This window comes from Crocodylus siamensis, chromosome 6 (assembly GCF_052110815.1).
Source record: "Crocodylus siamensis isolate JL-2025a chromosome 6, ASM5211081v1, whole genome shotgun sequence".
Taxonomy (NCBI): Eukaryota; Metazoa; Chordata; order Crocodylia; family Crocodylidae; genus Crocodylus; species Crocodylus siamensis.
In genome coordinates, this window is record NC_143400.1 from 51256367 (window position 1) to 51400545 (window position 144179).

Below are 144179 nucleotides of genomic sequence, written 5' to 3' on the forward strand. Positions count from 1 at the left end.
ATTCAAAGTGGAACCTTCAGAGAAGATTTGGAGAGCTCTGATGATCCAGGCAGTCCCCAGTGGCTGCAGCAGGGAGTTGTAGCCACTCTAGGCTGGTAAGTACTAGGGGCAGGGGAGAGGTGGGGGGACCATGGGGGGACCCTGCCAGCTACAACCCCTCCACTCCTCCATCCCCCCTGGCCCTCACCCACTCATCCATCCACCCATGGCTGCCCCCCACCCCCTGGGGAAGTGAGGGACGGGGGGCTCATGCAAAGCCCCCCATGCAGCATGGGACAGTGGGGGGCAGCAGGGATTGCCCCATGCCTGGCAGCACCCACTGAACCACGGCTTTGTTTGGTTGGTTTTGAAGCAAAGAGGAAAAGGGTAAAACAAATTGTTTAAAAACTTTTAAACACTTGAAGCCCACCCTTGCCTTGAAGTAACACTGTAGTCATTCAGTCTGGGTGCATTTTTATAAATAAATATTCTCAAATGTCCATCTACATGGTCTATGTTGCTACCATTGAGACCAAAGGAAAAATCCCATTGACTTCAATGGTAAGTATTGAATTTTCAGAGAGGAAACTCCAGGAAGTCATGGACTACTGGCAAACTCTAGATGAATTTTGGGGGCAAAATATATTTATCCAAGACAAAACTTTATATCCTGGATGCTAGAAAATTCTTAACTTCTATGTATATAGAGACAGTGAGTTAAATGGCATTGACTGGTACTATGGGCATAGAGTTTTATCTTCAAATACATACCATGGCCGGCATATAGAACTGGCATATTGTTCTGAGTTGCCACTAAAAGTTGAGAACCACCATAGGGCACAATATCACTGTGAAAGAGTAAACAGCGATGTGGTGAAAAAAGTTGGAGAACAGCACTTCAGGAGCTATTAGCATATTAGGATAGAAGCTCTGGGAAAAGAAAAGAAAGAGGAGATGGGAGTCTCAGAGAAAAATGAAAAAGAAAGAGCGGCTGAAGGAGAAAGTGATGGAGAAAGAAGATCTCCAGGAGACAAGGGACTTACCTCAGGATTTTTCTCAATGCTGGTCAGAGCGGAGCTCAGAGAAAGAGAAGTGGATCCCCGAAGAGGCACAGGAGACGCGGCTGGCAGCTGCGCTGAAAAGTAAACAAAAAAAAAGAGAGAAGAGTGAATTGACTCACTTCCACAAGCTTAGAGAAAAAACATCTGAGTGCTGACCACAAGGATTCAAGGCTTCAGGCACGCACAAGATAAAAGGTACACACTCATGGTAACAAAAGTAAAGAGAGAGAATACAACAGGTTTGAAGAGAAAATTCTGTCCCAGAAAAAAAGAAATAAATGGATGAACCAGAGTTCAAGGGACTTCGTTTACTAACAGGACGTTCAGCCCAACCAAACTGATAATAGTTAAATAAGAGCAGTACGTGGATAGAATTACAAAGTTGATATAACTGTTATAAAACAAATAAATAAATAATGGACCACTTCTGTTTAAAGATAAAGGAAGTTTGTATAGTCTTATAAAGAATAAAGATAAAGACAAGTGTTAATCTGCATCTGATTGTGAATATATATATCGCCGAGTGTGTGTGAATAGTTGAGTGAAGTTTTTCTCTATAAGACCAGGACTCCTAATAGAGACACCTAAAGAGTAAAATAAAACAATAAATATGTATAACAACCCTCCCAACAAGTGACATCATAAAGCAGAACAAATTATAATAACATCTAAGACATGGCAGGAGAGAAAGTCAGGGTACTTACAGCTCTTTGGGAGATTATAAGAGGATACAGAGAGGCATTGTAAGGTCCACCATCACAATCACACCCACATGTCACTGGGGTGAGGGGTGTGTGATATTGTGGCCTATGATGGTTCTAATCTCCCCATACTAGAAAGTTTTGCTTTTTCTGACCAAGGAATGAATGAGAAACAAGGGTTTTTGGTCATATCTTTTTATTGGACAAATTGCATAGTTGGGAAAAATGTTAGATGAGCTTTTGAGCACAACAACAAGGAAATCAAGGAAATCAAGCCAGTTGTGAACTTTAGGGGAAGAGATCATAGAATCACAGAAACATAGAAAATAAGGTTTGGAAGGGACCTCAGGAGGACACATCTAGTCCAACCCCCTGCTCAGAGCGGGACTATCCGCAACTACATTATCCCTGCCAAGGCTTTGTCTAGTCAGAGCTTAAAAACCTCCAAGGATGGAGATTCCAGCACTTCTATGGGTAACCTGTTCCACTGTTTTACTACCTTCCTGCTGAAAGACTTTTTTCTAATAGTTAACGTCAACTTCCCTTGCTGCAACTTGAACCCATTGCTCCTTGTTCTGTCATCTGCCACCACTGAGAGAGGTCCAGCTCCGCCCTCTTTGGAAACACCCAGCAGGGAGCTGAAGGCTTCTATTGAATACCCCCCTCAGTCTTCTCTTTTCCAGACTAAAGCACTTGATATTCATCAAGGTGGCATAGGACCTAGAGAACTCACCTGTGAGGTATGAACAGTCCCCCAATCATGAAATTATGAGAGACTGAGAAGAAATTAGAAGTACTTAATATGAACCATGTAAGCAGAAAAGCTGGGTGATGCGCCCCCCCGCCCCCATATTCCTTGACAGAAGGCAGAAAGGGAAAGAAAATGTTTATTTATATATTGGGCTTTATAAGTGGTGATCATATGCAGTAGAGAAGGGTTAATGGAGAATCATAATATTAGTTCTGGTCTTGTTTCCAATTATGAAGCTTACTGGAGCCCAGCAAACTCTTCTTATGCTTGTTTTGAGCCTTTTTGGGAAACAGAGTTGAAAATCTATATCCCTTTACTTTCATTCCTAAAATAATATAGTTTAAAACAAATGTATTGATTTTAAAACATTTGCTTCTAGGGCTATTGCAAACTTCACCTTTGTATCTCCATTGCCAGTTTTACTTATTGCAAAAGTAGTACTGTTCTGTCACAGACCCCTGTTCCTAGCAGATCAAAAACAAAAATCTCTTCCCCAGTAGTAAATACACATGCCTACAGTTAGCAGTTGTTGCTGCTCTTTCCTTTCACAAATGTCTTCCCTTGAAAATGGCTATCAAGTCTTTCATGGAAAGGAGACAATGAAGGGATTAATTTTAATTCATAAAGAAATTAATGGAAATATGGAAAATACTAATGCTTTACAAATCATTCTCAGGCATTTAAAAGGTAAATCTTGCTATTCAGTTCCCAAATTACCCCTTCTAAATAAAGCTTCCTAGACCAGAAAACTGGTCTGATTAATGAAAGCTTAAGGTTGCAAAGGTTCTGTTAATAATTAAACGTGTTTGAGATTATGGAAAGAAATTTAAGTATGCAACTTCGTGCTGAATGTTACAAGCCCTTGTTGCAGGTAGGAGCTTTCTGACCTGATGGCATTTTAGAGTATCTGCAATTCCAAAATGCATGACTGAGGGCATGATTTTGTTGGCTTGCAAACACATAAGACATGTAGTCCAAGACCCTGCTGATCTGCATTCCAGCCTTCCCAGTTCATCATAATTGTCCTACAACTACTCATTAATATCATCCTCCAAGTAAATCACAGTGATGTTTCTCTGACTAGTTCCTCTTGCTCTGACTTTAACTTTTGATACTGATGGTTGATTTCCAAGGGTGCATACACACACATAATCTTTCTGACAGTTAAACTAACGTAGCTTTTTAAAGTTGACTTAACTGTCAAGTTTGTACACGTTTGTGGAGCAGAGTCAACTTGAATGCAGCACAAGATAATAGACTTCTGAGGTGTATTAGACTTAGCTCACGAGATGGCTGCCACCATATCAAGTAGCTGTACATGTGTATGATCTGATGTAGCTTAAATTGACTTAGTTAAGTCAACTTAGTTAAGTCACTTTAAGTCAACTTAGTATGTGTGTATGCACCCAAAAGTATAGCCTGACGCCTACTGCTCTCTTGTATCCCCAGTTTTTACCTGCATCTGCAAAATCAAGAGTCTGATACTTAATTTTACAACTGTGCCCTCAAAATCAAACACCTTTTTCAAAGAAGCAGGCCCTTAAATCATTCCCTAATGTCATCTCACTGCTATTTCCTGGGACATAGGGCAGTCAGCAAAAATCCCGGAGAAAATGACATTGGTGTAAGTTATAGGTGTTGTGTGTCTGCAGCTTACCCTAAGGAAACTATTTGTTCAAGGCTTCTACTTGCTTCACTGCCACCAAGTGACAAGACACTGTAATAGTGCCTACTGCATGTTAAGTTCCCTGGGAAACCGGTCACCAGTCCACTGTAGTACCTGGTATAATTTATATCAGTGAACAAAGCCAGTGTAAATTAATAGGCTGTGTGACCAAGCCCTGAGTATAAGGGTGATATAGGTCTGAGAAACATGTATAAGCTCTCCCACTTCAAGACAGATGCCTCAGAGTGCCTTTAAGTCACCCTGTTGCCTGAGGCAGGGTAGCTTCTATACCATTCTCAGGCCTATGCCTTATCTTAGAATCTAGCCCAGTATATTAGTCTGAATTACTAGGAAGCTTCTCTATTTAAGAAATGAAGAAAATGGATTTGTCCTGCTTGGTTCAGTACAACACAGATGGTGTTGAGAGGCAAGATGGGATCTCCAGTATAAGGTTCCATTCACAGCCTTGTGTGTCTGATTTGTGTCCACAGCACTGAACTGAGCTGAAAAAACCTTTTTCCCAGTAGTCTACTGGTTACAGAACTTCTTCAGGAACTGGGAGGCCTGGGTTTTAGGTTCTCTTCAGTATAATAGCATGTAGATGCACCTCTCTCACTTGGAATTAGGGCACCTTAACTACAAGCACCTGTGCTAAGCTGGGATGAAGGTATTCTCTATCCTCCTGCTGATGCTGGGCCAGTGGATCTCCAACAGTGGAAAAATCATGGAGCCTAGAATGAGAGGAAACATTATGCTTCTGTATCCTTCTACTTACAGAAGTCTCTGCTTCTTCCAGGACTTATACATTTTACCTGAGAGAGCCACTGGTATAAGAACCAGGAAATACGTTGGAAGCACAAACCAGAACATGGGCTTCCCCCTTCTGGGGCACGTGATCACTAGGCTGTGGAATCACTAGGCTGTGGTTCCCCACTTGCTTGTTCTCTTTCTGGCCTTAAGTGACCCTTGCTCTCTGGGAGGCCTAATGGCCCAGGTTCAGCTGGAGGGAGGCTGCTGGCTATAGCACTTTCCTGGGAATGATGTGGGTTGTGGAAGAAGAAAGAATATGGGCCGCAGGTGTGTTAGTGCTACAAAGTGCCACCCTCATCCCTCAATGTTGAGAGTCTTTTCTCTATTGCAGCTCCTGTGTGAAAGGCCTGGAGTGATGAAAAGGGGTCTTATGAGCTCTATAGCCACCCAGGGGAGGGACCTCTCTTTTGACCCTAGTGGTTGATTTAAAATCTACGGTCTTACAAGTTGTTATAGTTAGAAGAAGAGACAGTTGATAAAGAAGGGTATCTTTGATAGTTTCTTGTAGGATACAAAGTTTCATTTGCATGAATGAAGTAGGCATCTATGGGATATTTTTTCTTTGCTCAGACCCTAAGCCTTGCTCAGACAGCATTAAGCGCAAATGCATTCTCACTGTCTCTCTTTTTCCAGGGCCACATACCATGACTATCTACCCTGTCTCTGGACCATCCTTCACTACTTATGTGATTCTGCTCCTCTCTCTTTCCTTCTCTCCTTTCTTCTTTTCTCACTCACCTTGATTCTAGTGATACCCTGTAAGGTTCAGCACCCACATAAGTTAATTCCAGAGTGAGGAGATGCCAGGGGGCAGGACTGGGGTGGGAAGGGCATGTTGAAGTTGGTGTTGCATCACATGACAGTCCATTCATGGCCATGACAGGGAAACTGTCATAATTTCAGCCAGTGTTGCCAACTGCAAGTAAAAAATGAAGCTAAAATGACTCTCAGTGGGTGCATCTACACATGCAAATAGTGTGAAACAATAAACTCGAGAGTGGTTTGAGCCAGAGAACATTGCTCCCAGGCACAGCATCTACATGTGTACCCAGGCCAGCAGCATTTTGAGCAAGGTTGGAGCAGACCTTAGCTTGCAGCATTCTTGGGGGATCAGCCCCAGCCACCGGGTGGTGGTGAAGCTGGTTGAGGCATGAAACTGCTGAAAGCACAGAGCTGTATAGCTAAGCGATAGGCAGGAGACTGGCACCTTGCTGCCTGGGCTGCCTGGGAACAATTTATGCCCATGGTCACCATCCACATATGTGTTTCATAACAGTTAGTTATTCTGCCATAAGATAGTACTGTGCCTGACAATGTTATCTTGTGGTGTATTTAATTAATTTACTGCACCCAAATTCTGCTGCATATGTAGAAGGTGATGCTTTACTGTGGAGCTAATTAGTATACTCAACAGTAAAGTTCACATGTAGATGCACCAAGCAAGGCACATACAACAACTTTTGCCATGAATAAAAACACTAAGCAGCGGCAGCTTGATTGAAGCTCCAACAGACAGAGTACAGTACGGCCACATGGTGTCCATCTGCGAGTGCAGCATCATGCACAGAGTGCTCTTTCAGCCATATGCTACTGCTGTTGCTGTGTCCCAGGCTGCTTGTAATGCTAGGTTGAAGATAGGCTTCCTTGGGGGTCCATGCTAAGACAGAGGGAGTGGGGATGGCAGGGGTAAGGCTGAGGAGTGGGCTGGGGGAGGTAGCAAGAAGCAGCATGCAACTAGGGGGATAGGGGGTGGGGATGAGTTAGGGTTCCCTGGTTGGGGATAGGGGGACAACACAATGTAAATCCATTGTCACAGTCAAGCAGGGTTGCCAACCCAAGGCATTTCTTTTACTGAAATTTTTTTTACTGACAGCCATTTTTTCTTTACTACCATTGATGTTCAATCCCTAAATTTGAACCCAGCCCTTCTAATTGGGATCTGAAAGCAGGACAGGGACAGGCACAAGAGTTACATTTACATAATGCAGAATATATTTCAGTCAGAAACTTTGGTTGCCAATACAAAGCTTGCAGATTGTCTGTTAGAAAAATTTATTTGGTTGGCAACCTTCAGGACTGCAGCAATGGGGCCTCGGCAACCCCTAGCTTAAAGGTATCCTAACTCATACTCCTCCCAGCCTACGAGCTCTATGTTCCACCTCATACAGCTTAAGAACAATCTCTCTATAAATATTAAACTTCCAGGAAGATGTAATATAACCATTTAGGGTGAAATCCTCTCCTTTATAGAAGACCAGCACAATGCCTATGCTGTATGTAAATGCTGAGGTCTTAGCACTGGCCTGCATTTCATACCCAACGTTCTGCCTTAATATGGTATTCAGGATTATTTTCTGCTTCTGTCTGTGAATAAGAATAGTAAAAGCAGGAAGGGAAAGTGAATGGTTTCAGTCATGTTTCATTAAACTTTAGTTCTGGAACATTTCCATTAGCAGCATTTTGGAAACAGTACAGTTGCCTCCGACAGTTCCAGAGACCGTCACTAAATTCAGTTCAATGGGAAGACCAAGAAACTGATGTGTACGTCTGTATGTACACACACACACGCACACACACGCGCGTGCGTGCGTGTGCGCACACACACACACAATGTCAATATGATTAAATTAAAATATTAGAATACATTTTCAAACAAAGCGAATCGATAAAACTAACAAGGAATCTGGTCTCTAAACAACACTGCTCCCAGAAACACAAATCTGTCACTGAGCCAAATGGCTTGACAAACACGGCCATTAAGATGGGGCGAGGGAAATTTGATCCTTCACAAATAAATATAAATTGCAGCACGCACACAAAAATTACCTCATTTCATTTCCAAATCAAATGTGAAAGATTTAATGAATGCAATGAGAGAGGGCAAATATTTACACTGATGAACTCAAGTGGGCAAATAAACCAGACCTTTAACAAATGAACCAGACATTATGCACAATCTCTAATTCAAATGAAAGGTTTTACACAGGGTCTGGGACTGTGGGAAACCGCCCCCCCACAACTCAGCTCAATCCAAGCCAACTCTTACAAAATATATTCTTTGCCAAAGAGCATCAGATACAAGAGCATTTAATTAAGTCTGCACAAATACCTGTAATATTCTCAATCCCAGATTGCAGTGGAAGAGGAAATGAGTTTTCATTAGACTTGCAGTCACGTTAGATTAATACTTGCCTCTCTTGCAAGTTAAACCCGATTTTTCCATTTGCACGCCTCAGAAATCAGGGATTTTAGCAGGATCTCTTTGGCACATAACTATTAAGCTTACTGATCGGTCCTTCATCACAATAAATACTTTCACAGGTTTCTCAGCCACAACCCCTAAAAGCCTGAAGTCAGAAAGGGCCCAGTTTTTGGGTTGGTCATGTAAGATCGGGTGCTTTGATGGGGAGATACAGGGGGAAAATAGGCTAAAATATCTCATCCAGCTAAAAAGCTTGCACAGGAACAGGTAAATTGCTGCTGAGAGAAAAATATCTTTGTGCTGTCAGCAAAGAGATAAGAGGCCTGCTGTCCAGATGACATCACCAGGAAAAGCTTGTATTATAAAACGAAACAATCAAAGCAGGGCCAGATGTCTGTGAAAATGAAGCCGTGCCAAACATTGTTAGATTTGTCTTCAAGTACACAAACAGGGATACAGTTTCGTTCAAAACCACCACTAGGAAACAAGCCTGAAGGGAAACCCCAGTCCTCTATCGGTTCCCAAGACTGCACATCAACAAGCAGCTGGAAACTCAGCCTATGTCTGCTTTGCCATTGAAGCATATTTTATTTAAACCATGCTGGTTTGAATCTAGTTCTCTTGGGGGGTAATAGCAGTAAAGACATGGCAGGGAAGGCTTCAGTGCAGACTAACAAGCCACGTGCATCCCTCCAGGGGGTTGGGATATGTACTTGAGTTGCTAGCTGGCTCTCAAGCCCATGCTGCGGCAGCTGCATTACCATTGTTACTCCTCCTAGCAGCACTGGTGTTAGTGTGGGGAAGCCTAATCATGTTCCTCTCAAACCTTTACTCACAATGGTCATGTCTACACATTCATGAATGCACCTTAGATACTGTGCATTTAGTTTAGTACTTCCTTAATGAAGTACTAACTGAATGCGCAGTAACTACAGTTATTGTGCAGTAGCACCAACACGTTTTTTTAGTGACACTTACTGCACATTAGCCTAATACCATTGCACAGTAGGCTATTAGCATTTTTTTGCCATGAGATGCTACTGCACAGTGTTATTAGGCTAATGCACAGTAAATGTCTCGTGTAGATGTGCCCAGTGTTGACCTACCCCAAGGGTGTGCTCCTGCAAAAACCGTGAGTGTGGCAGTGTCCATATTAGCCAGTTTTACATTCAGCAGTAAGCAGACTCAAGTCCTACAGTTCACCTCCCTGAAAAGCTGCCCTCAATGGCTCCCAAAAGGCAGCACTTCTCCCCACTCTCCCCTTTCTACACAAGACTAAGTTAGTAGCACATCCCTCTCTCTTTCAGCATGTTCTCTGCATCTTCCAGACAGCAGCAGTTGCCTGTCTCCCACAAACAGTTAGGTCCCCTATTCCTTTTCAAATCCCATAGCATCCCCCCAAAAACCAGTAACTCTTGCAACTACCCACAGAATCCTTCCTAGCAGCCTTGGAATGAAAACTATTGATTAGTGGGCATTACAAGTGCATTTAAACAGATGGGCTTTTAGGAGTGAATTAAAGGAAGTGTGGAACTAGAAAAGCATGAAAAATGTATATGATTCCTTGAGCTAATAACAGACATAATGCATGTTTACTGACAAGGCTTTCTTCATGTAAAGAACAACCCCCATTTATCCAATTTATCCGTTTATCTGGAAAGCAGATATCTCAGTAAACAACGACTTACAGGCGAGTCCACAGCAATAAATCAGCATTTGTCTGAACAGTAAATAGAACGACAGGCCTCGATGTAACAGCTTTGTACCTGAAGTTGAAATTACTCAATGATGAAGTATAAAAGGCCTCTACAAGAACTGATTCCCAGAAGGCACTGAATTACAGTTAGGGTTCTTTCTCCTCAATCCTCAAGGCTATGCCTAGACCTGGATAAAAATATTACCTTTGCTTTGTTTTAATTTAGGAGCTTAATTTAACCCAGCAGGCTATCAATTTTAGGAAATGGCAGCCTCACTTAATCATTTTTCACTGCACCTTTCACTCTTCAAATCTCTTCTTGTTCTCCCTACGCTATATAATCTGAGACATCACAGTGTCTCTAAATATTGTGGCATTATTTAGATTTTTTTTTTCAATCAGGAAAGAAAATATGATGACAAAACAGAAAAAGGCAAGAGGTGGTAGAAACGTTTTGTAAAATGTGGCATTGTGCAAAATATTGATTTAAAAAAAAAGAAATATTGCCAATGTTTTTCAAGCATTTTTCAGACTTAATAAAAGACTGTGAGAAGCAGGGAGATTTTTTGTGATAATGGACTAACCATATAGCTGGGAGAAATGTTAGTCAAGCCTGCGGGCACTAAGTGTCCTTCTTCAGGTTTGGGGGAAAGCCTTGAATAGAAGAAAGCATTTAAGTATGCAAATTAATCTTTTTTCTGTATCAGGGCCCTAATAAAAAGTACAGCCCTTACCTCCAAGAGTTACCTAACTTCCCGTGAATTTATGGGTCTTTGCCTGTCTCTACTGGATGATCTACATAATGAGATTAAAATCTATTATAGCTGACAATTAACAGAATTACTCCTCTGGTTAACAAGATGAGCCTTTAGGAACATAGGTTCCAAGTTCAAACCCTGCTGTTGGTTCACAGATGTATTCTGTATGACATCCAAGTAGGCAGACCTCAGACAAAGACCTCAGAAAAGACAATGGATCAAATTCTATTCCACATATTAGGTATCTATATAAGGACACAGATACATGATATGTTGAACATGCAGTGGGCTAATTCTACTGCGCATTAGCGCGTCATGGCAAAAACCATGCTATTGCAGTAATGCACAGTAGAATTAATTTACTGCACATTAGCATCACTAAAAAGGCATGTGCTGGCACTACTGCACGGTAGCACCGATTGAGGTGGCTTCCCTTCATTCCTTGGAAATAATTTGGTTGTGAAGGTGAGCCACTGAATGCACATGCACTGCACATGTGTAAACATAGCAGAGATGCCAAGTCCCTAAAATTCTGCACAGAAGCATGGTCAGTGCTTGCTCTGACTGCATGCAAGTGGTTTAATAGTGGTGCAAAACATACTGATTCCAATCCTACAACTGCTCTCTATACTGGATAACCCAGTGAGGGACTGCTCATTTTTTTTCAACAAACTAAGAACATTTCTTGGAGCAAAGAAGATTAAAGTTGATGTTGCTATTAATCTGATAGTCCACACCCTAGGTTTGGAGAAATCATTGAGATAATTATGAAAGATAAGTGATATGACAGAGCAGTCAGGCACGTTGGTGTTGTTAAAGAAAGCATATAAGGGAACACTGTGTGCCTACATCTATGAAATTGGAATAAGGTATTTAAGTGAGAACATTAATTAATGTGAAACAGGCCATCCATTCATCACTCCTTACCACATCTGAACACTGGCAAGTCAATCTGGCTAAGGAAAGTTAACTCTTAGTCATATATCTACCCCCCCACAGGAGATGTAGACTCAACTACATTCAAATCCTTCTCATAATGGCAGTGAAACCAAAAAGCCAATGTGCTCCACAATGGACTCCCACAGAAAAAATGAGAAAGGACAGAAATAGAAACAGCTTATCACCAGTGGTAGCATACTCTTGATAAAACAGCCACACCATCTTTGACTTTAGAGTCCTTGAGCCCAAAAGAACCCTATGCAAGACTTTCAGAGGATGGATCTGGGAAGAGAAATGCATAACTTCACTGTTAACAGAACCTGTTTTTATGGCTTATTATATCTTACTTCTCACCTATCCCTTCGGTAACTTTTCTTTGGTCCATACGTGGTGATATCCAAGTTCTTAAAGTGGTCCATTTCACTAAGCAAAAGCATTTGTTCATCAAGTCTGAGAAAGGAACAGTCATGGTCCAAGCTGAGCCATGACTGTCCCTTTCTCAGACCTGATGAAGGGCTCCTGCAGTCTGAAATCTTGGCACTCATCTCTCCCAACTATTCTTGTTGGCCCAATAAGAGATATTATCTCACCTTACTTCTCTAAAATGTATTCATAATTTTGTATTCAGTGTGGTAAACAAGGTCAGGGACCATAGACTGAATGTACAGAATACATTTGTACGTGTGTGGGTATGTAAGCTAATTATACCGGGAAATTAAGGTCAACATCACGAAGTGTCTAGTAGACATGGGCACCCAATTTGACACAACAATGCCTGAGATGGCAGCCTTATTCACTACACAGCCATGACGCATCTCTGGAACAGGTGCACTGAATGAAGCAGAGGCCTGTTGAAAAAAAAAAAGTGATCATATTGTTAAAGTATGTATCATAACATATAGACAGCTGAATTAGCAGCACATAAGCAGCAGCAGCAGCAGCAGCAGCATGCTTCCGGTTTTCTGAGTGCTTTGTTTTTCAACAAGAGGCAAGGGTATCTTAAGGTAATATCTTTTATTGGGCCAACTGTGTAGTTGGGATAAAGTTAGACAAGATTTTGAATGTAAGGTATTTTTCCTTATGGCTTTGATCAGTGTTATAACAGTGTTATACTTTCTGCTCTATCAGAAGTAAGGTCCATGTTAGAACCCAGTGCTTCCTTGCTGCTAGGGCAGCACAATCTCAATGAGCCCTACATCTATTAGCTAGTTCTCTTCCACCTGAGCCCACATATCTCCCAGTTTCTTGCCTGCCCAGGAGATCAACTTAGAAAAAAAGGCTGGATAGATTAAGGCGTAATGGTTATAGCTATGTCCTAGGTAGTCAGAAAGGTGCAGCGTCACAGCACACTCAGTAAGCTTGCAGGCATTTGCACATTTAGACTAATAGAATCATAGAAAATGAGGGTTGAGAGGAACCTCAGGAGGTCACATCTAGTCCAACCCCTGCTCAAAGCAGGACCAGCCCCAACTAGATCATTCCAACGAAGGTTTTATTGAGCCGGGCCTTAACAACCTCCAAGGATAAAGCATCCAAAAGCTCTCTGGGTAGCTTGTTCTCGTGCTTTACTACCATTCTTATGAGACAGTTTTTCCTAATATCCAACCTAAACTTCCCTTGCTTCAACTTGAGCCCATTGCTCCTTGTTCTGTCATCTGGCACCACAGAGAACAGTCCAGCTCCATCCTCTTTGGAACCACCCTTCAGGGAGTTGAAGGCTGCTCTCAATCCTCTCTCAGTCTTCTTTTCTACAGACAAAATAAGTGTAGTTCCCTCATCTTCTCCTCACAAGTCATATCCCCGAGTTCCCTAACTAGTGTCCTTGTCCTCCACGGCATTCTCTCCAATTTATCTGCATCCTTTCTATAGTGGGGGCCCCCAAACTGGACATAGGACTCCAGATGTGGCCTCACCAGTGCAGATTAGAAGGGAATAATTACTTTCCTTGATCTGCTGGCAACACTCCTAGTAATGCAGCTTAGTATGCTATTAGTCTTCTTGGCAACAAGGGCACACTGTTGGCTCATATTCATCTTATTGTCCACTGTAATCCCCAGGTCCTTTTCTGCAGTGCTGCTGCTTAGTTAGTTGGGCCAATCCTCCAATTTGTCTAAGTCACTCTGAATCCTAGTCCTACCCATCAGCAGCATATCTACTACTCCCCTCCCAGCTTGGTGTCATCCACAAATTTGCTGGCTGTACACTCTATGGCATCTTCAAGATTCTTAAGGAAGATACTGAAAAAAATGGCCCTAGTACCAGCCCCTGGGGCACTCCACTCAACACCAGCTGCTAACTAGACTTCTAGCCATTGATCACTACCCATTGAATCTGATGATCCAGCCAGCTTTCTATTCACCTTACAGTCTATTCATCCAACCCATACTTCCTTCACTTGCTTGAAATAATGCTGTGGGAGGCTATATCGAAAGCCTTGCCATATCAAAGTACATGATGTGCGCTGCTTTCCCTGTATGCACAGGGCCAGGATTCATCATATAAGTTAATCAGGTTGCTCAGGCATTTCTTGCCCTTGGTGAATCCATGCTGACTGTTCCTAATCACCTTCTTCTCCTCCAAGTGCTGTGAAATCCATTGCTTAAGGATCTGCATCATGATTTTTCCAGGGACTGTGGTGAGGCTGACTGGTCTGTAGTTCCCTGGATCCTTCTTTTCCCCTTTCTTAATTATATGTACAATATTTGCCATTTTCCAATCATCTGGGACCTCTCCTAGCTGCATTAAGTTTTCAAAGATAATGGCCAGTGACTCTGCAATCACATCATTCAACTCCCTCAGAACCCTTGGATGCGTTACATCTGGCCCCATGGACTTGTACTTGTCCAGCTTTTCTAAATAGTTCCTAACCTAAATAAAAGTATGTAAGTACACACACCTGAAATTACATGGTGACATATGTACCAGTTAGGCATATAAAATTAAATAAGACCTAGCACAGGGTCTCTGCTATGGAAAATTGTCAGTCGGCTGTAACTGAAAAAAACTGGTGCCTGCCCTGCCAATAATAGGGCCAAGTCACCCTTGTAGTGATAGTGATTACTATAAACACAGGCATATATGACTCGTAAGAACTAACCAATGGACTTTATTGTGGAGTAGTAGGCATCCTCTTCAGGTCTTTTGTCTGGCTTAAATGTTGCCATGTAACTGGGGGACCATCGCCCAATTCCTAGCTCCTTCAGTCTCCTGTTAGAAAGCATCTGTAAATCATAACTTCTATCACTATGTCCTCTCTCTTAAGAATAACTACACAAATCGATTAACACAAAATCAATTTGTCTAGGTCCAGCTACAGAGCTGAGGTTACTAGCATGTCACTCTGGAATGAGTCTTTATCATTTACTTGCCTATACCCCCTTTTCTGCAGCTCATTTAATAGGTCTCTATATGAGTCTTTCAAGAGGTTTCACATTCTTCTCTAAGCATCAGATTCAGTTTCTGATTTGTTTTTGGTGGGAAGCTCTTCCTCCAAGTCTCGATAGACTTGAGTCCTTACACTGTGATCCAAATGGCTTGTACTTGCAGCAGTGCTTCTGCACATAGCACAATGTTCATTAGCTACAGACTGCTGAGGTTGATTTCCTCTTTTTGTATGATAGCATTTGCATTTGTGTCTGTAGATTCATTTCTTCCCGTAGGGGCATGGTTGCTGCTTGTATTCTGGAACAATTAGTTTCTTACTTCTCATCAGGGGGCATAAATGTTGTGTCTACTTGCACTACAAGTACACGCTTAACTAGATTCAGTTTCTCCCTAGTTGTGACATGAAAAGGTGCCATCTCCTTAGGTACTACAATGAATGGGTTTGTATGCTCTATTTTTATATTGGTTGCTAGTGATGCATCTCCCTTTCACCTAAATATTTGTTTCTGAATAGCCAGTTATGATGTCTGTTGCACTCACCTTTGGTCTCTATTATTACTTTCTGTTACTGCTCTAGTAAAATATTAGCCTGAGCTCCAGTGTCCAATTTGAATGAAAATATTGCTCCTTCTACATCCACTGGCAAAATCCAGTCCCTCTCACTGATTTTTGCCTGATTCAACCATATCTGTGTACAATCCTTTTGGCATGCTCTCAACTCTCAAAACTGGGGGTTTTGGTGGTTGGGATCTGCAGCGCCTGGAAAAAAAGTTTCCTCTTGTTACAATTAGAACAGAGCTTTCCAAATGCAGCACAGTGTTTGGGGCCATGTTGCCTTCTGTCCTTGCTGTATGTCTACTTGTGAGCTCACCCTCTCTTATCAATGGAAAAGTTCACCCTGCAAGGAAGCTTCTTGCCAGCAGAAAATTCCATCCTATGAAGTGGCTTCTTCTGGCCACATTCTTTCATGTCTACAGCATAGATGACCCCTTTGGGTTCATTCAGTTCTGCAGCATGGGCCTTCACATTTTCTGCTACCCTATATGTTTGGATAGCCTTTTCTAAGGACAAGTCTCCCTCATGCAATAGCCTTTCTTGTAATGCAATGTCTGCGATGCCACAAATAATCCTATCTCTAAGCAGAGGTTCTCTCAAGCTCCCAAAAGCACAGTTCTTACTTGTTCTCTTTAGTTCAGTAACATACTGATCTGGTTTCTCCTGTTATTTGTCTTCATATAAAAAATCTGTAACTTTGAAGGGTCTTGTTCTTCTCTGACACGCATAACTCCTGATATTTGGACAGTATTTTGCTTAATTAAATATTTTTGACCTGTTGCAAAGTTAAAGGTGTTATAAACACCCAGGGCTTCCTTTCCCACAACATGCACGAAAACTGAGGATATGACTTTTCTTTTTTCTCTTGTGCACCTGTAGCTGCTTAGGAGCACACAAACCTTTATCTGAATGCCCTCCAGTTCTCTGATATATTGCCCAACATAGGAAGGGCAGGTGAATATTGTAAAACTTTCTTGACTAACTGTCCTTAGACTTTAATTGTGCAAGACGATCACTTACAATGGGCCTTCTCCTTCCGAACAGCTCCCCTTGCTCTGAGGTCCCAACTAATTTTTTCAGTTTTGAACTCAAATTCTTCAAAGTTCTTTCTCATTTGCCATTCCTAACATCTTAAATAAACATAGGCATGCATGAATGGGGAGAACTAAACAATGATCTTTATTGCAGAGTGATAGGCAACCTCTGCAGACCCTTTGTCTGGATCTTACTAATTAACTAGTACCATCATCATCATGGGCAATGCCTCAATTTAAGGATGATCTGTACCACAGCTCATTGATAGGTCTTGAGTTGACTTTTAGCTAGAATGACCTAAATGAGGAACCATCACCCAATTCCCAATTTCCTCAGTCACCTGTTAGGGAACAAATGTAAATTATAACTTTTATCACTACTGCCCTATTGAGTTCCTTCTCTCGGAAGCAACTGAGCAAGTATAGTGGTGTACCATTACCAAATATGATTCTGTTACAAAAATATTCTTATGCTGACTTACGTATCATCTGGGTTAACCAGGACTGCTCTCAAGTATGGGATAGTAGTGTAGTCTGACAAAGTGTAATCATATAGCAGAAAACCCCTAAGGATGGAGTTGCAGTGCTTCCCCCTGTAGGGCAACCAGGATTTCTAATTCATAGAACTTGTCTAAATTCCCAGATGCAACCCAGATTCTACAAGGGAGGGCTCCAGTTTAGGTGTCTGGAGCAAAATCCCACCAAGGAAACAAATATGAACATCATGTGAGTCTATTTTATTTCTACGGGGATGTAATGAATCCAGACTGGTTACAGGCAAAAGAGGCCTGAGTTGTGGAAGGAATTATGACTAGAAAAACATGTGATGATCCATCTGGCAGACCAAGCCTGAACTGTCTAAAACAAAAGTTGCAAAACCAAAAATGTACTGGGAAATGGCAACCATCACAGATCACATTGTCCTGCACAACCAACCAGACATCCTGGCTGTGAATGAAAATGACAGGACTGCGCTCATTAATGTTGTAAATGCTATCTGTGAATAGAGTTATACCAAAGTGAACTGTGAAGGCCTTAAGAACAATCCTATTCATTCAAAAAGCTGTTCTTTTATGAATACTGAGAATTACCAGAGGTTCTCTCCCTGTTCATAAACAGCCACGGATTGGCACATAACAAAAACAATAGTAAAAATAATAATCGTAATAATAATAATCTCTTGTATGTATGGTACAATAGATGTTACAAAATATACATTCTTATATTTTGTTATTGAGATTAATTCAGATACAAATAACTCAGGATTTGTTGTTATTATCTATTATTTATATTATGATAGCATCCTAAATTTGTTAGTCACTCTACAGACACAGAGGCAGATGCAACCCGTAGCCCAAAGAGACTTCTAAATAAATGAAAATAGGCTTCTCAGTGATTTCTAAGTATTATTGAAGAAACTGTGGAGGAAAAAACCCTGAATTAAACATCAGTTTGTTCACCAACAGAAAAGATGGGCAAGTCTGCATTCTCTCGATAACATTTTAATAATTTACAAAATTTCACACAGGGAATGGCTTTCATGAACAGTAAGAGAAATTCTGTGGCCATAAATACAAAAGTAAGCAAGCAGAAAATAAGCACTAATATTAAGTACTCAGAAAGGAAATGTGGCTGAGATTATTAGGGTTGGTTTGAGTTATGAAGCCAAATTCAAATTCATCCTGGGTGTAAGCAGAGCTATAATGTCCATTACTGATAGACAATAGAGACATATGGCCTGATTTAAATCTGTTGAATTCAATGGAAAGATTCCCATTCCCATTGTGTCAAGCCTTTATTTTTTTCAAATTGAGAATGAAAGACATTGATTTAGAGGTGTAGCAAGCTGGCTCTTGATCTATGAGCTAAATATGTGCTGTGCCATGCAATTGAGTGGACTGGGATTGTAAGAGCACTGTTCAACTGAATTTTCATCCTGTAGGAAACTCCAGGAGTTTGAGGCTTGTTTTTGTTCATATGTGGGTTAAAAACCCCAAAACATTGCAAGATTCCTCCTCCTCTTTCTTCTTCTTCTTTAAACTCCTGAAAAACCTCAACTGTCAAATGTCTAGGCATTTACTTTGGGGTCAATTTGACTGCCTCTTCCTGAATTGCTGTATTGCCCCTGAAGGCGGTAGACCAGGTGTCCCTGTGGCCCACATTGCCAAGCTGTATGACATCTCCCAGGATGCACTGGGGTCATGACACTACCACTCTACATCATGGTCTGTTCAACCAGAGTGGAGGCAGTGGTGCAGCATGGGAGTGGTTGCCTCAGAAAACGTAGCACAGTTCAAATCTTTTCCTCTGAACCTTTCTAAGCCGGGGTGGGACATGAAGTAGGCTGCCTGAAGCCCTGATTCTCACCAGCCCTCGCCTCTCCCAGTCAGATCAATCCCTTATTTCTGGTTCCTGGCATGCACTCTGGGAATCCAAAGGCAAAATGCCACAGCCACATCTGAGCCTCCTTCTTGTCTATGTGAAGAGGGCTCTCTCAAATGGGGCTGTGATCGTCATTCTCTACATTGTGTGAATAATCAGCGAATGAGGATCCTTGGTGGATGGAGGGGCTCTGAACCAAAGAGAACAGACTAGGACTGCAGCATGCAGCCAGCTTGGATTGCTGTAATATGTCATTTTTAAATGTATAAAATGTAGCTGTGAAAACAAGCACTAATAAGCACAGCCCACCCACCATGGCCAATTTTTAATGTTGGTAATAGAAAACAGCTGTATTACATCCCCTCCCCAAAATAGGTTCACTGTTGGTTAACTCTAGTTTATAACTCTTTCCCTGCTATTCTCAGCACTTTGTTAAACACCACCCAATGCAAAACAAGCACATTTTGTTGGCATCAGTGGGTGCGTCTACACGAGACACTTTACTGCACAGTACTATAGTTTGCTATGCAGTAAGCATGTGCACCTACATATCTACATGCTTACTGCACAGTATACCTCGCTAATCGTGAGTAAATTTGCTACCTGCAAATGCAAGTAGCAAATTTACTTGCAATTATTTACTGTGCAGTAGCGCTCATGTAGATGCCTGACCCGGAGCAAATCTACTTCTTGTCAGCCATGGCCAGCCAGCCAGCAGGGGCAGGAGATAGCTTGTTGTCCCTGGGAGCTGCCTGCTGCTGGGGTGGGCTCCACCACTGGAGCCTGGCCAGGGACTGTGTCCCTCTGCCCCAGCAGCAGGAAGCTCCAAGCCCCCCACTCTGAGACTGCAGTTGAAGACTGGAGGCTAGGAGATCCTTCTCCCTCAGCCCCCACTTCTCCATCGTGATCAGGGCCTGGGGGCCTGGGAAATCCTTATCTCCCAGCACCAGCTCTGCAACAGCCTGTTCCCCACCCCAGCCTGATCCTCCCCAGCCTGTTGCACACTCAACTCTGCGGTCACAGAGCTAAGCAGAGAACAGGCCCTCCAGTCCCTGCCCTGCAGTCATGGAGCGGGTGCTGGGGACTGTCCAGGTCAGGGACAGTTTCTCATAACTGAACTTCTCCTGGATCTAATGCACATGTAGTCACACCCAGTATGTACTATGTCAACCTAAAAATAATCTGGGTAGCTGTCTATTGGCTGCAAACATATACAGTGGTCAAAACAAACATATCATTATGTGAATTTTGGAGGGGAATCCTCACTGCCTTTATTGATCAGAATTTACAAAACCTCAGGAAATGTTCAATCTTTACTGTGGCAGTGGGTAATGGGGAAAAAAAATAACAACCAAAAGACCGAGAAGTCCCACATGTACCATGATCTAGCCCAAAAAATGCTAGCGTGGTACACATACCATTGGCGTGTGAGGTTGAAGTCTCATCAGTTCAGTTCACAGCCATTATTAAGAATGGTAACACCAAAGGTTGATGTTTGGGAGCAGCTGTGAATCTAGCAAATGGGCCAGGGGGTGCTTATTGACTAGGATCCTGATTTAACTGGCCATTTTGCCACTGATTTACTGGATTTTCTCATACAAAGGAAAATGCAGGAACATACTAAATTCAAGTGAAGAAAATGCTTTCCTTCTTGTCTCTCTCAACCATACTTTTGCACAAATTAGCTTCATCACCCCTGAATTGTATCCTACCCCCTGTCCCTTTTCTGTCTGTTCAGCTCATTTCCTTCTAACCAAATCATGGCAATATGGTACTAGTTCCTTCCATCGCACCCTTTGTACTGCCTGTGCGTTCCAATCCTTTCCTGTGCCTGTCTTTTCTGTTGAGATTGTAAGCTCGTTGGAACTCAGACTGGACACTACTGTTTTTTTTAAGTGACTACGATAGTTAGGATCTATACTTGGTTAGCCCCTAGGGACTATCCTAATTAATGCGATTAACAAAAATAGGTTCATGTTGAAAGGGCAAGTGACAGCACGTTGCTGGGATCAGAGTAAGGACAAGTAGCTCTGAATACACTAAATACAAGCTGACTGACTAGGTGAAAGAGGGGATCGTAGATCTGATTAAAGTTTTCTCATCACCTACTGAAAAGTCTGCTGTGCTTTCTCATCCTCATTGACTTTCAAATGCCTTTCTCACTACTGATATCATCATCAGCCAGAATCTCCTGTCAGCTCTCAACAACAGATTTTGTAGGAAAAAACTCTACCCTCATAGCCTCTGGTGGAGTGCGGCTGGTCATGAAGACTCAACTAAAAAAATATGATTATTTGATTAAATTTCATGGAGGAGAATTCAGCATTACTGAAAAAGTAATGAAAATTATTGACAAAAACTGGGTTTTTTTCAGGTTTTGGGGTGGCAGGGGGTTCTAACTCACTCTGTAGTAACAAAAATATTGCACTGGGATATTAAACACTACTCTAGTATAAATTGCTTGGTGGCAAGGATAATGTGATACCCACAGTCATGGCTAATGGGAGATGAGGAGTCCCTGTTCTACATATGCATGGCTGCAGTGTGAAAGGGCCCTCTACTCCATCCAAGTGTGCTACACCCTGAAACAAGGCAGAGTAGGACTCTCTTGAGCAAGGCGCATGCCATAAATTCTGTAGCTCCTGGAGTTCTTACTGGGGCAGGATCAGCACCAGAAGAGCTTTCCAGCCAGTTGTTCAGTTCTCTGTCTATCTGTCCAGATCCACACAGGCAGCCTGGGATTTGGAGGCCTTGCCCAGAGTCTGGCTGGACACTTGGCCCAGGTGTCCACTAAGCAGTCAGTTTCCACCAGATAACAGCTAAGGTGGCACAAGGCTTATACAGTACCCAGGTTGGCTGGCAGGTGGCACCTTGCTGCAGCGCCTGAAATACAGGGGACAGGACAAGAGCATTAGGGAAAGAGTTAACTTGAGTCTGCTCATGGCAGCATCAAGAAGAGAGCTCTTTTTTTGTGCTGGCAGGGTAGAGACTTTCTTGTGCAGTGCAGGTAGGCACCAGGCACTAGCTTTTTCAAACCTCCACCCAGGCTCACCATGCCCTGGATCACGGAGGCGCAGGCACCAAGCAAGTCTGGGAATGACTTCAGCAAGGAAGCACGCAGAATGAGTGTGCTGTGCTTCATGGCAGCACTCCCCAGCTCTGTCCTCTGGCTGGGAGAATGTGCCCTTAGTCACAAAAGGAACAGCGATGCTTGCAGAGCATGGCACTGTACAGCACAGGGGCTTTGGCAATCCATCTGACCTGGAGAAGCCAGACAGCTTGGGCACTGATTGGTAAGGACATATCGTCAAAGAGCAAACACTGCCTCCACATCCCCGGAGTACACAGAGCAGGAATCCAAATCCTCTGCAGAGCATACAAAGCACAACCCCTGAGATTCCCCCGCAGCTCTGCATTTTCCCTGTTGGAACGGATGGCGGCTTGTTATTCAGACCGGGCTCTTTATTTCAAAATAGCTTCAATACTGCAATTCTCTAGGATGAACTCACAGTTCAGGCCTCCTTTTGCAGTTACAGAACATTTATTTTCCCTTTATATTAATATGCTAATGTGTCACATTGAGGGCCCTTTGTTTACTCTGCTTGGCAACTCCTTGAGGATGTTCCAGTAATATGGCTGGAATCCATCCAGGAAAGGGAAGCCACAGAGGCATATGCCTAGTTCTCACTCGGCAGAACCAACCAGCCAGATTCATCATTACCCAGCACCTTTATTCCAATTAAGTAGGCACAAAGAAACCACAGGGCAAATGTACGTCTCCCTCCAGACAGTAGCCCTAGGGCAGAGGATTCCCCACTTACACGCAGAATTGACTCTGCACTGGTTCTGTGGCAGCAACAGATGCAAGGGCTCTTCCAGTATATATGGGATGGAGTGAAAGAGGGGACTGGCCAAAAGACAAAAAAATGCTGGTCCCAAGAGTGGCATAGCTTGGCAGTATTTCACCTTTGTAAAGTATTTGGAGAATGGGCACAACTTAAAGCAAATCCCAGCTGGCTTAACACATTTCCCAGGGATCAGTTGAGCCCAGCTCTGACTGGTTCTTTGCTGCTCTGTTCCCTTCCTGTGTGAAGTATCTGTACTACAAACAGGGAGGGAACAGCATCTCCATTGTCCTTCCCTCTCACCTTTGCCCCCACCCTCCTGCATCCAAGCTGCATGTGCTTTGACATTGCTCTGCAATTTATATGGGGAGGGAGATCTTTCAGGCACAGTAGAGTTTTCATGGCCTCCTTCCTTTTTTGTTGCTCTTTTAGGCCTGGAGGAAAAATGTATCATTCAAACAAACCTCGTTGCATTCAATGCTATTTTCATGGAAGATGCCTGCGTGTGATTTCTTTTATCATGGGGAAGCTGCTGCATATCAGTTCTGGACCGAACGGGACCTTAATCCAATGGCAAAGAGGCCAAGACAATTGGAAATCTTGTTCTGCTGCAATCTTCATCCATCTTCCATCTGCTCCACCACTGAGGACTTTCAGACCCATGGCCAGGGGCTGGACAGGCTTATTATAGGGCTGTACTCGCCATGTCACAGCACTATCAGAGGATATATGTCGCTTTGCAATAGAACCTATTGATCCCATATCAGCCATGTCAGCCATCTTTGGACAATCATGAAAGACAATCATCCCTGATTTTGAGAGATTGCCAATGATGATTGCACTTATCTATTAGCCCAGGCTACATGAATGATGATAGTATTTAGTACCTTTTCCCTCTAGACCTAGAGACAGTCTACTGAGGGGAATTACATTCACCTGGCAAATAACAGCCGATGGTGAACCATTGTCCAGACACTGCAAAGACTTTGAGCATTTTCCTCTCCCCATGGGCAGATCTAGTTTTCAGGGAGAAGGCTGCAGATAGATTCATGGGAATGTAGCCTTACTGGGCACTGTCAGTTCTTCTTTGACCGTCTACAGGGAGGAGATGGAGGAGGTGGCCTGTACCCCAGCAATGTCTCTGCATGGTATGGAGCCTCCATTCTGGTGTCTCCTCTGGGCATTATGCTCTGATTGTCCTGGCAGTGTCATTAACCTGAAAGACCTCTGCTTATGCCTCCTGTATTTGGTGCCTGTTTCTGTGCCTAGAGCACAGAGCAATCTAAGTCTAAGTGCTGTTCTCAACCCACAGTCACCGCATACTAGCATCAAACACCTCCCCCCACCCCACACACACACATACACACTCTTTAATTAGTGGACAAATGCAAAATAGACTCAAAAAATAGACCAGAGGACATGCTTTGTGGTCCCAGCCCTCCTTGATGCAGTCCTTTCCCCCTGCTAACCATTCTATCTTCCTCCTACTTAGAAAATAGAACTGCTTTAGTTTCCATCAGTCCCAACCAGAGCTCCATGACCACCAGGAAGGCCATATATGTGACTGTGCTGTGGGGGTGTCCCTCTAGGCCTGCCCCATCATGGCAAATGCACTCAGCTTAATTTATCAGTAGTGGCTCTTTGAGAGTTATACGGGGAATAGCTGATTTTACACCACTGGCCACTAGGGGGCAATGTTGCTCCATTAGAACAAGTTACAATAGCTCTGGCTGTTACTGCCCTGTTCTGTTTATTAGATAGGTGACCCTTAAAGGTTGAATTTGGGAAATGGTGCCCTTTCCCGTGCCTGGCTTCTCTGCCCTTCTGAGCCAGTGCCTCATCCAAACCATGAAAGATACAGAGAGCTAGAGGTAGGGAACTGAAGGACCTGGGTACTCTAGGAAAAGATGTATAGCATTATTTATTTTGCCTCTCAAATAGAAAACTTCCCAGCCACCAATGAGTACTACCTTTTGAACCAATGCAAGAGGACCGTTCACTGACATTCGAAAGCCTGATTCACCAGTGCTCCATAAAGCTGGCCTCCATGGTTCAAAAAGCATGAATCAAGTCCCCCCAAATCAGGAGACTTGCTTAAAAATCACAAGAGGTTATTAAGATGATATTTAGTGGTTCTAATTTATTTGTCTTTTGTTTTTTGAGAATATTGGGGGCATTTTAAAGGGGTTTTCCCTGCGAATATGATGGCTAGAAAGTTTCCTACATCCTTACAAAAGTCTCTAGGAGCTGGGTCTTTAAAAAACATGCCCCCCCACCCCCGGAAGAATCACAATAAAATCATAAGACTTGGCAGTTCTGGTTTTTTACATGAGTTATTAATGCCTTCCAAACCAACAGATCACAGACACTGATACTCTCTTACTGTCTGTGTTTCAAAGCAATTGTAAAGCTTCGCTCTCTCGCTCTCAATCAGGTTTTAAGTTGCTCTGCAATGCTGGATTAGTACAAAGCAGCTGGAGCGTATTGTTGACTCAAGCTTAATAGAGTTGCATCAGATCTACCTGGAGTTACACAGTGGTGACCGGAGCTCATAGACAGAGCACTGTGCTAACAGACTTATACTGCTTCTGGTTCCTAAGCCAATTTGCTCAGATCTACCTCAGGAATCTCTACACAGCGTGGGGCTAGGTTGACATACCCCAAAGCAGAAAGCTTGGGCCTGATCTTCCGAAGAGCTCCCCGCACTGAATTGGGCTGGTTTCAGGAGAAAAAGGAATGAAACAAAAAATGTTCAGTGTGTTCCCAAAACAATATTGATTTCTTCTTTTTTCCTGCCTACTTTAAATTTCAAGTTATAACCAAATCTAAACATGATTTGGATTTTGAAACTCGTTTTTAGTTGGAAAAAAAGAATAGAAAAGATGTCAAGTTTTAGTAAAAACTCAGCTTGGAATATGGACTGACAATCAACACTTTTGACCAAAATATTTTCATAAAAAATATTTAGAGAAAAAACACTTGGGTGCCTGGTAGGGGTTTTGCTCCCATGCTCAGGGTCAAAGCAGTCACTAAATGCAGGGTCAGGAAATAAATTTTCTATCAGGAACCACGGCGCTTTTGTTGCCTTCTCTCTAGGAAGTGGCCTGATTCACTTTCTAGGATCAGCTGCACATATTATAGAAAATCCTAGAGAAGTCAGGCTGCAAGCGACCTCCAGAGGTTATCTACTCCAACTCTCTGCCTGAGGCAGGATCATCTGTATCCAAACCACCCCATACAAACCCAAATTGAAACTCTACATAAGACTATTGTCACAGTTCACCTAACAAATCTGCTGGCATATCAGGGTTGCGGGTACTGGAAATGCTCTAGGGCTGAATCTTATTTCACTTTATGTATCCAAATGGCAGCTACCAGGCCAAGTCACTTTTGAAGCTGACTGTCCGGGCTGACAGAAGAGAGAGATATGTGAGGCCAGGATAAGAAGAGCAAGCTAAAGGATGCATGGCTTAGCAGAATGGTTGCTTCCCTGTAAGGATACTAGATACCATCCCGGATCCTTATTCATTGTAGCTGATGAATATTAGCTGCAAGGAGCCAGCATTAGTGGAAGGGCTGTGTAATACCTAACTTGTGTTATGGTGGTTGGAGTGCAGTGGGTGAAATAGCCCATATCTCTTATTTCCTATGTGCATGCCCAAACCACTATGCAAGGGCAGGAAGCAGAAAGCAGAGCGGCAGATCAAGCAGGGACCACAAGGAAGGGCACAGAAAGAAAAGCAGCAGACTGGGCAGGGAAAGGAGATTGGAGAGGCAATTGGGGTGGGTACATGGCTAATTTGTGGCACACCTGCCAAAAAGGCTGGCCCCCAATGCACTAGAGAGCCTTCTCTTACTACAGCCTGCCTGGGTTCAAGTGTATGGAAACCTACTAGCTAGTGTGCAGCCTATTCCTGTGGAGTAGGATCGTGAACTGTGCATGAGTGCCAGAAGTAGCAGTTATATGGCTAGGTAACCACCATTTTGGCATGAACGGTGAAAAAAGATGCTGCTCTTGGCCTATCCTGCACTCTTCCTCTGGTACAGCATAGAGTTTCTGACAGTTTAGTAGCCCTTTATACCAAAGCTCTTTAGTTTGGTTAGAGAGTATTTTGTGTCCGGTGTGTGGGAGGGTCTGGAATGGATGTTCCCATCCCATGAACATTGTTGGTCTGAATGTCTACTGCCTGGTTGTCTAAGATCACAGGGAACAGAGGCTTGAAGGTGTGGCTGATCTCTTTCAGTCCTGTGTTTTACCAAACCAAATGTTTTCTGGGAAACATCTGTATTAATTGAAAAGCCAGTTTTGATGAAACCAAGTTAAAAGCCCAACCCATCTGCTAAGTTAAAAAAAAGTTTTAAATGATATTTTAATATGTGATATTAATAAAATGAAAGAAATTGGTGCATTCCATTGGCTCCATCATAAACAGGAAAATTTGACATCATTTTTTTTCATAAAATCCCTTTCTACAACGCTGTCCATAAAAGTTAAACAGGACTACCCCAAGGGGATGAGACCCAAAGTCCATCTTATCTAGCTTTCTGTCTCTGGGGCTCCAGAATAATAGTGTAAAAATGCAACAGTACATATAAGTGTGAAAAAATACACCCCCTCCCCATGATCTCCACCATGCATACACCTTCGATCTCAGTCTAGTCTCTAAAAGTGAGCAGTTAGCTTAAAACCTGAAGCATGAGATCAGGCAAACCTTTAAAAAACATGTCAACTATCATAACTGGATATAATGGCTAATGATATAAATGACCAGTCTCTCAAACTTGCTGTGTACTTAGCTATAATGCTTTCCTGTGGCAAGAAATTTTATAGGTGTATATTGCCTTCTATGCAGCTGATCTTTTACTACTTTTGATTTTTTTGGCATTTATAGGGAAGTGAATTACACATATAACCCCCCCTCCAATCCTATAATTTAAAAGACTCCCCTCCCCCTCAAAAAACCCTCCTCCCAGAAAAAGAAATTTTAGAAAACTCAACCATCTAGGTGGGTGGGTGTGTAGGTATGTGGGTAGACTGTTCTCACTGGACTGGTCTCAGTGGTGATAGATAGATAGATAGATAGAACAAGCAAGCGAGTAAGTGAGTTTCTAGCCATTAGCACCTTCTTACAGAAGGAATCAACAATAAAGCCAACAATAACTTTAATGGCTGTTTAGCATATTTGTCATGACTGTTTCATAATTTTCATTATAGAAGATGTGCCCTAAAGCACATCAATAAACTATATAGTGTAAAGGAATACTGATTAAAGCATGCTATGAGGTTCATTAGCAGTAATCAGAAACTGTATATGCTTACTGCTTGATACCATTCAGTATAAAAAATAGTTTCCTAATCTGGGTGGCTTTCAGTGACAGGGACAAAGCTAAAAATAAATATTGAATAGGTATCTCCTTCACTGAGCCCTGTGAATAAAGCAAGGATCCTGTGGGGAAAAAACAGAACATGGTCAAACAAGCAGTGACTTTGGTATTATTTATATTACAGTAGTGATTTAGAGCCCTGTTACAGGAACCATACTCAGTTGTTCAAGGCACAATGTTATACAAAGGAAGGTCCTTCCCCAAAGAGGTCCCAGTTTTGATGTGATGAAGGTACATGCAAGGGCAGACTTAAGGTTGTAAGGGTTTTTGGTTATGTTGAAGTCTGCATTTTGCATGGGTCTATTTGGGGTCTGTGTTCAGAGCAGGACTCAGAAGTTGAAGTTGAACACTTACTTAGCAAATTTGCAGGTGAGACCAAGCTGGACACAGTAGGATCCCACTCAGCACTGTGGAGGACAGGGTTGGACTCAGGATTCAGAATAGCATTAGAAAAATTGTCTGAAATAGCATGAAAACCAACAGGAACAATTACAAGGTACTAAACATAGGAAGAAACAAGCAAATTCACAAAATAAGATGGGGAATGCAGAGTGAGGCTGAAGAGCCTCAGAAAAGGACGATCAAGGGTTGTAATAGATAGCAAGCTGAACATGAGTTCAAATAATTCAGTATTGTTGCAAAGGAAGTAAATAGTAATGGGATGCATTATAAGAGAGGCATATACATATCACGAAAAGTGATTCTTCTATTCTATTCAACACTAGTAGCTTTACCTGGACTACAGTGTGCCATCTAGGATACTTCACTTCAAGAAAACCATGTGTAGCTTGTCCAGAAGAGAACAACAAAAAATTATTAGAGATCTTGAAAACATGACATATAATGAAAGTCTGGCAGAACTGGGACTGTTGTTTTAGAGAAGAGAATACAGGAGTGATTTAATAACAATCTTCAAATATGTAATATAAAGAAAAATATATAAAGAAGATGCTGATCAATTGTTCCATGTATCCATAGGGGGGCAGGACAAGAAGTAATGGGCTAACATTGCAGTGGGGGAACTTTAGGTTGGATATTAGGGTCCAATAATGATGAAGTTTAACCGTTCTTATAAGGAGAACGTTCTTTGTAAGTGCATGTTAGACAAAATTCATCTGGGGTGGTTTAGACAGGGTTGATGGCATTTTGAGCAGGGAGTTGGACTAGGTGATCTCTTAAAGACCCTCCAGCCCCACTTTAATATTTTTCTGTGATTCTACGGCAGTAGTGAAGGAGACCTGAAAAATGGAGAAAGCAATGAAGATGCCTGGGTGCAGAAGATAAGGGATGCTCATTATGCTTGAGTGAGTACTTGGCAAAAAATACTTATACACAAAAGTGTCTCCTGCTAGACATTATGGGAGAGAAAGTCTTTGATTTAGAGATACATCTAGAGACAATATCTTTGGATTTGTGGATATGATGGAAGGCTCAAGGACAACTCCAGATTTTTCAGATACCTACTAAAGAAATGAATCTGGAGGACACACTCTTTAATACAGAGGGTGTCTCATGGATACACATCACTTTGAGGGAAGGCTGAGCAAGGGACTGGCTACTAAAGGAGAAACAGAGTTGAGTTTGCTGCACTGAGGAATGGTGCAGAGCAGAAAGAGAAGAGGAAAACAGCTAGTCCTACAAGAACAGAAATGATGGAGATAGCCATAGACTTGAGCCCAAGGAGGACTGAGGATGATAACCAAGTTTCATATGCCAAAGGCTGAGAGAAAGATCAGAAGACAGAAAGACAAAAAGATAGAAGGGATGGGATCTGGGCTTCCTATTACAGCAGAATAAAGCAGCTCTGTGTTTAGTGAGACTTCCTTAAAAAGAATCTCGTACACTCATAGTGGAGGTGATCTTCACTGAAATCCTTGCAGTCCCAGAGAAGGAAGAAAAAAGCATGAAGAGAAAATGACTATTAGCAGGTGTCTCAAGGACTACTTCTAAGAAGGTTTGGGGATGTTCATTCACTGGGTGGCATACACAGAAAGTGTCCTTTTGGCAGAGATGTTTCACATAAGTACCAACCTTCTGGGGTCAAAGCTGACATGAGAGATAAAAGCTTTACATTAAGAAATGGAGGGAGAAGCTTGGAGGAGACCTGTCTGCCTCTACGCTTGATTTCAATACACAAGAATAGGAAAGTCGAGTAAATGAGAAGATAGCACTTGGGAAAGGAGCACCGGAAGGTAGGAGGAAGAACAGCAAGGAAGAAGGCAATACTAATATCAATGACAGCAGAAATGAGGCTGATGATATAGTTAGTGAATGCACTGTCATTACACCAGTGAGACTGAGGCTGTGGACAGTATATTTCTGCATGTATAGTTGATGGATTTCTTTACTTCCTGAAACTGAGTCAAAAATAGCATCACTTCTTGTTGATTCTTGTTAGTTCAGTGGATGTAATCAGCACATCATAGAGCACTTGCTGTAAAGCAGGGCAGTTAGATGGCAACCTGCAGGCTGTATGCAGCCTGAAAGGGATTAAATCATAGGCTGTGGATGCTGGCCACACTGACACTGGTTTCAGCAGCTGTGGGTGAGTGGGGTAGCTGCCGCAGAGTCGTGGAGGGTCAGATCCAGAGATGGAAGCCCTGTGATCCAGATCTGGCCTGCTAACACATTTGAATTGAATATATTCTGGAAAATTATTTAATCTGTAAACTTGTTTTCATGCCTGCCAACTCTCTCCTCCCAGTTTCTTTGTACAATCAGTATCTATTCTGTCTCCCTCTCCACAGTCAGCCTTTTCTCTTCCCCAGCTTTGTATTTTGGTGCCCGCTGTCTTTGATTCAGATGCCCTCCTCCTCCCTGCTGCCTGGGTGCTAGCAAGGCGGCCAGTGAGAACACAAGGGACAAAGGATCCCTGGGCTCAGATCTTTTGATGACTGTAATCTTGCCTGAAGCAGCTGGGCCTTGCAATTACAGGGGGAGTCCTTCTGAAACCCCATGCACCCCCTGTGGAGTGGGCACAGTCACTCTGGCAAGATGGCACAAACCCAGTCCGGTTGTATGTGAAGCAGCTGTGAAAGGACAGAACATGTATATGCTGAAGAAATAATAAGCATCTAGCCTTCATATTGCACCCTTCTGGAAACACCATGCAAAGCGCTCCATTTCTATGGCAGGCCATTGTGTTTGTCCCAAAAGAAAATGGTTGTCAACCCAGTGCTTTTACCTTGAGTTGGGACCCACAGGGATTCCACCTAGCGCATGGGTCCTGCCAGGTCAGTCAAAGCTGAATTACATGCTTCAGTGACCTGCATTGCCTTCCATGATACTATCCATCAAGGTTGCATGGGCCTGTAAGTACAAAGAGTTACACTAGAATGGCAAGACCAGAGGCAGCTGCATGTCAAGTGATGAAGGCAAGGGATAATATCTTTGGCTCCTACCCATGCATGCCATGTACAAAAGTGATTAAAAAAAAAGGATTTGTTGTGAGGATGCTGTGTTAGTACTCAGAAAATCTGTGTTCAGTTTTATTTTTTGCCACCAGATCCAGGTTCTGCATCACCTGGATGAATATCAAGGGCTTTAGTCTGGGGAAGAGAAGACTGAGGGAGGATTTAATAGCAGCCTTCAACTCCCTGAAGTGTGGTTTGAAAGAGGATGGAGCTGGACTGTTCTCAGTGGTGGCAGATGACAGAAAAAGGAGCAATGGGCTCAAGCTGCAGCAAGAGAAGTTGAGGTTAGATATTAGGAAAAACTTTCTTACTAGGAGGGTATTAAAGCACTGGAACAGGTAACCCAGTGAGGTGGTGGAATCTCAATCCTTGGAGGTTTTCAAGACCTGGCTAGACAAAGCCTTGGCAGGGATGATGTAGTTGGGGATAGATCTGCCTTGAGCAGGGTGTTGATCTCCTGAGATCCCTTCCAGCCCTCATTTTCTATTATTCTAATATCTGTCTGTAAAATGGGGGTACAGATGCTTTGCTTCTCTTCCTCATTCATGTAGGCCACAAATTCTGTGGGGTAACATATATTTCTCATTTTGTGTTTATGAAATGCTGAGCAAAAGGGGGCCTTCACCTCATTTAAAGCCTCTTAGTATAATCATCATGTTAAGACCAAAAATAATTTTGCAGAATCCAGCCAAATTGCAGGGCACATTTTGCAGAATGAACGAATCTCCACTGTGGGTGTGCTTAGCCCAACAAACTTATTTTATATGTGCTCTGCTACTGAATTCCAGCCTTAATGAGTAGGTTCAATCACTTTTCATATTACTGATCATACCCCCTGTTACTGGTGTTAGGAACGTCATTTGTAAAGAAACCCCCAAAACAAACAAACAAAAAAGCCTTCCTTCTTTGCATATAGTACCTTAATGAGAATTTAATATTTCTACATCCATCATCCACTCTCCTCATTTATTTTCAAGGCACATTTTGATTGTTTTGTTTACTGCTTACTGTGTTTATTATTTTAATAGAAAGCAGTACGTGATACATTTTGTATGAAGGTCACTGCTTAGATATTCTCCATAGATGCTCTATTCTAGCAGCACTGGTTTATAATGAATTCATGCCAGCTTCTTGCAGAGGGTACCCTCTGTTTCCAGATGGGGGTCCCATTGTAATCTGACATTAGCAATGTGCTGAATAAATAACATTATCTGCCGTCGTACTTAGCAGTCACTGCAAATAGGATAAAGGCCACTGTGAAGTTGCTGAGGCCTATCATTTCACCCAGAGGTTAATATACTGTCAATAAACAAGGACACAAATGGAGCTGGAGCTGTTTAGTCACAAGAAGCCTGAGCTACGGTAACTGGCAGACTTCATCGTTCCTCCAGCCATGTAAATATTCATGCATACCTTAGGAGGTCTCCTCTCATCAGAGCTGAGTTCCAAACAAGCTTCAAGGCATTGGCCCTTGCTTATTAACACAGGGATAAAGCTGGCATTCTCAAGAGCTCATTTCTCTTGAAACAGTCATTTCCAGTCCTGTGAAACTGACGCCATTTGCTTGTCTTTTGTGCAGAGCCAGGAAAACTTTACGATTAAAAATCTCATTCCCATTAGACCACTCCAGCTGTGGCTGGAGGTGGTCTGAAGTTTTGGGACTGGGGGAAGGCAGAATGTCTTATATTGTGCAGAATTGGTCTTTGACCTTTGCTCCAACTCCGGAAAGTTTAGGTCCACATCACAATCAAGAGGCAAGATTAATTTCAGTTGCCTGGCCTTTTGCTTCAGGCTGGCCCGATGGCTCAGAAGGTTCTCTCTAAAACACTTGAGGCCCCTTGCTTTCATTTGCACAGTGATGAAGACCACCAGGGCTTTAAACAACCCATAGGAAATACTGTTGTGCAAAATTATTCTTTTTCCATATGATGAAAATTAAAAGCCACACTGTCATCTGGAAGAAGTATGGTCAAGTCCAAGGAGCAGGACTTTCCCAGCTGCAAAGGCTGCAGCTAGCCCACCAGACTAACTCCTCTGTGGTTATATAAAGGCCTGATCCAACCAGAAGGAGAAAGAGGACTGCTCCTTCAGACTGAAGATTGTCCATAGCCCCTGGCAGTTTGGCAGTCCTCAGATTTGTGGTCCAACTTGGGTCAAGACAGCGCATAATAAACCACTTTCAGAAGTGAAATGGAAATGGAGGGTTCAAAATTGTGCCGGATCTGATTCGGAGTGCTTTTAAATCAAAGGGAGCTTTTCCCATGCACGTTGCTGGGTTTTGGAGCAGGCCATATGAGGAAATTCTGTACAGCCTTCAGTCCAACCTTTCCATGTCTTTGTTGCTTCTGCCCAAAATATATAGAAAAAAAAAGACTCTTTTTTTTTTTTTAACCAGCAGTGGCAATGACCCTAAAGATGGCAGAATGGCAGGTATGAATATTAGATTCAATTTGAAACAAATTTAAACAAATATAAGGCTGTTACATGACACTTAAGAGATTTTTTTTTTCTTCTCTTTTCTTCTCTTTTCTTTTCTTTTCTTTTCTTTTCTTTTTTCTTTTCTTTCTCCTTTTCTTTTCTTTTCTTTCTATAAAGGAGACCTGGCCACTGAGGGCCTCTGGGCTTGTTTCCATCTCCTGGTTGTGATTAGATACTCTATAGCTTAATACTGAAAATAGAAAAGGTCCTTCCAACTCTCCTCCCAGCTATTATTACTTGCTTGAGAATGGTCTGGGATGTATTAACTTGGATAAAAATCACAGATAATAAAACCGACAATTTTTAATGATTTTTATGCAGTCTGACTCCCATGTTAAAAAACATGAACAAAACTATCCTTCTAAAAAGTGCAGGAAAGCAGACAAATATAAATGCTTCACTTTATTGTGTAGAGGATGTGTTCAATGCAGTGGTGGACACCATGTTTGTATCTTCATACATCATTTCTTATTTTTACCATCTGCCTGTACCTGTACTTATATCTGCATTTACTTATTGGCCCTTTAGTCATTTTTTATCCTTTCCAAGTTTTGCCCCTTAATCTATATTTTACTTTACAATTTGCTCTGTTTCCTAAAATAAAAAGGCCATTCTTATTTAAATAGCCAATGATACTGTCTCTGGAGTTTATGTGATCATATTCTAGCCAAGGCAAAAATGAATCAACAAAATAAATCTCTTCATTCATTAGTCTCAGTCATACAGCAGTATTTACTGAAAAAAAAATCTTTGTGAGGTGATCAGTGTAAATGTCTCAAGAAGGTGCGTGTGAGTGAGAGAAACAGACAGCATCACAGAATAGAGGAGCATAGGGATAAAGGAAAAGAAAAAGCCAGCAGGTATTTGCAACGTATTCTGGATGCCAATACTGGCACATTATAATTTTGTAAGTGAACAGCAGAGGCACTCACTCAGTAAAAATGTATTTACTAGATGACCATGTCTTATCTTGTTTGGTAGGGGAAGGGAAGGAGTGTGGGCTTCCAACGGACACCCTATTCCGTATTCAGAATCCATACATACAATGGGTGTTTCTGCATTTAACTTTCCATTTAATCCTTTCATGTAATCTCACTGAGCCTCAGTTTCTTCTCTGTCAAATGGAGTTAATTCTTTCTTGACTTCTTACCTTTTGTAAGGGTGAAGTTACACGTTATACTTAGACCACACTAAGGGCACCTACAACGTGAACATCCGCACATTAAAGCTCATTAACTTGTGCTAGTGCCCTCTTAGTGTTTCAAAGTTCAGGTGAGGGTTAATTCTGGACCATGCTACCAATCTCGTGTTCGAGTAACATCAGTCTGCTTCACAGAGATAAAACAAGCAATTGCAGTCTTCCAGCATCCCAGGATGCACTGTTCCCAGCCCTCCCTCCCCCAAAACAGAGATACAGCTCAAGTGTCCTGGTTCCTAGCCATACCCCTACTCATCAGCCCTCCACAGTAAATCAGAGCTGTTCAGGCATGGAACAGTAGGTATTAATGCTTAACATGAGAGTGCTCACAGCATATTCTAACTTTAAAACTATGTAACATGCCACAGATTTAGTATGGCCTAAGTGTAACATATATTCACCCCATATCTATTTGCGCTGCAAACTTTTTGTAGGGGGGGGGGGTGCCTCTTGCTATGTATTCATACCACAACGAGCACAATGTGCATGGCTACGAGGTTCCACAAAGTGTCTTGTAGCAATATCTAAGCTTGCTGCAAATGGGCTACCCAAAGAATGGGAAGAAGTATAGACAAGCATTGTATTCTGCCTGAACTTATTAGCATGCACCCAAACACTCTGCCGCTATTTGCCAAGTTCTCTTCTCTGTCCCTTCCTGGATCACAGCCATCAAACACTAACTGAACCTGCTTGAAAAGGCCAATGAATCTGTGGAAGAGTGGAGACTTCAGAACTTTGGGGGTAAAATCAGGATGATTTTCTTTCTTACCTATGGCATCTAGATACTAAATGCTTTGGAAAAGGGACTGCCATTTCCTGCATGTGCCTGACACCATGTGATTGGCCACACTCCTGACACCAGTTATGTTGATCTCTTTTTATTGGATGGAAATATATGTACTGTTTGCTTTGTTTTCCCATGAATCAAGGATATGAGCTCTATATTTCCAAAGGACTCAGAGTTTTCAAGTGGGGAAAAAACAACCCGCAAAAGTGACCTGAGAGGCTTTATTCTAGCAAGCTTGAGCAAGAAGAATCTTTCCAAAGGGGGCTCTAGACAAAGTCAACTCAGCTTTTCTTGTTGCCACTGGTACATGGCAGAAGTGCCATATATCACAAGAAGGTAGGCTTGGTATTTGAAGGAGAGATGGGTAATTACTTACAACTGTCCCTGAAAAGTGCTGAAATTGGACTCAAAGGGATTCATTTTCAAATACAGAAGAGGGAAATTTACTGAACCAGTGCTCTAAAATGAAAAATCCCAGTTACAGAGGAAGAACTGAAGGATCTTGATGCAAGTTATGTAAAAGGCATTGAGTGCTTTATCTTTTGCTGGTGGTGACGTGTCAGTCCAGAGGCACTTCAGAAGTAAATGATCAAAAGATGTTGGCTTTTTTGTCATGCCCTTCCAAAAATGTAATTAGTCAAAAAAGAAAATCATTAACCACTAATAGGAACCAATCATCCAATGTCTCCACTCATTTTTCAGGGGCACTATGAAAGGTAGTTACTGAAGTATGTGATCTTTTCATCTGATGGGCACATATTTAGTTACTGGACAACAAGTGGCATTTTGATGTTGTTCAATGGTGGTATATGCACAGGAACTATCAGTGATGCATTTCAGCTTAGTGTTCAATGCTTTGTATTCAACATCTGGTTTTAATAAGCTGGGTATACTTCAGAGAAGGACTTCAGGCTGGACACTTAAACAGATAACATCTCTTTCCAGATGAATGTGAGTCCCTTGGGCTTGTTATGAGACCATTTCTCTTTTTACAAGTAGACTCTAATAAAGCAGGAGGGTTATGCATTGAGCTTCAGTCCAAAGGGTTTAGATACATCTATCAATTTAAGGGAAAATGTTTCCAAGTCTCTTGACTGCTTTTAATGTCAGTGTGGGTTTGTAAATGACTAATAAAGGAAATAGCTTAAGGATGACTTTAGTATTATTATTGTTGTTATTGAAACCTCACTTCTAAAAGAGCCTGCTCTCTTCCAAAGCCTTTACTCACTTATCTGGTCTCCATTAGTATAGTGCCCTCATATGTCTTTTATGCTCACAAACATTACAAAAGATAGGACAGGACTATTGTCTCTGCTGAACAGATGGGCAAAAAAGGCATAGAGAGGTTAAAGTAACTTGCCCAGGGTTGCATAGGACATTGAACTCAGGCGTCCCAAGTCCAAACCGCATATCCTTACTGCTTGACCATCCCTCCTTTCTTGCAAGGGTCATGCTAGTTAATAGTATATATGCTTTCTTTCAGGTGCAGACATGATTAATGGAAAGAAAACTGCTGAATGTGGCAGACTTGAGCAACAAGGTTGTTCAAACAAATCAGCAGGAGCCACTGCCAGGAGTTTAAAGAGTCCTGAAGATTTATTTTAAACTAGAGAGAGAAGAAAAAAACAATAAAAGCTCTCATTCTGTAACAACAGTCCCTTTCCCCCATCACAAGTACTCTTTGTATCTCATAACAGGTCCGGGTTCTTCCAGTTGCCCCTTCCCTTCCCTTTCTGAAGCCAAAGCTAGAAGGAAACCAGGGGCTGAGACAGGACTTTTCAATCCCTCTGTGCCTAAGTGACTGGCAGTTTGCTTAGCCAGTCTGCTTGCTTCCTCACTCCTTGTTCTATAAGGCTACACTCCATTGTATATGCTCTCCTGGTCACCCACAAGAAAGCTTCCACTTCGTGGACTGCTTTGTCCATTTCCATATCTAAAGAGCCAGCCTGCATTGTAATGGACCTAAATACAACTGGATAATTCTAGCATTCTTATTTGTCATCTAATTTACCCAGATTAAAGGATGGTGATTGGTAACCAAAAATAAATTTTGCCCCTAGCAAGTAATACCTTAGTGCTTCTAATGCCCATTTAATTGCTAAATTGCTATGGCTAAATGCCAAGATGAGACAGATAGTCAATAAGTACCATAAGGGAATATTTAAAAGAACTTTGAAGTGTTTAAGAGGGTGTTGAATCATTAAGAAGTAAATGGATGGGATTTGTACAATGAGTCCAGGGACTTCTACTTGAGATGACTGATCCTTCATGCCCCAACCAGGGCAAGATGACACCATTCCCTATTGGGTGCATTTCCACTGAGGCTGGCAGGGCACTGCAATCAGCTCTGGGTTGGCTGGGTTCAGGTAGCTAGCTCTTTGCTTTGTGGTAGCAAGTGTTAAAGCCCCCTTGGCCAGGGCCAGGCAACCCCACAGCATGGGTGCCAAAGCACAGCATGCAAAAGCCTTTTGCTTGGCACTCATGCTTTGGGGAAGAGGCCAGGGCTGCAGTGCCAAAACAAAGACTGAGCTCCTTGCAGCTCCAGGGCCATCTACCCCTGGCATGCCAACATCTTACAAGTCAAGGTCGTGAGTGTTTTTGTCACTCTTCCCAAAAACATTGCTGACCCTGGCCTAGGCAGTAGCTGTTAGCAACTCCAGGGGTGAGGGAGATTGAGCCATTGCACTTATCCCCAAGGACACTTCTTCTGTGCAGGGGACATGTGAAGGCCCAAAAGAACAGGTTTTCTGCTGAGCCAGTGTTTCTTCAGTGCATGCCAACTGCATTGCTCTCCTGGGTGAAGAGGGCTGTACCTGAAGTTTTGGCGACATCACCCATCCACCTGACCTACCCTGGAATATAGTCTCTTACTCAAAGTCAGAGTAAGCAGCGATTCCAGTGGCAGAATGAAGGCAAAGGCCTATGCATGCCAGGTAAGGCACCATCCTGAGGCCCTGGGTTTGCAGAAGACGCACCAACAGCCCATCTCAACACCCCCATAGGGAAGGTGGAACATAACCATATCTGCTAAGGCCTAAAAGCTGGTGAACCAAGGCTGGGCAGGGAAGAGCCAGTGGAAAGTCTGCTGGAGGTCCGTGGCAATTTGTATGCACAAATTAGTCACTCAGCCTGAGCACAGGAGCACAAGACTTGTTGAGCTATCTAGGAGCTGGTTTCTTCCAATTTCTCTCAAGAGAGTTATTGTTCATTTATATCTGCTGTTTCTTCTGATAAATTATTAGAGGTTTCCAAGCAAAATAATGTCAACCTATTTGCCAGGTTTAGGCTCACTAATGAAGATGTGAGTGCGTAGTGGTCCACTTTAGGTAGACAGAAGCAGCCAGGAGTTTTGTAGAGGGGTCTCCTACCTAGAATCCTCTACAGATGAGTACTCGATTCCGGTTTCTCTGGCTGATTGACAGCTTGTCTAGCCAGTCAGCTTTCCTCCCTTCACTGCTAGCGTGGCAAAATCTTCACTCCATTACACTGAAGTAAATGAAGGCTAGATTCAATAAAGGACATAGGCATCGAAAGCAGGACTGATATGAATTTGAAGCCCTCCATGTCACTAGTTTTGTTCAGTGGCAACCTAGATTTATTAGCCGTTTCCTTGTTCCCTTGGCACATTTAGTTCTGCTTCTCTCCATGCCCCAAACAGATAAAATACACAGAAATCTTGGGGAGTAAAGATCAGATTTCCTTCATTCCTTCTCCTGACCACTAGCCTGTAGTGTCATGAGCACTCTATGCTTTCTCTCTCTCTCTGGGCCCATAAATGTGAATTCTTGGCTACAGCCCAGCTTCCACAGGAGGAATAGAGCATCCTACTTGAATCCTACTTGAGACCTTGGCCTGGCTGTTAATCTATGCTCCTGTGAAGAGGAAGTTGTGTTTGACCCCTGAAACACAACAGGGAATTGAGCCTGGGTAGGTACCTTAACCACTAGCTTATTTTATTAAAAACAAGTACCGAAAGTGTTGGTATCACTATGCTGAGGATGGAGACACTGACCTGAAACCCCACATCAGATGTCCCAGCTTTGGAGGGTGCTGACATTTAAGACACACCCATATTCTCAGCCTTCATTGTGCTGAGTATCAAACTTTTTTTTCTTCATATGAACCTTTTGGTTTTTTCTGGAAGCTGCTGTTTTCCTGGATGCTTCTTTGGAGATATTTTTTGAGCTCTCCTGAATTTTGCTTTATACCAATTCTCCTCTCCTATGATCTTCTTTGGAAAGCTGGAAAGTCCACAGATATGTTAAATGAGAAGCATTCAGCAGCTATTAGAAGGTCTTTTCCTTCATTGGTTTTGAATGATTTTTATGAAGACTGCAACACAACAACTGTGGTTGATTCACCTGAAGAATATATTCGTTGATTCAAACATCCTATTGTGTACATTTGGCTGAAACTGCTTTGGCACCAGAAATAATCTTTTGTCAGCATGTGGCATCTGGATTATAAATGATGCTGGAAAAGAATCAGAAATCTTTTCTTCCAGAAATTAGCTTCACAAAGTCCATGCTACATGGAATCCTTTGTATATTCAATGTCAGTTTCCAAACATCTATTCATTCCTGGCTCAAGGCCTGTCTGTACTACTGTGAGTGTGCAGTGCTCCATACACAATTAAATGAATTCCCTCTTTAAAATCAATTTCAAATTATTCCTTGTAATCTTATCTCTTATTATATAATCAGAGGGATATTTTTATATAAATGCATTTATGGATCTGATTCAATACAGAGCGTTATGATACTCACAAAAGCCTTCTGGATGAGACATTTAAGAGACAGTCCATGACAAACGTATTTGTTTAGAAGCACTACCTGTAGAAAGCAGGTATCTAAACACAGCAAGTCAGGGTCTTCTCTCCTCTCCTCTCCCTAAGAATAAGCTAAAAAGAGAAGAGAATAAAAGGTCTCGCTCCCTTTGAGAACCTACAAATAGCTTCAACTTCTATTTATCACACTTAAGATTTTAAAAACAATTCCATGGTGATGTGTTTTTTTTCTTCTCAGAAAGAATCGCTATAGTAACTTAAACTCATTTTTGCTATACATATAGAAGAGTATATATATTCACACCCATGCACACATAGACACAGGCATGCATGATTACTGTGTTGTAAGACTTGGGAGAGGGAGAAAAAAAACAAACCCCTACCTTAAAAGAAAGTTATTCAGGTTGAAAAGTCAGATGCACCAACTTGAGACAATGCCAGAATTGAGCCAGCCTGTACAACCTTGTTTTTATGCATTATGACACCATCTTTAATTACATGACCCCATTTTGTAATTTTTTTCCTGGCCCCTGCTTCATCCTCTTCATGTAATAGGCACAGGTTCAGTGTACAGCGTATAGTGGGCATAATTAGAGAAAGAAGCAGCTCTTTACTATTTCTTCTTAACATCATTATTCAACATGCAGTACCTACCTTATTGACTGCCCACCCTCCAAACTCTGCCCTGAATACAGAATTATTCATTTCCTCATGGGCTCTTCTGCAGTCCTCCCAATGGACAAAAACTATTGAAGAATCTATCCTCCTATCACCCCTGAGCATAAAGAAAGCACTATTCCCATATTAACTATGGAGAGTTGAGATGTAAAGGCCAACACGTGCAAAACATTTAGCTAATTAGTTGTCTGAGGTCTGACTGCTCTGAGAGACAGATTTGCAACTCCCATTGACTTCAGTGCAGAGATGTGTGTTCAGAATATCAGCAAATACATATATGCCTTACACATTTTCTATTTTTCTAAAAAGAAAAATGGGGAAAAGCTCTACCATATGCAGCTATAATAACCTTCTGTAGTGGTCACCAACTGGATCTAAGCCTCCAACTTGAAAATTCACAGCAAGCCCTGTGCTTCTGCATTAAACAAACAGCCATTGCTTGCATCTTTGCGGGTAACAGTCGAAAGCCGTTAGTTTACATGGAACCACAATTTTTAAAATGTCACCATATAATACTGACATAACAGAGAATACCTTTCAGCATTTTTAGGATGTATCATTCTAGCTATCTTAAGTCCAACAGAGTATGCCTATGCAAAGCAGTTAATATTTGCTTTGGATTTGGATCCAGCTGATTTGGGGGACAGTGATCAAATCACTGTCCCGAATTGATTCGGCTGAATCTCCGAATCAGCCAGGCCCATCTCACCAGCCCAGCAATGGCTGCCCTGCCTGCCTCAGCTCCCGGCGCTTATTAATAAAAAAGCCCTGACTCAGCATGTGCTGCCAGGCAGGGGGGCAATCTCTGCTGCTCCCTGCTGTCCCGCACTGCATCGGGGGCTCTGCATGAGCCCTCTCACCCCCCCGACTCTCCCCATGGCTGCCCCCCTCCCCTCCAAGAAAGGATGTGGACAAATTGGAAAGAGTCCAGCATAGGGCAACAAAAATGGTTCAGGGGCTGAGGCACATGACTTGAGGAGAGGCTGAGGGAGCTGTGCTTATTTATTGTGAAGAGGAGAAGACTGAGGGAGGATGTTGTAGCAGCCTTCAACTCCCTGAAGCGGGGGGTTCAGAAGAGGACGGAGCTGGACTGTTTTCAGTGGTGGCAAATGACAGAACAAAGAGCAATGGGCTCAAGTTGCAGCAAAGGAAGTTGAGGTTAGATATTAAGAAAAAAAATTGCACTAGGAGCATAGTAAAACACTGGAACAGGTTACCCAGAGACGTTGTGGACTCTCCATCCTCGGAAGTTTTTAAGACTCAGCTGGACAAAGCTTTAGCTGGGATGGTCTAGTCTGGGATGGTCCTGCTTTGAGCAGGGGGTTGGACTAGATGTGACCTCCCAAGGTCCCTTCCAACCCTAATTTTGTATGATTCTATGATTCAACACTGGTTAGGCAAATGCTCATGACCCATGACATAGTCAGCCCATTGGAGATGTCTTCATTATCACTGCACTAATGCATTAGTGATAATGCATTATCACTGCTTCATTATCACTGTTTTAAAGCATTATCACTACTTTATCACTGCTTTTGCAGCTGTGTTTAGGAGTGGGCATTTTTTCAAGCCTTCTCACCCTCAGGAGAGAATAGAGAAAATGTTGTTGGACTTTCTCTCGTTCCTGGAAGGGTCACCTCTACAATATCTAAGTTTCACACTCATAGAACAAAATAGTAATAATCACAGTCTTATAAACATTCCCCTATGGATTCAATTTCTTTTTGTTCCTATCCCTTCTTAGTGCAAAGGCTGCATTTGAGTTCAGGCTGCAGGCAGCTACTTTCACAGCAAGTTCCTACATGTATTGTTGGCAGGGCTTGCACCTTGAACCCTTGGTACAACCTCAGACTATGTCTTGCAAGCATTTACCCCACCTGTAAGTAAAACAGTATCCAAGCTGTAAATCATTTGGGCACCATGTCCAAGAAGTCTTTTTTCCCTACTTCCTGGCATGAACACAGCTTCTTCTTCACTGCCTCCAAGAACTTTCCAAGCTGCCTCTTTTCTAGGTATAAATTAAGCTATATTGTTCATGCACCCCCTTAAACGGATTCTAGCCACATGCTTTCCTGAGTCATTAAAATACAGAAGAAGACATTTTGAGAAGATGGAACCGTGAAAAGAAATGCAGCCAGTGCTGAAGTGTTCTTGAGGTGGAGCATTGCCAAAGGCAATTAGCAAGCAACATGAATCTTTCTGGCTTGCCACTCGGCCATGTGTGAATTGCGCTTCTTGTCCTGTGGGTTAAGGAATGGCAGTTTAGCCTGTCAGGTTGCACTAAAGTTTGCTGATTGAAGGGGTTTGGGGCTGCACTATTACAAAAACTACATTTAAAAAAATGCTCTTAATCCCTGTTTTATGAGGCACTTGCAAGAAAAGGCAGGCCATTTCTTTTTGGAGAAGTAGCAGCCTCAGCAGTTAGCGACAGGAATATATTCTTACCCTCCAGTTTGAACAAAGTCAAATTGGAAGCTACAAATAAAGGTGTTTATGAACTTGTGAGGGTCCCCTGTAATGATCTTGGGCTTTTACCAGCACTGAAATAAAAACACAATGAGCTATTGATTTTTTTTTTTTTACTGTGTCTATTTTTTTTCACCCTGTGGTGTGTGATTTTGCTCATTGATCTGTACAACAGTTTGCTATCCTAGAAGCCTTGTACCATGATACCTGGGAGAGGAGAGGGTAAGAAATCAGATACCAACATATGGCCAAACTTATAGATGGTCCAGCTGCTTCTTGAACGCAATGAAAAGAAGATATTACGCAGAGGTTAATAAAAAGTCCCCTGGCTTGTTTAATGGACTCCAAATGATATTACACTCCTAATGGAGTCGTAAAACACTTATACTCCTTATGACCACTTTGATTTTAACTGTGTTAGAAAGTGGCACTGATTTGGACCCATTAAATCAACCATGAGCCAACCTCAGGAGGTTCAGAGGTTTGTTTTGCTTCAGTGAAGCAGGCAAATGGTTGTGCCTGAGGTAAAAAATCTTATTTGTAATTGAGGTGGCTCCGTGTGTTTTGCTGTCGTGTGAATCCTGCATGAGCCCTAAGAGCCTCCATCTCCCATTAACTGCTCAATTCTCTTCTCCCTTACTTCTTCTCTACACCTTCTTCTCTAAAAGCCTATGCCTTCCCTCTCCAGAATGCTCAGGCAGGTGCCCAACGCCTCTATGGTCCTTTTTTTTTGTCTAGATGGCTGCCAATAGTAGGAAATTGTGGGTCTTTGATTCCTGTTAGTTACATAAGTCACTTATGGGTCTGCTCAATGGTATGTTTCTGTTGCTCAGGTGCTTTTAGCCCTGACAAGTTGGAATTCAAACACCGCCACTGTTGGTCACCTGAGGATAATAAGGAATTTAGGCACCTATAAGTTAGATGATGTAAGGTGTGTCTACATGAGATGCTATTCTGCATAGTAGATGAATCTTTTGCACAGTAAATTGTCACAGACTATACATGCATGGGACTTACTGCACAATAGATTAGCCTACTGTGTGGTTGCCTACTACTTGTAAACAGAGGAAGAAGACTGACCACACAGTAACTACTATGCAGTAGCACAAATGTAGACTGTTGACTGGGAGAAAATTATTCCCAGTCAGCCCAGACAGCAAGGGGTGGGGAAACTGTCCCATTCTTAGGACAGCTGCTTCCCAGCTGCATGCCCCTATCCACAGGTCAGCACACAGGGGTGGGAGGTAACTTCCCCAGAAGCAGGACAGCTTTCCACACCTCCCAGAAGCCCAGGGCCTGACTCTGGTGCCTTATTCCAGATCAGGGCTGGACTGGAGCTCCCCCTGGCTGATGTAGTAGGGCACAGTAGGGCTGGAGTAGAACTGCTCCCCTTGGCAGCAAATTTGCTCCCAACAGGTACACATGTAGATGCCCTGCCAGGTAAAGCTTACTGTGCAGTATTTTACTGTGCGGTAAGCTTATGGTGCATTAATAGCACATGTAGACATGCCCATAATATCTACCAATGGGGCAGCTAGGCACAGAACTTGAATCCAAAGTCCAGAGGCTTCCTATACAAGGAAAGGGGAAAATTGGATATCTCAGAGGGCAACCCACAAACCTACACATGAAACAGTGATGCTGTCTAGAGTCGGCCAATAAGAAGTGATGAGCCTTTCCTTTCTGGAGCTCAGGCACTTAATTCAGGGCTGCGGTAAGACCACTTTATCCACCTAGGGCTTACAGTCCAAAGCCTTCTCCTGAGCAGAGGTACAGCACCAACAGCTCTTCTTTGACAGGACTGAAAATGCAGTCTTGTTTTGTTTTCAGGCACAACCAGAAGAGAAGCAATAACTCAGTTTTTCTCCAGTAGCCTTGTTAGAGTCTTGCTCCTATAGTCTTTTCTCATCCTGATGGAGTTCAAATCTACATTGCTTCCCACTCAGGAGAGCAGACATGTAGTTTCCACTACACCAGTTAAAGCTTTTCTACTGTGCAGAAAGAAATGCAGGATTCATGGACCAGAAAGAGAGAGTATAGCAAAGTAGCTTAGTGGTGAGGCCACCTTCCTCTTAGGGGGAAGATTTAGTTTCTAATTTCTGCACTAAGGCCTATTTTTATATGTTACAGTCAACCATTGTTGGTTAAATAGGACCAAAGCCCAGGGCTCTATCTTCATAGAATCAGAGAAAATGAGAGTTGGAAGGGACCTCAAGAGGTCACATCTAGTTTAACTCCCTGCTCAGAGCTGGACCAGCCCCAACTAGATCATCCCAGTCAAGGCTTTGTCTAGCTGTGTCTTAAAAGCCTCCGAGGATGGAGTTTCTACCATCTTTCTAGGTAACCTGTTCCAGTGCTTTACTTCCCTCCTCATGAGAAAGTTTGTCTTGATATCTAACTTAAACTTCCCTCGCTACAACTTGAGCCCATTGCTCCTTGTTCTGTCATCTGCCACCACTGAGAACAGTCCAGCTCCATCCTCTTTGATACCACCCTTCAGGTACTTGACTGCTGCTATTAAATCCCCCCTCAATCCTCTCTTCCCCACTTTGGTACTTAGAGGAAGGATACTTAGGGTACTTTGGAGTGGGGAGAATGAAGCCCCAGAGATGGTTCTCAGGGAGCCTGGCCACAGGGATGCTCCATCTGAGCCAAAGCTGCTAAAGCAGCAGCCTTCACTCTGCAGAGAGCAGCAATAGGTAAGACTTTGCTCCCCATGATTTCCCCTCACCCTATCCCACCTGTTCACTGGTGGTTGGCATATCTTGCATCCCCTGAAGGAGCTCATTACACCTCTGACTAGGATATTCCACAAGAAGTGAGCAATAGCACAAGTACCTTCTCACCCAGAGAGGAGTTTGAACCTCAGATCTCTCTAACTTCCTAGCACAGTGTTCAAACTACCACATCATGAGATAGATCCCATGCAGTACCTTTTCCAGCCCTCCTTTTGAAGCTGCCTTCTGGACAACCAAGAGGGCGAGATATCTGGAACCAGGAGGAAGAGGGCAAGTAAGAATGTGTATGCATGATGTAGGGAGGTGGCTGGTGCCCTGGATCAAAGTAGACCATAGGGTCTAGCCTGGACCCCCTACTCCCAGTAGGGCAGAAACTTCCATTTATTTCATCCAGACTATTAAAAGCAAGGTGCAGTCACTCAGTTTCTACAGGAGAACTGGAGAGGGTCCTTGATGATGCCTGACCTGTAGCATGATTGTTAGAACACTATACAGAGAGCTTAAAGTGGATCAGCTGCCAACTCTCTTAGGATAGATGTGATATCTTTTATTAGACCAACTGAGTAGTTGGAAGAAAGTTCTTTGCAAGCTTTTAGGAACAAACACCCTTCTTTACACATAGGGAGTCTCTGCTAATCTCAGACAGCAGAGACTCCCTATTCCTGAAGAAGGGTGCTTATGCCTAAAACCTTGCAAATAACTTTTCCAACTACTCAGTTGGTCTAATAAAAGGTATCACATCTACTCAAAGAACCTTGCCTGCCTATGTCCTTAGACCCACACGGCTACAACCATCAACCCTGCAATGCTCTTAGGAGGTAGCTAGAACCCAAGTCACCAGCTTCCTGGATGAGTGCCCAAACTGCTCGGCTATTGCAGCTAAGGCACCAGAGCACCAACCTCCTTCTCTTTTCTCCAAGACTTATACCTGTATCTGCACACGCCCAACCACAAACTTGCCAGCTGGTGAGTCTACTCAGCATGTCCAGTATACATGTGTACACTAACAAATCCACACTGGCAGGGTGAGTACATGGCAAACTACATGTAAGTGTCTAAAACACCATGTACATGCAGAAAGGCTAATCAAATTTTTCCCTTTGGATACTTTCAGGTCAAAGATAGTAGCACCTAGTGAATTAGACAGCCAATAGGAAGGGCCTTTTGGATGGCTGTCATGGATTTAGATGTCAAAACTTTAACTCTCTGTCATGTCAAAGAACCAGGACCAAAAAAAAGCAGGCCTTGGCTGCTCAGAACAAGACTTAGGTAAAGTCCAAGCCACGCTTGAAGTGAGTCTATTCAATACTTTTAAAGTGCTGACTGTACAAAGATGGCAAATATGTCCAAAACCTCTTAGAAGAGAGGAAAAGAACAAACAAACAAATGATAAAGCAGAACAATTTGCTGCGCTTGCATGAAATTGGTTCTATTTAATGCTCAGAACTTTAAAACCTCCAAACTGATTTTCTTCATACTTGACAATGTGATAATGTGCTCTCTACTGAAACTAATAACTAGAATGCAATACAGATAAGGCAAGGACCTGCGCTCACTTTATTTTTATTCATTTATATATTCTCTTAAGGTTAATTTCTTTGTTATGGATATAACTCCTGTTTTAATCACCTGCCTTCAACTATTGCTTTGTCTTTCTTCCCAGGGCTCCAGCAGTTTCCACTAGCACATTCTAAATACCTTTTTCTTCATGTCAGGACCAAATGACTGTTCATTAGGAAGGAGCAATATTGGAGGTTAAATGTGGAGCCATATTTTGGATTGGGCTTCATATCTTTCATACCTTGGAAAAGTCCTAACTCAGGTTGTGGCACTGCATTATTATTATTATTATTATTAATAATAATAATAATATGGAAGCTCAAAGTGGAAGTTATGCTTTGCTGCTAAAGACATGAAGCAGCCCATTGCTCCTTGTTCTGTCATCTGCCACCACTGAGAACAGTCCAGCTCCATCCTCTTTGAAACCACCCTCCAGGTAGTTGAAGGCTGCTATCAAATCCCCCTCAGTCTTCTCTTCTCCAAAACAAATTGCTGCTTGCAGACATTGAAAAAAACAAAACAAATAAAAATGCTTACCTGGAAGAAGCAGTAAATTGGTTCAACCTGGCTCTGCAGTGTCTCTACAGATTGGGCACTTCAGAGGGGTTTTTTTGATGCTGTTATCTAAAGCTGAGTCAATCTGCTATTAGCTAAAAGTGCCAAAAAGAGCCCCACTAAAGTGTGTGATACAGACATTGGGCGACCCAGGTCCCAGGAATGCGATGCCTCTTCTGGGAATGCACTGAGCTTGCTAAGTTTAAAACACCATTTTTGGGGGGGCATGTTTAAATGTCCGCAAGCAGCCAATAAGCCCAGTTCCCTGAGCGTCTCCTCACAAGTCATGTTCTCCAGCCCCTCAACTATTTGTGTTGTGTGACACTCTCCAACTTGTCCATATCCTTTCTGTAGTGGGGGTCCCAAAACTGGACACAGTGCTCCAGATGTGGCCTCACCAGTGCCAAATAGAGAAGAATAATCACTTCCCTTGATCTGCTGGCAATGTTCCTACTGATGCAGCCCAGTATGCTGTTAGTCTTTCTTGGCAACAAGGGCACACTGCTGGCTCATAACACCGGACTGGAATTCAGAACTCCTGGGTTCTCTCTCTGCCTCTCTCAACAACTTTAGCATGGTACTCGCAAGCCTCTTCCCCTCAGTTTACATTCCCACTCGACAATGTGAGCTCCTAGAGGCTGAGGATGTCTTATGACATGTCTGAGTGCATCCTGTCAAAATGGGACCCTGATCTCTGTGAAGGGAATCCTGTAAAGGCTACTGCAACAGTAATAAAAGAGCCCTGAAAGTGCTTCCAGTAGGTGCACTCTGAAGAGTATTTATTCACACTTGTACTAATGACAATTTTGCATTTCCCAATCTTCTTGTGAGTAGGAAGAACTCATCCCCTGACATGCTCACAAGGAAGCTCATCATTTGGACTGTGGATACACACTGGGTGCATTTGCTCATCTCTAGGCATGTAGGTATAGAGTCAAGCTTGGATAAGTGTCTGGTCTTCCGTTTTGATAGTTTGTGTCAGTTCAGTGTTTGAGAGTCATAAAGAGATGACAAGCATCCCCATGCTGTAATTATCTTCATAACAAATGGGTTGTGAAAAGGCATTTAACCGTATGGCCCTCTGAACAGAACTAAGTAAAATTGGAGAACACACTGTTCCTGTTATATTGCATTCACACATCTACTGTGTTATTATCCTTATTATGATCTGACACCAAAATTATTTATTTTTACTCTAAAATACTGCCAGGAAAGGCACTCTCGGTGTACATTCTTTTATCTTTGTTGGGTCAGCAAAGAAGTATCCACATAGATAAATGATCCATTTTATCTATTGCTTTATCTCAGACGGTAATCGAAACTGGATACTTCTGAGAACAGAATAGCATAAAACACAAGATAAAGTACGTGCCTGGATCCAGTGCTGTACCCTGAGATGTGGCTTGTACATGTGAACAAGAAGAGCATTTCCATGCTGTGGGAAATTCTGAACTTTCAAGATTCATTTTTTTTCCTGAGTCTGAGAAATGAACTTATATGGTTGAGGAATGGAAGAATAACGTTGAACCATAACATAAAGGAAAACATGAGCGTAATGTATAATATTGACTATATGATATTACATATGTTTTAATATAAACATCAAAATAACTGACTGAGTAAAAATGACTAGTGCTTTAACCACCAAGCTAAAGGCAAGGCAGAGCTGAAAGTAACCTTTATCCCTGTTAAACCTGGGACCTTGGGCAGGCAGTAGAATATGAGGCATGGGGTAGAAAGAGAGCAAACAAGAGGGGGCAATAGCAATATTGCCTTATAGTGAGAGCATTGCACTGTAGTCCTGAACTGTGTTCTCTGTAGCAAGAGCTGTTATGCATTCTGAATTAAATATTTGTTGGATATAGTGGATGACTAGCACTGGGTGCAGGAACCAGAACCTAAGACAAACCCAGAACCCAGGACAGGTCAATACTTCCTAGATCATTTATACACTAGACCATCATAGTTTCATAGTTTCATAGTAGCTAGAGTCGGAAGGGACCTAGGTAGATCATCTAGTCCGACCCCCTGCCTTAGCAGGAAAGAGCACCGGGGTCAGATGACCCCGGCAAGGTGCTCATCTAACTTCCTTTTAAAAATCCCCAGGCTAGGAGCCTGCACCACTTCCCCTGGAAGCTGGTTCCAGGCCCTAGCCGCCCTGACTGTGAAGTAGCGCCTCCTAATATCTAATCTAAACTTACCCTCCGCCAGTTTGTGACCGTTATTCCTGGTCACTCCTGGCAGCGCACGGGGGAACAGGGACTCCCCCAATACCTGCTGATCCCCCCTGACCAGTTTGTAGCAGGCCACAAGGTCCCCCCTTAACCTTCTCTTGTGGAGGCTAAACAGGTTCAGGTCCCGTAGCCTCTCCTCATAAGGCCTGCCCTGCTGACCCCTGATCATACGAGTGGCCCTCCTCTGAACTCTTTCCATATTGTCCACGTCCCTCTTGAAGTGTGGCGCCCAGAACTGGACGCAGTACTCCAGCTGCGGCCTGACCAGTGCCGCATAGAGGGGGAGGATCACCTCCCTGGACCTGCTCGAGATGCATCTGTGGATGCATGACAGGGTACGGTTGGCCTTCTTGACTGCCTCCCCACACTGCCGGCCCATGTTCATCGTGGAGTCAATGACGACTCCAAGATCCTTTTCCATCTCCGTGCTGGCAAGAGGGGAGTTCCCCAACCTGTAAGTGTGGTGCCGGTTCTTCCTCCCCATGTGCAACACCTTGCACTTATCAGTGCTAAACCCCATCCTATTCTCATCCGCCCACCGTTGCAACCTGTCAAGGTCAGCTTGTAGCCTATTGCACCCTTCTAGTGCACCCACATCCCCCCACATCTTAGTGTCATCAGCAAACTTGAACAGGGTGCTTTCTACCCCGTCATCCAAGTCACTGATGAAGATGTTGAACAGTGCGGGCCCGAGGACCGAGCCCTGCGGAACCCCACTGCCCACATCCTTCCAGGTCGAGAAGAACCCATCCACTACCACCCTCTGGGTGCGGCCCTCCAACCAGTTGGCGACCCATTTGACCGTGTGGGCATTGACACCACAGTCTCCCAGCTTTTTGATGAGGACAGGGTGAGAGACAGTGTTGAAAGCCTTCCGGAAGTCCAGAAAGACTACATCCACAGCAACCCCTGCGTCTAATGATTTGGTGACCTGATCATAAAAGGCCACCAGGTTGGTCTGACAAGACCTGCCACTGATGAACCCATGTTGGTTGCCCCTGAGCATGCATTCCCCCGCAAGGCCCTCCTGGATGTGTGCCAGGATAATTTTTTCAAAGAGCTTACCCGGGATTGAGGTAAGACTAACTGGCCTGTAATTTCCCGGGTCCTCTTTTTTTCCCTTTTTGAAGATAGGGACCACATTGGCCCTCTTCCAGTCCTCCGGCACCTCGCCAGAGCACCACGAGTGCTCATAGAGCCGCGCCAGGGGTCCCGCAATGACCTCGGCCAGTTTCTGTAGAACCCTAGGGTGAAGATCGTCCGGACCAGCGGACTTGAACATGTCCAGCCTCTCCAGAAGTACCCTAACTAACTCCTCGCTAACCCCTGGCCCAGGCGTGTCTCTCTCGGGGCCCGAGGGGGGCCCAGCAGGGAGGTGGCTGAACTGGTCCCTACTTAGGAAGACAGAGGCAAAGAAATCGTTAAATATGTTAGCTTTGTCATCTGGCGTGATGACTAAGTTGCCCATCGTGTCCTGCAGGGGCCCCACATTACCCGGGACCCTCTTTTTACCCCCTATGTATTTGAAGAAGGACTTCTTATTGTCCTTAATCCGGGAAGCTAGTCCTATCTCCAACTCTGCCTTGGCCCTCCTGACTGCCCCCCTACATCCTCGGGCGACTGTAACATAGTCCTTCTTGGTGATGACCCCATCTCTCCATTGGGTATATGCCTCCCTTTTAGCAAGGAGACATTCCCGGATGCTCTTAGTGAGCCATGGGGGTTTATGTGCCCTCCTGCTCCCTTTGACCCTTGTTGGGATTACCTCCCTTTGGGCATGGAGGATCGTCTCCTTAAGGAGCAACCACTCACCTTCGACATCTGATTCCCTTCCCCTCTGGGTCCTCAGCGCTTCCCCAACGATCCTCCTTAGCTTGTTGAAGTCAGCCCTCCTAAAGTCTAGGGCTGTTGCCTTGCTGCAGCCCTTTGCCACCTTACGCTGGATGGTGAATTCCAGCAAGCGATGATCACTGTCTCCCAGGTGGCCCATCACCTGCAGCCCCCTCACCAGGTCATCACCCGTGGCCAGCACCAGGTCCAACAAGGCGTCTCCCCTGGTGGGACTGTGCACCTCCTGGGTTAGATGGAGGTCCTGCACTCTGGCTAAGAACCGACGTGAGCGATCAGACTTGGCTGACTGCTCCTCCCAGCAGATGTCTGGGAAGTTCAGGTCCCCCATGATGACCACATCCTTAGCCCTCACTGCCTCTGTAAGCTGACCTAAGAATTCCTGGTCGAGCTCTTCTCCCTGGTTGGGAGGTCTATAGTAGACTCCCACCGTTAAGTCTCTCTCCCCTGGACTGCCTTTTACTCTAACCCAGAGCACCTCAGAGTGCCCCCCCTCTACCCCCTTGCTAATTAACGAGGAAGTATATTCCTCCTTGATGTAGAGTGCTACTCCTCCACCTTTCCTTCCTATCCTGTCCTTCCTGTATAGCCTATAGCCCTTGACACTCACCGCCCAGTCATGCGATGAGTCCCACCACGTTTCTGTGATCCCTACTATGTCAGGGCTGGTGACAGCTAGGAGGAGGGTGAGTTCCTCCTGCTTCTTCCCCATACTTCGAGCATTCGTGTAGAGGCATTTGAGGCCTCCAACGGTTGTGCTCACTGACCCCCTAGTCTCAGCAATGCCCCGTCCCCCATCGCTTACCTGTTTCTCCCTTTTGACCATTGGTCTGGGCTCGCTGGCTGTTGCTGGGCCTGGTAGTTCATCGTCTCCTCCGCCCTCATCTTCCCCCTCCCCCGACGAGCCTAGTTTAAAGCCCGCCGAAGGAGGTTCACCAACCTGGAAGAGAACACACGCTTACCTTTAGGGGAAAGGTGGAGCCCATCCCATCCCAGCATGTCTCTCATCACGATGTGCCGGTCATGGCTGGTTTAAAAAAAAGAAAAGAAAAGAAGAAGCAACCCTTATAGTACAGATGAGAACACATGAAACCCCTGGTCCCAGTGCCATAGCCACTGGGCAACAAGAGTCCTGCTGAATGCCTCACTGCTGTTTGTCAGTTAGGTCAGTCAGGTAGGCACCTTCTCATGGGTAAGCTGGATCCCAAAAGGGTGCCTGTCCTCTTAATGAGTTGGATCAAGCTGCATCCCCACATGACAGGTATGCATTAGGCTGTCAATGTCCCTGCCCATAGAAGGATGGAAAGGATAAAGATGTCTCCCGGGGTGAGACAGAATCACCTTCTGGAGGCACAGAGAGTGCTTGCTGTCTACTGCCAGGCTCAAGAGAGCTACGAGTCTCCACTGGGCAGAAGTGGGGGCCCATCAAAAGAGCAAGAGGCCTGGGTTCCTTAGTGGTGGAATAGGATCTTTGTCCTAAGGCAGACACAGATGTCTGAGGTGAGCAGAGGGGAAATAAGATTTAGGTCTTCTGGGGCAAGCATCAGAGGAAGCCTGTTGAAGGACAGGGAGTTAAGCCAGGGGGCCTGAGGGCTTGGCCAGTGTCCTAGTCATGGGATTGTCACTCCTTTCCAAATTGTCAGCTTGATCCATTTCATTCTATTTTTTTCCAGCAAAATAAACACGTTTCAATTAATTAGAAAGGTTTTCATGGCAATTCTGATCCTTTTATCTCTGGCTGTACAATTCAGCCAGTTTAGTAATTAGAAATATAGGAATGCCCTTAACACAACAGACTAGTGGCCTGTCTCTGCCAATTGCCAGTACAAAATACTTCAGACAAGGATCTCAAGGACCCCTGCAGTGAACAATTAAAGAGTAAATTAAATTAGCTTGTGCTTCTCTGTGTTATTTGCACTAACAGCAGCACAGTTCTCTCTGATTTTTCCTCAAGTTTTCCACAGTGCTGTCTACCAAGCACAAGTGTGTGCTTTCAGCCTAGGCTAATGAATGGGGTTAGAGAGGTGAGAGAACTGCAGATCAATCAAAAGGCTTCTGATGGGGTCATGCACTACATGAGTGCAGATGGTGTGACCTGCTGCAACCTTGGACTACAAAGATTGTTTTAGAACACTATCATCCTTCTATCCCCAGCTGTTATGTTCGATAATCTGAGAAGAAAAGCAAAAGTTTTCTCAGCTTCATGATCCATATTTTAACAGACTAGGGGCCAGATTCTATTCCAGCTATTAGGCATGTAAGGGGATTTATGCATCTAAGTATGATTATACTCAACCCTGCTCAAATCCATGAGAAACAGCTATTGCAAAAGGTGGGTGGGTCTCCTCATCCTCCTCCTTCTTGCCTTTTTGTGACTCAGTCCTAAGGGTAAGATGATGGCGTGTTACAAAAGTAGATGCATTAAGGGATCTTCAAGACCTGAGTGGGATAGGATAGGATCATACTTAGACACTTAGGCCTAACAGGTGGAACAGTACCTGGTCCCAGATAACTATGTTTTCTACTTGCTCTCCATGTAACTAGTGTTGTACACAGAGAGAGGAATGTCCTAGTGTGATTCCAGGTTATCCTGGCTCATATCCATGCACCACTATCAAGTCAATTTCCCCTCTAAACATTTATAAGGAGTAATGATCAGGCTGCTCTAGGGCCGCAGATCATAACACCCTCATGTCATGACATAGGGGGGGGAAACAATATTTTTCTTTTCAAATCTTTGTGCCATAGAAAGACAGAAGAGGAGTCCAATTATTTTTCAGTGAATATTAACACATATGAGATTGAAACACTTGTTGAAAACAAATGCAATGGCAGGTACTGTACAATGAACTGCTATTGTGATCTATCCTACTTCTCAGTCCAGATCTATAATTGCATCCTGATTGTTTCAATCAGGTGCTTCTGCTCAACTGTTCTGCTCCAGTATTTATGGTGTTGGGGAAACAAGAATCCACTGGAGTTTTACAGGCCTGATTTACCCCATGTCCAAGCCTATGCAAGAATCCTATCAGCATCACTGGGCTTTGAACTGAGCCCTGAATGAGACTTGGGGGCTCATTCTGTCTGCCTGCCAAAAAGATTTTGAGCTGGTTCCACAGAGGTGAGGCCCTAAGGACCATAAGTTACACAGCTCTGTGCTCTTAGGTTGCGGCACTATACTCAACATTAGTTTTTTCTGGTTTATGATTTCATCAGTCTGATCAAGCTTATTCTTTATCAGCACATTAACATGTCTCCATCCATTGCACATGCAAATAGGTAACAAGGACATACATTGAAAGGCAACCTTGAAGGTAAATAGCCTGAGTTTGCAAAATTAGAGCTCTACTCTGAAAAGTCACTGATGTACTGAAGCTTTCTATTTGTTGACTCTCAGGGATAAAGAGCACAATATGCTCAGTCTGAAAACAATAATTAATAATGATTTTTAAAAGGTGCCTTTCCTAAATGGTGTCTCTCTGCAAACTTAGCCCTCAATGGGCATGGCTGCACTGTCTTCATGGGAAAGCCATCAAGAAGCATGTTATGCCCAGGCATCAAAATAAACCAGCGCAGCCAGTTTATCATGGCTCTGAGCACAAACCCAGTACCAATTTCAGGCTTTCTGTCTTGATCTTCCTTCTGAATGAGCATTCATTATACACTGCCTACTTACTGAGTTTTGGCCCCCACCAGGGAGTGGAGCATGGTTTTCCAAGATACTCCCGGGTGTATCAGAGAAGCAGCATAGTCATCAGAGGCTCTTTGTATTTCATGCATCACTGCTAATAAAGATTCTTCCAGTAAAACTTAGTCAGTGATTTGGCTGGAAATGTTTGAACAAGAAACCAGGTCCCCTAGCTGTGCTGGCTCTGCATGGCTATCAGGAGTGAAGCAACATATGGCTACTTTATAAAGGTAGCAGCAATGCCTGTATGCTATATTTTCATAATCCTTTCCCAGCACAGAGCTGCATTAAAAGGCCTTAAAGATGAGGATGTTGAACTGGATTCAGATTCAAAAGTGAGGCACTTTGACACATGGGGAACCAGTGTCAGACATTCCTTTTGGTCTTCCTTGCCTTAGAGGCTCTCATTTTCATGTTGTACCTGCTGGAGTTCCTGCATCACTTTCACATGCATCCGGTGTAGAGATACAGTTGTCTGATTTGACTGTGACAAATACCTGAACAGCATAGGAATATCTTCACCCAAAAGCTATATGAAGAAGTTTCTTGACTAGCTGAAGACAGAAGGTGGTTTTTCATTGTACTGTATCTATAAGGAGTGGTGACCCATGTGGTCACCCAGAGAGATGACTACTTTGAACCTGGAGATCAAATGTCCTCAATGGAGAGGGAAATCCATGCTTGTGCCAGTTCTTTCTACCATCTCCATAACCTCATTATTGTGTGGGAAGACAGTAGGCCTATTTGTTGCCTTTGGTTTTGTGAGCTTACCCACTGTATTAGAGCAGCAAGAGAAGAAGAGCAACAATTGAGTCTGGGGGACAAAAAATGACAAAAAACAACCATGCAGGTGGGTCAAAGGTTAAAAAGAAGTGAACCATCAGGGGACACTGAGCAGAGCACCCCAGACAGTGCCCACTGAGTCTCAAAGGCAGCCAGACAGCCAGCAGCTACTGCCCAGTGGTGCTCTGCTTGGAGACAGGAATGCAGGCGATCCAGGAATACAGCCCTGCAGTCCCCGGGGACTCTCCTGGCCAGAGCTTCCTTCCTGGTAAAATAGATGGCTAGCTTGGCCAGGGCCAGGAGGAAGTTGACCAGGAGGTCCTGGGGCTTGGTGGGGCCATGGATAGGGTGTGCAAAAATAAATAAGTACAGGGAAAAGTGCAAGTGCAAAAAAAATAAGTATGGAGGAGAAGGTGCAGGGCCTGCAGCCTGGCGTACTTGGGAAGATAGTATGAGGTGAAGAAAAAGAAATCCATGCTGGTAATTGCTTGAAAAGAACTGATCAGAGCCCATCCTTGATATGTATGTGACCTATTCTTTCTTCCTTCCCCAAAGGATAAAAACAAGTGCATTCAATTAATCAGTTTACAGAAGTATAATGATTGCACAATGCACTGGTGTTATGGGTGTTCAGGTATTCTGGCATACTTATAGTACTGGGTATTTAGATTTATAGATACAGAGATTTTAAGGCTAGAGGACCATTATGATCAGGTAGTCTGCTCTCCTGGCGAAACAACCTCACCTGATAATTTCTGCATAATGTCTTCAAAAAAGAAACTTACCCTTGTGGTAAACTTCAAGATCTAGAGAATCCACTGCATTCTGAGAGGCGCTGTCCCACTAGCTAACTATCTGCAGCATTAACATTTTGCACCATATTTCTAGTACGAATTTTTCTAACTTTATTCAGCTGTCAATCATTTGGGTTGTTTTATGCTTTTTATGCTACATTAAAGTGCTGAATTATTTCCCCATGCATGTACATGTACACTAGGATCAAGCCACCTCTTAACCTTCTTTGATAAAATGAATAGATCAAGCTTCTTTACATGCTGACATTTTTATACTTACTAAGCCAGGGAAGTTTTCCCAGGTCACACTGTAGACCCATGATAAAAGAGGAGATATGTCAATTCCATTATATGAATGGCAGCTCCAGTAAAGGGACACTCTTTTTCAAAGAACTAGTAGTTGCCAAATTCAGACCTACACTAATCTCCAGTTGAGTTTTGCCTGATTACATCAGAATTAAATTTGATGCATAAACTTCAGGGAACATTTTCATCTCTATTTTTACAAAAGAAAATCATTTTTAATTCCAGTTTTCCTGCCAAAATATTCAGGGTTTTCACTGAAAAAAAAGATAAGTCATGTACTTAGTCATGTACTTTTTGGTTTTCGGAGGAGGGCTGGAGAGTTTCCAGAACTTGAAAATTTTTACCAAAATTTTTCCTGGGTAGGTTTTCTCAATAAAAAACCCCTTGATTAATCTCAATGGAAAACCCAATTTCAATGATATTTTCTCTTTTTAGTCAAAAAATGTTTTGCATCATAAACATTTACATAAAAAAATGTTAGCACACTGTCCATACAACTATGGACTGGTAATGATACCATCTGGTATTGATACTGATATCCATACCAGTAAATACCACTATGCTACAGACAGAAGGTAGGGCAGGGTGGTATCTTAGCATATGATGAAGTAGGTTGCTGCCTGGGTAAGGTCATGCCTCTCTGAACCAATTAGTTTCTAAGGTGCACGTGTACACAGCTACATAGGCAAGTGTGGCACCATCAGTTGGTGCTGTGAGTATCTCCCCACTCCCTGGGCCAGGCCCATGACTCATCTGCCATGACCTGATGGAACCATAGTTGAAAGGAGGGGTTCAGTGGCATTCCTGCCCTGGCCTGGAGATGGTAATACTCACTGGATCAATGCTGCTGATCCTGGGCTCCGCCTCCCCCAAACCCCCATCCACTCGCCAGCTGTGAGGGCCATCACGTCATTGCTCCAATTCCTGGCTCTGGCCTCTTATGGCCTCCCACTGGGCCTCGGCCCCATCAGCCTTAGTATGACATGTAGGCTTTTAGTTGCAGCCTAACACTCACCCCTAGTCCTTGACTCTGCTTCGTTCCTGTGCTGGGTCTGTATCTGTGGTACCTTCCGCAGGCTCGAGGATGGCTATGCCAATCCTGGGCCCTCGGGGCAGTGAGTGACCCCAAACCCCTTTGAGCTCAGCATTGGAGAGACCCATCTGGCTCCCTTGCACTGCACCTGTTCACTCTTGGCAGGACAGCATCGTGGGGGAATCCACTCTGACAGGTTGCACCCTGATGAGCTCTGGATCTTGCCTCCTACCTTCCCCCCGCACCCAGCTTCTGCAGGGGGTTTTAAATCTGCTGCCCAGTCTGATTGACAGCCCTTTGAAAATCTGGCGCAGCACTGGTTCACGCAGCTTCAGCCCTGTCTCTGTCTCCCTCCCAGGTAAGTTTCCTGTGGCACCAGGGTCCCTTGGCCTTCCTTTGGGAGCATCTGGGTCTGTTCCTGGCACTTCTGACCCCTGAGAGTGGCCCCAGATGCCACATCAAGTATGAGAAAAGATGGTGGAGTGAGAAACACAAGAACCCACCTAAGTTTTAATCCCAGTAGCCATTGCACTTCATATTTAATAATCATTGTATAAAGTAGATGGAGTGGACACTTTTGCAAGGGGCTAAGCTTAAAACCCATGGCTGGCTCTTTTCCAAGGCAAAGGATGCCTTACTGAGCCACAACCACTCTAGGTTACTCTCTTCCTTTGTCCCCATATATCTCCTTTGCTTGGCTGCCCAAGTTGTCAGCTTCAAAAAGAATTGCAGGGAGGCTTCTGGTTAAAAACTAAACTGTGGTATGGTAGGTTAAGCATGCATCTTTTACATTTCTCACTCTAGTCCTCAACCACCTCTGGGCAAAGGTTGCAGGGAGGGTCTAGAAGCCAAGTCTCCAATGTACTTCCATAATCACTCAGCTATTGAGCATAAAATATGAGCAGGACATCTTCCACTTTCAAATATCTGCTAGCCACGAGTTTCCGGCTGCCTACATTTTAGAGCCTTAGATACCAATGTCTATCCACAAGGAGCAATACATGCAGCCATGTCCCTACACAGTAAGTGTACCTGGGTACCTTACTGTGCATACTCAGTTTAAACATGCACATTCACACATCTATGCTGCCACTTAGGTGTGCAAAGGAAGCCAGAATTCTAACTTGTAAAAATGTACGAAGATTTGAAATTTGGAGTAAAATCATTCTGTTGTCTCCATGTGTCTGAAGTGGGATAATTTTCCTTGGAAAATTCTAGCTTCTCCTAAGCTACCTCCTTAAATCTCCTTCCTACATTGCACCACAAGGTTACTGTATAACCTCATGGCATGCTTCTTATCTGCATAAAAATTATTGGCAGATATAAATAGATGTTTTCATAAACAATATTGTTCAGCATGCTAAATGTTGTTTTTTAATTTGTGAGCTCAATTTTAAGTGTATTCCTGTCATACAAAGAACAAAACAGATCAATTATATTACTACTAATTATTGCTATTATTTTAAATAGTGCTTCTCAGGCACATTTAACAAATTTGTCAATCGGCTTGTTCACCTCTTGAAACTGAACATGGAAGTCTTGCATGCAAATTACTGTAGATTCTCAATGAACTACAATGTTAATTGCAAATGTATTATAATTATCTACTTCTTGTTGGTCTCAGTTTATCATAACAAGGTCCAAGTCTTCATTAGACCTTAAGGGCAAAACTGTGACTAGCTCACTTAGGCTTGCCTATACCATGGTAGTGTGGTATCCTGCCCTTATTCTGGTCAGCTATACCAGTAGGAGGTATAGCTGTGAAGATATTCAGGGCTGTGCCGCTAAAGCAGGGATGGACAATTATTTTGAGCGGAAGGCCACTTACTGAGTTTTGGCAAGCCATCAAGGGCCACATGACAGGCAGCCAGGGACAGAAAAATATTAGTTTTCTAAATTTTTTAGGGGTCCCGCGGGCCATATAGAATGGTCTGGTGGGTTGCATCTGGCCCACCGGCTGTATTTTGCCTGCTGCTGCAGTCTAAAGCCACTCTCCAGAGTACTTGAGAATGGCTGCAGGGGATGAATCCAGAGTATCAGCTGTGAACTTCCATGCTGGGATCTGCAGGCAGGTGAGGTATGGACAAAGGGTGCTCAGGCCCAGTGTGGAAGGGTGAGGCACCTCTGTGATGCAGGCAAACACTTAAGCACTTCTGGAATTCCTAACATTTAGACATCTGGTCTCTGGGAGCCTAGGCATTAGACTCCCTCTTCTAAAGGTAGATTTAGAGGGCCTGGACTTAGACCGAGGGCTGCTTACTGTTTCAGAATGCCTGCCCCTCTCCCCAGCTTGAGAGCTTGTCTCAGGGCTACGTATTCAGCATGTTCAGCCCCTCCAGATCCAGAGCATAGGTAGGTGATTAACAGGTACAGTGGTGGTGCCCACCATTCACGCAACAGCCTACTGGTCAAAGCATTCACCTAGGAAGTTGGATACCTGGGGTCCAGAGTCTCCTCAGCCTGAGGGTATTCAAATGTATTTCTCTCACCTCCCAGGCAAGTGCCCTAACACCTGGGTTGTTGAATAGTCATGGTAGGGTCAGGTACCATTTCTCCTGCTGAAGCTGGGCCACTGAGCAACCAAGAATGCAAAGCTCTGGGGCCAGAAGAAGAGCAAGTGGGGGAGATCTTGATTCTGTAGCCTAACATTTGGGTGCTTGATTTTGAGGGTCTTTGGGTTCTGGTCTGTACTGTCAGAGTTATTTCTGATTTTTCTGCACTATAAAAGGCATGAACTCTTAAGGAGGCAGAGATTGAAACCCAGATCTCCCCTATCTGCAACTTGTCCAATTTTACAACATACTTTAAAAAATATGGACACCAAAAGTGGTGCAGTTGTCCACATTGACACAGAGGGAAACTCAGCTTCCTGTTCCCCCTGCCTATTCCTCTGACTATGGCGCCAGAGACTGCATTATCCCTATATGCTACAGCACCACTCTAGGAGCTCACACTGAGCTGATTGTACATTGTGGTCCCATTCTTCAGCTGCGATGTCAATTCCTCGTTCTTAGGTATAACTTTGAATGGGGCTGTTGTCAAATGCTTTTTGTTTGCCTGGGCCCAGACCCCCAAGCCATTCAAATACTTCTGAGAGGGTGTCCTTTCACTGTTGTCATTAACCACTGTGACAGCCTGTAGTGTGATCTGCAGATTTTATTAGCAGGGACATTCAATTTACTTCCAGATCACTGATGAAAATATTGAATAGTGTTTAGCCTTATACTTGGTAGCCTGACTAGGACAGGCCAGCTGGGGCAGCTGGCCCAGGTGCCAACTCATTAGGAGGAGGCAGAAAAAATTAGCTGTCACTTCAGCTGCACAACTGCACTGCTGGCAAACAGAAATCGCCACTGGCCCTGTGCGTGGCAGCTGCGCCCAGCACCCAGCCTCACTGTTATGCCTCTACTCATACTTAATCCAGTTGAACCCTGTTAGAATTACTTCCATTTGATGATGGTTCCCCATTAATAATTACTTTGAGGTACATCAGTTAGCCAGTTCTTAATCCATTTAGCATGTGTATTATTAATGCTATATGGTGTTAATTTTTTGAGCAGAATGTCATGGTGTACTAAGTCAAATGCTTTATAAAAGTCTGTTAGAGCTATGAAGTTCCCTTTATCTAACCAAACTCAAAACTTGTAATCTCCTTGAAGAATGTAATTAGGCTTTTTTAATTAGACCTTTTTTCCATACAGCCAGGTTGATTGGCATTAATTATATTCCTATCCTTTAATTCTTTATCAATGGAATCCCATGCCAGGTTTTTTTTTACGATTTTGCTTACAATTCATGACCACATAATTGGTCCATGACTGGGTCATCCTGTTTGGCCTTTTTGAATATTGGCACAACATTAGCACTCAGACAGCTCTCTTGAATTTCCCTGGTATTTCAAGATTCAGTAAAAAATAAGTCAGTCAGAAAATAACCATCCGGGTAATGGCTGGAAAAATTAGAAAGGGAAAGCTATTAGCTGATCACTGGATAGAGCTGGCTCAAACCACAGCATTTTGTGTTCCAAAGTTTGTATAAAATTTCTCACAGCTGTACAGTTGAGCCAGTAAATGATATTAGTACACAAGTTGGGCCAGTAAATGATATTACTACACAAACCTTGCTCTTCATTTGTTTCTTGAGCCATACAATACTACAAAGAAAACAACGCACTCTGAGAGCAGATATTTTGGTGGTTGCACATAATTATTCTGTGTGGTTTTAGATGATGAATATGAACAGATTTGGTGTGTGGACATGATATAGTCTACACGCAAAGTCATATTTTGCAACAGATGTGAATAATGCACCACACATGTTCCTGGAACATACTTCTATGGAGAGTTTTTTTGGCTTGATGCCATCTGGTTCAACATAATACAGGGAACTGGACAGAGGATGAGTGCACATTGCATTTTGCTATAGTAGATTTGCCAGTTTTACAGATTTCCATATCTCAAAACCCATGTAATGAAGAGAAAAGGTTTAAGATAAAATACAGCAAATATAATGAATGTAAAAGAGAATTATGTGAAAATAGCATTAAAAAGCGTGCTTCTTAGTATAGATAGCCTTACAATCCTTTTGCTTCATGAATATTTAGAAACAAAAAGGTAGGCTCTGAATTTCCGTAAAAATGTATACAGCTCTCCCCTTTATAAATATTACATTTTCTTCTAACGGATTAGAATAAAAAAAAGTAACTGATAAAACCTCTAAAAACCTATCCTCTAACTTCTTAAAATCATTTGGGCTGTAAATTCTTACAGATATATATGACTGCATAATAAAGATACTTTGCTTTCCTTTCCCTGCAAGGTTTCTAAATTTGACTGAGATGTTGGCCTGAAAAATAAAAGAACTAATGCTATAAATATTTCATGTCCTTTGCTAGTGAAGCCAGGACCAAATACTGCTAGCACCTAAGTGAAATGCAATGGATAGAAGTATCATAGAGAGAATTCTGTATAAAGAAGAAAAAATCATTTTATTGGCATCTGAGTGTTAAAACACTTTGTCCCTGGAAACATATTTTTTGAGCATAAAATATACCAAATTTGTAGAAGAAGTGTAGAGCAGATGTGGAATTGAAAAGCACAGCATGAATCCTTTTGTCCTTCACCTCAAGGATAAATATGGGGGACCTCTGTTCTCTGACATGCCAGGAGAATTTCAAGACATGCTAGGCCAGAACTTCTGTAGCTATAAATTGAAGCAGTAACATCAAATTCAGTGGAATTAAGCTGATGCACACCAGTTGAGGATCTGGCACTTTGATGTGTGGGGAGAAGCCAAATTCCATAGATGTAAACTAAACTGTTCCAATATGTTTTAATTAAGTACTATGCATGACAAGCAAACAGGAGTCAGCTGCTTCAACCTAGGCAAGATGGGAGTGATGTTAGAGGAGATAATGGGAGTATTATATCTTCTCTCCCTTGAGACTGTAGGTCTGCCTATTGTTAATAAGATTTACAGTCATTTTGAAAATTTGCCTGTTTCTGGATTCTCGTGTAGCACAGTAGCCACTTGTGATGAACTAATAAATCACAGTAGATCATTTAGTGGATGGGTTTCTCCTGCTTTTTCTGTTTGTGAATTGCCTCTGAGCAGGAAACTATTTTCATACACGTATTCAAGACTCAAAAATATTTGCCAAATAAGTTTTATGAATTCATCTTGGTCTGTGGAGTTCATTTTCCAGCCATTTGTTCTGAGTACTTGATATTCCCATTGCAAGTTCTCTTAGTTGACTTTGGTTGGATAAATCCTGTATTATTTCAATTATAAGACAACCTTTCTTCCTTCAAAAAGAACCACAAAAATCACAGATGACTTATATGGGAGGAAGGGTGTTGACTTATAATCAGGGTGACGTAATAATATTATAAATAGCACATGACACTGTGCAGCAGCCTTACAGGCTGGTCAACATGGGGTCATCTGCTCCAGTGTCCTTAAGGGTGTCATGAAGGTTTCATTGCTCTGACATGGGGGTGGCAGGGTGGCATGAGGACAGGTCAAAATTGCTGAATGACCCAGATTACCACCCCTGTACAGTTCCCAGGAATGTTCTTCCTCTTCTCCACTGGGGTGGTCAGGCATTAATCTTCCCTCAAGCTGGCGAGGAGCATCTAAGCCTTAAGAGCCTGAAGTCAACTTGAGGCCTTCCGACTCTGGGCTCTACTGCAGGAATTAGAAACCTGGATCATCTGCTCTGGGAACATGCCAACAGGTCACTCCTGGAACCACAGAGACAAAAAACAGGAAGGTCAGCTGGTCAGCTGGAAACCAGGCAGAGATCTTTTGCAGTCTTTCTCTGGAAACTGGTGAAAACCAAGAGTGAAAGACTAGGGATTCAACAAAATTAACATTTTCCAAACAAATAAACAAACAAAAAAACTGCCCCTCCTCTCTGCCGCTCACCTCCACCCCCTAACAAGCCAGAAAATTCCCATATATTCTCACCTACTTTCTCCTTCCCTACCTCCATTAAAACATGAGGAAAAATTGAGTTTTGAACCTCTACATCCAGGGCTATTTGTATTCAGAGATTTATCTCTACAAGTCAATGATATTTAAAATGATCTTTAGTACAGAAGAAGATGTATATGTGCATACACACATGCATATACACACACACATGTGTATACAACTTCTGCACTAGAGATTGTATGTGTGTGTGTATGTGTGCATGTTAGTGATTTTAGTGCATTTAATTCTGCGGTCCTCTCTTTAGGTATTTGAGTCACTTGTGAGATTTTGTAAGGGCAAGAGAGATTCAGGAATGTTATCATTGTTTATTGATATATTTGAGGAAACACCATTTTTTTCCTAAAATTGAATGTGAAAATATGAGACTGATGTTGCATATATTATAGGACCAAATTCAACTTGGTCTTGGAGTAGATATCTCAGCATTTAAAATCTACATATCTCAGTTCAGAAAGGTGATACATTCAGTCAAACAGTATGTACCTCAGCACTATGTAGAGGAAATATGGAGAGGCTGGTGGTCCCAAAGTGAACATGAAACCTGGAAGCACCTGGAGGAAGCCTATAGGAAACACTAAACATATGGATATGTCTGAACTTTTTCCTCTTTCCAGAGCTCAGTTTTCTGATTTCTACTGAATATAAAATGTCTTTGATCACTTGTTATTTACAATGTCTAGTCCCACTTCTCAAGAGCAATGCCCTGGTCGTCATGTGGTCAAGTCTAGTAGTAAGAGAACTCACTCAGAAAGTGGGACAACTGCATTCTAATCCTTCCAATCCCCACTCAACCTAACAGATTTTAACCAACATCTCCCATTACCCAGAATAATGTTGTAACCACTATTTGAATCAGTCTGGCTGGATTTCCTCTTGAAACTAGGCCACAGAATAGTCAACAATTCAAGAGACATGGGGGGGGGGGCAGAAGAAGAGTGAACTCCTCTAGATGGGGAAGGCCTTGGTTATTGTCCCTTTCTCCATTATGGTTCAGAGTTAGACTCCTTCATGCTTATTCTCCTTCTGGCCAGATAGCCCTTGCACTCTTCCTTGCCTAGTTGTGCAGCTTGAACAGGATGGCAGGTAGGAACCCTGGGTCCAACTTAATACATATACTCATAGTTAAAGCAAAGCCTGCAAAGTGAGAGGCATAGATTCAAATTCTTTCATATTGAAGAGGGCCTAGAACCCAGGTCTTCATCTTCATAGCAGAAGATGCTGGCCTCTAGGCAACAGGCAGTTCCATATGACTCAGGTGTCCTTGGTGCAGGTTTAAAAGGCAGGTTCCCATGGCCCTTAAGTTCTTTCTTTGCACCAAACTGGATCTCAAAGTTTAGGTGGGAGGTGTGCACCTATGTGACCAAACAAAATTGTTTCTAAGCATGTTGAGATGTCCAAATGTAATCAGACAAAGCATTTACAGTCCAAAATAGAGGTCCAAAATAGAATGTAATGTGCTTTATGGCTTGTGGAGCAAAGCCACATCAAATAACTTATAAGGCTTTAAGTCCCTAAGTTCCTATTACATCTTGTTTAGATACCTTACCAAACTGGATCTGACCCATGTTGTTTCCATCCCTTGACTCCATATTCTGATCAATTCTGAAGCCAACTAAAACATTTTCAACTTCTGCAATGTTGATGAAATTTGAGGGGGGTGGAAAGGGATATGCGGCCTGGCCTTGAACACCTGTTCATGCACCGCCTTAGCCCGAGCGGCCAGTGACGGACGTGCCAATGCTTTGTGTGGCCCCTGAAGTAGGTCTCAATCACCTCAGTGGCTGCCCCCGAACTTTTCTGCCATGACTTTGAATGTACTCCCAGTGGGGAGGCGAGGCACTGTAGGTCCCTCAGAGGTGGTTAATCCACTTGATGGACATTCGTGGGGCTCCACCTCCCCTAAACCCCAGCCTCTGGCAGGACACCAGATCTTGAGGCGGCCTTCCCTCCAATGTAGATGTTTCCTTGGCCTTGATGCCTCCCTCGGGTTTTATGTCCTGAGTGTTTATGCCTGCAGTGGCCCACAGGCCTACTACTACTAGTTATATCGACTGGCTCTCTCCGCCTTCTTCGATGGGGTCATATGCTATGCCCCCCCCCCCGGGCAACCAAAAAAGGGGGAAACAAAAAAATGTACACAAGAAAAAAAAAGGAAGGAAGCTGCAACACCGGCACTCCCCAGCCACACTCACTTCCCCATGCCAGGGCCCTTCGAGACTAAGAGGCTCAGTTCATGAGGACTGCATGCCTCATCACTGCCCAAAAAGGGACAAAAGAAAAAGAACAAAACAAAATAGGAATCTGGGTGGTCTATTGGGAGGTTCCACGAGCCCTACTGTCAGGATTCGATGGGGTCCCCTCAACGCCTCTCCTTCAAAGTATCTTCATCTTCTCTGCCACCATCCCATCTCCTGGACCCGGTACCTGGGAGGATTTGGGAAGATGACCCATCATTTCCCCTCGGTCTGCTATGGCTCTTTTTTCCGGGCTGTTGCTCCCTTCATGCCGCCGTGTGCAGCTTGCGGTGCGGCTCTCCCTTGGTGTTGCCTGAGGCATCCTGCCCCCAGTGTCCCTCAGTTCTCGGGGTTTGAGTCGTCTGTTGCCAGAGCAGGGAGACCATCTCCGTTGCTGCTCCCTGCCTGGATCTCTCCCCACTGTGCCGGCCGCCACAGGTGTGGAGAGCTTCCGCTGCCTTTCCTGCTCTCCCTGTTTCCCCCATGGCATTGCTTCTTATTTCTGCTGGCCAGTGATTGCCGTGACATCACCAGCCAACTTCAGCTGGATAAAGGCGTGGCTTGTAACCCATGTGGGTTCTGCTCCTCATTCCCGTGGCATTGTGCATCCTGTTGTAGGTGAGTAGTTTTCCTGGTTTTTGTTTTTGTGGGTGGTCCCCATCCCATGGTGCCCCCAGGGTGCAGCTTGGGGCTCTTTTGTCTTAATGCCCCTGGGACAATATACATTAGCAATTTCAGCTCCCCATTTTTTGTTATAGCCTTTTAACATTTCAGTTATGAAACTCATTTCAGTTTCATGATGCAAAATATTTCCCATCACCATTTTTTCATCCTTTCCCTCAGCTGCCAAAACCCAATGTTTTACATAACAAGTGACCCTTTGTCTTTTGATATATATTACATTATATCTCTTCGCTCCCCTTCCCCCCTAGCCCCACATTATAGTTTTCTGCCTCTGGACTATGCTATTAGAGTGTATATTCCTGGTCCAATAAGGACTGTTATGCTCAGTTATTTCACAATCCATTGGTGACAAGAGTATAAGATCATTGACTGCCAATCAAAAAAAGGTTCAATCTAGTATTCCACAACTGCATAAGACAGAAGCCTCAAAACCTGCCTCTAGATCCAGGTGCCTCCTTTTCTTGGTGCTCAGGCTTTAGAAATCAAGAAGTCGTGCCCTCATTAAATTTAATGGTAAAATTTCCACTGACCTCAGAAGGGCAGAATTCCCCAGCAAAATCAACAAGAGTCTTTCTATTGATTTCAGTGGTCTGGGATCAGGTTCCAGTGCTTGAAACTTAACTAATCAAAACTTTGCCAAAGCACCCTGGAAAGACCTCTGATAATCTTCCTGGATTTGAGCCCCCCCCAATCAAAGAACCTAACATCAGAGGTTGTCTTAAAAATGTAGCCTACGATTTCTGGTTTAAAGTCTATTACAGTCTTTAAACAAACTCCGTTCCTAGAGTTTTAAAAAGAATGTGCAATACATATTCCCAGCAAATGTAGATTAGGACTTTGTTCTATTTCTATTTTTGCAAATCCATAGACAGTGTAAATGCATTTGAAATACAAAATAGAATGTATTATCTAGGCTACCAAAAAATAGTTACATGCTTTTCATACAGCAATACGTGGTAATCCCACCAAAATATTTCAGAACTAATTACTGCATAGCCTTCTAATCCCTGTTAAAGAAAATAAAATCATATATTTTGAAAGTTCATTGGAAACATCTGTTTGAGATATTGCTAATCCCCCATTCTAAAATCATTGGCTGGATGTTAATGAAACAGTCCTGGTTTTGCAAAATGTGTTAAAACCTAAACCTTGTCTTGGTTAAAGCTGATTACATTGTACAAAAGAACATAACTCAATTCTCTGTTTTCTAAGGTGGGAGTTCTTTATTGCTACTTTGTTTTGTGCAGATTTCAGCTTCTACTAGAAGATTATGCTCTTTAGTGTCAAATCTTAAGATCCATACCGCATGGGTACTTTTGATCTTACATAAGGGGCTGACCAGATGAAACCATAGAAGCAGAGGAGAACAATTGAGGTTGCTGAGCCCTCCTCAGTTAGAATATCTAATGAGCTCCTACTTCTCATAAATTTATAATGCCAAAGTTACTTTTTTCTTAAACCAATGGTCTGAATAGTACCCTGCATCAGGGTGGCCTGGCAATGAATTACTATGAAGGATGGAAAGGGGCCACCCTCTTGTATCCCAAGCTATTACTTCTTTCCCTTGCTTGCACAACAGCTGCTCCATGCAACCTTCTACTCTCAATCCTTTTCCTGATATAAGTCAGAGTAATGCTTAACAATAAACTTCCTGACAAGAGCTGGGAGACAAACTAACACAAAAATCAATGTAAATATAATCATACTGTTAAAGGTACTGATAGTTACATCACTGCTGGTTAAGGTTGCCTGCCTTTATTCTATTACAAGGTCCTGTTTCAGCTGCTTATAACTTTGGTGACCTTTAACTATTAGGGTTGAACTTTTCATGCTAGGCATCAGCTTGATGCTATGTTTTTTCCTAGAAAATTTCAGCATAGATAGTTGAACCATTTCTCAGAATGAAGTGAGGAGAAAACACTTTGTTTTGACCACGTTAAGGAGTTTGATGGGGCATTCACTGAAACGCTCTTGTTCTTTCTTGCTTGGAGGCAGGGCCTGGAAATATGGGATGGAGTGGCACCTCAGATGTGTTTCTTGTTATCTCTGTGTATATCAGCCTACCAGCAAACTGAAATCTGGTATATTCTAACATTGAGTACTTCCCTTTGTGACTCTCAATGCTCTTTGCTCTTCAAATATAAGGTATGGGATTTTTTTTTCATGTATGTAATTTATAATGACAATAAAAAAAGACCTGAATATAGTTCCTTTAATAGCCAAATAGTTTGCAAGCCATCTAAGTCTCATGACTGCAGAAAGGTGTGAGTTTTGGTCACTGTCCATAGTAAATAAAAGAGGAGTTATACATTTGCCTATAAACAGTAGGAATTTGAGACTGATCTATGTGGTTTTTTATATTTTTTACCTCATTAAAGATAGCTGAAAAACTGAGAGAGAACATTTGATTTTATATAGTAAGAATGGAGTATCCTGTTGGATCACTTTCCAACAAAATGGCTATTTGTTCTTCCAGCCAACAGCCAGTACAGCTATAAAAACTGAGGGCTAGCTCCAATACAGATGTTGTAGGTACTTACAGGTTGTGAGCTTCAGCATCCAGCTTTTAGGTGTCTGATTGCTTTGAAGGAATTCAGGACTCTGAGTTATTTACTTAGGCTCTGTATGGAGCACATGGGAAGACTTAGGCAACTTGGACTATGTCTAGACTGTCCTCGGTACCTAAAGCTCTGGTCACAGACAGTGATTGCCAGGACTTGTGGATGTCCAAGCACTTCTGGCAGCTCTACACAGCTCCACTAAAGCAGTTGCCTAGAGCTAGCCAAGGTCATGGATGAAATCTTCTTTAACTCTAGAGCCCATGTGCTTTACTCCAAGTTTCAGGGAGGGCCTAAGTACCCCTGGGACCTAAGACTAAGAGCCCACTCTCAGGGTCGGCACCTACAGTGGTTCTTTCAAAGAATGAATTAAGGCTCATTTTATTATTTAAAATATAGGCAAGAGAGGCAGCACTCATTTGACTTTCTCTTACAGTTCCTTAATGGTCAGGGTTCTGCACAGGAAGCAGGAGACCCTTTTTCTCTCAAGATGGTTTAAACCTACATCTCAGTTCCCAGGATAGTGCCGTAAAAACAGGCTATTCTGGGTGGTAGTGGTAGGAAATCCTCTTCCCCTTCTTTCTGTTCCACTGCACAGAAAAGAATACTACCTTTACCAGAATAATAGTAGACCCTTGAGGCTGCAACCATGTTGCAGTGGGCTAAGGTACATGCTGAAAATGCAGGTGCTAAATGCAGACTATCCTGCCACACATATAGATTTCATCATTTATCTCAAGTTAAAATTAAGTAAAACGGAGGCCTCAGGAAACTCTCCAGATTCACAGGTGTTTGTTTTTTGGGGTTTTTTTTAAGTGGGGATCATCTTGAGCATCTAATCCGACTATAACAAAACAATTGTGAGAATGCATGTACCTATTTTTGAGAGGTCTCTTGAGAAACATGCCTCTTCCACCTCCTCCCAGTACATATGTCCCAAACCTGGAAATGAAACAGTGGTGAAGCATCTTGGGGGGTCTCCCTTGATTCTGCTTTCAAACTCTCTGTCTTCAGCATGCCTGAGGATGGTGATGGAAGGTATCCTCCATCACTGCCTTATTTCTGGATTCAGCACACCCCAACAGAAGCAAGTGGAGGATATATTTCTCTGCCATGCTCTCAAGAGCATCATCAACGCAGCACAGACATATCTCTTGTCTCTGTAGGTGCAGGCAAAACATAATATCACACTTCTCACAAGCTGGCTACTTTGATCATGTTTCCAAATAATGCGGATGTCCATAGGGTCTAGCCATAGCTATCCTCTGTGGTTCAGGCTGGTTAAAGTAAATTCAGGAAAGAGGCCAGAAACTGGATGGACACGGAGAGTTGGATAATCTTTCTTCTGCCATGGTGGCTCCTTTAGGTAAGAAATAACTTAACAATGGCTGAGGTTTGCAGAGATATATGAGAAGAGGATCATAGGCTATAGCAGGTCACAGTTGAGCACTGGTGCAGAAGGACTGAAAGGTCTCTGTAGGTCACAACTGTAGGACACAGGGATGGTAAGGTTCAGGTGTCATTATGATCTGTCCAAGGTGGACTTGCAGCAGTGCCCATAGTTATGACTGCCTCACACTTTTCATGTGATACTACTTTCAGTTGCTCATAACTTTGCCAAGCTGTAACTATATCAAGTAAAATCTTCCATGCTGGGTATATGCCTCAGGCAGATTTTTCTTCATAAACATGTCTATGAAAATGGTCCAGCTTTTTCAAGGAGTAAGATTGGGGGAAAAAAATATGTTTTTTCCCTGTTTAAAAATACAGCAGCCATTTAACCAAGGAACCCTAGAGCTCTAGAGCAGGGCTGTGACATTTATTCCCTGCAGAAGCCGGGGCTTCTCATGGGCCATTAATCCCCTCAGTGGTTTGGGTTGCTGTTTCAGTGCAGCTCAGGAGCACAGAAAGTTAGTGTCACTGCTGCTTGCCCCATTTGTTCCCTGTTGCTAATCTTAGTCACTGTAAGCTGATTGCTCGCTGGGTTTTGCAGATGGGTTTTGATCCCTGAGGATCTGTTCAGCCAGCCCTTCCAAATAAAGCCCAGTCTTTGAGCAGCAAACCAACATACAAATAAATTAATAAAACCAAAGTCTTCTGCCCTGTTCCTTTGGCTTTCCCTCAGCATAGTGGTGTGTCCCCTGCATGGCAGCAAGCTTGTTCTGCTCATAGTTGCCTCCTGCTTGAAAATGGTTCCCTCACCATTTCCTTCCTTTCTGCTCTCTCCCTTGGGGTTTTAAACTCCCAGTAGGATAGTCCCCCATTATCCAGATGGCCTTGCAACTGGGCTCTCTCAACATGGCTGAATGTTCCCTCTTAAAGGGATAGCCCACCCTGGCAGAGCCACTAAAGCCCCCAATTTCAGTAGCAGGGAGGGGAACAAGCATTATAAACTCTCTTGGTTCTGGAACTGTGACAAAATAGGAGATGAACACTGCCACAGCTGGAACTCAGGCAACTGTGGCAATGAGTCCAATGGGCCAAATCCATCCCAGGCAGATGCATGAGATCCAGCCCCTGAGAAACCCCACAGCCTGAATGACTCACTTTCATGGCCCAGACCTAGTCCACAGGCCATATGTTTGACACCTCTGCTTTAGAGCAAAGGATTTAAAATTTGGCAAGGGCATGTCACAGGGATCAACTTTTTGCTGCCTCCATGATGATATCCCTAAATTCATCCAAGTTATAGTTCTAAAAGAGCAGGGAAAACACAGTTCACAAAGACATATTAGGCTTCTAATAGTTTTCCTGTTAAATTCTTCTAAGATACTATCTACCCTGAGCATGCTCTACCTCAGAAGTGCAGGACCAGGCCTAGTTTCCCCTGAGTTTTTCCTTTGAGGAACTGATGTGGTAGAAATACTGGGACGAAGAACAGGAGGCTTGCCTTTCCTTTACTTTCAGTGCTCACATTGCCAGCAGCCTGGAGAAGATTTGAAAGAGTCTTCTTGAGTGTAAAAGGGCAAGGAACAGAAGAGGTGAAAGTTTTTGTAGGACTTAGAGGATGGGTTGTAGCAGAGGGGGAAATGAAACCTGGGTAGGCATTCTTCAACTCCTGGGTGCTTGACTTTGCCATCTTTGTTTTGCTTTATTACAGTAATGTCATGGATATACTAGGTGTGGAGGATGCCTTATGGAAAGTACAAATCAGTTATCCACATCTTCAAATGTGGCTGCTCATGTTTTCAAAACACAGTTCCTGAGGACTAACACAAAACCATTTGGATCTAATTTTCAAAAGGGGTGTGCACCTGCATTTCCTTTAAAGATGAATTCCTTTTAACTTCCATGCTGCTGAAATAAGTCATAGGGGAGGCAAACAATGATGAAGTGGTTAGGTTGCTTCATACAGATCCGTAGATTTTTAAGGCCAGAGTTGTTCTGTTCTGACCCACTAGATATAATCATCTGCTGAATTTCACCCCAACTTTCCTGGTGCAAACCCAATAGGGAACATTGTTGCTAATAGCAGGAGAAACATTTTTGAAGAATTTAGAAACTACTGAATTTAGCCTGCATTTAAAGTTTTGCTGATGAGAAGAAAAAAGAAGAATTTTTTTCTGCACTTATTTGTTTGATTGAGCACTAGTTCAAAGACCTGAAAACTACACATACTGAGTGGAGATGAATTCAGTATATGTTTCTGAATTGACTTTTTTAGATATATACAGTTGTCATCAATAAATTCTCTGAGGTGCTTGTATCAGAATAAAAGTCAGCTATGAAAATCATTAGATCTACAGTCAATAATTGATAACATGCATTTTAAACACGGAAAGAAATTAAATTTTAGGTCTTTTCGGATTTTGAACTGTATCCAATTTCATTAGGCAGGAAATTCAGACAATCAAACAACAGCCTTTTATTGTCCTCTTCTTAAAAAGGAAGAGTTTTTCATCCTTTGACTCCTCTGATGAGATTTTTTTTTGCATACAAAGTTGAATAAGACAAACCAACTATTGTTGCTATTTATTATAACACAGTTCTTACACATTCTTGGTCTTTTGTCAGAGTTCAGGTTCTCCATGGCAGAAAATATTCTTTAGTTACTTTGAGGCCTAAAAAACCATAGTGCACCAACTCCTTCCCATGTAGGCTTGCTCTGCTGTTGCCACATATTCAAAATGCCCAAGAATTAAAATGATCTTTGTCATTTATAGGGTTAAAATATCAAATCTCAGAAATGTGAACAGAAATCAGGTGCCTAAGTCCAAAACTGTGATCTAAAAATCCCCTATTCAGCTGGTAGAACAGCCAAACAAGCACCTCTTGGTTTGACTTTAGGCACCTGGGAAAGTTTAAAGTCCAGCTTCTGCAAATGAAGAGTCCTGGCATAAGTAGATCACTGGCTAGCTGATGCCTCAGCCTGGCCAGGATCCAGAAACTAGGTGATCCGGATGATGTCCTCAGGGAACAACATCATGTACACCAACAGGATCTGACTTTTCACAAAATAGTAACTGCCTTTTAAAATGTGACCAGATGAGAAGGAGCTTGTACCATTTACCTTTCATACAACCTAGAGCACTCACTCAAAAAATGGGAGACCCAGGTTTAATGTCCTTCTGTGCCAAAGACCATTCAGATCCATCTCCCAGGAGAGTCTCCTATTGCTATCGCTGTTTATGCATTTTACATTAGAGGGTCATAGGATACAAAACAGAAATAGTTGTGAGACCACGGAGTCAAACTCATATTGCCACCAGTCCTGCTGAGTGCCCAAAACACTAGGCTGCAGAGCCAGGTTCCTTTTTCCATGTTTTCCTTCAGATCCCAGGACTTTTGCATTCCTTCTTGTGCCTAGCTCTACTAAGAGGGGAGCTACTGTGTCACAGCTCTACTAGGAGGAGAGAAGGCTGCTCCACCCAGAGCACTCACCTGGAAATTCGGTGATATGGGTTTGACTCCCCTGAGGCTGATGAGAGACCCCACTCTCCCATTTCCTGCAGGAGTACCCTACCCTAATTTAGGCTGGGAATGAAGAGGAACTTACTGTCCATGAAGGTGGTCAAGCATTGGAACAGGCTACCTAGAGAAGCTGTGGAAACTCCATCCTTGGAAGTTTTCAAGAGCAGGTTAGACAGACACTTGGCTGAGATGGTTTAGTCAGGGATAATCCCTGCCAGCCCTACCTTCCTGTGATCCTATGAGTAGGCTAATAACAGATGGGTGTACTTTAAGAATAAAATTAGCCACAACCACATTGTCTTGAGGACCATGTTCTTGTCAGGATGTCTTAGACATACCCAGAAAATGCCAACTGGACTGGATCCCTTAGGGACTTCAGTGGAACAGTCTCTAGTTGCTGATTCCTGATTGGGTGCAAACAGGAGCTAGAAATGGAGCAGTTCAAAATGAGGCAGCTATGAGCATACACAGAAAGGCTGGTGCTTAAGGAACTTTAAGGAACAGGGCAGCACCCATTCAGTTTCAAGGAGTGGCTGCTGAATGACTATCTTTTAGGGTGCAGAAACACATTAATTAATGCGCATTAAATATAGTACCTCCATTGTGAGGTACTAGAAAAAGAAGCATTAGTCTATTTTAATGTGCATTAGCTAAAAGGCATGCTTTAATGAGCAATAAAACAGGGTACTGCACATTAAAGCGCACATGTAGATGTGCCCTTAGATGGTTGTTTTGGACTCAGGTGCTTAAAGTCCACCAAGTTCTGTTCTTATGGATTTAGTCCTTAGTGTAAGAAAGCATGAAAGTAAAGGAACTAACTGAAATAAAATGAAACTACATAGCCTAATTTTGTCACTTATGCTACAGAATGTAAAAGTCAAACCCGAACCCGAGTAGTGAAAAGCAAACTAGTTCACAGGCATTCTCTAAATTTCAGGAATCCAAGGTTATTATTTGTAGCATGGCTAAGCTTTTATTATGTAATATCTTATCCTAACATTGTCCCTTTAAGTGGAGTTAGATTTTTAACATGATTAGATATTAACATAAGTGCTCCACTTGTCTCTCTAACATAACAAGAATGTTGTTAAATCATAAAGTTGCCTTTAAAGAGATATTAATCCTCAGTAATAAAATATTGATTAATACATTTCACTGCACAAATGAACTGTCTTCAGCTGAGCTAAGCTGCTGCTGCTAAGATTCTACAGCAACATAAATCATATGCTTATATATTTCCAGTTGAAACTTATTGTGTACCAGTTAGCTTTAAGGTCTAAAACCTTTCGACCTACAGAGTATGCCAAGATCTTCACAGTTGTCTTTTCTTCTTGCCTTCCCCCTCCTTCCAACTCTGAAATCAGTCCCTTATTCCCTGACTTGAGATGAATTAATCTAATGTCAGCACCTTGTCTCCCCAGTGTTAAAATGTGCCATTGTGGAGAAATGTTGTTTCAGCTCTTTAGCACTTTCATGCTGGAAACCTCTCACCTAGAGAGAGATAGACAAGACTGTGTTTCAATCACCTTCTTATCAAATCTTGGCGTCCTTTGTTTTCCTTTTTACTTTCAATGCTGTGGACTGCACTGCTAAACAATTGTGTGTCTTCTCCAGTGTGACTGGAGATGGTTTGGAACAGGAGAGCAGTACAGCACAAAGAACGATGCACCTCTTGAACCTCTGCAAACATGGCACCTGTACAAATGAGATCTTGTGTATACATGCACTGATGTGCGTGCATGTGTTGTTACCTATATTGGATGTAGCTCTTTCTGGACCTTATGGAATAGGCACTAATGTTGCAGAAGCCATAACAGGTATATTGGTTTACTCTGTTTGAAGTAAGAAAATAGTAGCATAAGTAGGGATGGGTGAGTGGGGCTCCAGTGCCAGGTGCTATCTTAAAGAAAGTGCAAGAATGGCAGGCACACCTGCCCTGGCCACCTTCCACCACCCATGATGAAAAACTTCTCAGTGATGTTTCTGCAACAAACCAGGAGCTGCAGGTCTTGCAGCAATAACTCATGGAAGACTGTGCAGGTGTGAGAGCTATTATAAGTTTCACAGAACACAGGGGGCCTCAGTTCCTAAAATACAGAACAGTTTCCTCTTCTTTCATTGGGAATTCTGCTTAAGAAAAAACTATATTAGCCTGGAGATAGTGGTTATGGAAAGCCTAAATGAATTGGAGGTCTGAGTAGAAGCCTTTAAAATCAATTTGCAGTTGCAAATCAAGGCCAATGATGATATCAACAGCTCTACATCAGTTTTTGCACCAGCTGAGATTTAGACAGCAGAAGTTGAGCTGTGGCACTATTGTAGTAGCAGTGACTGGAGACTCCCTGACTTCATAAGGCATAATGGCAGGGGAGCCTGTTCCCAAAAGGACTTGCTACAGTTCTTCAAGTTGTGGAGACAACACTTCCCCATCATAGGTTTGCTCCATTGTACCAGTCTCATCCTAACAAGTATGATCTCCTGTAGGGGACCAGCACCCTCCTCAGTACTTACAGCCTCCTCCTGGACTGGGAAAGGGAAAAGCAAGAGAGATTTAATGGCAAAAATCCCTATGCCTGCATTGCTGCAGGATTAGACCCTTGACTGGGAAGGGCATACAGTTAAGTACGTAGAAAACTAGACAACAAGAAAACCACTTAAAAATCATACTGAAGAGATGCAGTGGTCAGCTTTGTCACATTCCTTCCCACCCCCCACTCTATTTATTTGTACACATTTTTTTTCTTTTTTAATATGGATTTTCTATGTGCGGAATGTGATCACTAAGGTGTATAATGGGACCCAACTGTGCAGAAATGTCATGCATGCAAAATCTATGCAAAGCCCTGCTATGCTTTTGCCTGAATCAATTTAAAGAAGACGCTCCATAAAACAGGATAAAGCCAGATTAAGTGCATACAAATGAAGCATCCCAAGCAAGGTTTTCAGAATTTGTTGCAGGCAGATGGAATACAAATGGAGAAATAGATTGTACTGGCTCTTGTGTGAAACAAATACATCCCGAGAGGTCGGGGGTGACCATATAGCCTAAGGAGATCTCCCCATTGCAAAGGTCACAAGGAGAAAGACAGAACGATATGTCAAAGACAAGGCTTTGCAGCAAGCTGGATTTCAACTATGTGATAAAGTCCCTACATGCTATAGCAGTCTGGTGTGACAATTTGTGGCAGTTTCATTTCCATTAAAAACAGAGGCATTAAATGAATAGCCCCACCCATACAGTTGTCCTTGTCTTACTTGCTTTGCCTTTACATTATACCATCCTGTCGTTTTAATTTTTTAAGCGAAATTTTGTAGTGACATTGTGTAATGGCACCCATGGTTGTGTAGTTCCATATGCAGTGAAGACAATATGCAAAACAGTGTATAAATAAAGTCAGCAGCTTGGGAACTTTTATTCTCAGAACCTGAGAACTCTGGACACAAATTTCAAAGTAATGAAAGTGAATACTTTCTCATACAACTGGCCAGTGGAACTCATTGATAAAAGGTATCATTGAAGCTGAAAACTTGGCAGGCTTCAAAAAAAGAACTGGCCATTTACATGAATAACAAGACTATCTACGGGGAGATCCTTATCTGGCCTTACTGTGTCAGAGAGACCCACTGAACTCATTGGATCTCTGCTGGTTGCCTCCACCCCCCACCCCACACCTCTGCAATTGTAATTGTAAGGATTACTTTTTTGTTAAAGGTTCTTGTTGGTTGAAAGCTATAAGCCTTCATGCTTCTGGACATAAAACAACCTACAACTAATGGTGCTAGAAAATAATACCCCTGCGGGCAGGTTATACCACCTCTGTCTAGTGCAGGGACTTCTCTGTTTTCTTTGAGGCACATGGTCCTGGAAACAAGCTACTGGACTACACTGACCATTCACTGATCCATTATATCAGTTCCTGATGCACAACACATCCCACCCAACACCTTCTGCTATTTTGTTTATGCCACATCCCTTGCAGAGAATCTCATTTAGAAATGTTTTAGACGGTCTTAAATATTTTATTGGTACTATGCTTAATATCCTTCTGTCTGTAAAACCCAGCATGATTTTTACTCTACAAACCTTCGGGGGAAAAATAAAACTAATAAATATTAAAACCCTCTAAAAATGATGTAAAATGCTGTTTCTACAAATCAGAACATTGTGATTTTAAAACCTGATATTTCATAAGACCTGATTGAACATTGCAACCAATTTATTTGGCACATCTGGGCCTTTTTTCTGGTGGCAAATTGTTTGGAATTGGCTTCAATTTTGTGAAACTATTTGTTATTCATAATTGTTCAATGGATACTTTATGAAGTTAACAGGCACCCATGAATTGTGTTCAACACGTATATTTGTTGTTTGCTTATGGTTTGCCACCTTAGTCACATACACTTGCATTTGATGAAAAACTGGAACCTTTCCAAAGATAGAAAGAAAAACTTTTAGTGACACAATGTTCATTATCATTGAAAAAGCCATTTCTCATAGAGAAAACTTCTAGATAAAAGATTGTGACTGGCTCTGTATCTTATGTCACTGTATATTTTCCCTTTTCTATCACACGTTCTTTCTTGAAATTGCAGTAAGTATGATATGTGCAGAGCAAATCTCTGCATGGATCCTTGAAAAACTGCATATTGCCCTGGCTACATTTGATAAGTAAAGCTAGCTCAATTAGCAACAGGGGGCTGTGACACCCTGAATATTAAATGAGGAGGGCAAAGCTACTGCCACCTCTAATGTTGCTCTTGCTGTTATATTTAATTTATGGAACCAAGTCTAAGTGTCTCTTATTCTGTCATTTTCCCTTCCCTCTGAAACAACCGTCCTTTAATCACCAAATTAATTATGGGTATAGGCTGGATTTTTGTTGCTGTTGCTGGGGTTTTGAAGAACATTCACACAAACTAAATTTCACTTGCATGGAAGATCCCACAGTAAAATGGCACACAGAAATTCAATGGCTAAATCAGAGAAGTATTCACAGATGATCTCTGTTATTTGCCTGTTTGCATTCAAGACTTTCAGGTGTTAGGTACAGTCCTGTGCTCACTGGAGTGGTAAAATGAATCCCTGAGTATCTGAGCCAGGTTGTATCCATGGGCCATGAGCCGATTGGTGCAGAACTGAATTTTGCCTCCTTATAAAAGCCTCAACTCACCCAATGTGCTGTAACTAGCTCAGAGGAATAATTAGTAACAGAGCCAAGAGAAGAGCCCACAGGATTTCCAGCCCTGTGCTTGAGGAAGGTCTGGGATGTGGTAGTATAGTAATTCTGTTGACTTGCTACAGCTCCGGGGGCTTGAACGCAAGCCTTGACTCAGATGTCAAAGTCACTAATCGGTAGTAGATATAGCTACATCATGCCTTTGCGTGCTACAGGCTAGAGAAGCTGGCCTGCCTTCACTGTGCTAGCCCTATCTGCTAGGGCTGAAAAAAGAGGCCACACCTCCTCTCAGGGACAGGTCAAACCAAACCCTACTGTTAAACAGCTACATAACACTGTCAAGTCACATAATAGGAAAAGCAACACTGAAATGATGCATTAACACATTTTATAGCATTTTATAGCACAAGGGCATAACCTTGAAGGGACAAAAAATAACGGATGGCAAATAAGAATGCAAGTAAGACATTTTCTTACCTCATTAGAAGTCACACAATCTCTCTCTTTCATGGCTGAACTGTTTGTCTCTCATAACCAGCCTGTTACAAGCCTGCAGACATCTTCCTTCTTCAAACAGTGCCTGATGCTCAGTATTCCTTCTCATGTAGAGCTTAAACCATTCTTTGAACTCAGGAGGTGCTTATGATACAATTAATCCTCTGACTAATGCATATATCTCTTCAATACCTTTCCAGGGAGCCAGTAGCTCCTTCATTCCTGGACCAGGAGAAATGAGACAGTGAGTCATTTGATCACAGGGGCTTCTGGACTGTAATGAATATACACAGTGGTAGTAGACTCGTGGTGGCATACAAGCATGGATCAGTTCACTTCACAATAACTATTTAAGAAGATAAACTGTGTAGCACTATTCCTGAAATGAAGAGGTGAAGTGTTCCAGACAGAGGTGAGTTCCTCTGGGGGCCTTTTCTTAACTTCTGTCTATCAGGACCTTCTCTTCCTTCCTCCACCATACCTTCTTCCCACCATGACTCTTGCAGTTCAACATTCATTATGTCTGACAGAGTGTGTCTACGTGTGTAGCTCCATGCACCTAAATTTAATGTGCCTTTGTTTAAGGCACATTAAGGTGATTTAGGCATGCATCTACATGTAGACGCACTGATGCGCATTAAGGTGCATTAAATTTAGGCTGGCATAGATAAATCGCATTAGCCCACATGTAGCTGTGTTAATGCACATTAAGCATCTACATGTGAGCTAATGTGATTTAGCTATGCTAGCTTAAATTTGGTACTTGCTTTAAGCAGGTATCAAATTTAGGCGGGATTAGCCTAAACATCACTATTTTAAAGGCACATTAAGGGCACACACATGTGGACACATGCCCTTAATGTGCCTTAAAAATGGCAATTTTAGGCTAATCTCAGTTAAAAGGGCCATGTGTAGACAAGCATGTAATGAGGCATTCTTCTTCCTCCTCGTCAGAGTATGGAGGGTAATTTGTGCCCTGGGACTCAGCCTCACAGAAGAGACTCAGATGAGAGGTGAGTGAAATTATTTTTAACAAGGATTAAATTTGCCAAAAGAGATTTTCAAAGAGCCCCAAACTATTAGCAAATTCAAGTCAAATTCAGTGAGTAGCTTCTATACTATACTATGCAAACAAAATGGGGAGTGTGGGAATGTCAAAAAAAAACAGGAAAACATTTCATATAAATGGCTTTGAAATATATCATTCTGCAAGTGCCTCAGTGTTTCATTTCAACATTTTCAAAGTGCAACTTTTTTGCCTTTTCATTAGAAGAGTTATTTTTCATCATAAAAGAGACCTGAATAAAAAAGAAAGGAGAAAAAAGAGGGTTGTAAGAAAGGATAAAATATTCCCAAAGAAAAAGGAAAAAGAAAGGAAAGGAAAGAGAAAAGAAAACTTTTCACTTTGTTTAGGCCAATGCAAAACATTTTTTCTTGTACTTTCTATGTTGCCATAAAAATTCTCTTTTATTTCACCCTGAACTGGCTGGATTGTTTTGATTGAATTAAAACAATTTTAAAAAGCAACAGCATTATTATTTTCTCAGATATAATAGAAAAGTCCTTCCCACTCTCCTTCATTCTGCTTGCTCACATCCAAGATAGCACAGGCCAGCCTAGGGGAGTTAGCCACCTACTCCTAGAACAATGTGAATGTCCTGAGAGTTTGATTCCAAATCCACTGAAGTCAATGGGAACTTTAATATTGATTCCAGAATTGGGCCCTAAATTATTTAGTGAGACTCTAACTTGTTGTCTGTGAGGAGATATATGGCACTGTCTGGCTATCCATACCTTAGGCATGGTGAGGGGGTGTGGGCAAGAAGACCAAGTGGGTAGGGAGTGGACAAACAGCAGTAAGTAGTGGTTTCTCATCTCCAATATGCCAGCCAGTGCAGATGAGCCAGCTTGTACATGGAAGCTATCAAACACCAGGTCGGAGAATGGGCACAGACCAGGGATCTGCCTCTCAAAGTCTGGTTCCTGAATTACCACTGAGGCTGCCACTACCCTATAGTCAGGGCTTGCACCACAGTCACAGCTGTGACCCCTAAGTCCAGGCTTATACTGACAGAAGTGGGAGGACACTGCCATGAAACCAAACACAACATGTGTTGCTACTAAGGGCAGATTTGGGATTTCCTAAAGAGTGATGCAGCATACTGCCCCTCAGATCATGCAGCACAGGGTTAGAATGGGTCAGAAGTGGCCCTGGGGCTCCCCTTGTATCTGCATCAGCCAGGGACAGCAGCAGGGGATATATTCCTCCTTCCAGCACCTGTTCCTGGCAAGGTGGGGAGGGTGGGAAGCAGGCCCTGGGATCTGTGTGCTGCTGATGCTGTCCCTAATAGAGCCTGGCACCCCACAAAGCTGCATCTTACATCTGAAGTGGGGCAGGGGCATCTCTGGGGACTCTCCCTGTGCCCAGGTCAGTCAGGGACAGCAGCAGCATTAGCTGAGAAGGTGGATGCATCCACACTACTGCACCTCCTGGATCTGCCTCTGTAACAACAGCTAATGAGTGAAGTGCTGGCTCTACAGGTGCTGCATATTGTATCAGAGGGAGAAATGCCAAACAGATGCTTGTTTAAGGCACCGGCAGAAATGTAGCTTATACAAAATAGACAAACTGAAAACTGGGTAGGAAAAAAATGGTCTTCCCCAGCTCCTGAGCAAGCACTACAAGGATAGTAAGTTAGAGTACATATTATGTTAAATGTCCCCATGGAATTGGAATTCAAGCAGCACAGCAAGTCTATTCAGCTTTGCCTCATCATCCCTAGGGTGAAGTCTCCAGTGAGACATCAAGCATGAAGGAAAGTAGCAGGCATCACATACAAGGCATTCTACAAGGCATTCCATTAATCTCAATGGAGATATTGTTAAAGTCACCACAACCTTCAAGCAGTGAAATACCTGATGCCAGGCACCCTTATCCAACCTAGGCAACACAGCTTCCATTGCATATTCCATATGCCTTTCTTGATTGCAGTCTCATTGGCCTACTTCTAGAATAGTTACACTTAAGAGGATGCATTCAATTCAACACCTAAAAGGTCAGTATTTTCTTCGAAGTTTTACGCTGTAAGGTTGTTTGAGTTATCTGTGAGTGGCAGGATCCTGGCTTTCATGTATTTCTGCTACTACCTACCTCACTTTCACTGAGGCATAGGGGGGATTTATACACATACCTTTTTTCCCCGCAACACACTAGAGATACAACAGGTTGGAGCACACTTGACTAATTGATTAATCAAGTCTGCTCCACATGTGAGCTGAAGCACACTGCATTGTGGCACATGCATTTCTATAAACAGCAAAATGCATGTCAGTGTACAGCAAATGACAGTGGTGCACTTTTGAGCTTAAACACCTCTAATGTGTTTTAGTTCAAAAAGCATGCCTCTGCCATTTTCTCAGTGCTGACATGCATTTCGCTGCTTATGCAGCTGCATGTGCCACAACGCTGGGCACTTTTAAAATCATTTGAAGCTGCAGCGTAGGCATGTATACAAACGCCCAGAAAGACTAAGTGATGTGAGAAAGGTTAACAAATAGACATCCCCTTTGGTTTCCTAATTGTATTACCAAAGCACTTACAGGCTCTGTAGTGGTACACACTCTGTGAGTGCACAGAAACAGGTACTTTCCTGCCTCCAGAAGCATATAAGATAAACCAACAAAACATTGTTGTGACCAGATTGTATAGTGGGAGGGTTTGAGTATCACAGAAAAAGCATAAGTAGCAGATCCCAGGTTTGAGTCCCAGATTTCCTGAGGACAGATATGGTGTTCTTATCACAAGCTTTTTCTCCAAACTGTGACTATCATTGGCCTTGGCAGACACTACACTTAAGACATGATTAGTCAGTTAATCACATCTTAAATAGTAACCTGGCCACATCTTCACGGAATTAATGGCACCCATAAAGAGAAACCAGTAACAAAAATGTTATAATATTGAATGTTTGGCAGGGTTAGGATTATGCCAGGGCCTCCAACCTGCCGCCTTGTGGTCTCCACCAGCCAACAATCAGCTGATTATTGGCTGGGTCCAGGACCATACTGGGGTTGGTTCAAGTATCAGTGTGGTCCTGATTAAGCTGAGGATAAATTGATTGTCAGGCATCAACCTTTCAACTTGCTAGTGCAGGGGATCGTGACTGTGGGCTCTGCCTGCACTAGCAAGTAGGGCACAATTGGGATCTGATCTCTGATCCCAAAATTGCACATCCTGCCATGCATATGCCTCATGGCAAGAAGCATTATTGTTAGGATTGGGGATCAGATCCCATTGGACCTTTAAATAAATGCCTGTCAATGGCCTTTTTGTCTCCTGTTCAGGAACTAGGATGATATTGATTTTTCACTTGACTTAACATAAACTGTTCTAATGAGGAGGGGCTGGCTGTCAAGAAGAAGTGCTCTGCAGGTGAGAATTAGCCTTTCTCTCCTCTCTCTGACACTTCATTTTTTTAACAATTGAAATGAATTTTTAAAAATGAGAGTCTCTATGCAGGCCTTCACTTTGGATCAACATCCTTAAGGTGACTGAAACCTTTACCTTGATGTTCCTTTACTTCTATGGCAGCTTAAGGCAGCCATTCTGGCTTAGCCAAGAGAAGCCCATTGCTTGTAATGACTTGTTTGATCTTCAGAGAAGGAGAGTGACAGTAAGACCATAAACAGTTTTAGGAAGATGAGGGAAAAAGGTCATCTTCTACTAGTGGAGAAGAATGGAACAACAATGCCCCTGTGCTCCTAATACTATTCACCTGCCATACTATCCCAGACATTTATTTTGGATGCTCTCCAGAAGCCGATTATGTGGGAGTTAAACACTATAATAAGAAAAGTACTGATTTTCTTACAAGTCCATCAGCAATACGTAGCTTGCTTTTCTTATTCAGTAAGCCTGAAAGAGATCTAGCCTAAAACAGAGGAAAGGATGAAAATAAGAAGCCATGAGGGAGCCAAAAGTCCTGGAACAGAGGAAGACAGACCGACAGGAGTGGTTCCATGATGTAGATGGCTGTTGCTATTATTGAAAGTGTAGCTTTGCAGGGAACACATCAGAGGATGTGGCTGGGCCTCAGGTTCCCATAGTGTAGTTCTTCAACCTCCAGTGGCAAGACCATCACATCACAGAAAATTAGGGTTGGAAGGCACCTCAGGAGGTCATCTAGACCATATGTAGAGTTTTCTACAGTCTTTACAGGAATGGGTTTTGCCCATTAGATGAGCAGTAGAACCTGTGTTATATCCAGAGATGCTGCATTCAATTCTTTCCAAATAACCTGTCCATGGGCTCAGTTGTATATGGAATTACAGTGTTGTACAGGCCTGCTGAGAAGGCAGAATGAGGGGGGAAAGGTAAGGGCTCTTTGAGAACACATATGATGGCAAGAGAGAAAAGAGAGGCAGAAAAAGTCCCGAAGGAGGGCATTACCCTGAAGAGCAGGGTATATCTCCACGGGTGCATCACCAGTAAGGAGAGAAGCCAGCAAGAACAATAAAGAAAAGAGAAAGTGATTCTATAAGTAACATTTGGGCCAGAATGGGGCATTACAATTATGTGGCACAAGCCAAACACCCTTGCCTTGCTTAAGTCTGTAGTCTACTTGTACATGGACACATCAGTCACGTAGACTTCAGCAGGCTGTGGTATCTCACATGTTCAGAGTTTCACAGGTGTATAAGCATTTACCAGACCATGGTCTAAATGCCAAGAAGGTTAGGCTGGGGTGGGCCTGGCAATAGTGGGGAACGTTTTCATCAGCAATGGTCACTAGCTACAGCTCTGAACTCCACAGCAGCAGGTTACTAGAGGTCCTCAAGATAAAGATCAAGGAGGAGATTTTCAAAACCATCTAAAGGGTCTTAGGCGTACCCATGTTGGTCTAAGGATATAGATAGATGCAGTTCTTTGGGTAAATGTGATATCTTTTATTAGACCAACTAAATACTTGGAAAAACATGTTCTTTGCAAGCTTTTGGGCACAAACACCCTTCTTCAGTTCTAAAGGGTCTTGGAATTCATGACCTCTTTATTATCTCTGCACTGCCCTCCCCAAGCATGTTTGAATTGGCTGCCATACTGGCTGTTGGGTGGCCCATCATTTTTTATGTGAAACATTGTCACAAGGAGGGGAAGGGCAATGCACATAAAGATTTGAGGCAACAAAGGAGTTATTTTTCTCTTCTGATTTTTTGTTCCAAAAACAAAGGAGAGACTGAAGAAAGCCTGTTTAATTTGTGAATTTCACAGATTCAGCTCCCACAAGAGAGGAAAAAAATCAACAAAAAACCCAACAACAGGCATGGAAAGAGCCTCGAGTATTAATGGCAACTGATCAATAACTAATCCGCAGCGTTCCAGTTACCAACTTGATGGAGAAAATTCACGGTGCTTAAGTAATTCTAACTAATCTTAATGAATACCGCCATGCCTACATGCCTGCAGAGATGTGTGAAATTTATAGAAAAATGTCATTTCGGCTCTCCGTATTTTTTTTTCTCCCAGTCATCAAAGGAGCATAAAAAATGCTCTTAGAAATCTGCTATCTCTCTTTGCCAGATGAGGGCTTCAAAAGGCGAGCACTCATTTTTTGTCATAAGCAGAGAAGATTATGAATACATTATCTAGTTAACATTAAAAAAAAATCAAAACACCCAATTTTACATTCTTACTTATTCAACCCCTTTCCTTGTCCCCCTTTCCATTCCTCTTCCTCCTCCCTGCTGGAGAAGGAATATAATGGCATCTAGACAAATCAGCTACAAGTAGAAAATGTTGATACATATTTTGAGTGTATTTTTATTTGGTGCTGCTTAGAATATTTCAAAGGAAAGATCAATATGGTGCTTTCAAGTCTTCTCTGTCTTTTGCTGGTAAAAGCTGATCAGCACCTCTTAAGTTTCTTAGCTGCTTGCAGGAGAGCAGTACTGGCAAACTTTGTCACTGAGCTTGCAAGAAAGGAGGGGAAAGGTCAGAGGAAGTGCTGACAATGAGAAGAATGGCCTGCTTTATACAGAGAAGGATGATAATGTTTATACAGATGATACTAGGAAATAGGGAGGTGCTACCAGTTTGGGTTTTTTGGTCATGCTGGTATGTGGTCACAGTATTAACCCAGAATATGGCCTCAGGGCAGGGCCATCCAGTGCTGAATGATAATCATTCTGTGCTTTGACGGAGATAAATGCACCTATAAATTACTGAAATGTTGTGCATGGCTAATGGGTTTGGACTGGGATATCAAGACCTGGGAGGGGTTGCTTTTATTTAAACCGATGCCACCGGAGAGAACTATCACTATGTAAATTAAAGACATGACCTATGTGATCCTTCACTATGAGAGACTTGTACGTGTTTTTTAAGGACAGCACAGAACAGTATATTATACCTGTTTACTAAGCCATTTTTTACCCTTCATGGGTTAAATTTGGATTTGCTGATTGGGCTTGCTGGAAAATAGAGGTAGACATGGTTTGGATTTTTCCAGGACAAGATTTCTTTCATTAGCAAATGTGGGTTATTTGAAGCTAAAGCATTTTGTGGGGATTTACCAAATTTTTCAATGAGAATGGAATAAGAGCAGCTAACACACCACAATAGTTGATTCCTCAATGTTTATGGCGTTCACTTATGATATGCAAGTCTGGGATTCAAGTCCCTGCTCTATTTAACTCATCCCATGGCTTAGTCTCACGGCATCTATACATGTGGTCTGGGAGTGGGGAGGGGTGCCTTTAATTAGAGCAGCTCTGAGAGCTGCTCTAATTAAAGTGCCTGCAGCATCTGGTGTATTCAGCATCTGGTGCTTCAAAATGGTGACGAGAGTGCTTTAAGTAATGCTTGTTCAATGAGCTTTAGTTAAAGCACCCCACTGCCATTTTGATGTGTGGGGACACTGTATGCATGTGATGCAGAGCCTGCTGAAGCACACTAATTAGGAACCTCGCAGCAGACTTGATTAATTGAAGCAGAGCTCCATCACATGTATAGGGCCCTTAGTCTCTCGTGTTTAGCTGATATAATCATAGAATCATAGAATAATAGAAAATGAGGGTTGGAAAAGACTTCAGGACGTCAATGAGGGACTCACCTGACTGGAAGAGGGCTCAGAATGGAGTTATATAAGCCCAGAGCCTGCACCGGTCAGGTAATCTCTCCCCAGTAACCATGAAGTGAGGTACTTCTGGCTGCAGGGCTCCTGAAGGGACCTGGATCTTGCTGGACAACTCTGCAGGCCAGGAATAGAGGCAAGTCCCCTGGGCTGTCGGCAGTGGGGAGCAGCGGGGAGGGTGGTGAGTGCCAACCAAGGGTCAGCGACCACCTGCAGCTGCCACTGGGGGGCCACTGCCATGCTTAAGGGGTGCACGTACACCTGCATGCACCCCCTATGTATCACCCCTCCCCTTAAGGCTAAGGTGGCCTACAGGAGCCTAGTCAGGCCAAGAGGCACCAATCAGGTCTGAGGGCTGCATCGAGGTTAGTGGGGCCTCAGGAATGACCCAGTGGAAATTTATTGGGATTGGCTCACTCTAAGGCCAGTTGGCAAACTCCCTCAATTGACTTCAGTATTAAGAACAAGCCACAGTGAGCATGAAATGTAGGGAGAGCAACATCAGAGTCTGAGATGGGCAGGAGCTGCAAGGCCCACACAGGACATCATGGCCACCCCTGTGGCAAAAAGCCTGTCACGCTCCCCTTGCTGTGTCTTGAGACCCAAATTACTAAGTGCTAAGGTTTAAGGCATTCTGGGGTAGGGCTTTCTCAGTTCCTTTTGTTGGCGTTGTGTCTACTCAGTGTGAGAGACCTGGAAGGGAAAGAGTAGATAGCCCATCTTGCTTCCCTGGTCACCAAGTCTTCTATGCTGGGATCTTCCAAGGGGGCAAAGGGCCTTCAAACTTACCAAAAATTATTGAGAGGTAGGTACGTAGTACCCATAAAGTTATCTGGGAATTTCAGCCTACTGCTCAAGGATTTAAACATCATTGTAGGTGGCCACTCAGGAAGAGCTCATGATTTCCTGGCCTCCATTGGTTTGTTCTAGGCATCAAAGTCCGAATTAATACTGCTAGGCATACTCCAGTTTTGATGCAAGAGATAAAATTGAAGTTTCAGAGGTTGTATTAGTGAAGGGTGTTGTATTAGTGGTCGTGGTTCTGATCATCTGAGGCTGGGGTCCAGCTTGCCTGTTGGACAGGATTTGTTTTGATGATTTACCCTCAGAAGCTAATGAAACCTGATGATTTGAAGAAGGCTCTGACCACTGACAACACCACTGACTTGGGCACGTCTACATGAAACTCTTAGTGCACATTAGCCTAATAACCCTGCACAGTAGCATAGCACTTAAAAACTGTGCTAATAGCCTACTGCACAGTTATTAAGCTAATGCACAGTAAGCATCACAACATAACCAAACTACTGTGCAGTATTTCTAGTTTCTGAGCATTTAGTTAGTACTTCATTAAGCAAGTACCAAACTAGATGTGTGGTAATTAAGGCACATTGTTGTTTGTGGGCATGTCTACACATTCATTGCTCTCCATGGTTTATCAGAGTTGGTCCTAAATACTATTTCTTACAACTCCATTATCTGTGGTTACCATGGCTCTCCAACAACCTGAGACAGATGGAACGAAGTGCTCAGCATAATTAACTTTTTCTCTTGGATGAGGCTGAAGAAAAGGCTGATTTCAGCCTCCCAGTATTGCTGCCTCTTTTAAGTGGACAATTGTGTCCATGAAACTCTTATTACTCTGAGAATGCCTGACTTCAAAAGGTTTCCTTTTTTTCCTCAGTTGCCCACAGGGTCCAGCTACGGCTCTGTCATAAATTGATGCACAAAATATGAACAGAATGATTTTTTTTAACAACTTCAGCAATCATTGTAGTTCATAACTAGGCATGCAGGGTCTTTATTAATTTAGCAGTGTTATTCCCCTTATGAAATATTCATCCCACAGGATTTCTGTGCACATGAAGGTTTTGAAGAAATTGATCTGCAATGCAGTTACTCTCCTAAAAGAATGATTTCTTTATTGTCCCGCCATTTTGGTGTTACTGTATGTACAAATGGGGCCTGAATAAATGTGCAGTCAATCCTACTAAACCAAACAAATATGTTTTTAATTGTGAGGGAATTTACTGTTTAGAAGAGCAAATCCAGAGCCAAGCATAGTGTATGAAAATGCTTTGCAAGCTTCCCACACAAAGCTCTGTCAGCTTATCCTTCACCTCTGACATACTTTGCTAATTCACCCTTGGAACCTCTCTCAGTTTTGGTCATTCTTCTCAATCCTGACCTTTAACCCTCCTGGGTTATCCTAGCCCATCCCACAGCTCTGCCAATGGCTTTTAATCCTGTTAGATGACACCATCCCCTTCCAATTGCAGCTTTGGAGGATTCTCAATTGTGCTGGACTTTGCAGTGATTTTGTGGGGTGGATAGATAACCGCTCTAAGAACTGTACTGAGACATATGTACAAATTCACAGAATGCCCTCACCCAGTAAAGCAATTAAGCACATGCTTAACTTTAAGCTGACACCTCTTTCCACTGACATCAATTTCATTGTTGTCTTCAGCAATCCAGGGGCACTTTACAAATAGGCATGTAATCCGCTGACAAACTACATCATGTTGTTCTTGGGCCGGCACATGCAGGAGACAATGGTCCACTTTATCTTCATCTAGCTGCAGCTGCAGTTCCTGTAGATGCAACGTTCGCTATAGATTTGAACACTGTGGGTTTAAAAAATGTTCCTGAGCCACATCAGGAAATCATAGTATAGTATTATGTAGTTAAAGACTGTAGGTTAATGTACATGCAGAGTGGGTAAATTGAAGCAATGCTGATATCATTAATCCAAGCAGCTGTCAGAGCTGCTGAGTGATTAAGACATTAAACAGCCAAGGGATATCTAGGGTATGCCTGTACTGCTACTTAGACTTGCTCCCAGGCTCATCCATTAGGCCATACTCACTGATCACCCATATAACAAAACCCTTTACCCAACCCAGAAACTGTCCTATGTGTCAGAGCCAAAGGTCAAGCTTTCAACTAGCCCCATGCACTTCCCACTGCCCTTGACCCTGCAGTGTGTCCACAACTCACATAGTCTCTTACAGCATAATACTGGATGCTTGCTACCACCCCGTCTGTACATCACTTCCTGTTTCTACATTCCATAATTAGAAACAAGAGGAGGAGCCAATTTTAGGGGGGCACAAGTGCTCTCCGTGCCCCCCTACCAGCCGAAGCACTCACTGTCGGAGGTGGGGGAAGGGCACCAGTGTTCTCAGGGTGGGGGGGCGCCTATGATTAACCATTAATACCATTAACATTATGGTCTCCTATTATTGCTTACAAAGGCTAGGGATAGATATTACACATAAACCAGTTTAAGTGATCAGAAACTGGTTTAAACCTGTAACAGAACAGATGTTCAGTGCATATAAACCAGTTTGAAAATGGCTGAAACCAGCTAGAAATAAACTTGGTTGAATGTAGTATTAGATGTAACCGATTTGGGTCAAACTGGCTTATGCAACTCCTGTCACAGACCCCTTCCTGGTTTAAGTTAAATCAGAATCTTCCAGCATCCCAAATGTTTTGCAACTCTGGGTGGGACTCTGGCTCTTCCCCTCTGGTCCCTGGCTGCAGCTCTGGCAGAGATGGCAGATACAGCAGGGTTGCTTGGGTTCCTCCTGCCCTCCCACCCCACTCCCTGCTCAAGCAGGGATTTCCCCCTCCCTTTTGCCTTACACAGACATCTGCAGCATTAGATGGCATAACACATGCTAGCTACAGTCCATGCTGTGGGAGATGGGATGGGAGACGGGACAAAGGCAGACAGGCAAGGTGGCTTAGGGCTTTTTGGAGTTAATCAACAGGTAGCTGGTAATGTCCCTCTGTTCTTTCCTTGGAAAAAGCTGTTTAAGAAGAGCTTGAACTAATGAGAGAGGCTTCTGTTTTCTTGATGGGATGATAAACACTGAGTTAGGGGTGATAAACACTATGTTATTGACTCCCTACTAGGCTTGTCAGGAGCAGGAAGGAGGGGAGAACCCCTCTCTAATCAGAGAGTCTTGATGGGGCCTGGCCACACTCCCTCCCCACCCCGCCTCAGTTCAGCACTAGACAAGGGAAGGGAGGGCAGCTCTAGCATTTCCATCTCCTGACCCCCCCCCGGCTTTTAGCCTGAGCCACTGCAGGCATGCGCTGGCATTACTTCAGTCCAGAGGGGATATCTGTTCGGTTACAAACCAGTTTAGCCTAGCCATGTCAGACTAACCTACAAAAATTGAATCAATTTAGGCTCAGACTTTTTGAATGTCTGTCCCTGGCCAAAAGGCGAAATAGCCTGGTGCCTTTCACCTTCACTTGCACCTAACAAATTGTTTAAGTTAAATTGTACCTCCCTCTGAAATCACAGTCCTCTTTGCTATTTTGATGATGATCTGCCTTCATAAATATACATACAACTGATGGTCTTGAGCCATGGTGGCTGGTATAAGCTGTGCCTTTTCAGACAGAAAACTTGTTCAGCCAAAAATCCAAAAAACAAAGCATGGCACCATAGGCTTTTCTTTATTTCAGGCACACTAAATCCAGATTCTTAAGTAAGCCTCAGTTTCTAAGCAGTAAGCAACCCCCTGGGAGATGTAAGCAGCTCAGCTTACAGATTTTAGCCAGTCCCAAGGAAGAAACCTCTTGCTGGAGAATGTCTTGATAATGAGCCTGGAGGCCAGGTTGGAAGAATTAAAGCTAGGCATGAAACAGCTTTCCCATTCTGGGAAACTTTTAATGATTTCAAAAAATGTCCTATTCCACAGAGGGATAGAGCTAGAAACCGTTTACAGTTTTGTTTGTGCATGCACACACACGCGCACACACACACACACACGCACGCACACACATACACACGTGCGTGCAAGAAAAGGGACCCTAGAATAGCCTTCTAGTTACTGTACAGTACAGTACAGTAACTGCTGTAGTTTACACACACACATATGCACACATACAGACACAGAGAAAAGGGAGCCTAGAATAGGGTAGTTTGGGTACTCCCCTACTACATGAGTCTCAGACATCAGTTTCTCCTCTGTCATTCTCTAGCTTAAATCTCTAGGGATACAGGCTAGAGAATGACAGAGTTCAATAAAATCTCTTATGCAAGTGAGCTTTTTTCCTCAGTTTCTGTCTCACACTGGGTTCTCCTGTCTCACAACCCATCAGTGATGTAGCCAGTTTACTTGCTTCTCTCAAAATTTATCCCTGCAGTACAGAATTTGTGATATTAGTTATTCTTTCTGTGTAGATGCTGCATTAGTTTCTATCTAGTGCACCATTTGGGCCACCCTGGGTGCATCTACATGAGATACTGTAATGCAGTAGCCTATTCTACTGTGCATTACTGCGATTGGTCCAGCTGTTCCCCACCTGGGAAACAGCTGATTAAACAGCTGGTGGAATGCTGGCTCACGTGGCCATGGCTGCAGTTCCTGCTCCTGCCCTGGCTGTCCGGCAGGAGGTAAGTTTTCCCTGTGGAGGAGCTGTTTCTGGGTTTTGGGGCCCATGGGGATTATCTTCTCCCCTTTAGGAGTTTGTGGGGGCACCTCACTGCCACAGAGAGTTAAGACAGGTATATAAATCTTCAAAACCCTGTCAGTAAGAGGTGCCTAAACCTGAGAGCTCCTGCGTCCTGGGCCAGTGCCTTGGAGATAAAACATAGGACAATTTACCTCCTCTTTCTCCATTCATTTGGGTATGTAAAATGAAATGGGATTCTGCCTTTGATATTTTAAACCTTAGCATAAGTGAGGAACAATCCTGTAGTGACGGAATGACATGGTGCCAGGGTTGAGAAACTGGATGTGATGTAATGTGGACAACCTGAGTGTGATGGTCATGGGTTTCCTAGCTGTTCAGCAGGTAACTAGACAGCCCAATTTTAGGGATTCATTGCCCACCCGAAATGGGAAGGCCCCTAGTAAAGATGAGGTAAATAAAGCCAGAACAATATTAGTCCTGACTAGCTAGCCACTGCCATTGGGTCTTTATCATCATGACAGGAAACAAAATCTCATTGTTGCTTGCTGGAATGTATGCACCGTAGTGGATCAAGGTGGAATTGATAGGCCCAAGTCAAGACACACACTTAGTGACCCTGAACTCAGCCAATACAGTGTGCACATTGCTTCATTGTGTGAAACTCACCTCAAAGAACAGGACCAGTGTAAGGAATAACATTATACATTTTGCTCATCTTAGGAAAAAAACAGGAAGAATTGCATCAGTCAGGAGCTGATATTATCATTGTACTTCATGTAGTACATATACTTAGGAAGTTTCCAAAACACTTTCTAATGCTACTTGTCTTCCCCTGTCACTTTTGTCAATGCCCATGCTCCAACCATTGCTGATCCTAACTGTGAGATGGAATATTTTTATTGCTGGGCATGACTGCATAAAGTGGACCTTGCAGACAAACTCATTGTTCATGGCAGCCTTGAGGAATGTGTTGGTTTAGAGTTCAGGGGAAGTTGAGCTCCTTAAGAAACCACTTCTAATGAGGAGCATTTTTTTTTTCCATGGGCAGATCATAACTTTGCATCCATTAACACTTGTTTTTAACCTTTTTAAAATCAGAGGTCTGGAATGCAGCACAACAAACCATCTTCTTGTGCACTGAAAGCTCAAATGAAAAGTCCAAACTTTTGTGTAGAAAAACTACACCTGAAGAACCTTCTAAAAAATTGAGCACCATCAGGCTGAAAAAGAATATCTTACAACTAAAATAGCTGAATCCCATTTATCTCAGACCTGAATCAAATATTGAAGAATATTGGGGCCAGCTTCACAATGTTGTTTACAAAGCTCTACAGGAGTCTTCTGCTCCTGTACTTGACGTCATACTAACTGATTTGACAAATATGATGCATACATACAGCAGCTTTCCCAAGAGAAACACAGGCTTCATATGGCCTTATCCAATTTTTTCACATCTAAGGCTGCCAACTTTAAATTTTGTGAGATCAAAGCCCCAGTCCAAAGGAAGCTCAGAATGATGAAAGATAAATGGTGTAATGACAAGGCAGATGAATTTCAGCCCTTTGCAGATAAACATGACATGAAAGGCTTTTTTGCTGCTTTGCGAGAAGTGTGTAGACCTAAAGGCAGCACCAGTGTTTTCATTAAAATGTTAGATGGAAACATCCTGCCTTGTGATCACAATCATCTTCTTGCTCAGGGGAGGGAATACTTCAGTAGCCTTCTTAATCGACCTTCTACTCTTGAAGAAGCCATCTTAGATTAAATGGAATACGTGAAGATTTGGCAGATCCAGTCAGACTGGAGTGAAATCCTAAAGTTGCAAACCCCTCTAGACTGTTAGTGCCCCTGGAGTAGATGGAATATCAGCTGGAATTTACAAATATGGACATGTAGAGTTGCATCAAGAGATTTAAACTTTACTTAATAGGTCTGAAGATAGTAGGGAATTGCCATAACAATGTAAAGACTCTGTTATTGCTATGTTCTATTAAAAGAAATATAACTGTCCTAATTGTGACACTTACCAAGAAATAGATTTACTCTGCGCAGTTGGTATAATATGTCTATGCATTTTTTGTGAACTGCTTGCAATCTGTGGGACACACACTGCATTGTCGCATGGCATACTTTTCTATAATATATTCCTTGATTTTCAATAACACTTTTGCTATAGTGAACAGGGATGTTATTCTGCAAAATACAGATGTCCAGAAAAGTTCTAGACTGTTTGCCAGTTGCATGAGGGCTTATCTGGTCAACTCTGTATGGGTGGAGATGCTATCAATCCTTTTCCAATCTGGCAAGGGAACAGGCAACGTTTCACACCAGCACCCACTCTTTTCTTTCTTTACTTTGTGGCTGTGATTCAGACTATGCCAAAGCTCTTGCAAGAGACAAGCTTTTCTTAGGGGGATATGTCTTATTGGACAGACTATGTGGTTATCATTCTACGGAATCCTTGCCTCTTACATAATTTCAGGACCATCATGGCCATGCCATTCTTACACTCCTCAATGAATCTTAAAACTGGTGCATATATCCAGAAAAGGACGGAAGGAAAATTATTTAATCTATTGTCTCTTCATACCTCCACCCAAATATAGGAAGCATGCATTTGCAATTTACTTTATGCAGATGATTCTCACTGGCTACTACTCAGGATCAGAGATCCACACGATCTTAGATCACTTCATGATGGCTGGATGTGTTTTGGAGGTTTTGATCTACACCAGAAAAATAACAGCTCTTTATCAACCTACTTTTGATGATGCCTATTGAAAGCCTATTTTATTATTATTATTGATAATGCGCCTTTAAAAGTGGTTATGCAATTTCTATATTTGGGAAGCATGATTACAGATGATGACTTTATCTGTTGGACAGAATTCATGCAGCTGGCACACCACAACATTTGCTGTCATAGGACATCAAAACACGAACCAAATGCAAGGCCTGTCATGTAATTGTTCTCAGTCATCTTTTGTATGCTACTGAAATGTTCACTCTTTCAAAGGTCACATCCAGAAACTTACGTTTATATAACAATGACAGCTCAATCAAATACTAAACACTGTGTGGAAGATTGGGTCTCCAATAGTGAAATGCCAAAAAGAACCAATATGCCAAGTGTGGAATTATCCTTAGCTGTTCTCATCTTTGCTGGGCTGGCCATGTTGTTCAACTGCCAAACTCTATAATACTGGAAATAATCTTCTACAGTGAGTTGAAAATACGAACAAGGCTACATGAAAGACCGAAAGGTCATAATAAGGCTATTATAGATTCATAGAAAAATAGGGCTGGAAGGGACCTCAAGAGGTCATGTAGTCCAACCCCCTGCTCGAGGCAGGATGAGCCCTATCCCAATCATCCTGTACAAGTGCTTGTCTAACCTAGTCTTATCTTTATCAAAAGATACCAAAGGAAAGTGACATTTCAACCAAGGATTGCAAGCCTGGTACTCAAGTCAGAAACATCATGGCACCAGATTTTTGAAAAACATGGATCAAAATATGGACTGAACACATTGCAAATCATATGAAGCATGAAGAGTCTATCAGCAAGCCTAAATTCTCTTATTTACTGGGAATCACCAACAGAAGGCATTTTTCCCATCAAAGTAGGCTAGAGTCTGTTGCCCCTCAGATATATTTTGAGGACCAAGAAAGATCCAAAGAGCCAGTACTACCAAAGTTACAAGCATAATTGTAGATAAATTTATATATAAATATATATATATATTTAAATTACAAGCATAACTGTAGATGCATTTAATATCACATTATCAATTTTTAATATCAAATTTAATAAAGTAATAAGATAAGATATAAATGACCAAAAGCACAAGCAGCGTACATCAAGTAAAAGAACCAAGGGGTGCATCAGGAACTGGGAGAACTTCTGTTCACCAGGGCACCCCAAGGGAAGACAAGGTCTAATGATCACAAACTGCTGGAAGACCATTTTAGACTGGACATAATAAAAAACTTCTTTACTGTCCAAGTCTCCAGAGTCTGGAATAGACTCCCCACAGAAGTGGTGCAGGCATCTACTCTGGATACCTTTAAGAAATGCTTGGATGTTTATCTTGCTGGGGTGAGCTGACTCCAGATGACTTCCTGCCCTTTGGGCAGTGGGCTGGACCCAATGATCTTGCAAGGTCCCTTCCAGCCCTAATGTCTATGAAATCAATGAAATCAGTAAACTGTATAAAGTGCACATTTAGTTAAATGCATGACAATCTTATTAATACTTGAAAAAAATTAATCTTAACATTTCTCTAAGTCCTAAAATCTTTAAAAGCCTTTAACAGGTGGCCAGCCTGTTAGTAAAAAGGACTTCTCACCCAGGCTTCAAATTAAATTTCATAAGGGATCTTACTTTAAAAGAACTCTTTCAAAATAAAAAGAGATCTTTAAAATAAAGAGTTTAATACTTCAGTTATATAAGTAAATCAGTTCTTTGAAAACACTTTAAAATAAAAAGAGCTGTTATTTTAAAAGAACTCTTTAAAAGAGTTCATTTGCAGAAGGGCTATTCAGCAAGAACCATAGTTCAAGCCTGAAAAGCAAAGATTCCAAGTAAAATCCAGGTTTTTATACTCTTATCAGTTCAGTAAAATATCAAAAAGCTTACTAAAGAAGGTTTAAGAAATGCATTCCTAACAGGTGTTTCTGTAATTAATATGCATGTGACCATTTTTATTCCATATCTAGGCTATTTCTCATCTAAAATTAGCCTTATCTTGCATCAAACCACCAAATACACTCTAAGTAGCCTTGCAAACTTTAGCCTAAGTTTTTTTCAATCCATCTTTCTTGGATATTCTAAAATGGTTCAAACCTTGTGATATGCTCTGGCCTGATTATTTCCTTTGCCTTTTCTTCTTTTACCCAAGCTTCAGTAAAGAGAACGCAAGAAAATGATGTAGCATATCACCACTAAGCAACTTAAGGCCTCCTATAGTCTAGAAGTCATAAAATCATAGGGTTGGGAGGGACCTGTGTGGCCACTTAGTCCAACTTCTTACAGAAACTCAGGATGAAATAAGCCCAAACCACTCCAGGAAAATGCTTATTCAGTCTCGTTTTGAAAATCTCCAGTGATGATGATTCCACCACTTCTACGGGCAGATTGTCCCATGGTTCTTAAAGTTCCAATTTTTTTTAATGAGATTTAATTTTAATCCACTTTGATGCAGTTTAAACCCAATGCTTCAACTCACATGTTGAAGAAGGTCTGCATTATTTTTTTGTTTATTTTTATGAATGTTACATTATCAAAATTATGGCTTGTGAAATGCCCCTAAACTTTTAACTTGTTTCTGAATTATTGTGATTGGTGATAAACTGCCAGTAGTAATAAATATTTGCTCTTATATTCTTACAAAAAATATAAGTAACCAAAAGCGACTTTGCTGAATCTTCAATTATTCTAATGAGACCTCAAGTAACCATATTTTGCATTTTAAATATATAATGCGATATCGTTGTTCCCCTTTGTAAAGAACATTGTCCTTGGAGAAACTCTAATTCTAGTGTTAAGCAACTGATTCTGATTTTTCACCTAGTCCTTTTACATCAAACATTAGAAACAGCAGGGACTACAATCCTAAAAGTGCCTTAAGACAAGTGCTTCCTTATTCCCTGGAGAATTACTGGAAGTGTGATAAATGTATCAGAGAGACTAAAGAATTGCAGAGTAATGATTATAGCCAAATGTGATATGAATCTTGGTCATTTGTATTATTCTAGCTGCTTCCAAATATAAATCATGTGCAAAACCACATGTTGTATAAAGAATGCTTAGAATCTCTGATATCTGAATTTAGTCTTTAAAACTGCCAAATTGAATAACTACCTGATTCCTGGTGAATTCATAAACTTGTGGATCAGTTAATAACAACTAAATATCCTGATCTGGGAAGTATTATTCAGGATAGATATAGACCCAAAAGAAAGCTAATATTAAATGGCATAAGCCAGAACTCCCCAGTCTTAATAGAAATGGGTTATAGCTTATTCAGGCTTTGGCAATAATATTTATCCAGTTGGTAAATCTAGGGCCTGAATTTTACCACTTTTATACCAGTTTATCTGCTTTTTACCCCAGTGTTAAAAAAGAATTGGACACCTGGGGTTAAATCCTATTTATGTACAAAAGTGGCACTTGTCTAGCTACATAACAGCAATTTCTAGCACTTACATGCAGTTTGGATTCTATTTCCACCTTTGGCTACACAGAATCACCCTGTAATCATACGTGATGGAAGATAAATGGTGGCAAGCCTAGAAGCCCATCAGCGCAACGTAGCAATTGCCCCAAGAGCTGATAACCTGGTGCTAGGCAATGGCATAAAGAGGGTTAGGGGATAGGGGAGACTGATGGGAGTGGAGGTGGGGAGGCAATAAAATGGCTTTTGCTGCAGCTGTGTGATTAGTTCACATGCCAAGTCATGTCCAGGCACCTGGTGACCTGATGGACGTGGCGATGACATCTGATTCCTGGGCTGCCTCAGATCAGAAATGCAGAGGCCCAGAAACAGGATGGTAACTTGATAGGTTCATCCATGATGGTGGAACACCTTGATACATAGTGGGTGTGTGTACATGTGAATATTAATGCTACACAGTGAACTCTGGCACATTTTACAGTCGACTTTATTGCTCCCAAGCTCAGTGTTTACACATGTGCCCAGGACCTCAGCACACTGAGTCAGGGCCGCACAGCCCCAGCTAACAAGGGACCCCAGGGGGCAGCCTGCTAGCTTACGGCTGCTCGAACTTGGCTCAATTTTCTGCAGTGAGGCAGGCTGGGGCACGAGGGTGCTTCAGTGTGGGGCTAGCCAGGAGCACTGTAGCGCCCTTATGGCCCAGCTAGCCCTGCCAGTGTCTACACATGCATTGCAGTGAAGTAAATAACTCTGCCATAAGATAGTACTTGTATCTGCCAGTACTAACCTACAGCAGAGTTAATTAGATTACTCCAGCCTGATGGCTCTGCATGGGTAGATGAAGACATTTTACTGTACAGCTAAATAATCTACTCTGCAGTAATTTTCTCATGTAGATGCACCCACTGGCTGCATCAGCATGAACGTGGAGGTTTCCCAGGGGACAACTAGCAGTGGCACACCTGGGTTGCTGCTAGTTGTCCCTGGGGAAATGTCTGTGTCACATGCCCTCTGGCGTGTGGCAGGTTAATCTAGTTGGGGTAGGGGAGGCTGAGGTCAGCACTGGGCTGGCTTCAGTAGCCTTGACTGGAGTCCTAGGGGCCTCCTTGGGTTTCAGCAGTGGCAATCCTGCCACTTAGAGCCTGGCTGGCAGCAGGAGTGTAGCTTTGGCCAGCTGGGCTTCAGTTTTCAGTGTCACACACTGTCCTCAGGTGTGCTGCTCTGCTTTTTTTGTTCAGGTTTTTTTGACCCCGAGTCAACATCCCCCCCACAACTGCTCCTTTGCCGCATGAAGAATGGCTGAATGTGCAGTATGTGGCCCTGCAGTGTGCCACTGCAGCTGCCACATACTGTACAGTCATGCTTGTCTGGACGCAGCCATTGAGTCCTTTCTTCATCGCCTTGTTTCTCAACAAGGCATGACAACCCTATCCTATCTGAACAAACAAATCAAAACTTGTAACTGGAAAGATCACAAATGGGCATTTCGTTTCATCCTAACATCATCGTTATCAAGCAACTGGAACAGTTGAGAAACCTGGTTAGCTCTTTTTGTTTAATGATATTCTGATTACACTAGTCTATTTTCATCCAGCTGTTTTTCATGTCTTCAAGCCAAAATAAATTTCTTAGTACCTTTTATTTACCTAAAGCACAGGGCACAGACCTCAGCACAATAGACCTTTTCTTTATAAACCACATGTGTGCAATATCACATATTTAATCAATCAATTACAACCATAGAAACTACAAACCAAATACTTAATACTCATATTTTCCAATATTTACTGTTTAAATATAGGTTATTAATGAAATATTTAGCATTCATGTTTCATTATCATGGAAATTAAATTGGCACAGCAACTTGAATTTCAATACTAAAAATAAAATATCTAGATCATAGTTTAACATGTACTTTGCATTTTGAAAGTATTACATAATTTCAGCTGATGATAGATAGGTACCTTTTTAGATTTCCCCAGGTTCTGAACTGCAAAGGTTTACACATGTGCCTAGCTTTCTGCACCTGAAAAGTCTTTGCTTCTAAAGAATTTATTAGCAGGCAGAAAAGTTTGCCAATAACAACAACAGTAATAAAAATAATGATGATAATAGTGACGATAATGCTAATAATAATAGTAATCATGATGCTAATCATTTTCATAATAGTGCCTAGGACAGCGATTCTCAACCTTTTTTTGCCACAACCTGCTGCTGGGAGCAGAGTGCAACAGTGGTGGCCCAGGGGCAGGGCAGCTCCCGGCATATAGCACGGCTCGTCCTTTGTGTGCAGCGCTGCTGGCATTGCCCCCATCACCCTCATTTGGGTTGCGACCCAAGGTTGGGAACTGCTGGCTTGGGATTTCCAGTTATGGTCCAGGAACCCACTGTACTAACTCCACAAATACAGAAAAATATTAATGGAAACAAACCCCCTTGCATCAAGATTTCCAGGACTATGGAGGGTTTTGCCTTCCTCTATAGTAGGGGGCATAGCCCTTTACCTGGAATCTTTTGAAGGTTTTGTTGTAAAAGCAGCAGATGACATAGATGATGATGAGGCAGGTGTACTAGAAAGCATGTCCTCCTTTGTCACAACCACAAGTGGATACTATTTTTCCAGCTTTCAGAGGTCTGGCTTTGACTAGATGTCACACCAGCAAAGGACATGTAAGTGAGAAACATGCAAAACTACATCACTCATTGTCCTCAAGTTTTTCTGTAGCCATTAAGTAAACCTTTCATGGGGTGAAAGCCCTGATGTGGTTCTCTACAACCTCGTTTCTCTATCAAGCTAGCCCATTGGACTTGGCATTTCCTATGCCCAGTGGTGAGGATGTGAGGTTGGATTTAGAAAACCAGCACCTTCTGGCAGCTCCAGAGTCTCTAGTTCTCAGAATGCAAACACAAACAGGCAAGGCTTTAATGAAGACTGCCACACTTAACTGGGCTTGTTCTGTATAGCTAGGAAATGATAAAGAGTGAGCCCATAAAAACAATTCTAACAATATCTTGTCACCCTGTTCAGTCTGAACTATCAGGAAAGTATCGACCTGGTAGAAAACTATGAGCAGTGGCAAGTGTATAGTGATCAGATCATGAGACACTACCTGCTGCAGATAACACGATGATGACATCAAAGTGCTTCAAGTCCACAAGTAGACTTGGATTTCACATTAGGAGTATTGTCAAGAAAAATGGCATGGTTCAATCCAGGGAAAAGAAATGCCTGGTAAACAGCAGCATTAAGGTAATGCAGCCATGGTTCCAGCTCCTCACCCAGTTTGGCCTGTAACTCAATCCTGTATTTGCTGTTTTTCATGTTTAAGTCTAGGTGGACTCAACATTTTGAAAATGTATAAGGCATTGCTGGTCAGCCTTAACACTGTCATTATGTTTTTGGGCAATAAATATGCTACAGAAAGTGTGAGGGGGAAGGGGGGGAGCAAAAGAGGGGACTGGTCCAAGGAGGAAGATCTTCCCCTAAATTGTGTTAGACTGATGATGAGCCTTGTGTTGGGAACCCTCCAGTGTGTTAGTCTGGGGTGAAAAATTTCCAGCTCAAGTATGTACTAGCTAGCGCAGCCAGGCATCCAGGCACATCTTTGCTCTGTGTTGCACATAATTCTTCACAAATAGCAGTAGGAGCCCATACAGAATTCTCTCTCATCTCTAAGCGTCTCCTGTCGTGCTGGGCACAGTCAGTCTTACATTACATTTTAATGAGCTGAGGAGGGTTAAAACCTCATGTCCAGTTTAAGTCCTCTGCCCGTTCAGTATCAGAAGGATGGTTGTCATGAACTCTCTCTGCTGTGTAGCAGGAAAGCATCCAGAGGTTGCGAGAATCAGATTTTTACCCAGGGGGTACCAGCCTAAGGGCCTGAGGTTAAGCTCCCAACAGCCTTGATTCCCCTGGACTGCTTCCCAGCTTTGCTTCCTGGCTTTAAACTACTACTGTGCTTTCCTCGGGCTTGGCTTCCCCTCTTACAGTGGCTAGCTACATTTCAGGTCAGCTCCTTTCTCAGCTCCTTTCAGATAACCCAGGTCTTTCTCCTTGCCCTCTACCATAAATTAGGCCAAGAGTGGCCAACCTGTGATACGAGTAGTGCAAGTGGCAGAGATAAGGGAGGGGACATGGAACACAGTAGCCAGTAGGGTAGAAAACAGAAAGCAGAGGACAAGCCAGGGTAGAGGAAGGGGATCTCGTGTGGAGTGTGTAAGGCTACACTGTGGCATGCCTGCCAAACAGGTGGGCCCCTACTGGGTTGATCTTGGTTGATGAAGCAGCTGATTCTTTTCTCCCCAGCATCCTAGTTTTCATAAACTCCTGTTAAGTCTTCCCTGCTATGTGTGATTTATAAACCAAGCTAGAGACACAACCCCACCAACAGCACACTCCCAGCTGCTGATTTTTTTTTTCTTTTAACCCATGCATGATTTAGTTTGGGTCTTCCACCTGCCAGATTAGGATGATATTGTAGGGCCCAATTTCTGGCCTTCCATTTATCTGCTTTTAATAACTTCATTAACTGTATTAATAAGAAGAGAGAGAATAAATTTCAACTCCAGCTTTCTTCCTTATTTCCTCTTTGAGTATACCTTAACCACCCTGACACAACACCCCTGTCTTCTGCAGGAGCTGTATAATATCCCTTTAAATAATTTTGGAGACTTCCCTCAGGCCTTTCTGCCTTCCTTTGAGAAAGCTACCAGAACCTTCCCAGAACAGCAGTGCATACATGTAGTTAGGTCTTTATGCTGATATATCATTAACAGACATTGGTAGACATTATTGTCTCCATGTAGTTTTGTCTTTTTAATGCTATTTGCAGAGAACAACCTCCCCCCCAGCCCGCCCCCAAGCAAACTACACCACACACCTTTCCTGTATGGAGTGCAAGTATGATCACATTTTTTGTAAATAGTTTTTTCCCCCCCCTAAATTTAAGCAGTTCATGGCCAAAAAAAGAAGGCAAGAGCAAAGTGAAATGCAAAGGGAAAGGCAAACAAAGTGAGGGAATTATGTGGACAGATGGAATTTGCCCTTGGAAAGAGGATCCTTCAATGACTCCACTTTACATGGCATTTCCTCTACGTAACCCTTTTTTTTTTTTTTTTAAAGAAACAATAAAACCAAATCCTCAATTGTATTTTTCCCTCCCTTTAACTAACACTCAGTCATTTGCAATATAATATATCATGTGCTATAATGACTAACTTGTCTTCTTTTTCCTGCCCTATTTCTAAAGTCACTGAGTCCTATTGGCTCAGTTGCACATCCCTAGGGGGAGGAAAGAAGGAAAGAGGGGACGTACCTTGTAACAAAGTGGCAGAAAATCTTTCTGATTGAATGGAACTGCAAGGTCCCATTGAAAGATGTCACACGGGTTGTGAGCAGGTCCCGGCAGGAACAAATAATCAATACTGCCTGATTTGGGGTTTTAAGTAGCAATTTTTAACTCATTTTTTTTTAGCCTGAGGAGCTGAGTTTGAAAACAGGTCCCCTTCCCTCCCTTTTTTGGCCTTTTTTTTGCTTTTTACCCAAGTCTCCCAGCTGTTAATTATCCATGACCAAAGTCACAAAGTGAAGGAGGGGATAGTTAATGTGGATTAGGACTCAGAACCTTGTTATTTTAAGTTTCCTTCATATAAAATCCAAGCTGTTCAAATAACAACAACAATAATAAAAATAATACTAATACTAATAATGATACCTGTCAAAGAAGTCTCTTAGCCCCTCAGCAGTTATCATCTAGGGATCTCAAAAGCATTTTTCAGACAGTGGTAAATTTTGTTATCTACCATTTACTGTTAAAGAAACAAAATCACAGAGCATCTAAATAGCTTGCCTGACATTACTTAGTTAGTAACCAGAAGAACTAGGAATACACGTGGAAGTGTACACAGCTACTGGCATTACATGGTTTTGATCCATTATCCATTGCCTGAGCCAGCTCCACCCCTTTGTCACATTTTAAATAGAAATATAAGTTATATTCATGGCATTAATGTAATGACACACAAAACTTAACACACGGTTTAGAGGCAATATCCTTGTATGAAATCTGCTGCAGAAGAAATAATGAAAACTATGGTCCAGTGTCTCAGTTTGCATCAATTACATTGCTCAATTGATCTGTACCAATGAGAATTTGGCCCTATATGTTTTCCCATAGAGAAACGGGAAAATTAACTTCTATTATTGTGTCTTCCCATCCACCTATGTAACTGAGCATCATTAGAGCTGCCTTTGAGGGGGACCAGAGGCATAAGTACTACTGTTAACTGTGACTAGCCTTGGCTACCTCTTCTCCAAAGTATCCATGTTTGGCAGTTGGCAGTTCTAAGACGTAGTTGGAGAAAACCATCCAAAACCAACCAACCAACCAAAAAAACAATGGTGCTGCAATGAAATAGCTTTTCTTATCAAATCTGGGAAAGCTTCCACAAGGCTCTGGTAGGCACATCCACCTTTGCTAAGAAGTCAGACTGCCTAGTGAAGACGCTTGCTTTAAGTTTAATTTAAAAAAAATAAATTTGTGAGGCAACGCTTGGCTGTAGTCACCAGCCATATGTAATGCATCCATTAAATTGAAGGAAAACAAGAACTGCTTCATGTCCTCAACACAACTGGCAACTTAAATGATAATGACTCAACAATGCCTCATATTGACAAAACACCCCCACCCTTCCTGGATGTTCTTTTTTGTTCTTACTTTTGTTGGTTGACATTGAAACAACAGATGTGGAGTGTGAATAATGCTTATTTCTATACTCCATAATGTAGGCTGATGCCTGCTATTCCAATCTACAATACCTACTCTTTCATCATCTCTAGTGCTTTCAGTGTGCACTCGTGGCCAAGGGTTATTCTATTCTATTCTATTCCACCACATACAAGATTCCTTTTCTTAGCCAGTCACACTGACTATATGATCATTCTCGTTGCATACTTACAGCCTCCCCCTCCTCTGTTGCATCAAACATAAGCTACTTAACTTCACTTTCATGCGCTGTCTCACCCTGCCTTTCATCTTTAATTTCCTATCTGGAAGCCAGCTCCCATCTCCATTCAACCTAGGATGCCAGTCTCCATCACTGAGTTGTGAGATTTGCAAACAACCATCTTCCTGGCTTCTCCTAGGCTCTCTCTCACACTGGGAAGAAGTCCACATTTAACTGACTGCATTATTATTGTTATCATCCTTTTGTAGTCACATCTAGATGGCTTAATATATTAAGGTGCCACTGTGCAAGGTGCTGTGCAAAAACAGAACAAAACCTGGTTTTTTTCCCTAAGAACTAAAAATATTAGTTGTAGACAAAAGACAGCAGAATACAGAGAGGAGAATCCCAGAAAACCATGAGACAATATTGATCAGCACAATAGGCAGTAATCATAGAATTCCAGAAAACTAACATTTGTTTTTTGTAGACGTTTTGTAGCAAAGGAAAGTTTAAGGCAGGGGATTTGATAGAGGGAAATAAAGTACCTTTGTAGACCTTTATAAGTTCCAACCAAGTGTCTTCTCCACCATTTGGCATCACACCACAATTCTGTCTCCTTTTTCTCACAATCTTGTAAACTATGCAAAAGGTTTAACTGGCTTGATAACCTTCCTGAAATAATTGTGTTTCTTTCCATCTGTTTAAAACAATCCTTGTTTTGAAATGCACTCTACCCATGGATCCAAAGTGAGTCAACATGAGACTTTGAATGTGCTAATTGACTTATTGACTGCACATTACAGAATCATGGCAAAAACTGCGCTATTACGCTAATGCACAGTAGTATTAGTCTCCTGCACATTAACCATCATGAAAAGCATATGATTGCACTAATGTGCCATAGGGCAGCCTACTGCCCATTTATTTAGTACTTCCCTTTGCAAGTACTAAATTTAATGAGCAGTAGGTGGTGTGCATTAATGAACATGTAGACATGTCCATTGTAGCTCTTTAAGTCGAGTTTGGCCACTTTACACCATCATCAGCCAAAAGTTTATCATTGTGCTGATTGGCCAAATCCTATAGGCATGAGCAAGGCAAATATCCCACTGAGACTGTGATCAAAGCTGAGCTCTTGGTGGGTTATTAGTGTTTTCTGCTGCCCATGTGATCAGTGGCTTAGGCTGGTATCTCTGGTCCCACTCAGAAGCCTCTTTTGCATTTAGCTTTCTTGCTTTAGGAATGCCAGTAATTGGTCAAATTAGACTATGTAATGATGGGTTTATTTATCATGGCAAAGAAAAGGGGCAAACGAAAAGGAAATAAAAATTAAACAAGGAACCTGAGCTGTCTGGAAACCGAGTCATAACCTAGTTATTCAGGATCCCTCTTGTAGATAATTATTGATTACAACAATCTTACATCTCAGCAGGCTTTGTTAGGCATGCTGCTCCTTCAGTTCTGGCACCCTTTTCCTCAGGCTTACTGCTTCTCCTGCTTGGTCTTATGTCTTATTTGTTGTTTTGGGGAACTGTCAGGGTCTGATCTTCACTGTTAGTTCAGTTTTGAAATTAGCTCAACTTTTGTCCACACACAAAAATCTCTTGTCGTGCTTTGTACTTGAGCCACTTGGCCCACCAAAGAGGTGCATCAGAGTCCCAATGGTATGGACTCTCAGGCTCATAATTCAGTGAAGACCCTGCTACTCTGTACCATTTGGGGGATTTTTGACAGCATAGCCTCTTTCACTTCAGTTAGGCTAACTCAGAAGTTCATTCAGTCACAGCCAACTACCACCAATTCTGCTGTGAGGACAAGCTTTAAGTATGGAAAGCCCTCAGGCATATGTTAAGTGGGTCTGGTTTGTTTATCTCATGCACCAATTCACTAATAAGACATGCTCTGGAACATATTTGTCCATGTTCACTTTCACGTGATACCTTTCCCTCTGTATCTGCATTGCTCAATATTCTTGTTATGGTGGATTAAGCTCCTTCAGAAAGTGCTTTGGAAGATCTCCCCTTGTTATTTGAACAAACTTTTTAACTCTAGGTCCAGGGACAGACATTACACTTTAACCAGAATAAGTGATCAGAAACCGATTACAGAACAGAAGTTTGGTGCACACAGCCTCTATTTAAAATGGATGAAACTGGTCTAAGATTTGTGCCCCCTGCAAAGGGCAAATGTGTGGTCTCCTTACTACCAATCTACATTATCCCGCTTAGAAGAAATAACATAACTGAGATCAGTTCCACCGTGGTATGTTTGAGTGTCTGTACCCAGTCTAGAAGATCTTCTTTTCAGTATTAATTCAGTTTCATTAAAAGTGCTCGCCTTACTATCGGAGCTTGATTTGGAAGGTAGTCTGAATCAGGAATCAGTTGTGTGGGGAGAAAGCACTGGCGCTCTTCTCAGCTCCACCTGTAAGATGGGCATCTGGCTGGGGTCATCTGAACCCAGCACTCTTTCCTATCTATGCAGGGGATCGGACTTGATGATCTATTGAGGTCCCTTCTGACCCTAACATCTGTGAATCTATGATAAGTCCCTCTCACAAATGAAGCCCTTCCTCCTTGCCTCTTTAAAATGTCAGGTCACACAGAAGAGTGCGAAGATGTTCCAAGTGGGATGAGGAGCCCTCCTATCACTCTGTTGGGCCTCTTACGTTGGTCCTCCCATCGTTGGAATATAGTCCTGCTGGATTCTGCCTCCCCATGCTCTTGTTAGCTTCATGGGACAGAATATGAGAATGCAGCACTACTCTGCCTAGCACCTACCAATGGTTGCATTTAAGTGAGAGATCCCTCACCACTGATTCAGTACACAACCTCACCTCGCTTTTTGAATTGGCTTTGGTCAATATTAATAAATATTGATGTGGGCAGCTGAAGAGGTGGGAACCCTGATCAACATACCTGGGATATAAGCAGCCCCTATTGTAGACACATCAGCAACATTGTGCCTTCAGTGGAATAGCTTGTTGGGGATGGGTTTTCTATACCAAGGGTGCTCTATGAGTGTTTTGCCAGATTAATACATTTTGGTGTCTCTATACTAGAAAGACTCCTACTGTAATCATTGCCTCAGGCAGCTATCGCTGGATCAATTACATTTGCATCATATTGGTAAATGTCATTTATATTTGAAGTAAAAACTGAGGTTTTGTAGCACATAATAGCTGAGGCAACTTTCCAGTCTTCAGATATTAAGCTCACTGGAAACAGTTTGTTCCCTGGGTGCAAGTTCGAGCAGCTTGGAAACTGGCTCTTCCTTATCTTCAGTGCTAATAGCCCCAGATGGGCCACACCAGCTGCTGGAAATGATTGGGGTACGGAGGACCCCATCCATACTCCGCGTGGCTCATGAGGGGCACTGTAGGGGTCACAGCAGCATCTCTGCAGCATGTGGGGTTGCCTCTAGGCCTGACTAAATAATCGCCATTGCAACGGAGCATGGAGGCCAAATATTGTTTTGATTATTTCATGGAACGAGCTATTTCCAAGGGCTGGCAACAAATCCTTATTGAAGTAAGTAAGGGCCTTTCTATTGATTTCAACAGGCATTGGATCAGGCTTCAAATACTGGGATTAGGAGTTATGCCAGTAGAATAAAATCACCTCTTCTTATAAAATATAGTGTACTGAGATTGTTAAAGGCAAAGCTGCCTTTGTGAGGTTCCTTTGAAAGCTCTCCATTTACTAAAAGAGCATATTTGTCTGGCTGATTAATTGTGTGGGTGTGTGTGTGTGTTGGGAAAGGCAGTAATGTTTACTGGAATTGCACTATAAATGGCTGCTAATTTCTAGTTCACTGCATAGCAAATATTATAATTAATACTACAATATGTTAACATTCAAAGATTGATCTAGTCTTCTACATATATTTATTTTCATGCCGAAATAGCCTAAAAGGTTTCAACATATCTACTTCAAAAGATCTCATTCTGATAAACACTGCACTGTTTAGAGGAGGAAAAAAAACCAGGCATGTTACTGTGGAGTCATATGCTGAAAGATATCCTTGAAATACTTTATTAGGCAAATTTTGGAACATTTTTTTTCAAATAAATAATTCATTTTTTTCCCACATTGATGGAGCTGAGCCTAGTAATTCACAAATATATTAAATAATAAATCTGACAAATTTTGCTAAATGTCTAAAACATAAGATTCAGCTAATCTTACTTGTATTTTATTGTTATGCAGAGAACAGCAGGACTCAGTGCTTTATTTGGCAGGAATATGCCATCAGGGTGGTGAAATGCAGGTAAGTGTGGTTTTTTAAACTGTAACAACATTTACAATCAAGAAATCTGCGTATGAGTTTATAAGGCAGAAACAAGGATGATACAGAAATGTGGGATTATACTTTCTTCAGTGAAATGTGTGCCTTTCTATGCACACACACACACACACACACACACACACACATATATATATAGTGCTTTGCAATACATCTTAGACCAGTGGTTTTCAACCATTTTTGATTTGTGGACCCCTAAACAATTAAGAATGGAGTTGAGGACCCCTTTGGAAATTGTGAATAGAGGTGCAGATCCCATTTGAATAGTAAGTGTGGGTGCTCATGTACTTTTGATTGATTATAGTCATCTTGTGCAGACCCCTTAAACATAGTCTGCGGACCCCCTTGGGTCTGCAAACCCCTGGTTGAAAACCACTTTGTTAGACGATAAGACACAGATCCTTAAAGTTAATTATGCACCTGACTCTCATTAAAATCCACAGGAGTTAAATGCCTGGACATCTGTACTTGGGCCTACACTCTTTTGAGACTGTTCTTTGTTTTGTATACATCATGCAGCATCATGGTGTGCAGATCCATGACTGCAGCCCACAGCTGTTTTCACAATCCAGTTCATCAGTCGTAATAATAATGTGCTTACTGGTTCATAAATATCATGGGGTAATAGTTTGGTATGGGTTTTTTTGTTTCCTCTTTAGTTGGAGTTTAATAGAAATGTAAAATAGGGTGGGGGGGATTTAACAGATATTTAAACTTTATCTCCTCTTTACCTGTGTCATATCATATGGCTTTCTAATGTCATGCTGTGTCTCTGTGGCACAATTGAAAGACTACACTAGACTTTGTCTTGTACTTTTTTGGATTCATAGTTGCCTGTGAATGCAGGAGACTAGACTCTTTGGCTCAGGAGGCCCCCTCCCTGTTCCCTATTCCCATTTTCCAATTTCCATCCCTTTCCTTTCCTGTTTTCCTGTTTTGTTTAGTTTTTAGAGGCCAGAGTTTTATGGCTGTGTGGATCTGGAGGTCTGCAGGCTTTTAATAGGTAGGTTTTAAAAGATTATGCTGTTCCTTTTCTCTAAGCTCAATTTTCTTTTGAGGGGGCTGTTTGTCTTAGCAGTAAAACAGCATTACTCAGTATTACAGAAATAAAGTTCCTCTATTCCATGCACTGGCCTTCTGCCATTATAGGGTCTGAACTTCTAATAGTCACTGAGATGAAGTGCTTTTTTATAGGAATATATAGATTTATATGTCTAAAATTACCTACTGCTTTGGTAGTGTTATACACTGACTATACATCCAATTTGTGTTTGAGTGCAAAGCACACTTCTCTTTGCAAAACCAAATGACTGCTTTCTACATGAACCAGATGTTGTCCAGCTGTTTATGACTGAAAAGAGCAACAAATCAGACTTGTTACATTAATACATGCACACACAGAGGCATCTCTTTGTAGAATCTAAATGAATCCCACATCACCTCCAGGTCTGGACCCTGTTTTCTTCTGTTGTTCTTTTCTATAAGTCTTTGTTAGATTTTTCTTTTTAATAGCATCTTTGTCTTGACCCTCTAGCAAGTCAAACGCTCGCGTACAGTTGACAAAGTATTCTGCATTGCCTCAAACTCAAGTAAGCAGGACCAGAAATACTTACCAGTCTTCATTTTGCAGGGGTAACAACACAGTCTTTGTAAATTCCGCTTGCTTGGCGCAGCTGTTTGAACTTGTTTGAAGTGTCTCACCTAAGCCACTTGAGCAGTAGATGGCAGCAATGAGCTTTTGTTGCAACAGCCAGAAGCCCTGCAGCACCCCATATTGATTCTTCTGCATAATTTAGCTCTTTACAAAACCAGCTCAGTGGTAAAACAGAAATTTGTAAGCAGAGAGTGGAAAGGTTATCTTATAACAACCAAGATGTGGGGACACTCTTGATACCTCCTCCCTTCTTACGGTGAGGGAAAAAAATCACTCTCTTGCAGCATAGCATGAGACAAAAAAGTCACACATGTACACATGAACAATTATTGGCCAGTCCAACATTGTGTGTCTAAGTCCTCCACTAGTCAGTGCTTTTGCCATCATACTATGTATGCTTCACTGTGGTAATACAAGGATCTTTTTTCCAGTTGGTAACAGTAATTACCATAAGTTGAAACTTGGTTTTTCTGTATTGTTACCACAGGGACATAGAACTTTTCAGATTTGAACGTGTAGCACATGTGGACTTTGAACAATGAGATGGGGGTCACTTTCTTGGCACTAGCTGACATACCTGACTGTGGTCGCTAACAGCATATGATGCGTGCCAAATACCCTGCAATTTTTGTAACAATTGCTTCAATAGAATCTGCTTTATTTTTTCCTTTTTGGTTGTTATACGCCCCTTGTTCAGGGCTCAGGAAAGAGAAACACTGACCAAAAGCAATGACTATCTTAAGACAGAGGAAGAAAAGTCCACATATGGAGGCTTGGTTCATAGATCTATGGCATGTCATTTTTGTTGCATTCCCATTTACCTATGGCATTTTGTAAGATGTTTAAAAAATTATTCTGTATAGTTGTGGGTGAAAGTTTGAAGTGGCTATTTTGGGAATTCCTTTAGTTAAAAATTGCCTGCAGACACCAGGGACCTGTCTCCATGGTCCAGGAAGCCTCTTCCCATCTTATGTTTCTACTTCCCACTAATATTTTCCTTATCCTAATAAAAGAAAACCTGTCTGTAAATATATGGCCCTGGGTCAGAGGCAGGGTGGCACATTTTCATAGCTGCCCTTTCTGATGAAAAAATTTGCATTTGTACAGAGCAGTGCTCATTGTGTTTAACCATTGGTTAAGTGCTATGATCATGGGTCCCACTGGAGCCTAGCTTGACTCACCCTACTATCGTCAACTAGGGGAATTGCTCATTCATTCCAAATGATTGAGGTCTGCTGTGTTTCTGCTGCCATTACAGGCCTTTTTCTTTATTTTATTACAGAGTAGCTCATTACATGAACTTATTATGATAAAATCATAGAAACTTAGGGTTGGGAGGGGCCTCAGGAGGTCATCTAGTTCAACCTCCTGCTCAGAGTAGGATCAGCTCCAACTAGATCATCCCAGCCAAAGTTTTGTCTAGCTGGGTCTTAAAAAAGCTCCAAGGATGGAGATTCCACCACCTCTCTGGGTAATCTGTTCCAGTTCTTTACTCCCCCCCAGTGAGAAAATAATCTCATTGGCCTCAGAAATTTGGGACTCGCTTCCCCTGCTAGGGTTAAAATATAACCTACTTACAAGTTTTCAAATCCTGTTGATCTCAGGTGCTTAGGTAGAGTTGTCCTCAATACACTGGCTTATTTTGTCTGAGGGCTTAGACAAATGCTACATTTACATTGGCATATTGCTACATTACATTACATTATATTGCTATAATAATGTAGTGGTCAAATGACACACAAAGCTAAACTAGCGAAACTCCACTAAATCGAGAACAAAATCTGAAATAACTGGAGGTCAAATTGCACTGGAGAACCAGTGTAGGGGTCATGTAGCCACAGCTTATCCTGAGGGTAGCCATTTGCTCACAAATGGTGTTATAGTCTCCACCACTGCTCCATGTGTACCTAAAAACTGGGCTATCCTGAGAGAAGCTGCTGTTGTGTTCGCTGCACAACTCAGTGACATTCATCTCATTACAAAACTGATGTTAATTAGACTGGGGTGCATAAACATCAGTGCATCTTCTCCATTCACTGACTGCGTCCAGTGTGAAGTCTCTTACCAATTCCTCCTGTAGAATTGTTCCTTTAGCTCAATCCATTCAAATTTGTGAATTTGAAGCCAAAAGACGTGGGTCCACTCCTTGTCAGTGTACATCTTCCAGTAGCAGTGGTTCATTACCTGGATAAGCTGCATTGATGTATCTTAATTAGGTGGTTCAGTGTTCACAGAAAATATTCAAGTCAGGCTGGGCTGATGAAAGATGACATTTTCATTGGTTTCACCGGTTTAAATGGTTTTGTCAACAAAATCTTCCTGCCACTCTACACTACCCGGTCCTCTGACTTATTCACCTACTTAATAAAAAAACCTCATTCTGATATGATTTAGAGTATTTTCAGGAAGTGAACCAATACAGTACTATTGCTTTCATCCATCTACCTGCAATGCTGAGTGCCTTAGAGTGAGACAAAAATATAACTACCGCTTTCAAAAACTGACCCACAACCTTTCTGTACCATGTATTTTAGGTTTAAGGTCTGATATCTCCAGTTCATCCAGGTGCAGAAGCAAGTGTGGCTCATTACAAAGGAAGTTACTTGGCCATGTTAATCTGAAGTCAGGCAGAAGGCAGAATAGGTTTGCCCCTTATAGACTAACTAAATCAGAACTGCATAAGCTTTTGTACGTAGCAGTTTCCTTCATCAGATACTGAGAAAGGAACTGCTTTTTACTCCTTACAAAGCCAGAATGACTCCTTTCCAGTCATCAGAAGAAACAGTTTTCACCTGTTCCCTATAAGGACCTTCTTATCTCTATTAAGGATACTGTCAAATTAGAGCTGGGAAAAGATTTTCAAATTTCTTGTCAAAAAAATATACAGATTTGATGACACTGAAACACTTTGTAGATTTATGTCAATTGGTTAAAAGGATAAAAATTATGACAAAAATTAAAATGCTTCATGCTGGTAATTCCTAATAGGAGCAGTTTTTGGTTTGAAATGTCTTTCAATTTTATTTAAAAATTTTCCAAAATGGTCAACTTATACTTTTTGAGGGTTAAAACTTTGCTGGGAGTAGGGTTTTGAGGTCAGGTCACTTAATTAATTTTATTGATATTTTTCTTTTTGGTTTTTGCTGGATAGAATTAATTGAATATAAAGGGAGTCAATGCTAGGGTTTAGAGGCAAAATAGGGTGTCATACTGGTGTTTGGGAGTGGTAGGGGGCAATACGGGCACTTAGGAGCAGGAGGGGATGTCATTCCAGGGTAGAAAATCCTTTTTGATATGGAAGGTTTTGCAGTGTTTCCTAAAGACTGTTGAATTCTTGACCCTCTTTTTTAGGATAGGGTTAATGGAAATGTTGGGCTGGAAAATGTCAGTCAAGTGACCTTGGCTTTTCACACTTTAACAGCTTTTTCACCTGCAGCCAAATGGAGTGGGCCTGATTCTTCACTACAGTCCCTGCCACTGAAATCAATGAGGTAACAAGCAATTAGAGTAATGCAGAGCTGCATCAGCACTGCCATTAAAGCAAACAATAGAAACATGCCTTGCCTCTAATTGTGCTTGAGGTTCTCCAAATAGATAATACCTAGTTAGCCACTGAAATCTGCAAGTAGCAATGGAGGGAAGTGGCAGGATTCTTTTAATTTCTTTGAACATTTGAGTTTCTGATTCAGACCTTGTTTCTAACATTTTCTGTGGGATGTTGTTTAAGTGCAGCACACAAAAGCCCTGATCCTGCAAACATGGCACAGCAGTCGATAGCAGGATGGGTGCCAAAGTTTGCATACACACAAATACGCAAATTGCTAGTGTCGCCTCTTCTTGGAAGTAAACACTGCAAATTAGACTTGCTAAAACAAATGCTGAAATGGCTAATGCCATCGAATTGTCAAAATAGAGAACTGCAAATATCTTTGGTAATTTACATATCACCAAAGAAAGAAATAATGGGAAAATAATGAGTAATTATTGTTCCAGTCTCTCCCTATTCATTATTTCAAGTTAGGACATTTTTCAATATGAAATTAAAGTGGAAAATGTGCAGAAGGTACAAAATTATTTAGGTCAGGCAAGACTGGAAAGAAAATGAGGAATTTCAGAGGGACTACAAAGGCAGTTGGATGGGAAACACACTGGCTAGTGAAATGCATTATTGCAAAGGCAACATAATGGGCAGTGAGAGGTGAAGCCTGAATCTTTGATATATTTTACTGGATTGTAAATTAATAGCAGAGAATGTGTACAGATCAGTAGCTCAGCATGCAGTGATGGGAAAAGAAAAGAGAAATGTTAAAATGCATTAAAAATCATCTTGAAAGTCAGGATTGCAGCTGGATGATTACATGGCAATATGGCCTGCTCTCTCCAGAATCTCCAAGCTCAGTTTATCAGAACCAGGAAACAAGAGCTTGGAAAGATGTATCCTCTCTGAGCAGGGTGTTTGTGCCCGAAAGCTTGCAAAGAACAATTTTTCTAATTATTTAGTTGGTCTAATAAAAGATATCACATTTACCGAAAGAGCCTCGTCTGCCTTCCCTCGGAGCAATTATTCCAAGTTCTTTCCAAGGAGGAGTTTATCTGCGGGTGGTGCTTTTAAGACAAACTCTTTCCTCCCAGTTTGACCCCTTTAGATAATACTGCACAGTAGGGTAGGGGAGATGTGCCAGGAGACTGCAGGGAAGATCCTAAATCCAAATGAACGTGCAATGACATGTCTGCCTGCAAGGAAATTTCCACTCTGCTTGTTAGAGTTTGCAAACAAACTGAGCACCTGAACTTTAAACCCAGGCAGGTGCAAACACTGGCAGTGCCTCTTCTCTGTGATGATGTGTTTCAGGAGCAGTGAAACAGCACACAGGTCCATGCCTAGTTTAACTAGCTCAGCTCCCAGTACTGCGATGAGCTTTGACAGATGCTATCAGAGTAACTCTCCATAAATAAACATGTAATCGGGTTGCGTGCTGCAGCTTCATATCCTAAGGAAGAAATTCTGACACTTCTGTCCTTTTATCTCTCACATCTTTCAGCAGCTGTGAAAAGCTTCTGACCTCAAATGCTCATTTCTATCATTTCTGTGCAGCAGGGGTTGATGCCTGCAGAGCTGGTTACTCAAAGTTAAGGAGAAGGGAGGGGAGCTGGGAGCAAGCAGCAGGCATTTTGTTTTAAATCTTAATTGCACGCACAGCAGTATTATGGAAATGTCAAGAGAGAAGCGATGGGGAAGACCAGACAAACCCTGTAGGAGGTCATTAGCACACCAGCTTCCCAGCTTGATGAACTCATGTTGCTGTCGGGTCTTGGTCACAGGTAAAATGAGTCTACTGGTCTTAGCCTGGTCAAGAGCTGAGATATGTGCACGTTACCTTACACACACAGTTTGACAAGCTTGACTACCTCTGCTCAAGACAGACTCAAGCGTAACGGGGGGTACCACTGGATCGATCTGTAGTAGCTGAGCTTTGACAGGGGAGGGTGAGAACAGCAGGGGCTGGTGGAGCATAGCATGACTATGCATCGATAAAGCTGTATCAGGGAAATCGGTATGGTATGGTATTTGCACGTGCTGTGCCTGATTCAGTGTAAGCTTTGCATTCCTTTTGTTTGCAGAGCTCCCTGTCCCATGGCTGAAGAATCAAGAGAAAGCTCAAAAGTGGGATGAGCCAGAAACTTTGTGCAGGTTCAAAAAACTCATGTGAATTACCCATGGCTTTGGGTTCTGCTGTTTCATCCCAGATGCACAAACTTCGGCTGGTGCCAGTCATACAGCCCTTTTACAGGCCTCTCCACAGATCTGGCATCCCTTGACTTTTACCACTGGCAGAAGACTTCGTGTCCTGCCCCTTTTCTTCTGGCTTCCTCACATTTCTTGGTTACCTCAATACATATGCTCTGCTAGACAAGTGGTCTATAACAGTGGTATATTTTATTAGACCAACTAAAATAGTTGGAAAAATTCTTCTTTGCAAGCTTTTAGATACAAACACCCTTCTTCAAGCAGATGTCCTCTTCTTCAGGCAAAGTCACACTCCCACTGCCTAAAGAAAGATGTATGTACCCAAAAGCTTGCAAAGAAGAATTTTTCCAAATATTTTAGTTGGTCTAATAAAAGATACCATATCTACCTGAAGAGCCTTGTCTGCCTATGTCCTTAGACCAACATGGCTACAACCAACACCCCAATGCACTGCTAGATGTTTTCCCCTTGGCAGGATTTTCAGGGAAGAGTCTCGTATGGGCTGCTGCCTGCCCTAGTCATCCCAAAATCTGGGGGTGGGTGCTGTCTGTGGCTGGCAGAATGACCAGTCAGAAAGAAGGTACGGAAATAATTTCCTTTCCCCATCCCTGCAACACAGCTTTGAGGGTGGTATGTGAAGAAGCATAGGGTGGAATGAACAAGGAGACCAATTTCTACAGGAGCAGGTGGTCTGTGGCAGCTCCCATCTGAAGACCATTATTGTAAAGAGCATGGCCATTAAGCAGTCCCCTTGGAGCCAAATATCCTCATGCACACCAGGACATTCCAGATCTTGTAGGTCAGTAATAGAGAGTGACTGAGTGAGCTGCAAGTGATGGTGATTCTCCATGTGTGAGAGTGAGTGAGTGTTCAAGGGAGAAAAAAGTGAAAAAAAGAAATGGCACATGAGCATCCTCTACCCTGCACAAGACCCAGACTAGAAAACAAAGCAGAAAAGTGTCGCACACATTTTACACAGCCTCAGCTCCTGGAAGCATGCACCTCACTAACAGACCCTCCATCCACTCCTGCCAGGGGAATTTGAAACTGGAGCCCAACTCAACTTGCATACAGATAGATTCAAGAGAGCAAAGCAGTGAGGCACCTTCATTCATTCTGTGTTTTCATCACTACAGCCAATGCTGTACAGACAGCTGACAGCCATTTCCCTGTGAATTTGAATGGATTATGTCAAGCTTGACTAATAAAATGTTACAAGAGCTATAACCTTCCTTCCCAGGAAAACAGGACTCATAGGTGTTAACAAACTATGGGGAACCCCACATAACACATTTGTGCCATACCTTCATGCTGCTTGGATTTTAGTGAGGCTTTCTGTACTGAGAAGTAGCCTGCCTGGAAGGGAAGTAAGGGCAGCAGAGAAATTAGGGGCTGATCGGCCTTACAGGGTCACTAAGAGCTTGGGTTAGGTCATTTTTTATTGTAGCTCACTGCTGTTATACTTCTGTGTCTGATCCACACTGGACATGATTGTTAGATGCCTCAGCTACTAAGTTGGCCCCTTTAGTGCAAGATGTACTGACTTCTGCCTTTAGGTCTGAGAGTTTCTGCTGCAATCCCCAGTGTCAGCAAAAGTAGTCACCTAATGGCCACAGGCATGGGAAGAACTCACCCTTGGTAGTTAGCAATCAATGGGACACCCAGAAAAGATAAGTGGGGAGACCAATGCTACAAGAGGTCCAAGATGGTGTGGGTTGCTGCAAAGGAATTATGCACATTATTGAAAGGCATCTCTGAGCGGAGACCAGCATCCCTATCTCATGCACCTGCTGTCCTCAAAGTCATGTTCAAAGTCTGCATATTGAGAACAGCAACCAGCAGCTGTTCCTGCAGGTATTGCGGGGACACCTGGAGGAAAGTGAGAACAGGGACTGGGGGTCAGTGACACTTATTTGTTGTGAGGCCTGTGCTGGGTCTTTTCACATGGGGCTTTGGGCAAGTTTGGTACCCTGGACTGTGTGCTTGCTGCCTGAAGGATTCTCTGACTTTCCAAAGCTGCGCGCTTTCTGGTTAGCTTGTCTGGGTGTCCTCAGTACACCTGTGCAGTGAGATAATAGGGAGTGGAAGCATTTTATTCACTCGTTAATATTCCAATATTAACACATCTTGTTAAGGTCACAGCTGTTGTCCTCCAAGCGGGGGGACAGGAGAAGATAGCTCTTTGTCTAGCGAATGTGAAAACAAGGCTTGGACAAATGGATTGTTTTACTGGCTCCTAGACCTCTGTGCTTTCTGTCTGTCTCATACCCATGTAATACACACCTTATAATAGATCGCTTTCTCTCTCACTGCCTCAAGCTCTAATTCTTTCATTTTTTTATTTATCCCTCCCTTCTATTCTGTCCCTGCTCAAAGCTCTATTCCCATTGCCAGCATTCTTGTTGAGGATATGTTTTGCAGTCTAGACAAGGGCTCTCAGAACTAAACACGGTATTCAGGGTTCCTCATGGCTCCAGAAATGCTTCTGATATCACTGTGCAGCTGTGACCACGTTTAGTGCCTCTCTGCATCACGGGACATTGCAGCAGTTTAGGAGCTGATTCATTTGGGGAAATATCCAACATGGCCACCCCCTGCCACAAAGCATCCTGAGAGTGCACTGCATTCAGGGGATCTATTTAATCTTTTTGCTACACATGGGAATTTTGGAGCTCTTTTTGAAGTCTCACAAAATTGTATTATTCCTACTCATGATGTCAGCTCTAGGGGAGGCAAAGAAAAATCATTATGGATGTTGCAACCACTAACCCTTCTTAGATCTGACAGATAGACACCAATAGACTGTTATGAATCGTGGGACATCTCTCCGTTTTAAGCCCAATGGTTCTTTATAGTGAGAGCTGATGTTTGATGGCTTCGGTAAAACCACTTAGCAGGTGTGTGATGTGATGATCAGCTTCTGATGAGGTTCTTTATGGACCTCAGTTGTACGCTGATTATCCCTGTTTTTTGTGTTCCTGACAACAGCTCCCAGTGCTGCTGTAGCTGTGAGACACACAAAGTATATGAAAAACTGGTCCATCACTCTCTCTCACAGGCTGTCAAATTTGCTTCTTCCCTGCCAACCACACCTGCTGGGCAGCTGGTCTATCACTAGCATAGAGCAGGCAGCAGGCTTTGTCCTGATCCTGGTACAAGCAGTGCTTCTTTCTTCATTTTACCCTTATGATGCTTTGTGAGCAGCAGTGCGATAAGACCAGTGGAGGTGGCTGTGGCTATCATGCTGGTATCGTCTCTTCATCAGGAATTCAAGCTAACTGGCATTCAGGGCATCCAGCGGGGTTTTGCAAACAAAGCGCTGATCCAAACCTCACTCAGGGTAACTGGAAGATTCCCATAGATTTCAATGGGCTTTGGGTGGCCTTGTGCATATTTGTCTGCAATCTCTGTTTTTTTGCTTATCTTCACTGCTGATTTTGCCACCTCTGCTGCCTTGCAACTTGCTAGAAAAATCTTTTCTCTGATCAGATTATTGGAAGTGTGACGGTGCACATATGAACAGCTATCAGTCATCACCTGAGCAGCCAGTGACACTTTAATAAAACACAACCCACCCAGAATGGGTTAGTTTCTTGCCATCCTATCCTGCATGCACCCCACACAGGAGGCTGCCCACTGTCAAACCACTGTCATCTGCAGCCAAGGAGGGAGCAGCGGGGAACATGGAAAGGAAGCGAGGTGGGCTATAATGACGTAGCTAGAACAATCAGGCAGTGAATTCACTGAGCAGGGGCTGGTAATTTTTTGCTACCAGGAGTTGCCCTTTGTGACCCGGCCTCCTACCACAGGCTATAGGTCCCTAGCCTCATGGTGTGTTTATTGGGTCCAGTAAAGATAATCAGACCTGAATGAGAAGTGCTAAACAACATGTTTTGTCAAGGAGCTGTAGGCAAGCCTCTGCAGCCCCTTTGTCTCTAACTAACCAACGTCTAGCTGAGAGACCATATCCCAATTCCTAACTCCAATCTTCTACAACAGGGAGCATCTTGGTATTATAACTTTGACCACTATGCTCTGGGGCAGAGATCTGCCTGCCTGTAGCCTTGCCACCGATCCCCAGCCCCTCCTCAGAGACAGTAAGCACAGGCGCGGTGGGGCGGTTCCTTCCACAGAGCTCCCCTCGACCAGGAAGCCAAAGGGAGACATGAGGCAGTGTCTCTGTAGCCTCAGCCCCCCGTGCCAGATTGGACTTCTTGGTGGGCGGAATCCAGCCCATGAGCTTTAGGTTGCCACCCCCAGCTTTAAATCAGAGCCCACAGGCTGAATCCGGCCCATGTTTTATCTGGCCTGCTGGGCTACTGGCAGGCCACCAAAAGTTGGAGGTTGTGATCCTCTATGGATTTTGGGGCCCTTTGACCTTCCTGGTCAGGTTCATGGGCTGTTAGTTTGGTTTGCTGAGGCTACCCCCAGACACCCTCCCTTGGACCAGACCCACTCCTGCCACCACTGGACCCCTTGCTACTGCCAGAGCCACCCTTGTCCCTGTGCCTGAGGCTGTATCCAATGCACAACACCTCATAGCCTGGATCCAGCTCTGGGCCCCAGGTAAATTTAACACCCCTGCTTTAGAGGAAAAAGTATATTCTAGGCTATGCGGGTTTTTTTAGACATAGCCCTGTAGAGAACAGTGGATGTGTCTACATGAGATCCTACATCACTATATTAATGAGCTACCTAATATTTAAAAATAACAGTGTGCTGCCAGGACTGCGTAGTACTGGCAGGTACAGTACCAAATGACTACATAGTGGATAGCTAAAGCAAGTACATAGCTAAAGCGAGTACCAAATAACTGCATAGTACCAAATCCATAGTCTCAGGCATGTGTAGACATGTCTACTATGGAGCAAAGTCCCTCCCTGAGCTTTACAGCTAGACTGTAAATGCAACATGCCCTTTGGCAATAAAACAATAAGAACAGGTGGACTTGGACAGTGAAAGCTACTGAGCAATTTGTCGCTATATGATTAGTGCTAGCAGTAATCCCTGGCACTTTACCCTTATAGTCCACCGGACAAAAGAAGATGCAGTGAAGAGTGGCTTACACCATGCTTGAAGAATTAAAACAGCCACAGTGGATAAATCTGCAGAAATCACATGGCTGCTTTTCTATGTCCTTTGTCCTGACCCAGATAGATACACAGGGGTGGATTCTGATACCATAACTCACATTTGTCTTGCTTCAAAGCCCTTTGAAGTCAATGGGAGTCAATTTCCATTAAGCCTTTGGATCAGCACCATTAAGCACCACCTTACTCTGAGCCATTACAGCTATTCATTGAACAAAGAGCATCAGAATCTGACTCGTATCACATCAGTGGCTGGGATAACATGAAATGATGGTGGGGGGAAGGGCTGCTTCGCCTGTGAATAGGCAACAGGGTGAAAATGACAGAAATTATCCTGCTCCTCATGTTATCTCCCATTTACCAGCTTGACTGAATAAAGAGTTCTGCACAGAGTTTGGCACAACTTGTATGACTTTAAGAGTCAGTAAGTGATAGATGTCTATATTCTTGGACAGGAATTGTGTAGTCTGGCTGAGTTTCAACTGCCCTGCTGAAAAGTGAAATATTTTCTAGTACTTTTCACAAGTGAAAATGACAGAGCGTGGGAAAACAGAGAAATACACAGAAGGACAAGGCCGGGGAGAAAGAACACGGAGAAGCTAATCCACTTTCTAGAAGAATAGGATATAAAGGAAATTGGCAAGAAAAGAACCATTCTTTTGATTTCTCAGAGATGAAAAATGAAGGCCGATTTTCAATGAACATAACTCAACTGTTGGCAATGCAGTAGAGCTTCTTTATGCCAGCAGTCAATTTGACCCAGAGTCTGATTAAAATATCAGTATCCCCAAATGTTCCCATTAAAAAGGTTAGGAAGAAACTTGTGCTTTGGTTAAAGAACACCCAGCTCCAAAGTCATTTATAATAGCTGAAAGGATTAAATGCCATTAGGGAAAATAAAGAGAAAATGAATATGTAATTAAATGTTTAGGACAGCTACGAAAGACAGCACAGCACTGCTAGTCTGAATAATGTTTAGAGCCAATTCCCCAAGATCTGTCCTTGGGTTAAATTAATAAATATGGAACATATACTTGTGCAAAACAAAAGAACTTTATGATTTTAATTGCCTACTGTAGACTATTATTATTGTTATTGGTATAGTTATAGCAGTGATCAGAGGCCCCATCTTCTGACATCAGGACCCTCGTGTGCTTGGTGCTGTACAACCTATGTAGTAAGAGGCAATCTGTACTAGAAAAAGTATAAAATAAGATAGCCAAATTGTGGCAAAAGAAACAGAATGGGGTAGTGATTTATTCAAGATCAAACAGCTGGATTGTGCCAGAGTTGAGGCCAGAATGCTAGTAAACTAATACGCTACCTGCTCAACCACTCTATCTTGGCAAAAGAAAGGCATCAGACTTTAGACTTCCTGTATACTTACTATGTTATTAACAAAATGAAATTCAAAGATAAAGGGTGAAGCTGCATGTCACATGTATGTTAAACCATACTAAGGACACTTAAACACAAGCATCTGCATATTAAAGCTTGTTAACTCATGCTAAGTGCCCTCTCAGCATCTCAAAGTTATGCCACTTCAGCAGAGGGTTAACTCTGGACCATGACGCCTAGCTTGTGCATAACTTGTCTGCTCCATGAAGATAAAATGTGCAATTTGTCATTCTCCAGCAGCCTAGGATGCACTGCTCACAGCCCCCTTCCCCCTGTTCATTAGCTCTCTAGCGGCAATTCAGAGCCGTGCAGACAAGGAACAGTATTAATCTTAACGTGCAACTGCTCACAACATATTCTAACTTTAATGCTGCTTAATGTTCTACTTAGTTAGTATGGTCTAAGTGTAATGTGTAACTTCACCCTAAATTAAAGAAACGTGTAGAAAGCAAAAGGAAAATAGTTACATGACCCCATTGTATTCAACAAGTTCTATCTTGGAAATTTCAAGAATTAATAGAAATTAATAATCAAATACAAATATATTAATATGCAGCAATGAAAATTGTCCTAAGAAGTAATGTAACATAACTCAGTTGTGTTCTATGCTTCTGAGAAGACCATTTTTGCCCAAATAGGGATACTTACTGCAGATATTTTTAAAGCTAATCTAACTTACCAATTAGTAGGAATGACCGGTGGTGACAATTGTCAATTAACCTCCAAGTTAAAAATTCAAAATCACCCAAACCATTACATGCAGCTAGTTAAATCTCAGGATGAATTTTCTTGGCATTAAGAACCCAAAATAAGTTCTATACATATACATGTTTACATGTGACAGGCTGTAAACCCTAACATATACACAGTTTCATGTCTGAACAATTTTCTTATTCTTTGGAAACTCACCATTTAGCTATAACCATAGAAAAGTTATTAATAGTCTTAAACTTCCAACTAATCCTCAAGTTATTAAACAAAGCCAGCAGTAACTGATTTCTTTAGAATTTTAATTCTTAAATCACTGAGTCAAGGTATTTTTTCTGTCTCTCCTGGCATGGCTGCCAACTTCATATGGTGTCAGACTGCAAGTGTCAATGCTTTTACATGCTTCTTTGTCATTCACTTCTCATGGACTCCAGCCAGTAAGTTGTGTGTGCAGCTACTCCCCTCAGATTCTGAGCATCTCTCAATGGTCACTGGAGTGTAGCTTTATCATAAAGTTGAAGTCAAAGGTCCCCTTGGACCTAGCATCCTGTTGGGCTAATATGCTAAGATGTACCATCTAGCCAGCCCAGCATCCAGCTGCCTTTGACTATGCTGTCTGAATGACCAATCTATATCTGAATCAACTAAAAGTGTTTTTTGGTGAGACTAGTGCTCCTGAAGACATAGCACTATGCCTTTCATTGTTCTGTCATCACATCCATGTGGTAAAAAGTACAACCCCCTTTTTACCAACAAGGGAACAAAGAACAAAGACAGAAGGGAGATTAAATGAATTGTTCAAATCACAGAAGACATCTGGTGGTGAGCCTGGCTTAGAAACCTGATCTCCAAGGCTCTCAGCCAAGACTGACTCAATCACTCTCTCTCCCCATGGCACAGAATGGACCAACAGGACCTTGTTCTACCCATGAATCAGAGGGCAGGAAGATAGCAAACCTTCTGAGTGCAAGACTCATAGAATAGAAATACACAGAAAGGGAAGTTGAAAATCTGATCTTGGTGTTTCAAAATTCACCATTTCACTTGCACCTTCAGAATTAGCATATTAATTTACTTAACAGCAGCAAATGAAATGATGTGTATCTTGGGCATGATACTTAAATGATCATTAAAATAGAAGTTAAATTTATGCAAAAATATTGGGGTGAAAATGTACAGTGATCATAAGCCTCCTAACAGACATAACAAGCAGAGATGGCATGCTGGGCAAACCCTGCAGGAAAGCAAATTGCAGGGGGTGCAGAAATCTTACTTCAAAACGGGAAGTCCTAAATGATCCACTACTGCCACCACTAGACCCCTTGCTGTTGCGGGTCCCCCATGGCATGTGGGGTCAGATGAAAGCACTCCAAGATAAGTACCTTTAGTAATTTGTGTCTGTGCAGCCCTGCTGTCTTCAGAATGGGAGGGTGGAAAGGGAGTGGAAAGAGTTTGGGGGGTTTTCAGCCAGCACTGGGATGGTGGGGTGGGCGGATTGGAGGGCCCCTGATGTGTGGGGGGATCCAATCCACCCACCCCACCCTCCAGTGCCATCTGGGCAACCACCAGAACTACCTCCCTCTGCTCCCTTCCTCCCCTCCCATTCTGAAAACAGCAGCAGGGTTGGGAGGAGGGAGGAGCATTGCTAGGAAAGTACGGCTGCAGGCTTGCAGCCACTCTAAACAGCAGCAAAATGCCCCTACCCCTGGGGTCCAACAGCAAACATCTGTTGGGTCCTGGGGATCATTGTAACTTCCCGCAAAGCTCCATGAGTTACAACAGGGATCTACTCTTCTGTTTGCACCTATAATGGCATCAAACATGATGCTTTATCTACAAGATCTTATGAAAATTAACATTTTTGGTTGTCTTTATTATATTTCAAAGAGAAGTTGTCCTGAATTTTAAACCATTTCCCTGAAGAGGGTCCAAATAAATCAATTGCCTGTGACTCAGGTAGGTCTCCTGGGCTACATAAGCCAATACAATGTTACAGAAAGGTCTATATTAAATGCATGCCAAATAATCATGGAATTATTCAACAGATGAGGCCCTATTTAGCTAGCAAGGATATGATTTGGATAAACCAGGTATGCTTCCTCTGAGCTGTAAGCAGCATAGTTCCAGAGAATTATTGTCCTAAATTTCAGTAGTTTAAAAATCCATGCATGAGTTGCATGAAAGCCTTAGGATATATGCACACAAGGCAAGTTACTGCCAGGTAAGTTAAGGGGTGAATGTGTGTGTGTGTGTGTGTGTGTGTGTGTGTGTGTAAATATACACATATAGATATGAACACAGGCAATTACCATATATATATGGTGTATAACTTTATACATGGTAACTGCCTGTCTTCACATTCTTAACCTACGGCAATGGCAAGGTAGCTTAGTCCTCAGTGAAAGTAGCTTTCATTTCATGTACTTTCCATGATAACATATTCATGAACCTATACCCTTATGCCAACAGGCCAGAGGCAACAGTAACTAGTACTTTCAAATTGTAATTTGTAATACCTCAGATTAGCAAAGGCTTGTCTTGCAGGGGTGGATCAAGTGTTGTGGCCACTATTTCCAGGGAAGTAGGTTCATTTGGATTGTTCTGAGATGAAAATGCTCCAGAATAAGCAGGTGCATAATCAACAGGATCAGAAATGAGTGTTTCTGTACAGTGGGGCAGATTTTATTTGATGTACCTGGTGTGGAAGTGGATTTAGACGCACAAATCTAGTCTTATTCCACCCTGCCCAAGCCCCTGAAAAACAGCTCAGGCAAACAGTGGATCCTTCTACACTTCACTGTTTTTCTGTGATTGAGTCTGAAGGCTAGGATGATGTTGTATTAGAAAAGAAGATTCATTAACAGATTTTCAGGGCCTGGACAGGATGGAACAGAATTAACCCTAAGTTCACTTATGTTTCTAATAGGACTAGAATCTGGCCCAGTGTGTCCATGGTGAAAGCAAACTGTGTGATTAAGGTTTTGCACTAATCACTCCTGGGTTATATGGAGTAGTTATAAACCAGGCTTCAGATTCCATCTTGAGAATCCTGCAGCATTTTCAGGTTAATAATACTGACATGTCTTGTCAGTCCCTAGCCATCAGAGCTCTAGTGGGGAAAGCCCAACACATTATTGGGAATTTTAAAACTGCTTTGAAAACCGTCAAGGGAGATAAACTATCTTTTAATCAGAAAATAGCTTCCTTCCTGCTTTCTCATGGAACAACAGCACATCGTTTTGCAAAAGGCATGCCTGCCTAACAAGTAGTTGAAATATATGTATGCACTGGAGTAGAAGACAGGAAAAAATGAGAATGGAGGGTATATTTTGTAGAGCTCTCTAAAAAAATGGGTCTTCAGGATTTTAATAGGGGGTGACACTAATGGATTCATGAAAGAAAAGGGGAGCAATTCCTGAGAGTGGGATGTTGGAAATCACAACAGTAGCTTCCCATCCTAGTTTCACTGCTGACCTGACTGCACCCTAGTTTCACTGGTGACCTGACTGAAAGCATGGACACAAGTGTGCTGGAAGTAACACCAACCAGATGATTTTTCTACTGTCCCCACATGTCTGGTGACTGCAGCTAGGCAGGAACCAGGATTCTGTTTCCAAGGAGAGTCCATGATTTTGATTTTCTTTTCCTTTCTGAAAACAAATGAAAAAAATTCAGAAATTCTGAATAAGTTTTGTTCTGCCTCTTTAATCTTTTAAAGTATAAAAATAGGAAATAATTCCCTTTAAAATATTTATGAAAAGGAAAAATGAACCATGTGCATTCTGAAAATATTGTTTTAATCAACATTTCCAAATTTATCAACAAAGAATATCATTTTTTGATGAAAACTCATTTGGACTAGGTTTGGACATATTCCAAAGCTCCTCAGGTCATTAGAAGTTTTCCTAGTGATTTCCTAGTGATTTCAACAGGATAGGCAGGTGAATGTTTCCCTATTGCTGCTAATTCTGAAGGTGCAAGTGAAATGGTGAATTTTGAAACACCAAGATCAGATTTTCAACTGCCCTTTCTGTGTATTTCTATTCTACTAGTCTTGCACTCAGAAGGTTTTCATGCTCCAGTCCCATCTGCATCCTCCGAAACATAATATAGAATTTCAAGAGTAATGTCATGCCCTGTTTCTATTTGCTGGCCTTTGAAGGACTTCAGAGTCGCTTGTTTGTTCTCCCTCAACAATGCATTGCTAAGTGACTGTGGATACATACTTCCACTAGGTGCCTGAGTTCATAATCTTTTGTATTTGCAAAGGGACAAGGCAGGGAAAGGGACACAAAAACACATAACTTTACCATATATTTCACTGTGCAGTTGTGACAAGGTAAGCCATGAAATATAAGATTCCACTGTGCAACTTGTTGATTTCCCTTGGAAACTTTGATGAAAAATTAGATAGGTAGATAGATAGATAGATGTGTGTGTGCCTATGTATGCTTGCAGTCAGGTCATTTCCCACTATTGGAGCTGCATTTGTAGATAGCATCCCTATTGTGGAAGGATTTTGTTCTCATCTGCAGTACTGCTTTCATCTGCGACAGTGGAACTAAGGTGAAAATAGATATGATATGATATGATGATATGATATTCGATAACAGTACAATACAATATGATCTTTGCATGAAAATAGCATATCTTATATCAGATCACATTTATAAATATATATGTGTGTACATGTATAGATATACTCATATATGTACATGTATAGATATGTGTGTGTGTGTATACACACACACACACACGCACACACACGGTATATATGTTTCCAGTTTATATTTCCCATGGAAAATGTTGACTTTTCATTTAAAAACCCCTCTGAACTATTTCAGCCAAACTCCAAAATGCTGCCATGATGTGTCATGAGAATTCCAGCTTGACTTTTCATTCTTTTGTTCTCTGTTTTAGCCAGACTATCTTGTTAGACTACGTCTTCTATGATAACCTACCATCTTCCTTTTTGGTGGGTCAGCTGATCATGGTGGACCATACAGGACCATTCAGTGAGGAAACCTGGCCCATTTAGGAGAATGTGAACCAAATCAAAACATTGCAGTTTTCAAGTGGTTTTCAGGTGGAAAAAATGGGTTTTTTTGGTTGTTGGTGATGGCAGAAACTTCTCATGAACATATTTTTAGTACCCTCCTGCCCCCAATTTTTCACTGAAAAACAGCTTTGTAGAATGATTCTTAAAATATTCTCCCTATGAGGAAAGCTCATTCTATTTTTTCTTGACTATTGTATGTATTATAAGGGAACTCACATGGGAAATAATGAATTAATTCCTAGTCTATACTTATGCCAGTTTCTTCCCTAGCACATGTTATATTTACTGTTGCCTCTTGGGCTCATACAATTACATGTTTGGACATTTTCTCTTGTGCTTAAGATAAGAATTATGCTCAAATGCAAGGCCATCTGAATAAATTTGGTCTTGACCTGCTAATATGGATTATCACAGGTGATAACTGCCCTGTGACAACTGCTGGTGAATTTCTTCATAATAAGAATTTGTTAAAAAGCACCCTCTGAAATTTAAGGCTGTAGTAAAGAGCTTTGATGCTCCCTCTACTTCAAGGAGCAATATATCTCCTCCAATTCCCCAGCAGGAGGTACAGCATACTGCCATGCTTCTTCTGTTCTGCTCTGATCTCACTCTGAAAAGCAGGAAAAGACAGAGGGGTCAAGGACATAATTCAGCCTCTGCCCTTGCAAAGGAACTAGGACAGAGCAACAAGAGAAACTCCTTGCATCTCTGCCTTATACATAGAAGGTGTCATTCTATTCTTTCCTGGTTGTCTAAGTGAACATTTGTGGCATTCATGTATGGAAGTTTTCTGTTCCTGGAGGTATAATCCAATGCACCTGGATGACTAGGTATAAGAGAGAGTCCTCCCATTTTTCCCCAAATAGGTAAGTAATCAGGGTACTCATCTGGGAAGCTGGAACTCCTTGGTCCTGGGCCCCCTTCACCCAGATCTGGGGCTTTAACTTCCCAACGCAGCACTTCTAACAACCACACAACAGGTTAGCCATCACCCTGGTTCTTTTCTAGTGCCTGCATTGAAGCTGTACCTCTGGACAACACCAAGAGGGAAGTCTATAGGAGATATCTTAGAGCAGAAGGAAAGGAGCAAGTCAAAGCATCTTTGACTCAGTGAAGTTGCTGCTGGCCTAGGATGATGGCCCTGCTTTCTGCCTGGGGCCCTTGAACTGCCCTTGATCCCTTTTTTCCAGGGGCTACATTAGTGGCTCAGCTTCAAAAGACATGCCGGACAAGGGAATGAGTAAAGTGAGACCTGTGGTAGTGAAAGGTGACATGGTTCACCCCAACTGGGTGAGTGGGGTCTCAAACCCATGATCTTCAGTATCCTTGGTGAGTGAGGTACGGGGCAAAAGGGGACACACCTGTGCACACATGGGTTTTTCACTCTCACTGCTAAGTGTGGTAGCCACTAGGGCTGTGTGAGGCTTCGGACAAGGCTTCAAATCCAGAGAAGCTTCTGATGCTTTGGGGTGGGAAGCAGCACATTGGGTCAAAGCGCTGCCTCGTTCAGCTTCCTGAAGTGGTTCAGAGCCACCTTGGAGATCTGGCCATAGGGTATAACAGGGAAAAAATAAAATATCTATACCTTTGTTGTTTTGTGTCTGATTTGGATGAAATTTTCAGGGATGATATACTCTGCAGAGAGCATAAATCCTGACCAGTTTCAAGGAGATCAGTGCAGGGGTTTGGGAGGAACTGCACCCCAAATTCTTGAAAGCAAAACTCATGTCACATCTAGGCATTACAACATAGGGTGGTGAAAACTTCCAGGATGGTAGCCTATACTGAGGTCACAAAGCCTGCCAGATTTCAAGAAGATCAATGTAGGGGTTTGGGGGGAACTGTACCCCAACTCCTTGAAAGCAAAACTCCTGTCATGTCTATGTGTTACACCCCAGGGGGGTCAAGACTGCAGGGCTGGTAGCTCTTGATGAGGCCACAAAGCCTGCTAAGTCTCAAGAAGATCGGTGCAGGGGTTTGGGAGGAACTGTACCTCAAGCTGCGGACAAGCAAAACATGTGACATGGGTGACCCTGAGTCTGTTAAGCCACAGCGGGGTGACAGCCACAGGGATGGTGGCCCCTGCTGCAGCCACGATGCCTGCCAGCTGTCGAGGAGATTGGTGCAAGGGGGTTCTGGTGCCTGCACACCTAGCTGCTGATGGCCAAAACTCATGCCATAGGTGCTTCTGGGACTCACCGTGTCTGTCTTGGGGCTGGGAGACACTACTGCAGGCCTGGCTGCTAAGCTACTGTGTTACCAGTTACCAATCAATCGTGATGCACTCAGGGACCAACTCAATACACAGCAGTTAATTGCCATCAATTAGCACCGACAAAATCAGGCTAAGGAGAGGAAAGACTCAATATAGACAGTCAACTGCCCCAAGACGGACACAGTCACTCCCAGAAGCACCCATGGCACGAGTTTTGCCTGTCAGCAGCTAGGGGTGCAGGGTCCCAGAACCCCCCTGCATTGATCTCCTCAACAGCTGGCAGGCGTCGTGGCCTCAGCAGGGGCTACCATCCCTGCAGCTGTCACCCCGCTGTGCCTTAACACATGCAGTGTCACCCATGTCACAAGTTTTGCTTGTCCACAGCTTGAGGTGCAGATCCCTCCAAACCCCTGCACCGGTCTCTTGAAACTTAGCAGGCTTTGTGACCTCAGTATAGACTACCACCCCTGCAGTTTTCACTACCCTATGTTGTAATGCCTAGACGTAACATGAGTTTTGCTTTCAAGAATTTGGGGTAGATTTCCCCCCAAATCCCTGCACCAAACTTCTTGAACTTGGCAGCTTCAGAGCTGCTTCAGCTGGATCAAGGCGGAAACCTGGTCCGGAGCTCCAGATTGGATCACGGCCATCTGAAGCAGCCAGATCCGAAGCCGGATCGGATCGCTGCCAACTTGCACAGGCCTAGTAGTCACCAAAGCTGAATGGCTACATTTTCAGATGTCTAAGTTTGATACACATCCACATATAGACATACGTAGAGTATGCTGCTACAGGGCATGCTTATTTGGCATGACTGCATAGTCACCCAGGCATGTGTAGTACTTCAAATTCAGCAGCAGAAGACCTGTGTGGAAGTACAAAAAGGCCCTGTAGATCTTCACATCTGGCACTTAGATGACCAGGAAGGGAATAAAATGAAACGTTGGCTGCTTGCTGAAGGGAGTTAGCTATATGTATTGCAAACAGAGACAGCAAATGACTGCAGAAAGAACTCTGGTCTGTCTTAAATCTCTGCTCCGGCTGCAGATGCCAAAGGGTGGGCTGCAACTGGCACCTTGCTTTGGTGAGATGAAGAATGCAGGAGCACACAGAAGTGCAGAGCTTTTTGTTAAGGTTTCTTTCCCTTTGTGGAAATTGCCTGAGCTACCAGGTATTTCCCACCATTGTGGTTACAGCTGTCCCTCTCAGCACTCATATGACCCCCATTGTCAGCATATCTGAGCTCAAACTGCTTCAGCCTGATGGTGACTAGGACCTGGCAGGACAACTGTTCACATACTGATCAGCCCAACAGGTAGTCATAGAGCAGGCCTACCAAATAAGACCTCACATTACATTATATGATGAAGGAAGAGGTGCTACCACTCTCCTCCCAGTAGTTCTGTTACTGAACCACTCTCCTGGCATATGGGAAAACCAGGTTCAGTTCCCTTTTTTACCGGATTTGAAGCAAGGTAGCATTTTAACCCTAGTTATTTGCTTCCTATGAGAGTGCTCTGAACCGCTAGATTATTGGGTGTTTGGGGCGAGTATATCTCAGCATCTACTTTGAAGTTATATTCATTGGGTCAGAGAGTGACAATGACTGCAGGCTGGAGCCTAGGACAATCATCTAGAGGCCCAGGTCTCAGTCACCGCACTAGTAAATAGCAGGATTGGTGACCTAACTCTTGGAGGGGATCTGTGGCTATGAAGACTTGGCTGATGGGAGGCATTTAATGGTAAGCTCCACCTTCCCCATGCTTTCTATTGCCCAAGTCAGGCAGCTGTCTGCTTAGCATGCTGACTGTTATAGATCACATTCTTATGCACCTAACTTTCCCCCTACATCAGTCAGCAGCTGTGAATTCTACTAGGACACAACACAGAGCTTAAACACCCTTCATGAATTTAGTTCTGACTTGCCCAAGGTCACACAGGAAGTCTGTGGTGAAGCTGGGAACTGAATTTGGGGTCCCTCACACCCTTGACAAGTGCCCAACCACTAGACTAGTCTTCCTGTCTGGAGTCATCCCTCTGGGAAAGCGGTGGGGCACACAGTTAGGCACAAGAGAGCTAGTTCGTAGAGGGAGAAGGACTTTTATAGGGAAGAAACCTGAGGTCTGTTTGCAAAATTTAGATAATCTGAATTAGCAGGCACATTCTAGATGCTTGGCAGAACTGGACCTGAATGTTTGCAAGCCACTGACTGAGGCTTCTAACACACCTGTGATATCCTTGCTACTCCAGGCAATTGGCCATTTCCTCTGGGATTTGGTTTGTTTGTTTGTTTGTTTGCAAGGGACGGACATCAATGAAATACAAGGCTGAGACTTAAATTGAGCAGGACTTGCACCCAAAGGTTTACTCCTGAATAACATGCATTCTCCCAGTGCACCAAGCCCCTGGCCTTCAAGCCTCTTCTGTTTTTACAGACCTTCCTTGTTCATCCCTATGCACTCATTTCACCAGCAAGCTGAGACTCAGGAGAAAGGCTCACTCAGGCATTTTGTTTCTGCGCTAAGGTACATTCAGATTTAGATGATTTCAGCAATACTTCAGGTCTGAATCCAAACACCTGATGTGTTTTAGCTGCTGTTCTCCTCCAAATTGCTCATCAGACTACCTTCCCTAGGATACTCATTTCCACCTGAAAACAACTTTCAGGAGCATGTGATGCTAATGATGAAACAATGATGATGGTCAGAAATGCTGAGCAGGGTTGGCTCTTGCTGCCACAAGCTGACAGTGAGCTGAGAGTTGTAGCTGAGCTGTGTTCATAAATTGGCTAGTGTAGGAGGGCAGGAGGTGGGAAGGGTGGGGGAAGCAATGTTTTTAAATAGATATTTATGAAGGATATCAGCATTTGGCATTTCCCGATTTCAGTACAGTGGAGGAGGAACCAAGAACTCCATCTCACGTCCTCCTTCCCCACATGCCAATTAGGGCCGGATTTGATGCTTTTGTTCATATACAGGGTGCGTCTATACGTGCATGAACATGCTTTAGTTAATGTGCATTAAATCTAGTACGTCCATTGTGAGGTACTAGGAAAATGTGCATTAGCCTACTTTAATCCACATTAACTAAAAAGCATGTTTCTAGTGATGCTTTAATGCACATTAAAATAGGCTAATGCACATTAAAGTGCATGTGTAGACTCACCCACAGAGTAGTAATTTATTATGGGTGTAACCCCACTAATTTCCACAGGCTAGTTTCTCACAACCTAACTCATTCTGAATAGCACCTTTTTTCCCTGAGTGGTTTCAAGGATTTCAGTGGAATAAAGCACAGCTAAGCACAAAAAAGGGTGACTTCTGCCTACCAGTGCCTTTGAGAGCATTCATGACAACACTGCAGACAAGGATTTTAACCACCTATGCCACACCCTTGGCAATAGATGGCTACATCTGGAGCTGGGGCTAGACCCCAAAGGAAAGCACTTCTGCTTTTTCCTATGTACAGCCAAGTATGGGTGCACTTCCCAAACAATAACCCCATGCACTTTGCTTCTTACCTGCTCACTTCACAGTAACAGGGAGCTGAAAAATCAGTGAGCTGCCTCCTAAGGGTTGCAGGTTTAAATAAAAAGTCAGTTCAATTGTGCCCTGTCCTGTGTCCATCTTTACATTTAGGACCACCCCAGTGTAATTTGGAGTTCCACTTTCTGCCCAGTTGGCAGCCACCTGCTGGTGACTCACTTTTCATCTCTGCAGACTGCTCACCTCAAAAATATTGAGTCAGAAATCACAGGGCCCCGGATAATCTTCAGTACCAGCTAATGGAGAAACTGCCCTTTCAGCAGCATCAAAAGTTCTTGACCCTGCTCTTTGTCTGTTGCTGATTACTTCAATCCCTTCCCTTCTCCTTGGCTAGGGTGCAGAATCTTTGGGAGGTGCTTGTTCCCTATTGTTTGGTTGCACTGCTGTGCATCCGAGTCTGAAAAGCATGTTCTTCGCCAAAATACATTTGTTTGTTCTCTACCATCTCTCCACACATTCTGGGGAAATCAACCACCCATTTTCCTAAAGCCGTGATTTCCCTGGAGTATCTTTTGTTCATGTAGGCGGGATATGAAGCCTGCTATAATTTATGTTCCTGCATTTTGCATTCCCTGCATCTTGGACACATTTATGGTCCCAGCCCAGAAGAACACAAAGGAGTCCAGATGCTCCCTATCCCATCCATTCATCTGCACTCAGTGTGTGCAGAAGACTCTTAGCAGGGGACAGAAAATGACTTTTCTCTCAGGGCTGTTATTGAGAATCATGCACAGAGCTGGGAGGCAGAATTTAAAAGCTATATGGGCAAAGCAACTTGAGAGTGTGTTAATGGGATTATAGTGATCATTCCCCTCCACCCCCATACACTACATGAGAAGTTATAGGGACCAAGCCTTATTGTATCAAGAACCTTATTATCTCAAGATGCTCGCAAGGACACCAAAGACCAAGGTCTCAAGAGCACCTGCAGAGTTATGCCTTGGAGTGGGTTTGGATCATGGCAGTGGGAGTTGGTGAACAGGACACAGTTGGGGAGGGGGTGTTCAACCAGGACCCACTGTTACAAATAATATACATACCTTTATATCCACTCAGGACTACCACACTTGCAAAGCTTGCAGGGGAAGAGGGCACGTGCTCGAAAGGAAAGGTCACAGTGCTAAAGACTATGCCAGTCAAGTTTATCAAACTCAATGGGGTAGCTTAGGAATTATTAAAGAAGACCTGGTCCCATATTCTACAGCTTGGGGATTCAGACCAGGCGAGTCTTTTTTGAGGGACCATGTAAAGGGTGGGGGGGACTAGATATGGGGACACAGATTAAATAAGTGCAAGTCCTTCTTGTTCTGCCATTTCTATAGCCAATACAAGCCTATTTTCCACAGGTGCTTTTAAATCCTTCTTTCATCTTTCTGTCTCCTTTGCCTGGATGTTCAAATTCCAAGAGATTTAAATCTATAGATCCACTGGTTCCATACCTAAATCAATTCACTTAATGATATCTAGGACTGGTGGAATTATTTGCTCTGAAACATTGCAACTAAAGAGAGTATTATGCAGTTAGGAGCATGGCTTACTAGCTAAGTCCTGAATTACCTGTCTGCCCCCAGTGCAGGAGACTTTGAAAAGACCACTTCTGCTAACAGCTTTCTTCTTAACAGAGCTGGTCAAGAAATGATTTTTCCCCCTCACTTCCACAAAAAAGAGGGAGAAAAAAGCCCTCCGAAATTATTTGGAAAAAAAAAAATCTAATAATTGGTTTGTTTTCTGGCAACCAGAAACTACATATCCTTAGATTAAAACTGAACTTTAGGGGATTTTGGTTTCTGAAAATTGGGTAGTGGCTGCCATTGGAAAAACCCTCCCAAAATTAATTAACTACATTGAGTTTTCTTTTTTTGAGGAATGAATATTCCCATTTCATTGCAAAGCATTTTTCAAACTGAATCGGACTGGCTTTACTGAAAATGGAAGGGAGGGTCTGGCAGCTAGACCTGCTGGGTCTGATTTTACTGAGTGTAATTTAAATATATTTCTAGGCTCCGAGAGTTCTAGGAGAAACCCTACTTTTTACCCTGGAAATAAAGCATAAAGTAATAATAATAATGAAAAAACCCCTCTCTGCTCTGGTTAATGCTTGTGTTTCATTTCGGTGTGTGTCAATAGAGCTGCATGGGCATAACCTCAAGCAGGATTTCAGCCTCAGATTTCTGTAGGATGATTAAAGTCAGAATAAAAGTCCTGCTGATCTGCATGTGTAGTGTCAGCTGGGAGTTGTCTCTGCTGCAAGCACAGCTGTATGGGACTAGACTATCTAGCGCTGCATGAAGTTTTTTATTTTGTTATGATTAAAGACTTTGGTTGTGTTTATATTTGCGCAAGTTAGTGAGGAGCTCATGGCATCCTGAGTCACCTGTGAATATTCATCGGCATTTTTAATTGAATTCACTTTGATTGCGTTCACACTCTTTTCTGTGATCACTTTCCAGTAATATCCTGTAGAGTATGCATATCAACAGGAAGGTTTTCTGGAACACTGCAGCAATAATAAATGCACTGTAGGACATTATTAGAGAGTGATTTTGACATTCACAAAAGAGAGGCACATGGACAGCTGGACAGGTAACTGCGCCATCACTCAGGAAACCTGACTTTTGCCTCTAGCTGTGCTGTGTCCCTCTGCACAATTCACTTTTCCTATTACCCTCATTTGCCTTGTGGGTTTAGATGGGAAGTGCCTTGGGAAGGTGGCTATGGAAAGTGCTTAGCAAAGGGCTCTGATCTGAGTCGCATAATAATCACACCCAAAAAATCTACGTTAAAAGATCATAAGAGCATAGCTCTGAAGTTAACCATAGAAGCTTTGCTCTGGTTCAAGTCCCAGCAATTCATGATTCCCAGGTGAGTGTACAAACTATAGTGTTTTAGAATCAGGCTTCCTTTCTTTCTTTAGTTTAAGGGTCAACTTTTTATGCAAAGTTTAGCAGAAGATGTTGAGAGAGACCCTTCCTCCAGTAGCCTTGTGTTGGCTATAGAAAATGAGGGTTGGAAGGGAACTCAGGAGGTCACATCTAGTCCAACACCCTGCTCAAAGGAGGACCAGCCCCAGCTAGATCATCCCAGCCATGGCTTTGTCTAGCCTGTCTAGCCAGGTATAAAAAACCTCCAAGGATGGAGAGTCCACTGCTTCTCTGGGTAACCTGTTCCAGTACTTCACCACCCTCCTCATGAGAAAGTTCTTCCTAATATCTAACCCCAACTTCCCTTGCAGTAACTCAAGACCATCTGCCACCACTGAGAACAGTCCAGTCCCATCCTATTTGGGATCCTGTTGCAGGTTGTTGAAGGCTGCTATCAATCCCACCCCCCACCTCCCATCTTCTCTTTTTCAGACTAAATACAGGTTGCCCTTGGTTTATGCTGTACATGGATACCTAGAAAATGGCACAGAACTTGGATTCGCATAATGGGAACCCACTTTACAATGTAACAAATAGGGATACATTCCAAGACCTCGACTGTACTGACCCCCAGACCCATTTCTACCACTTTTATAAGACAGTTTTGGTACTCACCAACAGCACACAGTACACACAAGCACAGGGCACTATCATAATGGGGGTGGCAATTACAGAAGCATGTGTCACAGACAACAAGCGAGGAGCACAGATCCACACAGGAAACTATATTTTGGTGCATGTCACTCCCACAGTGCACCACAAAAAGCAGCTGACTGCTGGCTTCCACCACACCAATCACATACGAGTGAATTTGCCTTGCATATAATGAATTTTTGGTATAAAAGGGATCATAACATAAGAATAAATTCACACATACAGAACCCACATAAAGCTAGAGAAACCTGTAAGCCCAGTTCCCTCATCCTCTCCTGACAAGTCATGTGCCCCAGCCCTGAACCATTTTCTTTGCCCTCTGCTGGACTCTCTCCAATTTCCCACATCCTTTCTGTAGGAGGGGGACCAAAACTGAACACAGGACTGCAGACATGGCCCCACCAGTGCTGAATAGAGGGGAAGAATCACTTTCCTCAATCTGCTGGCAGCACACCTACCATAGCAGCCCAGTATGCCTTAGCCTTCTTGGCAACAAGGACACACTTCTGGCATATATTCAGCTTATTGCCCACTGTAACCCCCAAGTCTTTTTCCACAGAGTCACATCTTTGAACCACACCAGGCAGAGCTATATCCTACACATTTCAAGTTAGTGTCCTTTTCCCCCTTTACTCTGATTTTTACAGGAATTCCATCTCAGGTAGTAAGACACCTTCCTACTGAACGTTTTGTGGAAACTAATAAATTTTGGTGCAACATTTTGGATTTAATGGATTGGGCATAATGAAGAAAAAATAATGGAAACTTTCCTGACCAGGTCTCATATGGCAATTCCCATTTGGGTCAGAGTAGCAACTCAGAGCTTCTTATGGAGATTAGAGATACTGGGGCACGTCCTTCATTGTTTCCTCCAGACTTTCTCAAGGCAAAGCTCTCCACTAAGAAGAGAGGAGTCAGAGCTGTATTACTCTTGAATCTCACGCATGATACTTGCTCGTCCCCCATACAAGAGCTATGCTTAAAAGAGGAGGCTTATTTGGAGAAGCAGGCTTTCAGGAAGCCCAGAACAGTTCCAGATAAAGCCTTCTGCTTCATGACAGCTCCCTTTCCCCATTCTCTTCCCTGTGAGCTAAATCAAAGCTTTCCTCATGGGCTCTGCTGGGCCAATGGCAGGATTTCAGAATGGGTGCATGTATCATCTACACCTGCCCACCTGTGGTTTCTGTTGCTCCTAACCTCTGACCATGATGGTTGAATTTCACAGAGGCTAAGGAGGATTCCTCTAGGATGGTGAATAATAAAAATATCCCCATTTCCCTCTGTACCTACCCTCTCTTCTTTCCTCAGTCTTCATACAGCCAAAGCCAAACTCTACATGCCAAACTTACAGCAGCATCTCTTCTAAAACAGTAAGCTCTAGAAAGGGCTCTGTACTGGAGGGTGAGAGGAGATTCCCTGAACAGAGTGGCAATAGTGTCAGCAAAAGCTGATTCAGCCCCATGGTTTATAACCCACACTTCCTTAAGATCTGTGTTGTCCAAGACCTGAAGGAGAAGGAGGACAATTTTGTGGCTGAGGCACTATAGAAAGCTCATTATTAATCTCCTGAAAGATCTCAGGCAAATCATTTAACTGGCAGATTTTCCAAAGAGCTCAGACCTTGATTTTCAAGTGCTCAGTTATGCCTAACTGGGGACAGATTTTCAAGAGGGGCCAGCTCCTGGCAGCTCCCATGGCAATATGTCTGGCTAATTTTTCTACAGAACTTATTGAAATTGAGCTTTGGCCCTTCCATGTGGTGATGAAGCCTTTTAAAAATTCAGATCTTAACCTCTCAATGACATTCTTCTGTAAAATACCCACCTCCTTCACAGAGGAGCTACTAGCAGGCATACTTGCTTAGCTATGCTCAGGTGCTACCACGAAAAAGGAAATTTGAGAACAAAGAAAGAATGAAAGAAAGAACAAAAGACATCTTGCTTTTAGTATCAGTGCAAACAGAAATTACAAAGAAGGTCATTTTGACATAATAGTTCAACGCGTTTCACTTAAACTTCCCAGAATAAGAGTGCAAAATGTAAATATTTGCAGACAAAAAAGAACTAAGTTATAGGTATAAGGCTCAAAGAAGCTCCCTACACAGTCTACCTAATAAGTATTTTCCCAATAGTAATTTTAAAAT